Below are 129,336 nucleotides of genomic sequence, written 5' to 3'. Positions count from 1 at the left end.
GGTTGAGCTGTTGTTCAGCATCTTAGCTGTGGAGGGCAGTGTCACTGGCCCTCATATGTGGGATCCGAACCGGGGCCCTCTGGCATCCCAAGTCAGTTCTTAACCATTGTGCCACTCGGCCGGCCCCTGTTAAAATAATTTTTAAAAACTGAACAAAAATTCTAGATCCCGGGAGAATTGTAACAGAATGCAATAATTGTTCTCTCAGACTCCACCTTGTTCAAACCTGCTTTATTCCCATGGCCTTCAGGCTAATAGCTTCTGCTTTGTCTTGCATATAGACATGTTAAGCATTAGAGGAATTCTCTTTGGGGCTTGAGGAGATAAGGGCAGTATATATTCTTTATCAGAGATTTGTAGGAAACTCATCATAACATCATTAATAAATGAAATACTCTGCCCACATAAAGCAAGTCCACATATACCCAGAAAATCCAAGTTGGGCCTTGGCACCCCTCAGTCCGAGACACACGAGGATGACAGCACAACCATACGTAAACTTACACAATTTCATAATTCCTTTGGGGGCAACTTGTTTCATTTACAATCTGTAATTTTGCCATTAGGGACTGCAATATTGAGGGTGTCATTAATCAGGTTACACTTAAGGGTTTGATCATTGGTGGTGCTGAAGGTAAGCGATGGCGACGCATTAACCTCCATCAGCCAGGGCTTCAGCTTATCCTCTAGGAGGATGTCATGGCCGTAGCACTCAAAGCAGCATTTGTCATTGTTCATCCCATCACCATGGCCTTCAGCGACTGCATGATGATCCACTGGGTCTCCTCAAACAGCTTGCGGGTCACCTCCTTGCCTCGGGAGCTCTCTAGGTAGAGCCGCAGGTTGTTCCCAGTCCACTTGCCCCCATCCATGTGACTGCAGTCTTCCCCATGTTTTTAAATGGCAACGTTGGTGAGATGAACAAACATGCTGCCCAGCTTGCTGGTGCTGGGGGTGTCCGTTACTGTGCAGATGCAACAGAACAAGCTTATATACACATATGTAACAGTGCAGCGGGCAGTACATGGACACCAGGACACAGAGGCACATGTCGAACTTCCTCCCGCCGACTAGTGATGGGCTATTAATATAGAGAGACATCACGCAGACTTCCTTAGTGGATTAATTAAGACGCGAACGAAGATGTTTTGCTGTCCCAGGACCACTTTTTGAATTACAAGCGCTTTTTGATCAGAAAGATGCCCTTGTCCTCTGCTTTGCCACAAGGTTTCAGGATCCAGGTGCTGGAGGGGCTTTTCCTGAACTCCTCTATACAGGGGATGCAGTCGGCAGACAGCGTGTAGGTAAATGGGACAAAGTCCAGGTCGAGGTATTTTCCATTCTCATCTTTTTCTGCCAGAGGACTCCCTTCTTTCTCCAGCTCTTTCCTGTATCTTTTCATATTCTTCACCATCAGATCCCTCCAGGTTAGTTCATAATGGTTTGGAAAATGGTTGACTTATGACTGTCTGAGAGCCAACAGCCAGTTTCGACACTAAAGCCATTTCAGATGGTTTGCATGCTCATCCAGGAAAAATTCCAGTCCTCATTTTCTGTCACCTGGACCCATTCTCTCTTTTCAAAGTTATTTATTACCACTGACTTCTCAGGATCAGTGATCCATTTCACTTTTCCTGCCATATCCAGAGGCACTAAGGAACCAACAGCAACGTCCAATTTCTCTTTCAGTTTCACTGACTTTTGCCTCGGGTTCTTACCTGATATCAGATCGTTTTCCTGTCACTCCCTCCAACGAGCACAGCACAGAGGAGCGCAGGGCAGCCCAGCACCGGGCCAGGCCACCACTTCCAGACCCACTGCAGCCAACTCTGTATTTTCTTAAGATGGATTTGAGGATTAGGTTTCCCATCTTCTTGGTTGGTGCCTCTTAATCAATTGATCAATAAAACTTTCCTTACTCAAAAAAGAAAAAAAGGAAAGGAAGGAAAAAAGAAATTCTAGATCCTCTCACTCCCATAAAAAGGAAAACGGGGTGGTGGGAGAATACAGTAGTTAAGGTGTGCTAAGGTTCTCGCCTTGCTCAGGCAAAAGAAAAAAAGTAATGAGTAATTTTAAATGTTATTAGAAATATATTTAGCAAAGAATAAATGTTAACATTTTAATATTAAAAATTCTACAATTTATAGCTTCCAAAACAGCTGGAGAAGTACACACAAAGGAGAGAAAAAGAAAGCTAGCCATCTAATAGAAGACAGGAAAGGAGAGAAAGAGGCAGGATCGAAGCCTAATAAACAGAAAACACAAATTAAGATGATGGAAATGCATTACTAATCAAAGTAAATGGACAACTTTATTAAAGCTCACATTAATTTTCTTCTACGAAGTACTGCATATGAATTTGCAAATTAATTGCTAAAAGTTAATGCTTTCCCAGTGTCAATAATGAATTAAATATCTTTAGTCTTCTACTGTAAGTCAAGTATAAGCTATCACCATGAAGCTTTAGTGTCTCCTCGGTCTCTCTCTTACCTACAACCATATTGCCGATTCTTCTGAGACCAACCACATGCTCTGAACTTCCTCCCAGTACTCAAGAACACTCTACACCTAATTCCATTTGCCCTTACTTTTCCCAAACCCAGAATCCTCCTAACCTCTATCCTTATCCCAAATCCACTGGTTCCTTAACTTCGTACTCATCCATGAAAGTCAGGGTCCAAAGGAAAGGAGGGGCTGCTTGGTACAGGGTTAAGCTGGGGAGCTGAGTAGAGGCTGGCTGCAGGCTCTCCCTCCTGCCCCAAGTTCCTAGAAATGACCTTAGAAAAATATTTGAAAATAAGAAATCTGTGTTCATATTAGAATACAAGAATGGCTGCTAACAGTAAACCAACAGCTGGTACAGAGAATAAGACATTCTAAAGGAGGAAGGAGAAAACTACAATTTTCAGAGAACGCACAAAAGAGAATGACACAAAAGGTGGGAGACGCTGCAGGGGATTCCAAGCCTAGAGGTGGTGGTGGGGGGGGCTCTGGAACAGGAGGGGCCTGGGGGGGGCGGGGCACTGGATGCTTTAGGCCAGGCTGTGAGCAACAGGTGTCGGCTCCAGATGGAACACAGAGAATAAACCCAAGGAGAAGAGGCAGGAAGACAAGCAGGAAAGAAACAACACACAAGAAAAATGAGGAGCGTTCCAGCACAAGGGGCTGGGTACTCACACACCCCTATGCAGCCCTATAAATCCAGCCCCTTTTCCTCCATTCATCCTCACAGGGGGAGGGAGCTCCTCCCCCTATTCAAGGCCAGCCCTTCACTTGTGCTTTTAAGAAACTGAACTGTTTGCCCTGTTCACTTCTCAACTTCATAAACCCATCTCATTCCAAACACACATGTCCTTTTCCACAAACACACGCCTCTGAAATAGCCAATGAATTTTCTAGAACATATGTGCCAGCCTGGTACACTTTCTGAAGTGGATGCATTTTTCTAAGAAGCTGGGCATAAGTCTTTACCTACCCCATTCAGAGAGGCTGCGTACCTTCAGACCGTTAGGTCTGAACACAGACCCTTAGGAAGAAAGACACTCTCTACCCTTGGTAACCACACAGCTTCCCGACTCTGTGATACCTGTTATTCAATCTGCCATCCCCACTTCTATGGTCAGAGCCTTTCTCTTAATCTTCACCTGACGCACTTTATATTCTCCATTATTAAAGTTTAAAGTGAGTCAACTTAGGTTGGGGCTGTAATATTGGGTACAGAGTTTATTGAGAGAAATTAATTGTCTGACATGTTTTGTCAGATTAAAAAAAAAACTGAAGCTAATTCAATATAGCAATAAGTAGAGAAGATCCAGAATTCACGTCAGACCAACTTATTCCTATAGGAATTCAAGGAAAAATTAGAAAAAATGTTTCACATATGAGACTTCCAAATTCTAATTTCATAGGTTAAAATGGATGCTTACATATTCCATTGAATAAATCAAATAGTGTTCATTAATACTGACACTAAATCTCATTCCTCTACAGACCAATGAGATTACCATAGAAAACATATATATCAATCCATCCAAGCAAAGTTCTAAAGTAAGAATCAATGATGTGACAATCTTGAGTAATGTATTTCTGACAGTTCTGAAAGCTTACTGGATACATAACACTTTAATGTAATGCACTAACATTAATAGAAGTTCATAGAGTTATGGCAGAAACTAACCATCACTAAAGCCACCAATTAATCAAGTCAGTTCAAAATTTGACAACATATTACCAAACTGAATTCGGCAATTTATCAGAGAGATCATGCACCATGATCAAGGGTGGTTTATTCCTGGGATGCAAGGTTGGTTCGTTATCCACAAATCAATTAATGTGATACACCACATAACCAAAATTAAGGACAAGATTTGAAAAGAAAATTCTAAATATTACCATTGCATTTGAAATGCAATGGTAATATTTAGAAAGGCCATTGTTCATTTCAAGACCCAGCAAGAGATTTAACTAGCTACTAACCATATATAACAATTACAGGAAGACATTATTATATTAATAAGTTAACAAAAAGGAAAACCTTAAATATATAGAAATACAACAGCGAACATTTTCAGCTTTGGCAGAAAGGTCATTTCGAGTTGTGATTTGAAGTAAATGATTCACAACTTTACTTGGGGGTCACAGATTTACAAAGCTGAAGACCTCTGTGGAAACCTACACATATGTGCAAGATTTTACATGCAATTTCAAGGTTGGGAACCCGTGTTGAAGGACAGTCACCTCCTACCTTGTGCAACACTAATGAGCTAGTTAGCTGACAATGAACAATCCTCCTCTCGGTCTCCACACTTCCCTGCTCTGTACTCCATTCTCCTTTCTCTGTCCTCTCCCCTTGATCTGCTCCATCCCGTCCTACACCCCATCCCTCTGTCTCTCTGCCCAGTTTTCCCCAATTCCTCGCCCACTCCCATTTCTCACCATATACCCTCCCACTCTCATTTCTTTAAGTGATCCAGATATGGAAATAAATTGTATATTTGGGTGACTTAATTAACTAAAGTTTTATGGTCTGGTTCACAATTATAAAAGCCAGTGAGCTGAAATTTTCACATTTACACACAGAAGTTGAGCGAATAATTATGTGGGGGAAAAAGAGTGAGAGAGAGAGAGAGAGAGAGAGAGAGAGAGAGAGAGAGAGAGAGAGANGAGAGAGAGAGAGAGAGAGAGAGAGAGAGAGAGAGAGAAAGGGAGGGAGGGAATAATACTGTTTTCCAAGGAAAAACAAAATGTTGTTTTATACCAGGCTGTTCATTTTTGTCTCCGTTATTTTTTCCACAGGTCCACACTAGGAAAAAGTGCCTGCACCCCACCTGTGACAATCAGGAGGTTTTGGGAACACTGCCGCCAGCACCCCCAGCAGGATCTGAACACAGGGCATAGGGATGAGGGCGGGGCTTCCTCCATGGTGGGCCAGGGCCAGGAGGCCAGGAGCCACGGGGAGGCTCTGGAACCAGGCACTGGTCACCACTGAGGTAGTACCCAGCCCAGGCGCCAGGAGTCAGAGGAGGCATTTTATACACCTCTCTAGGAAGCCAGCATTGCCCATGGCTCCCCCACAGACTCTAAATCATGACAGAATAATCTGTGCGACAGAGGTTAATAAGATAGGTGATTATGGGGAAGGGACACTAACTGCTGCCATTGTCAGCTACAGTTCATCTCTAAATTTCATAATCCCTGTATTGTGGGAATTATTTGCAGTGCATTATTTCACAACGGGACAAATTTTAAGGCCCTTAAGTAAAAGTCCATGAAGGTACCACACTATATGTCTTCCGTTTATTGTATGCTTTCTCTATGTCAGACACTGTATATATAGATAGAGGTATATAGATAGAGATATTTATGTCTCTATGCATCCATAATTTTATTTAATCCTCAAAATAACCATGTGATGTAGTTATATGATCCCCACTCTATAGACGAGGACTCTGAAGTTTAGCACATTGACTGAGTTGCCCAAAGTCAAACATACTAAGTCACAGAGATGGAGTTTGAATACAGGTCTCTCGGACTAAGCCTCTGTTCTAGCCCTGAGGTTCTCAGCTTCTTAATGGGTATCTCTGGGGATCAAATGCAGACTCTGATTCTGGTAGGTCTGGGGTGGGGCCTGAGAACCTGCATTTCTCACAAGCTCCCACCAATGCTGCTGATCCATGGACCACATTTTGAGTAGCAAGAGGCTAAGTAAACTACTGCATTTGACTGATTCCATACTTAGAGCTGTGACTTCTAAAAGTTGAGAGTGGTGCCAGCAATACATTTCTACAGAGGTAACTACTTGAAAGATAAAAACAAGCAATATGTTTCATTGCTATTAAATGGCACGGGGCAATTTTTTTTCCCTTAATTCAGAAAATACAACCCTATCAGCTAAAACCAATTTTTAATGAAATAAAATGAATCTCCAGTTTTTCTGCCCACACTTCTGTTGTCTTCAGCCAGAAAAGCCTTTCCCATGTCCTAGGCCCAAACCAGATGCATCCTGTGTTTCTACCAGGAAACCATCAGAATCTATTAAAATTACTGTACACTGATAGCAGCAGCGACATGACAAATCGCAGGCCAAGAGTCAGATACCACAGAATGTGTTTCAGGGCTTTGGGGGCAGGCCCATTTGCAACCAAATGATATTGTGTGAGGCTGGCATGCTCAGTGCATGACAAACTGATGCAATTTCAGCACTGTCTGCGGGCCAGGGGAGATTTCTCTGATGTTGGTTGTGGTTCGTTTACAGAATTGTGCAGAGTTCCCAGATTTGAATCACTTGGGGCTTGAAAGGGCTCTACTTGACAAGCTACAAATAATTACACTCTACTCTTTCCATTGTACTCTATTATTTTGCCCCCCTTATCTCCAGGATTTGAGCTTTTGTGAACAAGCAAGGTCGGCTTCTATTTTGACCACAACACAACAAAACATTGTTCTTTTCTGATATGATAAATAAAACGAGGCCCTGCAGACTTAAACATTTTTATCAGGCCCATTTTCCAACTTTGGGCTCAGTCAGAAGGGTTGAGCTGGACATAAGCAGGCACGCGGGTTCCTGCATCCTTACTTAGGGTGGTGCTCCAGCTATCTGGTTATTGTAAAAGCTCATTTGATAAATGGGACATTGACTGACAGATAAAGGACACATGCGCAGAAGCTTATACATGGTTTCTACTTCCCCTGCTCCCCACCCTCAGCTCCATCCTAACAGCCTGTCTACTCAGATATTCATAATGAGAAAAAGGTTTTCCAACATGGGATGCAATCAGAATCAAACTGCCTTATGTCAGCGGCACGCTTCCAGAATTACCAGAGTTTTCGAATTCAAGTTTGCGCTTCCATTTTTGAAAGATTTTAAAGAGTTTCACGTATCCTATGGTGGCTCCTAAGAATAATATATTAATTACTGCTCCACATATTTTAATTTAGTAAATGTAAAACTTTATGTTTTCATACTTTTCCAAAGAAAAACACAAGATTGAAGGAGCCGTTTTTTGTTTAGACTCCAACCTCAAATAACATTTCCTAAATTCTAGTCCCTAGAAAAGGTTTTTAAAAAAAATCTACGATGATTAACATGAACTCAAAGTAATCGAAAACATTGTTTAAAATTTGTTACATCTTAACTGTGAGTCAGCCCTCCACATTTAATTTTTGGAACAGCCCTATGACATAACTGTAGAATTTCATATAATGACATGTGTTATTCCGATCCCCATTTTAGAGATCAGGAAACTGAGGCACAGAAAGTAAAGTGACTTGCTTAGTGACTCACAGCTAATAAGTGGTAGAGCTGGAAACTGAGCCCCAAGAGTGACTTGAGGCCCCTTGAATAACTGCTTCCAGCTCCATCTACTTAAGGCTGGGTCCACCACAAGCACAATACACCTCTTCTGAGCCAAAAGCAAAATGGAGGGTACACGGTGACAGCACAGACAAATAACAGTGACATGAACTTCTCAACGGTAGCTAAAGAAGCTAAAACTTGGGATTTCAGCTCCCCAAAGTGGATACCCTTATACCTGCCTCACTACAGATTTCTCTGTACCCTGAGCCCTCTCCTTTCCTCTCAGTCTGCCATGTCCAATATGGCAGCTGTCCAATATGCCACGTGCTGCTATTGGGCATTTAAATGTGGCTAGTCCTGGGCCGGCCGAGTGGCTCAGTTGGTTAAGAGCTCGCTCAAGAGTTTGAGCTCTGAGCAACAGCGGTTCGATTCCTGGCCCAGGCTGAGCAGCCGCTGAGCTGCCAACAGGTGGCAGGATGGCTCAGCTAAAAAAATAATAATAATAAAAAAATAGGGGCCGGCTGAGTGGCTCAGTTGGTTAAGAGCTCGCTCAAGAGTTTGAGCTCTGAGCAACAGCGGTTCGATGCCCAGCCCGAGCTGAGCAGCCGCTGAGCTGCCAACAGGTAGCAGGATGGCTCAGCTAAAAATAAATAAACTAAAAAAAAAATAATAAATAAATGAATAAATAAATAAATAAATGTGGCTAGTCCAAGAGGAGGTGTCCTGTAAGAGTAAAAACACACCAGGTTTCAAAGAATTACTACAAAATACAATATAAAAAAAAAATCACAATTTTCATATTGATGACACATTGAAATAATATTTTGGATGTATTGGGCTAAATAAAATATAATTCATAGTATCTGTTTCTTTTTTACTTTTTTAAATATAGCTACTAGAGAATTTTAAATTCCTATGTGGCTCGCATCATATTTCTATGGGACACTGCTGCTTGAAAATCATCCCTTAATCCCAAACTTTATCTCGCTGAATTATCAGCACAAATCTATCAACTGATAAGAAAAGCAACTCCAAGCACAGCCCTCTGCCTCCCAGGAAGCTGCATTCCCACTTTGTGTCCTGATTTAGCAAAAGCCTTGACCTGACCCTGCTTTCCCTCCTTGCTGCTATGATCTCTCCCTCCTTTCATGGTCAAAGCATCTGGCAGGGTCCACACTCGTTTCTCCTCACTTTCTGTCCAACTTCCTTAATTCACTGCAATCTGACTTCCATCTCCCCCCCGCCCCACCTTCCTCCACCTCATCCTGATGAAACCGCTTCTGAGAGGTTCCTCAGCATCTCCACAGGCCCTTTCTTCACCTCGTTCTCTTGACCTCTAGAACACCACTGGGTCCCCTGACCACACACAGGACCTCTCCTACCCACACACTTCAAATGAACTGAACACCAACCAGGAACTTGGGAAGGGAGCCAAGAAATCTATTTATCGCGTTCTGTGAACAAAAACGGAAGTGGTACCAACCCCCACCCCACCCCATTCTCCCAACCCTGGTCCCAAGTAGGATGTTCTCATTCTCTAGGAATTCTTTTAAAGCTCAAGGCAGATGTGGCTCTCTGCAGCTGTGCCATTCAGGGGTCCTCCCTGGTTAGCCATCATTCTGTTGTATGGCCCCCCTTTCCCCACCTTTCCTGTCCAAGAAAAGCCAGAATCAGGTAGAGTCTCAAGCATCATCTGAACAGAATGGCAAGCCAGACAGTGAGGCTGCCGCCTTTCAGAGCATGGCCTGAGGTTTTCCATGGGAGACAGTTACTCTTTGGCTTATAGACTTGAAGATGAGGGAGTAGGAAGAAAACTCTTAGGCAAAAGTGAAAAATCTCACCATTGGCTACTAGGAGGAAGTGAAACGAGACTAGTTCAGGAAGGGACACCAAAGCTAGCCAACTTTGGGAAGGGGAGTGGGGGGCAGGACAGGCATCCTGCAGGCTGAAGAACATGAGACTCAGAGGCATGGGAACCCCAATCCTCCAGCAACTGAGGGATGGGGGAGCAGTTCAGGCATGGAGGGCAGAGAATGTCAAGTGGAGAGGTAAGTAGAGATGAGATAGGAAACACTAACTCTTATTTTTTATCCATCCTTTTCTTTTAGCTGTCAATTCCAGACAGTTTCTAAAGCCCCCTGACATTCTGTTTAGAATCTCTCATGTCCATTCTATGCCTCTGTGCCAGTCCAGACCTTCATCCTGGTCATCTCTCCGTCCCCCTAGTCCAGCTGGGGCCACAGCAACAGTCCCACAGACGACTCCAATCAACCTCCTTTGGAAACCTTCTGCACACCAAGCTAAGTTTAATCAACACGATTTCCCCGTTATCAGGTCACTTTGCTGTTCTGAAACATGCTACACCGCCCTGTTGGTTTCTGCACAAAATGATCACATTTCAGAGTTTCCGATCCCACCCTTACCTGATGCCAGTGATGGGCATTTTCTCCTCTGCACCCTCCCCTCAAAGCAACTCAGACATTCCACCTACTAGTATGTGCCCTCCTTTTCCTCTCCTGATCAAAAGTGGAATGGGCTCTGACACCTTCAACACTGGTCACTGTCCACCCTCCAGGAGCAAACAGAACAAAGGCAATCATTCCTCCACAGGGACCTCTGCAATTTGGCCCTGCCCCTTGTATCCAAAATACCTCCATTCCCTACCCTCCATTGCACACTGGACACCGCTCTCATCCTCCGTCATGTAATGCTCATTTACATCTCTCCATCTTTTGGGGGAGTGGGTTCCTTCACAAAGGGCCTATCCTTTCCATCTGCTTATCTGAATCCTACTTGAGCACAATTTCTTGCAGGAATTCTTTCAGGTACTTCACTCCTCACTGATCTCATTCTCCAAATCTCCATTCAGTACAATTTCCTATTTTGCTATGGATTACCATAAAGCATTCATTATTGCTTTGTGGGTACTGTCGGTTGGTGCAGAGCTAAAGTGCAAGCTCCTTGAGGTTCTCAAATCATGGGTTACAGTTGTCATTTACCTGCAGCTGGCACCAAGCAGGCATTCAAAGACTTGATTTATTAAGTTACATTAATTAATTATGCGACTTTATAATGGATAAATGCTCTGCTTCCTTTGCATGCTAGAGTAAGAGCAAAGAGGTTAAATGGCACCAATCTTTAATAATCTCCATCCATCTTTTATGGAACTATCTCTTAAAATCTTAAAATTAACTATCATACAATGTTACAAATATATTAAGTGGGCAGTTCAAAATATGCTGAGGGGCTATCAAAAACCAGTTATGTCTTCATTTTTATAAACCAATGAAAATGAATAAATCTCTAACATAAAGTAAATGTTTTTTTTAAAAACAAAACCCTCCAAATCTAAAAAATTGTAAAATAAATATACACTTTCAAAATGACAGCACTACAGCCAACTTAAGAACCTAGTGCCTACCTATATTCATTTAAGAACGGTCTGCATATCACATGAAAAAAAACAGTGGAAGCTTATAAAGACTTACATACAAAATGGCCCACAAGAATTTCTGGAGGGAAATTCACAGTCCATACTCCTCCATTATACAATGAAGGACTCCTGCATAGGCCTTGGAAAGCCAAATCAGCAAAAACTTGTAACAAAAGGACTGTGTATGTCCACCTTTCACATAATCTAACATTAAACACACACACACACATCCACACACACAGTTTTAAATCATCTTTAACCATTGTTATTTAATAAGCCAATTCCTGGCACTTCTGGTTCCATATACCTTTCTTTATGGAGAAAGTGTTTCCTATATTTTGACAACACATTTACTTGACATTTAAGCTTACAATGAGTTTCTGTTTTAAGTTCCCCTCCAGTATTAATGACAATACTGGAAAACTCTCTTTTGTTGCCTAAATAAACCCCCAATGAATTGGGCACATTTCAAATATTACTTCCAAATCGCCTGCACGCCCAGGAACATCCCATCATGCACCAGCATGCCCATCCCCCTCCCCCAGACCACTCAGGCAGAAAGAAGCAAGGCCTTGGGACCCAAATGGCTGAAGCAGGACCCTGGTCCCTGCAGCTACTGGCACTTTGGTCCAGTCAAGGATAACTCTGCACAGCAGAAAGGTCTCTCACAGCACCGGACTCACAGCAGGCTCCCTCACCATTGCCAGAGCACAACTGGCATGCCCTGCCTCCTGTGCAGTGTCAATCCAAGAGAGTTCGGGCCCCTGGGCAGGTGGCACTGAGCAAGAGATTGGGCCGCCCAGCCCAGAGGCACAGATGACACACGCTGAGGCAAAAAGAGTGCTTCTTGTGCCCAGCTTGCAATAAAGAGAGCCTGCCATTCTCCTCCTGCTCTTTTGATCCAGGATTGCAACAGCAACTGTCTTTAGTACATTCCTTGCACTGTACTAGGTGCTTTTCATTTATTATCTCAATTGCATTTTTGCCCTCACAGCTCTTGGTGCTAGCATTGTTCCATCGTACAAGTGAGGAGACCGAGGTGTGAGGAGGCATGCCCAGGTGAGAATCCAGGTCTGGTTTTGGTTTACCTTCAAGCCCAGGCACCTTCTGCTCTGTTACACTCCTTCTGGACTGCATAAGCCTCAAGCAAATGGTGGCAAAGTATTAAAGGAAAACTTCTTAAGAAGTGCATATTTGCCTGGGCAATCTATAAGACTTATGTACTTTTTCCCCATAAAAATTAAGTCTTAATATGCAAGCTCTCTGGAGTGCTGAGTCATCTTTTTTCATGGCACTGTATTTTTCTTTTGTTAAAACTATATCATTAATCAATCAGTTTTGATAGAGTGTGTCTACTGGACACAAGAAACAATTCTATACAGTTCATGAATAAAATAAACACAGGTCAAACTCTAATTCTACTTCATGAACCTCAAATCCCTTTGCCATACTGGGATTTCTATCAAATGTTTACTTGAAAGGCATGATTTCTGTTGTTTCTGTTTTGTGTTGGTAGTAAAGCGAAGCAACTAGAGAGGAGTCTATGGCATCAACTGTACTCAAATGAGAAATCCTACACATACCTAACTCAGAGAATTCTCTATAAATCCAATATAAAGATTTAAAATTTTAGAAACAAATGCCAACACTAACTACTATAGAACCCACTATATGTTAAGGACTTTACGCCAATTATTTCATTTAGTTAAAATCCCTATTGTTTTTTTTTTTTTTTTTAGCTGAGCCATCCTGCCACCTGTTGGCAGCTCAGCAGCAGCTCAGCTCGGGCATCGAACCAGCGACCCTGTTGCTCAGAGCTCGCACTCTTGAGCGAGCTCTTAACCAACTGAGCCACTTGGCCGGCCTTCCTGTTTTTATGAAGCAGTTACTCGTACACCATTAAGGGGGCTCAAAGCATACATCACTAGACCATTAAAAACCCGGTGAGGAAGTGACCAGGTGTCATCAACTCCAAAGCCCACTCTTGAACCGCATTGCTACTTCCCCTCCAAAGAAGCCCAGTTTATGAGAGAAACATAACCCCAATTCTTCCTGATTCATAAGAAGTGGCTCTAATGCTGCGTGGTCCAGTATCCCAACAAGTAAAACGTGCCAACGCTGGCCAGCACCCAACGGTATGCATCAATTTTCCTCTGCACTTGACCTCACCTATTGCACATCCCCCCACTGGTTCCCCAATATGTTAGGCAACAAAGAGACCTGCTGAGAGACCCCTTTCCGGCTGCCTTCCTGTCTCTCGCATTAGCTTTCTGGCTGTATTCTTTATACCTGGCCTCCAGGGGAGAGGCTGAACCCAGGCTGTGAAGGCAGAGAGAAGCCTAAGAATAGCACCCGGTATATACCTACTGAGCTAACTATACACTGAGGCAAACATCTTGCCAGGCATTTCATGCGCAGTCTATCATTTTATCTCAGGAATGAGCTTACGGGTTAGGTACTATTGTCAACCTATGTTAAAGATCAGGAGACTAAGGTTAACAGTTTAGTCATATTTAAGCTTGTTAACAGAACTGTATTTATATGTTCAGTTCTCCACGAAGCAATACAGGAAGTTGACTTAACTACAGCTCTCGTGGACACTGTGTTCACAAATACAAAGAATCACTTTGAGAGGGAAATCTGGAATGTCTTGAGGGTCTTGGAAAGACCCCAAGGGCCCAATACAGTGCCTCGTACACTGCAGGCTTTCAAGAACTATCAGTTGAATAAATGAATGCAAGTAAATATTGCAGCTGACAAAATTGTTCCGCACACGCCGCATCTCTGTACCTTCCCCCAGCCCTCATCCACTGGCCTCTCTTACAGCTCCTGCTTGGTACCTCTGCCTGGCTCTCCCAGCTAGCCCCCTCTTCAGGCCCTACCTGGCACCCAGTATGCAAACATGCTCACAGCACATCACAGAAAGTCTAAGCTAAACTTCCCCTTAAACAGACTGTCAGCCACTCCAGCCAGGCAGTCAGAATCCTCTGGGTCACAGATAGATGAGCACCATAGAACTTTTTAGGCCCAGCACTCACCAAAGGAGCACACCTGTCTCAACTAACAGCTTCAAAAAGAACACTCTGAGTTAAAATGGCATTCGTTAGAGCTGGCCTCATCTGAACCGGCTAAATCTGAACCCTGATACATCAGGAGTCAAAGTTCTACTTCTGCTGGGAGGAAAGCACACAAAAAACAGGTCTGGATGGGAACTGGCCCTGCCCCCACTGCCAGGCTAGAGCCATACACAAAAATAAAACACTTACAAACCTAGCTTTGGTGGTCTGGCCTCTTCTCAAAAGACCTACTACTCTTATCTGGAGAAAGCAGGAAACCAAGGTTTTACCTGAGAACACTGTTAGGAGCCTAGAAAGCAAAAATAAAGCAACTGGAATTTCATCTAAGCACTGTGATCAATAAAGAGCAGTTGCCAACAATTGGTTGTTTAACCACATAATCAACGTTCTTCATTTGTTCTTACAAGAAGTAATTAGTACCCTTTAGATGTCATTCTCTAATTGGAAAACACTGCAAGGATCTTTTGACATTGCTTTCTAAAAAGAATTCATTTAAAGTAGTGAGTTAAACATGGGATTATTCAAAGGTGAGAAAAAAAGAAAAAAAATCATTCTAGATGAAAGGAAGGTAAAATACATGACATATTAACTCCTACTGGCAAAATTTAATTAAAACACATGGGGACGTCTTGCTATGTGCTCAGTACTTAAATTGGGTCCTTGTGAAAAAAACGGAGATATTCATTCTAGAGAAATTAGGTTCAGGGAAATTGATGACTTGCACAAGTTCCCAAAGCAAGAATGTGGAGCCAAGTCTGTCTGACTCCAAAGCTTAGTAATGACGCTCCTTAGAAGTTCCTCAAACTGGGTGACGTCAGAAAAGCTTTTCAGAAGTTCATTTGTTTATGAATCCAAAGAATCCAGCACGGTTTCAATGCTCAGTTCTAAAGGCGCTTTTGCTGAATCAGATTGTGCCCCAGTCCTTTAAAGCTGTGTTTCATCCCCTCTACAGGGCATCTTTTTCAAAACAGGGTACACCTACTTTCCATAGTTTGCAGGCTTAGCTAAAACTTAAAATCACTGGGAGAGCTTTAAACCATTACCAAGCCTGGGCCCCAGTGACATGAGAATCTCTGAGACTAGAGCGAGCATGAAAATCTGTAATTTTAATCACTCCACAGAACAACTGATGTGTTGGTGCAAGTTACTCGCTTTAATGATCTCCACAAGCATCGTGGGGACGTCTTTATCTCAGTTCTCAATTTTGACTGCTTATTGGAATCAGCCAGGGACCTTGTAAAAATTCTGATGCTCAACCCATACCCCAGAATCATCAGGCTTTCTGAGGGTGGGATCCAGGCATTGGCAGTTTCAAGACCTCCAGGTAATTCCCATGTGCAGCCATGGCAGAGCATCACAGCTTTAGCAGCTCGTTATCTGCACTAGGAGACCAAGTCCTCATTTGCACAGTGTTCCAATGCGCCATTCACCAGCAGCACCGTCACATCAACCATTAGTCATTTTCTCAAATTCCCTTGGTATCAGGCACCGAAGTTGATGCTGACACCCCAAAGTTTCCATTTATCAGTCACTTAAGTGCATGTCCACTGACGAGAAATGCTGCATGACCTTCCCTCTGTCCTTCAGAATCATTCCCACTAGTGAATGATTCATCTCCTATGCACATATTTGTCATTCTCTCACCACTTTCAATTGTATTATCTCCACTTCCTCTTCTCTCTTAGCATTTTCAACATTGCCACTTCTTTTGCACTCGTGGACCATATGGGGTCAATGCTATTTTAGGGATGTGAAAACCAGGCACGAAGCTACAGGCTAAGGAACCAGAGTGTGGCTGAAGCTAAACTGACATCTAAGAATGATACCTTGCACTAGAAGCGGGTAGAGTTGATGCGCTTTTTTTGCTCTGGAAGGTAGCTCTGTTTACATCAACAACAGTTCACATGGAAAGTTGAAAAGTAGCAGAGCTTTGGGCTGCCTTTTCTTTACATGCAGCTCAGCAGGTTATCCTGAATACCCAAAGCACACTTTTTGATTGATAACAAAGAGCTCCATGGTTGAGAAGAATAAAAATCTTTGTTCTAAACATTTCAGTTCTAAACTTTTGAGTTACGTAAACCTTCTTACATGGGGCATAAATGAGAAAAATTCTACACGGAAAGCAAAATGCTTTTTTTATCCAACAATTTTAATGCATACAAGAAGCAGCATTCGTTGTAAAGATATTCTTTCAAAGGGCAAATCAGGTGTTGATTAAAGCGTCCCTAAAACCTATACTACTCTGGACTACTAATGAATGGCTGACAAATTTAATCCACATCTTCACCTGCAAACCACCCTCCTTCGTATACACACATCAACATCAATGAAAAAGTTCATAACATTAAGAAAATGCATTTGCTTGATAAAGCACTTCCTACTGGGTAAGACTTTCTTCATTACTTTGCCTTTCTCAATGCTATGTTACATTATTTCTGCAAAACTATCAATGGAAAACCACAGACAATGAATTCGGACTCCAAAATGGAAAAAGCAGATCTGATTTCCATACAGATTATAAGATAAAGTGCAGCAATAATTTACTCCAATAATTTTTATGGGAACAATCAACAGTATCGACTTTTAAAGTAAGGTCTCCACTAATGTCCTAAATTCATTTCAATCCTCTTCCTAATAACTGGTACTTGAGAGGGAATTTTAGGATAATATTTAGAAGTTAATTAAAAACACTGTAAGCATTCATGTCAGTCAAACATGACCTCTGCTCTGCAGTGCATTTAAATGCATGTCACCTTGACCTGTAACATGGCAATGGAAAAAATTTTGGTCAATATAAATCAAATGTACACTAATTTATTCAGCAGGTTTCCTGGTATCTGAATCAACATTAGAAATCTAACCAGTATTTGTTATTCTGTTATTGACAAAAGGAAGCATATTTAAATGATAACAAGTACTCATGGGTGTCATTTGGAAGTTAAATTGTTCCCCAAGGGCAGCCTCTGTAAACGTCTACATTTAAAGGTCATTTACCACCAAATTATGAACAACTGTTGCATTTATTAGCACAGGCTCAATAGTTTGGAAGCCGCAGCCATCAATTTTTACTGACAACGAGATCTAATTGTTCACTAATAATAAACAAGGAAAACCGACCTTTTCTACAAACTTTCACTCCCTGCACTATGGCCACTTTTTAAAAACGGAGACACACGTTTTCCATGGTGTGCATCAGAAGAAAAAACCTTCCAACTGCAGGACGGACTAAACATAGTTTTAAATAAATATGAGATGGTAAAATATAATGGCTTGTTTTCACATATTATACTCATCTGAACTAAAACAAAAGGGAGAAAAATATTAAAATATTTATTTATGAATGAAGTACGCATATATATTTCACTTTTGGAAGGAAGCGTGATGGTTATTTTTACCATGGGGATGTCCAGATATTTGGTCAAACATTCTGGGTGTTTCTGTGGAAGTGTTTTTTGGAAGAAATTAATACTTAAACCTGTAGACTGAGTAAAGCAGACTGCCCTCTAAAATGTGACGGACCTCTTGATTTTGAGGCAACATATTCCGTGTGTGTTACTCCAGCCCGTTCACTGAGTAACCTGAAAAGCTGCTCGTTTCTTTCGAGTTGAGCTCAGAACAAGACAAGGCTCTGCAACAGGCCCAGGCTGATGTACAAGCTGCTCTGCCACTTGGTGCAGCAGATCCAATCAGTGGGATCTGCTGGACAGTGCCAGGTAGGGATGCTGTTTGGAGCCCTTGGCAGATCCCTGCAGGTGAATCACAGCACAGGCCCTTAGGATTTGGGAACAAAGCCCTGTCATCCTCTGTGGGGAACTACTCTTTTACAAACTGTTTCTTTTTTGTTTTGCCTTTTTTTTTTTTTTTTTTTTCTTTAGCTGAGCCATCCTGCTACCAGTTGGCAGCTCAGCGGTGCTCAGCTCGGGCCGGGACTCTAACTGCTGTTGGGAGCTACTCTTTTGAGAAACAGCTCTTGGCCTGCTACTGGGCCTTGCTAGAAATGGAAAACTTAACCATGGGCCAAGTTACCACGAAATCTGAGCTGTCTGCCATGAACTGGGTATTACCTGACTCACCAAGCTATAAAGTTGAGTGTGCACAGCAACATTTCATGATCAGTGAAAGTGGTATACACACGATCAGGCCCAAGCAGGCCCGAAAGGCACATGTAAGTGAAAGAGGAGGCCCAAATGCCCAGGGTTCCCACTCCTGCTGCACTACCTTCTCTCCCAGCCTGCCTACTAATGGCCTCATGGGGAGTGCCCTTCAGTCAGCTGACAGAGGAAGACTTGGGCCTGCACCACATGCAGGCACCACCCCAAAGTGAAAAGTGGCAGCATTTACAGCCCCTTTCTGGGACCTCCATGAAGGACAGTGATGACGGGAAATCCTCCCAGTGGACAGAGCTCCGGGCAGTGCACCTGGTCATTCACTTTGTTTGGAAGGAGGAATGTCCAGATGTGCTCTTATACACCGATTCATGGGCTATGAGCAATGATTTTGGCTGGATGGTCAGGGAGTCTGAAAGAACACAATTGGAAAATTGGTGATAAGGAAATCTGAGGGAAAGATACCATGGATACCTCTCTGAATGGGCAAAAAAATGAAGAAATGTATGTCCCAAAGGGTGACCTCAGCAGAGGAGGATTTTACTAATCAAGTGAATAGGATGACCCCATCTGTGGATTCCAGGCAGCCACTCTCCCCAGCACCCCCCGTCACCGCCCAATGGGCTCATGAACAAAGTGGCCGTGGTGGCAGGCATGGAGGTTACGCGTGGCCTCAGCAGCAACATGGACTTCCACTCCCCAAGGCCAACCTGCCTACGGCCACTGCTGAGTGGCCCTGTCTGCCAGCAGCAGAGCCCAACACTGAGCTCTAGATATGGCGCCATCCCCAGGGCGATGACATCGAACTGCTTCCATCATGGGAGGCGCCATGTTTTCTTCTTACTGGAATAGACACTTCCTCTGGATACGGATTTGCCATCCCTGCATGCAGTGCTTTTTCCACAATTACCATGGACTTACGGAATACCTTATCTACCATTGAGGCATTCCACACAGCATTGCTTCCGATTAAGGAATTCACTTCACAGCAAATGAAGTGATGCAATGGGTCCCTAATCATGGAAGTCACCGGTCTCACCATGTTCCCCAGCATCCTGAAAGATCTGACTTGACAGAATAGTGGAATGGCCTTTTGCAGACTCAGTTAGAGTGCCAGCTACATGGCAATACCTTGCAGGGCTGGGACAAGGTTCTCCAGGAGGCTATATATGCTCTGAATCAGCATCCAATACATGGTGCTGTTTCTCTAATAACCAGATTCACAGGTCCAGGAATCAAGGCGTGGAAATGAGAGTGACACTACTCACCACTAGGACCACTGGCAAAATTTGTACTTCCTGTCCCCATAGCTTTATGCTCTGCTGGCCTTGAAGTTGTTCTCCCAAAGGGAAGAGTGCTTCCATCAGGAGCTACAGCAATGATTGCACTGAACTGGAAATTAAGACATACCTGGCCACGTTTAGCTCGTAATGTCTGAATTAACAAGGCACAGACGGGAGTTACCGTGCTGACTAGGTGACTGATCCTGATGGGAAGGGGAAATGGGATACGACTTCACAATGGAGGTAAGGGAGACTATATCTGGGAATACAGGCGATCCCTTAGGGCATCCCTTAGTATTATGATGCCTCATGATTAAAGTCAATGGAAAACTAAAACAATCTAATTCAAGCAGGACAATTAATATCTTAGACCCTTCAGTAATAAAGGTTTGGGTCACCCCGCCAGGTAAAGAACCAGGACCAGCTCTGGTGCTTGCTGAAGGAAAAGGAAATATGGAGTGGGTAGTTCAAGAAAGTAGTTATAAATACGAGCTACGGCCACAAGACCAATTACAGAAATGAGAACTGTAACTGTCATGAGTATTCACTCATGTTGTTATGAATATTATGTGTGTGTGTGTGTGTGTGTATCAGGGGTGCCAAAAAACGCATACACATGACTTGTATTCATCTTTTCTTATTGTTATACATTGAGTATTACAATTTTAATAAAGTTTTTTCCTTTCTTAACACATTGAGGACGGGGCATTTAAATATATCGATGCAAATCTGCGTCACTGGCCCATAACGTGTTAAAATGTGTACACATTTTTTTGGCACCCTCTGTATATGCATATGCATATCTATTCACATATATAAAGCAAATATATTTGTTTCCTTCCCTCTCTTGCCCCCTTATCATGTAATGGAAGATGCAATGTCTTTATATCGTAGTATTTAAGTATTGTTAACTTCACATCATAGTATTTAAGTTACATGATATCAAGAAGAATAGTAGACATGACTCAAGGGTTTTGCCTCCTCTTCTGGTGGAGTAGTGTGTTTTCAGTTATATGCAGGATAGTTATATCATGTCAGGCAGAATTATAACCTCGTTGTCTTTGCTTGGAGATTAAGTATGGTTTAAAAGGAGGTGTGTATGGTTGCTAAGTTGACAAAGGGTGGATTTGTGATGGTTAATTTTATGTGTCAATTTGATGGGGCCACAGGACACCCAGATATTTGGTGAAACATTTAAAATTAAGCATGTCCAAAAACAGGACTTCTGATCTTTCCCCCCAAACGTGTTCTACCTAAATTCTTACACATTTCAGTAAACAGTACCACCATTCTTCCAACTGCAAGCTAAAAACCTTGGAGTCATCCTGCTCCTCATTTTCTTTTTTTTCTTTTTTCATTCCACATTCTATTTATCAATGAATCCTATTGATTTCATCATCAAAATCCATGCACAACCCAGCCATCTTCCAGCACTTCCACCTGCAAAGCTGCTCTAAGCCATCATCGCCTTTTACCTGGGATTTACCTGGGATACCACAACAGCCTCCTAACTAAGCTCCCTGCCTACGCCCCACCCGCCTAAGAGTCTAGTCTTCACATCAAAACGAGTCTGATCCTTTTAAAACATAACTCATACAAACAACATGTAAGGGCAGGAATTTCCATCTGTAAAAAGTTATTGAATCGCATCGCTCCTCTGCTCCCATCTCTTAGTGTAAAAGCCTTACCATTCCCTCGCAGGCCTACTGGCTAAGCTCTCCCCACCCACCCCTCCACCTCACACTATCTACCCCACCGAACTACTAAGGAGTAGAGTGAAGAAATAAAATGGAGTCACTGTGGTCAAGCTGCCAACTTAATGAATTCAAGTGGGCTGAGGCATAAGGAAATGATGATTCAGGTTTTAACTAGCTCTGGGAACTTAAATTTCTGAACTTTCCCATCCTACCTCAATACCCGGATACATATCAGTATGGTGTGTGTTAATGCCCGGGCATACAGCAAACCTCAGTTAATCACCTGAATGACCTCATGAAGAAAATGTCCCATTGTCCAGACCACCGGACATCTGATAAATACCATCATGGACCAATCCAGGGGCTAAGAATGCAGAACTGATTCTTCTCAAAAATGTACTTGTTACTATAGAACTCTCAGACTTTTCTTTCTCCTTCAGGACATTCTGGGTATTGCCTAATAGTGTTTCTGGTTTGCAAACCCTAAGACGCTTGACTAAATCATCGACATTTATTTTCTAGTAAGGCCTCTTGACTCTTCCTGTGTTCATGCAACACTACCTATAACCTCATCTCCTATTACCCTCTACTGTCTGACTCCAGTTCAACTCCACTGGACTCCTTTCTACATCTGAAAGACACTGGGCATGTTGCCATCTCATCCGCTTTGTTCCTTCTGCCTAGAACACTCTTCCCCCAGCTAACCTCCTAGGTTACCACCTCACCTCCCTCAGGTCTCTGCTCTAATATCCCTTTCCCAGGGAGGGCTTCTCTGATGGTCCCTCAGCACTCTGTATCCCTCTTCTGTTGTTTATTTTACTCAGTTCCACTTATCACTATCTGAGAGACTACAGATAATTTAAGTACCCTGTTTATTTCTGCCTCTCCCCACCAGCCCAACTAGAATGTAAGCTCCTAGGAGACCTCTGACTGTTTTATTCACTGCCGCATCCCAACAAGCAGGTTAGTTAGGGACTACCACTTAGTAGGTAGTCAATAAACATTTGTTGAATAAGTGAACGATTTGTTTCCATTTTCTCCTGATATTACAAACAATGCTACAATGAATAACGTGTCCATTTGTGGATACAGACCAAACAGTGGAGCGGTTGGGTCAAAAGGTATATAAGTATTTTATTTAATAAATATTGTCAAACTGACCTCCAAAATTGATCTTCCAAGTCAGAGTCTCACACAGTGTGTTAGAGATCTTGTTCCCTCTCATCCCCATTCTCATTAGTACTGGTTTTTATCAATCTTTTTCATTTTGCCCATGAACTTAAAAAACTTTTTCTTTTTCACCTTTGCCTTATCTTTTCATATAGTTTTGGTCATTTGTACCTCTGATGTCTCTTTCCTCTTAATAACACAACCGCTCTCATCACTTTGTAGCTGCTTCAAGGACAAAATTTTATCTGGGTATCTACAGTCCCACTAAACCACGCAACCTAACCTTCAAACTCCAGTCCCACCCCCACCACCTACCCCTCTTTACCAACTATCCACATCCTTACCTTTTCCCGTGCCTTTCCTTAAATCTGAAATGATCTTCCCTTTCTCAAACAACAAACTTCCACTCATCCTTCCCAACAAGCTTACCCCTGCACCTAAAATACCAGTACAATGCCTGGGAGAGGGTAGGCACATAACAAATATAAAATAATCATAAGAATGAATTTTTGCTCCACCTGCTTTCAGTAATCCTGACAATAAGATGAATTTCCAATAGTAAGGTGGAGAGAAAGGTGGGGTGCAGAAGAGGGAGAGGTTTACAGCTTCTAAACCAACGTCTAAATTCCTAAATTCATCCAAATTCAAAGAAGGAGGGAAAGGCAGCTGGTAAGACTCAATTCATGTATTGGTTCTTCCTTAGAATAAGAACTATAATGTGGAAACCTGAATAAATCTACTTTTTTAAATAAGAATCAATAGAAGAGGACAACAGCATGTTTCAAATACCCACCCTATCTCTCTCTCTAAAAAAAAAAAAGGCACCTGGAAGGAGACACTGGCATGTTTCACGTATGCCCAATCTAGTAATCAGAATTTACCATCAAACCACATAGAACCGACACTGAGATACCACTGCTCACCTATCAGACTGGCAAACATCCAAGAGCCTAACAACATGCGCAGCTGGCAAACTTATGAGGAAACATGCAGTCTCATAAACTGCTCTGAGAATGCAAAATAGCACAACCCCTCAAGAAGGGAGCTTGACAGTATCTGGTACAATTAAATCTGCATTTACCTTTTGATCCAGTAAGCCACTGCTAGGAACCCATTCTAAAGACACACTGACAAAAACACAAAAACACAAATGCACAAGGCTTGTGACCGCAGCCAACAGTGGAGAACAACAGTTACAGAAACGACGGTAGCGTCGCTGTGTATGCGCCTGTGTAGTGATCACCAGGACACACTGTTAAAAAGAGCAGGTGGGAGAATGCATTTTAATATACTACTGTTTAAGAAAAAGGGTGGAGACACGAATATAACGGGGGTGCCAAAATATGTATACATAGGACTTGCATTCATCTTTTGTTTTCGGTATATATTGAGTATGACAACTTTAATACAGTTTTTTCCTATCTTCAAATGTGTATACATCGTTTTAGCACCCTCTGAATTTGAAATTGTTTATGTATTTTTTTTAATGGAAAGAAAAACCATAACTTTTTTTTTCAATCGTCTTCAATGGGAGAGGAAGAAAATAGTGTGAAAAGGACATAAGAGAAGCTAGATTTCCACAGATAAGTCCGGCGCCGTATATGCCTTACACAAGTATAAAACAAAATTAATTTTTCAAAAAATCCCTAAGAATACAAAATAAAATGAGGCCGGGTAGCTAGCTGGTGTTATAAAGAGAGAAGAGCCAATTCAAGTGATTTTCAAACACAGTTATTTGATTGCACACTCCTAGTGGGATAGATCGAAGAACAAAAGAACTTGTTAAAAAAAAGTTTTAAGCTGTATTCAGTTATCATGTTGTTGCTGGTAGTACTGGCATTATAATTAAGACACACTGATGTGTATAACGTGAGATTAAGTAAATTGTTAACCATACGATATTCTAATTCTATTAATCTCAGCATCTAAAGTACTAAGATTTTCAGTGTGGGGGAAAAAAGACATAGTTAAGGATAGACGAGACTAAGAAAAACAAATCTTGTTCTGAATTTGCCATGTATTTTATCTTTAGAAAAAAATTCCTAGCTTTGGCCACTGAAAAGATCTAGAAACCTCCACAAACACAGTGGTACTGTATAATCGTGGTCTCCAAACATCATTTCCCACTAAAAGCCACCAGGTATCTTTAGAAAAAAATCAAATTCTGGATCGGGGTGGGAAAGGCAAAAGATGTATGGGGAATATCTTGTTATACTAGAAAGCAAGGAAGTTATCTAAGACCCCTACAGTGGTGTCCAGGACACAGCAGCCAACTTGACACGCCCAAATTTGAAAGTGGTCAAACATAACAAAATGTATCCAAGAATGACAAAGGCAATGGATTGAACTACATCATATGCTAATATCCATACATTCATAACAATATTAATTTTTTAAAGAAAGCCTCTGTGATCACCTTTAGTTTGTGGTCTTTGGAGGCAACCAACACGCTATTTTGAAAAATAAATAATAAAAGAAAGAATCAAGTATTTATCCTACCTTTTTTGTAAAAAGCACACCTCAGAGTAACTAACTTATGATGCAAAGTTTCTATTTACACATGTATACAAGCCTATAAATGAAGAGAGAATGGTAAAACTAGAATATCAGTACTTAGCAACCACTAATGAGTTAGTAGATCTAGGCAATGCCCGCCAATGTCTGGCTGCCAGCATCACAAATCGGACCTGAAAAGACCAAGCTCTACCTTTTCACAACGTAAGGAACAGAAGGATATCAATAACAACAGAAGAAAGACATCAGCAAAACCCAGTGGGGGACACTCTATGGGGACAAATGTCACAGTTTATACAACAAAAGAATTATAAAAGAAAAGAGGGGATGGGGGTGGACAAACACCCTACAGGTTAAAAAAGACCAAGGAGATGTATTAAACAATCACATTATATGGATCTAGTTTCAATCCCAATTCAAATTGCATTAAAAAAAGACATGCATAGAAAAATTAAGGAAATGTAAAAATGGATTGATACTTATGAATTACTGCTTATTTTAAAGTGCCTTATAATGATACTGTAATTATATTTTAAAAGGGGGAGGCTTTGTTTTCTAAACACACCAACTGAAAATATCATCCATAGTGTAATGATGAGCACTCTGGACTCTGAAAATATTCAGAGACGGGTCTGAGATTTGCTTCCAAACCAAACGGTGGGAAGGATGGGCAGGGAGTAGTGGGGAAGAGCAGGAAACAAAATTGGCCAGGTGTTTATCGTTTTTAAAGCTGAGTAAAGAGGTATCCTCTCAACAGCTACATGTTAAAATTTTCCATAACAAAGTTACTTCTAAAAGAGGAGGAGGAGGACAACAATGGAAAATTAAAACAGAGAAGAGATATACAAAGCAAAATAACAGGAAATTTTATTAAAAATCTGAATGAGTACCTAGAAAACCAACATAAGAAAGCCAGGTATGAACCATGAGGCTCCTTTGCTTTGGAGAGATGCAGTGGAAGAGGAAGAGAATGGAGATGGTGGGGAATATGTATCTCTGTGCCCTCCATAATATTATTTCCTAATCGTTTATGTAGGCATATTAGCATTTATGAATTGGAAGAAAAAAAACACATATGTAGTAAATACAGGCTAAAAAACTAAACCTGAATTGACATACACAGTTGGAAAGTCGGTTATATGTAATTGCTGCTTCTGAAGTACTTCAAAGTATTTGAGAAGAGTTTATTTTATATAGCATAAATATTTTTCCTGGACTTCTTTTAACATTATTAATTCACATTAAAAGAGCTTTAGAAAAAGTAAAATTCAAGGCAGTCCCTACTTGAAATAATAAGAATTGATCACAAACATAGCTTAGAGACACCACTCCTTGCACTTTGCAAGGATTATCTCATTTAATCCTCCAACAATCCACAAGGGAGGTCCTAGTACTCCTTTTCACACATGAGGAAAACAAAACAGGGCCACTAGGTAACTTGATCAGAGTCAGACTTCGGACTAAATGCTGGAGGCAAGATTTAACACAGACACCATGAGTTCCCAGTCTGTGCCTTTCACCTTTAGACTGTAAACTGGCAGCTTTGGCTGGAATATTATAAACAGGCTGTTGCCAAATGGCAAAAATTACCTAGGAAGCATCTGAAATAACCACTATTTGATTTGACCTATACAGGCTCATTTCTAACAATACCCCGTCCTCATTTGTGAGGCAACGGTGTGCTACAATTTGGACTACTAAGGATCACATCAAAGCATACAGAGCAATGCAATGGGGTGGTATCCTGGACTAAATCCGGGAACAGAAAAAGGGCAGTGGAAAAGCTGCTGAAGCCTAAACAAAGCCTGGAGCTTAGTTAACAGTATACCAACTTCAATTTCCCTGTTTCAACATTACAGTGGTCACGCATGATATTACCAATGGGGAAACTGGGTGAGGCGTTTATAGGCCCTCTCAGGCCTAACCTTGCAGCTTTCCTGCAAATCTAAAATTATTTCAAAATGAACCACTTATAGTAAAAGAATAAATTACAAAGTAAAAACTACTTTTTAAAAAAAGATTGAAATGTATTTCTAGCTCAGTGAAAACAAGCTTACTTCTGTCTCCAAATTTCTAAGCACCCTATTTACAAAATTCAATCCTCTTGTACCTATTCTGATTTTTAAATAAATGTAGCATTCTGTTTGTTAATGTTCAGGAATATTTTCAAACTGTATTTCTTGTCCTTAAGTAAGGATCCTATCTTCCACAAGCTCGACTGAATCACTCAACATATTTAATGTTTGCTTATGCTGTTCACTTACCAGGGGTCACTGTGCCAGCTTTGTCCTGGCCACACAAAGGCCTCCTTCATCACAGATGCTGACAATGAGTGCCTGAAAACTACTGCTGTGGACACTGTGCTCTCACTGTCCTTCTGACTTTCTCCCACTGTGGTGTCTATAGTTAGATGGCAGGGATGGCCTAACCTCATTCTCAACTACAGAGATGCCCCTCTTACTATTTTAACTCCAACTGGTTAACCTATCCTGGCCATGGGGATTGGTTCAGGTAGCTGTGGCCTGTCATTCGGCGAGTCACAGGATTGTCTTGGCAACAGGACTGGTTCAGAAACCCAGTGGGGATAATGAAATATGAAGAGAGGTATATGTGTTCAGAGCTTCTGGGAAAAAATGGGCACCACTACCACCCCTTCCTCTAGGTGTTGTAGTATACAAAAAAAAAAGTTCTTAAATCTGCAACTTGTTACCCTTTTTTCACCAGGTGGATGCTACTCTGAGGATGAAAGCAATTACAGAGAGGAGGGCCACTCAGGTAGCCAGGCCCTCTAACTCAACCTCCCAGTCTCAATCTCACAAATATAAAATAGCAATAATACTTCCTGCAGATCAATGTTAATTCCAAGGTGATATCTGCACTGTGAATAAGGTTAAAAAAACTAAGAATTGGGATGATATAAAGATATTGGTAATTTTGTAAAAAATATTTACATTTTCGTTATGTTATTTAAAGTCTTTACCTGTCAAATAGTCAGTGAAATATTTACAGGTGAAACTGTACCTTGGATTTGCTGTAAAATATTCCAGAATTTTAAAAAATGGAAGAATGAGGGGTGATGAATGAAATAAAAATTGTGAAACACTGAAGGTGAGTAATGGGTAAATGGTGGTTGATTATATTGTTCTATTTTTTGTTTTAATCTATAAAAGATGGAAACAATGATCCCTATATGTATCTCAATATTATGATCATATATAAAAAGCTGCCTATGTACTGAAAAGCATGATATACTAAGAAATCAGTAAAAGGGTCCAGATCTTAAGAAAGACTATATCTGCATAAGCACAACACACTCAGTTCGACATCCAGTTAAAATAGACTTGAAAAACCATCTAACTGAATGCTTTAATTTTTACTGCTATGAAAAATGAAATCTAATACATTCAAACCTTTGTGTTGTTACTTAAGTAATTCTAGTTTGGTTGTTTTACCAACAATGTATCTGAAAACTGTAAACACCAGCCTATATTGGCACCCAAGAACCATTTACCCTCATGCCCAATGGATGGTCATCCATTCTCACCTAACAAGACGGCTCAGCAGTTTCCATCTTACAAAGCGTCAACCATTCTTTCTCTTCCGGCGTCACGCCTCTGGTTTCCTTCTCCCTCTAGATCAGCAGTTCTCAACCTTCTTAATGCCGCAACCCCTTAATACAGTTCCTCATGTTATGGTGACTCCCAACCATAAAATTATTTTCGTTGCTACTCTATAACTGTAATTTTGCTACTGTTATGAATCGTAATGTAAATATCTTTTTGATGGGTCTTAGGCGACCCCTGTGAAAGGGCCGTTCGACCCCCAAAGGGGTCGCGACCCACAGGTTGAGAACCGCTGCTATAGATGCTTACTAATAATTCTTTGCTCATGCACACTGTAGGATTTTACCTTCAGTTCTCCCTCCTTCCTCATTCCACATGCTCTTCCTGAGAAAAGCATCAAATTTTATGCTTTTTCATCTTTTATGCTGAATGACCCCCTGGAGCCATATTTCTGGCCCAGGCCTCTCTATATCCTGAACTCCAAAATCAAATAGCCTCACCCCACAAAATGACTCAACAGGTCCCCAGATGACCCACCCCCTTCTCCCTGCTTCAGTTCTTACTTGGTTACCGGCACCCACCCCCATGGGAGTCAACCTGTGTCCCATCTGGTCACCAGGCCCTGGGAATTCTTGTAGTCATCCCCTTTCCTTCCCAAGCTGCCTTTGACCAAGTCCCTCATCCTTTTCTTTCTGTTTGTTTTGCAAACTTCTCTTAAATGATTAATGCTTTAGGGTCATCTTGCTAAATGCAAAGCTAATCATGTTACTTCCTTCCTTAAAACTCCCCAGCAACTTCCAACTGTCTGAGGTTGAAATCCATCCTGCTTTGTAGCTCTTGAGGCTGGTGAGCAGGTCTCTCCCCACCTATCAGGAATTACTCTGCATAATCCCTGCTATTTATTCTCAACTCCAGTCTGCACCCTAACGGCCACCCAACCCACTGAGCTGCTTCAAGCATCAGGGTCACTGTTCTAAGTTTCTCCTATTAGAAGACTCAGTCATTCATTAATTCTTCAGCAGACAGGTACTGAACTCTTACTATGTGATAGGCTCTGTGCCAGGGTACAGCAGTGGACACTGACACTCTCCTAGCCTCAAGGACCTTATAGTCTAGCAGGGAAACAGATGCTAAAGAAAAAAGCTATGGGGGGTGTCAGCGAGAGAGGGAGGGAGGCGGAGAGCTTGGCTGGTAGAGAATAGTAACCTCCCCATGAAGTAATATTTGAGTTCATTAGTCTTTTGTTACAATATCCTTTCCCGCTTCTTTGTAAACTAAAATGATTTAGAAGTGGCCCCTCCCCCCTTTGTTTTTTGATGAATCTAGGAACTTAAAATGCCTTTCCCCTGAGATTTTTGCATTGCACTTCCTCTTTGTAGAATTCACAATCCTGCAAAAACCTAACCAGATTTCAAAATTCAGCATTCCTAAGCACCCTCCAACCCCACCCCCAGCACACCACCCGAAGGCAGAGCAGAACTGCAGTCCTTCCTCAAGACAGCTACAATCAGTCACCCTAACCCTCCCCTGCCTAATCCTCCCCTGCCTAACCCTCCCCTGCCTAACCCTCCTTTACCTAACCCTTCCCTACCTTGCCCTTCCTGATGGGAGGAGAAGCCTCAAGGGCAAAAACAACATTCTTCCATCTTTCAATTCCCCACCCAACAGAATGCAGACTCACAGTTAAATGTTTAAATGTTAAAAGGGCAACTTATTACGCTTTTAAAGTAAATTACTTTGTACATTGAGCATAATTGCGTATAAACTATCTGAATAACAACTGAACAATAGCTATAAAAACTTCAGAAGGCCCAGAAGCACCACTTGTAGTTAATGTTCTACAGATATCCTAGAAGGCATAGAAAAGCATGTACAGGGATGTCTTATTTCAACTTTTGACATAGTTGCTAAAAATTAGAAGCAAATGTCAGTGGCCATCCACAGAGATCTGGGTAAACAAATTATGGTACATTCCTTCCGTGGAAGAGCCCTTTGCTAGTGTTAGAAGGAGACAGATCTATCTATGGTGACACAGAAAGATATCCATAAGTTAGAGGGTGACAGTGACAGTACAATTTTGCCATTTATTCTAAAAAGGAAGAAACATGTTTTCATAACATGAGGGAAAAGTCTCTAAGAAAGGACCTGTGTGTATTAATTATCTCTGAGGACACAAGACTACAAGCAGGGAGGAAGAGCCACCCTTTTCGACTTTAAACTTCCTAACACTGAATTTGTTAAAATGCGATATATTTCTTAAATTTAACACACAATACAATCATAAAGTAAAAGGTATTTTTACACTAAGTATACCTTATTTTACCAGTTTCATGTTTAGGAAATTAAGATTATATTTTTAAATTCTGTTTTGTTTTGTTTTACAGGTAAAATATTATTCACTGCTAAATTCCCCAGACCCAGTATCTGCTGAATGAATAAGCTGTTATACATTTATAAAACAGTTGCTCAGAGGGAACAAAGTATCTAATAGCTGCTTTACAAACTCACAAAGGAAAAATATCACGTGCAGAAGGTATCTTAACAACCTAGTTACCAAGCTGAGTTAGGATTTTTTTAAAAGTAAACTTTTAAAAAGCACACAGACTCTCATCATATAAGCTACCAAGTTTACCAGGAAAATGGCTCCTTCCAAATCAGTGTAATTTACAATGTGGAGTCTGGCACATTTCCGGTAATAATACAAGCAATAAAAAGATATGAAAACTTGAGAGGAAAACACAGCTCCTCTAATAGAAGAAAATAAATAATGGCTAATAAGCCTTAATGCTGATCTATTTAAAAGTGCTTATTTGAGGGAGGTAATTAACTTTTAGCTTATACCACTGAGACCACCTTCATCTAAAGATCAAGCCCCCTAATAAAGCAGCCTTTTAATCTTTAGATCCTAAAAGAATGACCCAAAGCTGGTAGGTACTCCCTGGCTGTTGATGCTGATGGAAGGTGAGGTACCTGGAAGAGCGAAAGACAACCAAGGTTTTAGGCCTAAAAGGAGAAAGCCCTGAATAAATTCAAATTTAAGTTCCATACCCTATCCCCGCCCTTTTTTTTTTTTTAAAAGGAAGATACAGGATATTTAACCAAATGTTAATTCATTGGAAAGAATTAGCTACATAAATAATGGCCACTGAGGAGCTCTGCTCCCATTGGTTGCAGGCTTCCCCCAAGGGAGGGCACTTTGAGTACTTGTTTTGGGACACTTGGATCCAGCAGCCTACTCACATTCTAAAAATCCACATACTCCCTGCATTTTTTTTTCCAACCACTACAGTCCTCTTAATTCTAAAAATTCCTTTGAGAGGGTGATTTAATCCTCCCTATGAAAACACAAGGTTCTGAATAGGCTGTCACCAAAATCCAATAACATTTAGAGGAGAGAGAGGTTAAAATATTTCTCTCCCACATCAATGTAACTGGTGTTTAGCACGTGAGTGAATTCGAAGTGAATGAAATAATCCTTTCAGACTACCCTCTAAAGTCTTCTCCAAAGCCCACCTGTTCTTTAGCAACTGGAAATAAATTCTTCCAAGGTTTACGCAGCGGGAGGCATTCCTCCCACTGGCAATGACTGCCTGGAGAAAGTCGTCTGAATTCATTGGGAAACCAACCACCTACGGCTTCCTTTCTAAACTTGTTACCCAAAGGCCCCAGGTTCAGTGTCTGCCTTCCCTGCCCACCCCTCCACTACTGAGAGCAGGGGCCCTACGCCTCATTTCTCAGTGATTACAGTCCTAGCTATGGAACAGGTGCTCATTAAAGACCTGATTTCACTATTTCATGGCACAGCACAATTCGAAAGGAAAAGAAAACAAAAAAAAAACTTTGGAAACCATCTAAAAACAGCACACGTGTTCCCGGTGGCTAATAAATAACTACACATGATTTTTAAAAATCAGCATATTATCCATCTGAATGAATCCTACAGAGCCTGGAAGCCCACATCAACCCGCGGCGAGCAGAGGGGGCAGCTGTGCCAGAAACCAACGCAGCGCAGCCGGGCTCCGGAGGGCGGGCGGCGGGAGAATGGCGAGCGCGGCGTCCAGGGACTCGGCTCCCGGCGCTCCTGCTCCCCAGACCCGGAGCGGGGCAGGGAGGGGGAAGGGACTGAACCGGGTACCCCGGGCGCCCGCAGCCGCCGCACCGAGGAGGGGGCGCCCGTTTCCTTGACAACCGCGCGGGGCACAGCCCTTCCTCTGGGACGGGGGAGGGGAGGGAGCGGAGGGACCCCCTGCGCGGGGGCGGCGGGGCCCGGGGCCCCTCCCGGGCTCAGCCGCCGCGGCCCGGCTCCCGGGGCCCTGCCCAGCCGCGCGCCGCGCCGACCCCGCGCCGACCCCGCGCCTACCGTGTATCCCCTCTCCAGGTCACTCTCCTCGTAGCGAAACGACGGGATGTAGACCTCCATGGCCGCGCCAGCCGGCCCGCCGAGGGCGAGCGGGGGGCGGGGGGCGGGCTCTCAGTCGCGTCGCCGCTCCGCCCCCGGCAGGGCCGCCCCGCCTCCTTTCCCTGTGCCTGCGGGACCCGGAGGCAGCACCGCGCAGACCTAGGAGGGCGGCTGCCCGCGCTGCCCGCGGCGCTCTGCGGGGGGCCGGGGGCGGACCCCGAGGCCCGCGAGCGAAGGGTGCAGGGCTTTGGGCGCCTGGGTTCCAGGCCTGAAGGGTGTTGGAGATCAGCTGGTCCTGGAGGAGGCGGGGCCTGAAACCTGTGAATCTGCAGAAAAGGGGTGTGCGCCTCCGCGCAGGGCGCCGGGGATTGGGCAGCATCCGGGCGCTCGCTGCCCTTCGGGCTCTGGCTCGGGCTTGCGCTGGGCCTGCAATTTGCAAGACACCACATTTAACAGATTGCAAGACCGCAAGGACTAGAAAAGCATGGTACATCTTGATTTTGTTTTGGTTGCTTGATTTTTTTTAACTCTTGGCTGGCATTAACAGTGAACCCTCCAACTTTTACCAAAACTTTCCTGTTTCTCTTTGATTCCAGGGTCAGTGAGTGTCTCGTTCTGAGTTAGCCATCGAAGTTGGGAATGGTATAATTCAGAGCCCGAAAGTCCGGTGGTCACTGAGACAAACGCTCTGACTTCTTGCTCCAATTCTAAAATGCTATATAGGGCTCTCTAAGAGAAAACAGAAGACGGAAAAAAAAAAAAATGTGAGGGCCTAATCCGCACCTCCCGCCCGACGTAATAACCTGAAAGTATCTAAAAGATGAAGTGTACCACTTGAGAAAACTGGATTATCAGGTTACATTTGTAAACTCTGAGTTTCTTCCTAAGGTTAGAACACAGAGCAGAATAGAAACTTGGAGGTGACTTTTGTGTTACTTAGAAGTGACCTTAGCCAGCAAGCTTCTTGGGCTGCAGGCAAACAGCTGCACCTAACTCAGTTTGCACTTGAGGCCAGGGGGCATTTCAACTTGGTGACTGAAGTTTATGATGAGACCATAAATCATAGAAAAGAGAAATAATCAGGCCCTTTGCTTTAAGAACTTGCCTGATGTGCACACTGCAAAGCCTTATCTGAAGGCCCATCCTCTTCACCCACACACTTGCAATTTCAGGATGTCTTCCTCTCAGAACTCCATGCCTCAGCATAAGCTGTGCCCTGTGACCAGACTGCTTTTCCTCTTTTTTTCTGGCCACCACCTCCTGATGTAACCAAACAGCTCTATACACTCAATGCTGAGTTCAGAGCCCAGCTTGTAGGTTCCCTTACGTCTCCGGTGACTATATATTGGGTTGTTGGAAAAGTCATGACGCATGTTTGCGACAGATGGCACCAGTTCATTTTTGGAAGCACTAGAGTCATTCACATCTACGTTATTGCTATGTCATTTGACAGCTGACAGTTCTAGCTTTATTCTAAAAAAAAAAAAAATTGAGCAATTTGGTTGAGTTTTGGAGATTTTACAATAAGTTGAAGATGGAAGACCAAACTGTGCATGTTTGCCACATTTTGCTGTTTTACTTCCATAAAGGGAAGAACATGCATCAAGTTTGTGAAAAGTTACAATGCTCTACAAGAACATCAGTGCCAATGATGATTCACAAAATTCCATGCTGGTGATTTGATCTCAACGACACTCCTCTGTCAGGAAGGGCCACCGAGGTTGATGATGACAAAATAAAGGCAGTGATAGTCAAACCCACGTTCCACGACACGAGAGATTGCAGAAACATTGAACATCCATCATTCAAGCGTTCACAACTGCCTGAAGAAACTGGGATATGTAAGCAAGCTCGATATTTGGGTTCTGCATGAACTCAAAGAAGTTCATTTGATGGCGCGTAAAAATATCTGCAATATGCTCATTAAACATGAGAAAAATGATCCTTTTTTGAAGCGACTGATAACTGGTGATGAGAAGTGGATTGTTTACAACAATGTGGTGTGCAAATGGTCTTGGTCCTGACGTGATGATTCGCCTCAAACGACATTAAAAGCAAACATTCATCAGAGGAATGTTATGCCCTTAGTGTGGTGGGATTTTAAAGGTGTCGTGTTTTTCAAGCTCCTACCAAGGAAGCAAACAATCAATTCGAATGTGTATTGTTGGCAATTGGACAGTTTGAACGAATCCATCATCCAGAAATGTCCAGAGTTTTGTTAATTGTAAAGGAGTTGTGTTCCATGGCGACAACGTGAGACCACACACAAGTTTGATCACCGTCAAAAATTATTAGAGCTTGGATGGGATGTGTTGCCACACCCACCATACTCGCCTGACCTTGCACCGTCAGACTTCCACTTGTTACACTCTCTTCAAAACTCCTTGTGTGGTATAACGTTCAATTCAGATGAGGCTGTAAATCAGCACCTTGTTCAGTTTTTCGCAAATAAAGACAGGGTCTTCTATGAATGAGGAATTATGAAGCTCACTGAAAGATGGCAAAAGGTTATCGAACAAAACAAGCAATATATCATTGATTGATCTTTGTTCTTTATATAAATGACCTTTGAAAAGCATAGACAAAATACGTTATGACTTTTCCAACAACCCAATACTATGTTCTGTGATTTACTTACTTCCTCACCCACCAGGTTTTAGGGCAAGTGCCCTTAAAAAATTTTTATTATCCCCGCTTGGCATATTGCCTGGCATATTATTCTTGATAGCTTTATATAAACATTTAAATACTTATCTCTACAAAACCAATGGAATGCAACAGGTACTATGCTACTATGCTGTGACCAGATGCTATTACATTACCATGTCTCATTTAACCTTCATAAGAATCCCGTGAGGAAGTGTTATGTACCATAGGACTTTCTTTTTTTTTTTAAATATTTTTATTGGGGAATTGGGGGAAGGGGAACAGACAACAGTGCTGGGGAATTGGGGGAAGGGGAACAGACAAGTTGCTGTCGTTTTTGTTCTTCCATCTAGTTGTGGAGGACATTGCTTCACTGGCCCAAGTTGGCACCATCATTGCACTCTTCCCAGGTGAGGCAGATCAGTTGCCAGCTTCTGGACAGCTGCTCACTGCAGCTGCTGGCCATTCAAGCTGGTTGCTGGCTACATACGGTAGCCCATGGCAACCCACTGCCACAGGGGCTGCAGCCTACGCCGTCACTGTCGCCAGCGACTCACAGCAGCCCAGCTCCAGGTTGAGCTGTTGTTCAGCATCTTAGCTGTGGAGGGCAGTGTCACTGGCCCTCATATGTGGGATCCGAACCGGGGCCCTCTGGCGTCCCAAGCCAGTTCTTAACCATTGCACCACTCGGCAGGCCCCCATAGGACTTTCAAGGACTAAGAAGTAGTGTCTCCTTTTTATATTGTTAAAATAATTATCACTGCTGATGCCAGAGAACCCCAAAACCATTTCAAGATTGGTTGAAACAGGCTATTAAAGTCTCAGTGGGTAATGTAACCCAGGATTGTGTGACCATAGAATCCTTGAGCTACAGCTTGCGGGTCAAGCTTTGAATATGCTTTCTATACCATCCTTCCAGAATAGCCTGCTAGTAGCCTGACATATATATTTTTGTCTGGCATGGATTACCTATTTACCTGATGGACTTAAGAGGCAGAAATGTGTGGGTCCATGAAGATCTGACAGAAGGTCCAAATGAAACCTATTTGCTATATTCTACTAATAGCTGATTATAATTTAATTTTACCTTTCTGAAAATGTATACAAGCTCTCAATACAGGAGTGTGTTCTTGAGGGTCTATCAGTTCAGTCATAAGTGGTATTATAATTTTAATTATTGCAGATGGCATAATTGAGGCACAGAGAGGATAAATAACTATGAAATTACTAGCTAATTAGAAGAGCTAAATTTCTAACCAGGTTTTATGAGTAACCTCTATAAGGGGAGCAAAAATAGCACTAAAGTAAGAGAACGTGGCAAATGTAGTATCCTGCTGTTTCTGTAAATCTTTTAGTCTGACTCTAAAATCTGTGACAGACCAGCTAAATATCTCCACAGAACATTAATGAGAATACATGGCAAATACAGATATAAGACATTGAACAGTTAGTATCTGTTAATAAAAACAAAATATATATATTATATATAATATATATTATAACATATAAAATATATAATATATAATATAATTATATATTATATATAATTATATAATTATATAATTATATATTATATAATACATATGAAATCTTTAAAAATTTAATAAGCAGAAAAATATTTGCAACATGCATAACAAAGGATTAATGTATACCTCTTTTTTAAAAAAAGATTTTATTGGGGAATTCGGGGAGGGAACAGCATTGGGGAATCGGGGAAGGGGAACAGATAAGTTGCTGTCCTTTTTGTTCTTTAGTCTAGTTGTGGAAGACATCGCTTCACTGGCCCATGTTGGTATTATCATTGCGCTCTTCCCAGGTGAGGCAGTCGTTCGTTGGCCATTGGACGGCTGCTCACGGCTGCTCATGGAAACTCATGAAAACGCACACCAGTTGCCGGCCAGCCCTACTGCAGCCTACACCGTCGCCAGTGACTCACAGCAGCCCAGCTCCAGGTTGAGCTGTTGTTCACCATCTTAGCTTTAGAGGGCGCAGCGTCACTGGCCTGCATGTGGGATCCGAACCAGGGCCCTGCTGCTCAGAGTTGGCATCCCAAGCCAACTCAACCAACGTGCCACTCAGCCAGCCCTGATGTATATTTTATATGTAAAGAATAACTACATAATTTTAAATGGCACAGTAGGAAATGAACACAGTGTGAACGCCATTCCTAGAATTTAAATGGACACACAAAAAAACAACAAACAAAAACCCCTGTATTAGTTGTCTATTACCACATAACATACTGCTCCAGAATTTAGCTGCTTAAGCAATACTTATTATCTTTCACAGTATCTGTGGGTTAGGAATCTGGAAGCAGCTTAGGTTGCAGTCAAGTGCCAAGGCTGCAGTCATCTCGATTCTACAGACTGCAGAATCCACACAAGGTGGTTCATGCACATGCCTGGCAAGTTTATGTTGGTTGTTGGCAGGAGGCCTTAGTTCCTAGCCACTGTGACCCCTCACCTCAATAGGCTGCTTAAATGTCCTGAAGACATCCAGGGTGGCTTCCCTCAAAGCAAGAAATCCAAAAGAGCTCAGGGCTGAGGACATGATGACTTTTTCATAACTTACCTTCAGAAATCATACTTCATCATTTCTGCAATACCCTACTGGTTACACAGGTTAGCCCTATTCAGTGAGGGTGGGAACTCACTTGCATTCCAGAGGTAAGAATCAATTGGGGCCATTGTGGAGGCTAGCGACCACGTAACTATGAACAGAGATGCTCAACTCCAGTAGTAATCAAAGGAATGCAAATTAATGAGATAGAAGTTTTCATATTTTAGATTGGCAAAAATTTCAAAGATTATTCCAGTATTAGCAAAGATGTGGGGAAATGAATACTATTGGTAAGATGGTAAACTAGGACGGCCTTTTCAAATGCCAAATTGGAAGTAGCTATTACAGTTCACATTCAGTCCAGAAATTTTAGTTCTAGAAGTAGTTCTGTGTCAGGCAGGAAAGATATATACAGGAGTACTACATTGTTTATGACGGTAAAAATTTTGAAACAAATTCTATTATGGATAAAAATGTGTTAGTGTATCTACATTATGAATACTATGTTGCACTTAAAAAACTGATATAGAGATTTCTGGGTTAAGAGAGCAAATTGAACATACATAACTAATTTCACTCCTTCTTCTAGTCCCAGTGGAATTTTTCCTTTAAAAAAAATGTATAAAGATAGGAAAAACAGAAGAAGAGAGGGCAGCAACAATATTTTTTAAGCTAGAAAGCCCATAAATGAGAGTAACTGTTTCAGCAAACAAGAAAAAGTCAAATTTAAGCCAGCATTGGTTAAGCTAAAAATCAACCTGATTTGCACAGTACCATACACAAAGGCTCAGAGACAGGGAACAGTACCTCTAGAATAGGAGGTAATTGGCTAAAATAAAGAAGGCTGAGTGAAAGCTGAGAATCAGGAATATCCCTTAGTCCCCTCCTCCACCTCCACACAACTGTGGAGGACATTTCCTCGAGAGAAGGTAAAAAAGGTCTGCAGTGGAAGTTGACTGGCCTAGCTGAAGGATGCAAACTTTTATTAAAAAATAGTTGGGAGTCTGAGGGTAAGTCACCAAATACATATTGAATAACGAATCTAAAAGTTTATAGAGGCTGGCAGCTATAACTTTACCTTCCAGGCAGGAAACAGAAGTATTCTCTGGGAAATCTGACCAGCCCAAGAGGAAAAATCTAGAGATACCAACACTGGAAATTCCCTACAAACAGCCCAATGAGATCACTCTTCAGTGACACTCAAATTTGACAGGCCCAGGACTATATCAGAGCTTCTAATCAGCTTTCAATTTCCACTGCTAATCATAAGGAGACATCCAAAGGTTAACAGACATCTGAGGAAAACACCTAACATGGAAGAAAGACCAAAATAGAAAAATAATTTTGAGGAAACAGAAACGGAGGGAAAAAAACTTTAAAATGTAATCTATTACGTATATCCTCAGAGATACAGGAAGACATTGCATCTATGAAAAAAAGCACAGGAAGCTACTTACATATAGGAACAATCAGAAAACAAAAACCTACACTCAAAAATAGAACAAAATGACAGAGATGGAAAATAGGAAAGAAAAATAACAGCAGGAGTCCAGGACACCCAATATCCAAACTATGGGTCTTCCAGAAGAAGACAGAACACAGAAGGGAGGAAACCATGAGGAAAATAACTCACAAAAATTTCCAGAACTGCATGCCATGTTTCCAGATCGAAAGCACACACAGGGTGAAAACAGACATATATTACAGCAAATCTCACGAGATTTCAGAACACTGGGGATAGAAGATGGTCTATAGTCTTGTGGAGATGGGGCTGTGTGTGTGTGTGGGGCGGGTAACAGCTCATATACAAAAGATCAGAAAACAGAATGGCTTTGGAGTTCTCATCAGCAACACTGGAAGCTAGAAGACAATGGAGGATATCTTCAGAACTTTAGAGAAAACGATTTTCAACATATGCCCAGTTAAATTAGCTATCAAGGGTTAAGGTAAAATAGCCCCAAAAGTACAGTTTCTGTGAATCCATTTTCAGGAACCCACTCTGTATATCCACAAAAATGAGGGAATAAAGAGGAAACCATGGGGAGTAGAGAACAAGAGACACAATCCATGGGTTGTATCTCCTGGGCTATAAAGAGAACCTTCAGGATCACCACTGTGTGCCAGGCATTAAAAGGTAACGATCCAGTCCCGACTAGAGTAGCCTGACACAAGAGGCAGATGCTCTGAGGGCTGTTTGCACATTGCTTTCTGCCGTACCTTCATTTTAACCTGACACTCCTGGAGAATATACTACACTGAGAATAAACCAAGGAAGAGGAAGGCACGAGACCCAGGATATAGGGAATAAATCCCAATAGAAAGGTAAAGTTCCAAAGTTGAGAGCAAGGAAAGCCCAAGGATAAGAATGCAACAGGCACAGAGAAAACAGAAGTCCCGAGAGAGAGGGCTCAAAGGAAAACAGCTGGGATGGCTAGGTCCCCTGATGTGAGTGGTCTTGTGGTAAAATTTACTAACAGACTATAGGAAAACAGGGGAGAAGTTAGCAATAGATTTTTTAAAAAGCACCAACCAAATGAAAAAATTGGGCATGTTTTACCTCAGGAGGAAAAAAAATAGGAAGGTCACTGAAGACAAGGGAAGTCTGAAAAACTGTCATGTCCGAGAGGAACAGGAGACATGATGACTAGAAGTAGTGGTATACTGGATGGCATCTTGGAATAGAAAAAGGACATTAGGTAAAAACTAAGGACATCTGGGGCCGGCCGAGTGGCTCGTTGGTTAAGAGCTGGCTTGGGACACCAGCTCTGAGAAGCAGGGCCCCACATGAGGGCCAGTGACACTGCCCTCTACAGCTAAGATGATGAACAACAGCTCAACCTGGAGCTGGATGCCATGAGTCATCGGCGACGGCGTAGACTGCAGCCATAAGCTACCGTGTGTGGCTGGCAGCCAGCATGAGCAGCCGGCAGCTGGCATGAGCTGCCAAGAGCCACCGTGAGTGGCCGTCCAGAGGCTGGCAACCAGTCTGCCTCACCTGGGAAGAGCGCAATGATAATACCAACATGGGCCAGTGAAGCGACGTCCTCCACAACTAGACTGAAGAACAACAACAAAAAAAACACAGCAACTTGTCTGTTCCCCTCCCCCAATCCCTCAATAAAATCTTTTTAAAAAGCCCAAAGAACAAAGGATATCTGAGTAAACTATAGACTCCAGTAATAATAATGTATCAATATGGGTTCATTAATTGTAATAAATATATTATGCTAATGTAAGATGTTAATAAGTTCTAGAGTGTATTGGAACTCTGTATGCACCAACTTCACCATTACTCTGTAAATCTAATACTGTTCTAAAAATAGTTTGTTTTTTTAAGGAAGAAAATCTTGATTACATTTACTACAATTTTCAGCAGTGAACAATATTTGTATAGGCGTAATAATGCAAGTCCTGAATACTAACTTAACCCAGAATTGTAATGTAACTTCATTGGGGGGCATGAGTTTGTGAAGCAGAAAAATGGCAGAGAAAGAGAACTCTAATTTACAGTAAAAAAAGTGAAGTAGATAATGTCTAAAATGGATGATTCAAAAGATAGCAGTGTATTTTTCTTAGAAATGTGAAGGTATATAAATGGCAGAAGACAGAGGTTATCTTTGAGGAAGGGGCTGGGGAAACTGGGAACAGGTGAGGCACAGAACCACTGTATTTTGTTATTTAACCTTTCTGATGACAGTTTAGTTTTCAAAATATGTGCATGTATTAGTTTGATAAAATAAATATTAATTTAAAAATCAGAAGACAAGTTGATTTTTATTTATTGACATGCAAAATCTTTCAATATTTTGGCAAATCAAAAGATAAATTCAGGAAAGCCACAGAAAAACCCTACTAAAGAACCCTAAATAGTTGTTGGCCACATTAGTTATTCTTTTTTGAGAAGTACCAATACACTAAAAATATGTCATTTCTGAAACTTAGATTTCCTTTGATCACTCTCTCATTTCTCCTCTCCAATTCCCTCATTACCAGAAAATCTATTCTCTCACTTCATATCCACACCTACTCACCCAATTTGTGCCTGTCACCTCTCTTGCCTTCATCTCCTTAGTCTTTTAAATTCTTGTTTCAAAATCCTTCCCCTTGACTTTGTCTCACACTAAACAATAATCCCTAATCCTGAATGAGTCCAAAGATGTTTTAGGTCCTGCTTTCACATGGCTAAAGAAATGCATGCTTTATTTGGTTGGCTTATTGTAACATCATGATTTCCAAATGCATCTGAAAGTCAGTACTCAAGAGTCCTCTTACTCATCTCTATTTGTTTTCATACAAAAATGTATGATTCTTTGCCCTCCAATTGTCTTTGGCTTTCCTGCTCACATCATTCCCTGATGATGGCTTAATTTCCCATTTCACCAAGAAAATCAAAGCGTTCAGGCTTTATTTCTAAATATACCCATCCGTTCCTTCCTTTTTGTTCAGAGGAAGAAAACATCCTAACTTCTTTCTGAGGCTTTTTCCATCTACCTGACTTCACCCCAATTCATCCTGTAGACATTAGCGTTACCCAGGATTTTATCCTCAGCAGGTCGATCTCATTCTGTTTGTTTTCTGACAATGCCTCATTAACAATCATTTTAAGGGACAGAGCATGTTTCCATGTCTAAGTTGATGATGCAATATCTAGTCCTGACTTCAATTTTCATACATTTTCTTTTTCTTCCTCTTATTTTTAAAATTACTTTCAGGTGTAAAACACAGTGCAAGAGTTATACTTTTTAAACCTCAAAGTGACAATCCCCCTTCCCCAATATGCTGCCCCAATTCCCCTCCCCCCTGATAGCATACCTATCTATTACAATTCCATTGACTCCACTCCCACACTATACTCCACATATATATTCCATTATAGTTGACATACAATATTATACAACTTGAATCCTGCAGCCTTAGTAAATTCATTTATCAGTTCTAACAGTTTTTGGTGGAGTTTTGGGGATTCTCTATATATGGTATCATGTCATCTGCATATAATGACAATTTTACTTCTTCCTTTCCAATTTGGATGCCTTTTACTTCATTTTATTGTCTGATTGGTGTGGCTAGAACTTTTAGGACTATGTTGAATAGAAGTGGTGAAAGTGGGCAGCCTTGTCTTGTTCCTGATCTTAAAGGGAAAGCTTTTAGCCATTCCCCATTGAGTACGATATTTGCTGTGGGCTTTATCATATATGGCTTTTATTATATTGAGATTATGATCCCACTATTCCCACTATGCTAAGAGTTTTTATCATAAGTAGTTGCTGGGTTTTGTCAAATGCTTTTTCTGCATCTATTCATATGATCATATGATTTTTAATTTTCATTTTGTTAATGTGATGTATGACAGTTGATTTGTGGATATTGAACCAACCTTGCATACCAGAAATGAATCCCACTTGATCGTGGTGTATGATCTTTTTAATGTGATGCTGAATTTGATTTGCTAGTATTTTGTTGAGGATTTTTGCATCTATGTTCACTAGGGATATTGGCCTGTAGTTTTCTTTTTTTGTAATATCTTTGTCTGATTTGAGGATCAGCATAATAGTGGCCTCTAAAATGTGCTTGGGAACCTTCCCTCCTTCTGTATTTTTTGGAATAGATTGAGGACAATAGGCATTAATTCTTTTTTGAATGTTTTGTAAAATTCATCTGTGAAGCCATCTAGTCCAGGACTTTTGTTTGTTGGAAGCTTGTTGATTACTGATTCAATTTTTTTGGTAGTAATCAGTCTGTTCAGAGTTTCTGTTTCTTCTTGGTTCAGACTTGGTAGATTGTATGCTTCTAGAAATGTATCCATTTCTTCCAGATTGTCAAATTTATTGGCATATAGTTGCTCACAGTATTTTCTTACAAAATAATTCTGTATTTCTGTGGTATCTGTTGTTACCTGTCCTCTTTCATTTCTGATTTATTAATTTGGGTCATCTCTATTTTTCTTGGTGAGTCTGGCTAAGGGTTTGTCGATTTTGTTTATCTTTCAAGACACCAGCTATTGGTTTCATTGATCTTTTGTACTGTTTTTTTGGTCTCTATTTCATTTCTTTCTGCTCTAGTCTTTATGATCTCCTTCCTTGTACTCCCTTTGGGCTTGTTTTGCTGTTCTTTCTCCAGTTCCCTTAGGTGTAAAGATAGACTGTTGATATGAGATTGTTCTTCTTTCTTCAGATAGGCCTGTATTGCTATGAATTTCTTTCTTAGGACTGCTTTAGCTGCATCCCATAGATTTTGGGTAGTGTTTTCATTTTCGTTTGTCTCGAGATAGCTTTTAATTTCTTCCTTGTTCTCATTTTTGACACACTCGTTGTTTAGTAGCATGTTATTCAGCCTCCATATATGTGTGTGCTTTCTGGATATCTTCCTATAATTGATTTCTAGTTTCATAGCATTGTGGTCAGAGAAGATGCTTGAAATGATTTCAATCTCCTTAAATTTATTGAGACTTGTTTTGTGGCCTAACATGTGGTCTATCTTGGAAAATGTTCCATGTGCACTTGAGAAGAATGTATATTCTGTTGCTTTGAGGTGAAAAGCTCTAAAAATATCAATTAAATCCAGATGCTCTAAAGTGTCATTTAAGGCCACTGTTTCCGTGTTGACTTTCTGTCTGGAGGATCTGTCCATTGGTGACAACAGGGTGTTGAAGTCCCCTACTACGACAGTGTTGCTGTTGATCTCTGTCTTTATGTCTGTCAAAATCTGTTTTATATATTTAGGGGCTCCTATGTTGGGTGCATAACAAGAGGGTTATGTCCTCTTGTTGAATCGATCCTTTTATTATTATGTAGTGTCCTTCTTTTCTTTTATTGTAGTCTTCATTTTAAAGTCTAGTTTGTCTGAAATAAATATTGCTACTCGTTTTTTCTCATTTCCATTTGCATGAAATACCTTATTCCATCCCTTTACTTTCAGTCTGTGTGTGTCTTTTGATCTGAGTCTCTTGTAAACAGCAATATTAATGGGTCCTGTTTTCTTATCCACTCAGCCACTCTATGTCTTTTGATTGGAGCATTTAGTCCATTCACATTTAAAGTGATTATTGATAGGTGCATATTTATTGCCACTTTGTTGTTTGTATTTCTGATCTTCCTGGGTTAGCTAGTTTTCCCCTTTCTTCTGTTTCAAAAAGCCCTTTTAACATTTCCTGCAATGCTGACTTGGTGGTAATGAATTCTTTAAGCTTATTCTTTTCTGAGAAGCTCTTTATCTCTCCTTCAATTTTAAGTGATAGCCATGCTGAGTAGAGCAATTTTGGTTGTAGGTCTTTATTTTGCATCACTTTGAATATTTCCTGCCACTCCCTTCTCGCCTGCAGAGTTTGTGTGGAAAAGTCAGTTGTTAGTCTTATAGGAGTTACTTTGTATGTAACCCGCTGTCTTTCTCTTGCTGCTTTTAGGGTCCTGTCTTTGTCTTTAACCTTTGCCATTTTTACTATGATGTGTCTTGGTGTGGACCTGTTTGGGTTCAGATTGTTTGGAACTCTCTGCACTTCCTGGGCTTGTATGTCGAATTCCTTTACCAGGGTAAGGAAATTCTCAGTCATTATTTCTTCAAATACATTCTCGATCCCTTGCTTCTCTTCTCCTTCTGGTATTCCTATGATGCACATGTTGTTGCGCTGGATGTTGTCCCACAGGTCTCTTAAACTATTTTCATTGTTTTTTATTCTTTTTTCTTTTTGTTGTTCCAACTGGGTGATTTCTACTATTGTTTTTTCTAAATTGCTGATCTGATCCTCTGCTTCATCTAATCTACTGGTGATTCCCTCAAGTGTGTTTTTCATTTCAGTTATTGAATTCTTTAGTTCTAATTGGTTGTTTTTTATGATTTCTCTATCTTCCTTTATGTCCTCACTAAGTTCCCTAAACATTCTTATCATCAGTGTTCTAAACTCTGTCTCTGAAAGGTTGGACACCTCTGTTTCATTTAGTTCCATTTCTAGAGGTTTCTTCTGATCTTTTACTTGGGATATGTTTCTTCATTCTGGCTGTCATTCTGTGATTGCTTTGATGTATTAGATAGATCACCTATGCTTCTCAGTTGTTGCTGGGTGCTCTTGTGTATGTGTCCTTTATATTCGGCTTGCACAGTCTCTGTATTCTCCTGTCCCGTGTGTTCCAGAGGTGTCGCTGTTGAAGTTGCTCTTGAATTGCTTTTGGCTTGTCAGAGGGTGGGATTGACCCTCAGACTGATTAGCTGGGAGAATTAGCTCTGTTCAGTGTATGAGATGCTGTGTGGAGGCTGACCCCCTCAGAGGTGGCTTGGCCACTGTGGGTTCTAGTGCCTGTGGAAAATGTCCTTTGAGAGTGCCACTTGTAGGTTCAACCAGGTAGTACTCTGGTTTTGTCTAACACTGGCCTCTGGGTGTATTGGTTCTAGTGTCTCTTCGGCAGGGCTCCCATTCAGAGCCGTTTCAGACTTGCCTGTTCCTGGTCTGTAGCTACATGCTAGGTGCCTCAAGGCTGTACGCAGTTGGCTGCTGCCTGTGCTGAATGTGGGGTCATGTGGGGATGGTCTCTGTGTGAACTGAAGCTGGCTGCCCTCTGTATTGGTCCTGAGGCAGTTTAGGGAAAGGCCCAGGGTCCCCTAGGCCTGTTTCCACCTGTCAGATACTGGTAAGGCCCACCTATTGAAAGAGGCTCTTTAGGGGCGTGTGTCTGGCTATTTCAACCGGTGTTGAGGGTGCCTCTGCAATGTGGCACTAGCTTGGCAGGATGGAGTTCAAGTCAGTTATGTGACGTGATTGGTAGTTTTTATGACATTAATGCAGATTCAGGTCTTACAAAAACTGTGACCCCCTGGTATAGCGTACCAAGGTACTACAGCCAGCCTCCACCTCGCATGCACAGATTCACGAAAGCTGCTCCCGAGTGGCTGTGGTGCTGGTTTGTGGTCACTGAACACCATGAAGATGACCCCAGGGCTATGCAAACCACCTTCTGCTGTAAAAAGCCTTTTCCACAATTTGTGGGGGTGGGGCCAGTGACCCTGGCACCCCAATTGCCCCTGGCAATGCAGCTGTAGGTGGGCGAGGTGGTGTTACAGGTGCATAAAGGCTGTGTGGTCAGTAGTTTCTACAAATTCAGTGTAGTCTCAGCTCCTGGACCAGTGCTAGGTCCACGTCCATTTCATAAAAGAAAAACCAAGCAAGGCAACCCAACAATACCAAAAAACAAATACACTCCCACAGAAACTCGATAAGCAATGAGACAGGAAAAACAAAAGTATATAAAAGAGACACAAATGCAAACACAAAAACAGGAGAACAAGACAGAAAAAGTGACCAAAGCAATATCCAGATCAACGTCTGAGAAACAACAAAAACAAAACAGATGAAATAAAAGAAGGAGAAGGAACAAAAAGACGAAAGAGAAAGAAAAGAAAAAAATAAAAAGAAAAGAAGGAGGGGCCAGCCGAGTGGAGCGACGGTTAAGAACTGGCTTGGGACGCCAGAGGGCCCTGGTTCGGATCCCACATATGAGGGCCAGTGACACTGCCCTCTACAGCTAAGATGCTGCACAACAGCTCAACCTGGAGCTGGGCTGCCGTGAGTCGCCGGCGACGGTGTACGCTGCAGCCCCTGCTGCAGTGGGTTGCCATGGGCTACCGTGTGTAGCCAGCAGCCAGCATGAGCGGCCAGCAGCCGCAGTGAGCGGCCGTCCAGAAGCCGGCGACTGATCTGCCTCGCCCGGGAAGAGCGCAATGATGGTGCCAACTTGGGCCAGTGAAGCAACGTCCTCCACAACTAGACTGAAGAACAAAAAACGACAGCAACTTGTCTGTTCCCCTTCCCCCAATTCCCCAGCACTGTTCCCATTCCCCAATTCCCCAATAAAAATCTTTAAAAAAAAAAAAAGGAGGAAGAAAAAAGAAAAAAAAGGAAAAAATAAATTAAAAAAAAAAGGCTCTCCACTCACTGTAATCTGCAGACCACTTGCTCAGTAACAGAGAGTCTCTGGGGGGACTCAGCATCAGCTATGTTGGGGGGAAGGGCTCAACGTGTTATGTGCCAGCCTCCCTCTCAGGTTTGCAGTGAGCTTGTCGCAATTAGCTGCTGTGTGCTCTGGAACCATGCTCACCACCAAAAATCCTCACAGGTTTTGCGGGCTGTCTGCTGCTGCAAAAAACCCTCTGTGGCCTGCGGAGGTGGGGGCCAGGCATCAGGGACTCAGGGTGCCCCTGGCAACACAGCTCTAGGTGGGTGCGATAGGGCCCCAAGGCACCATGGGGTGTGGTCAGTGGGTCCCAACAAGTCAGAGCAGCATGCACTCCTGCATCAGCAGCCAGCCCACACAAATTCGCCAGGAATGCCCCGGTCAGATCTTGCAGGCGCACAGCTCATGGCCCAACACTCCCAGGAAAACTCCCAGTCTCAGCCTGTCCCAATCAGCTGCTGGCATATCAGGCCGAGCAGCCCGACAGCCAATCGCCAGCCTGGCAACTCTGTGCACGCATTGTGGAGAGTGGGGACCCAAGGCGGCTTGCACACTCTCCCGTTTCAATGAGCAGCCTGTTGGAGCTGGAGCACGCCCGCCAGGCGTTTTCCTGGCTACACAGCATAAGCAGTGCGATGGGGAGCCAAGGCCGCATGCACACGCATGTGCACACACACTCCTGCGCCAATTCCAGCAGACCAATGCAGTTCCGGACCTGACCCTCTGTGGGAGGGCCCAACCCTGAAAAAATGGCACCCGCCTGTGCACTACTCTTGTGCAAGCTCCACACCAGTGGAACAATGATCCCAAAACCTCCAGCTCCCACACCAAAGGCACTCAGTTCAGTCCTTCCCCACAGGCTCCTGGGCCCCGCTCACACAGCTACTCCCTTCACCAGGGACCGGGTGAGTGCTCACCAGTGAGCGAGTCCGTGCACTGGCTCCACTGGTTCTCTAGCTCCCCTCAGCCTCACCGAGTTGAGCAAAGAGTCCTCACTAATTTCTACCACCAGCTATCATGGAACTTTTCTCCGCAAAGTAACTCTGGGCTGGTGAGCTCGGTGTGGGGCCAGAAGGTCTCTCACCCAACCGGAGAAGCCTCCCCACCGCTGAGATGCCCCTCACGGGGTTCGCCCTCTCTCGCCTCCGCCCCTCCTACCAGACTCGACGTGGTCTCCTCTTTAAGTCCTTCGTTTAGAGGTTCTGCTCATCTAGTGTTCAGGGGACTTCCGAGGTTGAATGTTGTATAAATTATTTGTAATTTTGGTGTGATCCTCGGAGGCAGTTGGCACAGCGTCTGTCTATTCCTCCATCTTACTGGAAGTCTGTTTTCATTTTCACAATGGATGTACAAAGTTACCGCGGGCCGGCTGAGTGGCTCAGTTGGTTAAGAGCTCGCTCAAGAGTGTGAGCTCTGAGCAACAGCGGTTCGAGTCCCGGCCCGAGCTGAGCAGCCGCTGAGCTACCAACAGGTGGCAGGATGGCTCAGCTAAAAAAAAAAAAAAGGTACCACAAACTCAACATGCCTCTATAAATGGCTTTCCCCAAACCTACACCTCTTATACTATCTTATTCAGAGCAGTAGTATCCTAAGTCATCAAAACCAGAAACCTGGGCATCATCCTAGACCTTTCTTCTCCTCTTCCAATCCACGCTTTAGTGCCTGACATACAACACAAACAGAACAAATATTGAATGAATGAAAGAATGTATCCATTTTTATTTCCATTCCCCTAGACTCTCTCCCTGCCTACTTCCAATGCAGTGGTCAGGCCCTCACCATCACTTGGCTGGATGACTGCCACTTTATTAATTTTCATGCTCATTTTATTTTCCATGTTCTTTCTTCATTACCACTTCGCTAGCCTACAACACATTCAAGATTCTTACATGTTTGTGTGTACAAATAATCTTCTTTCCCTAAGCAATTGCCACATTTCTATCTCACCCTTCTTCCCTTTGTCCACAGGCATCTTTTAAGGTCTCTAGCTTGTTTCCTGACAAGATTCATTAACTAGAGTATCTTTTTAGTGGGAGTGGTCCTAAACTAAATTTTAGAGAAACATAACTTGTTTAAAGTCCATGATGTAGATTCTTGAGCCAGGGTTCAAAATGGCGTTCTAGATGCCTAACTGTATTCTCAATCATCCTATTACACTCTCTGGGCTAAACCATACCAGGTTCTACAAGAAATCACAAGGACATAGTCATTCCTCAGGAAGCATACAGCCTATTGAGGCTGTAACACGAGACAACTATCATGCAAGATAAACATCAGAAAGTACAAAGATGCGAAGTGTTATTAGAGTCCTACTGAGAGCAAGAGAGGTTCCTGGCTTCCAACTAATTAGGAGACTGAAAAGGATACATGGAAGAGGTGGACTTCCAAGTTGAAAGGAAGGATAGGATTTCAAACAATTGCTGGTAAATAGGAAAAGGTAACTTTAGACAAAGTAACATTGACAGCAGCATTGAGCCAGGAAGGCACACAGCATGCTCATGAGATAGGGACATCATTTGATTAAAGCCAAAGGTGGGTGATGTAAGGGGTAAGACAGGAACAGTGGTTTGAGACACGGTTCTGGGTGATTTGGACTTTATCTGGAGTCTACAGGGGTCTAGTGAAGCTTTCCGTGCACAGTATTGCAATGAGTTCTTCTTTAGGAAGATCATTTTAGCAGCAGGTTGTAGGACTGCAAGAGGAGGGACACTGAAAGAAAGTGTATTTCATAGGAGACTTAAGATAGTTCTAGTACAGGGTCACCAGGTCTTGACCCTGGGAGAGAAACAGAAGAAATGAGAAGGGAATCGATTTCAGAAACAAGCAACTCAAGTTGGTCTTGGCACACAATAATGATACCTAAACAATGTAACTGAAAATAAGCATTTTGCTTTGTCTCTGTTATTAGAGGCTGAGAAATACTTTTAACTGAAATTTAGAAGCTAAGTTGGGTTGATAAGTCTGTTATGCACGCACACACACACATACATTTATGTACACATACAAATACATATACATTTATACACATATATAGTAAGGGCATTTGAAATAAAGATCTAGGAAATAACATAGGTTAAAATCAAGGTAACTCGAGACTTGACTATGGAAGCAATAAGAAGGCAATTTATTAGTTTTATTAAATTTTGTCTGATTTTAGATTAAACAGTTACATATGTATAAATTTAAAATAGAACCTTTTTAGCCCCCTCAAAATACTCCCTTAAAGCAGTTCATCCCATTAACTGACTTTAATAAAAATATAATTTTCTGTGTATTAACAAGTGGGCAGCTTCACCTTAATTGGCTTTAATTACAGAGTTTCCATTTCACCCAGTTAGTTAAGAAAAATACTTAAAATTATTCATTCTTTAGAGAATTTTTAAAATGTGACAAGGGAAAGGAAGATGAGCATTTTTTATTTCTTCATATGCGTTAAATGATTAGACAGCAAGCCACACTTCCCTGTTTTGAACAATCTTCTATTCTTAGCCACTTCAAAAGGAAGTTTGAAGAAATGAATTCTCTGATCCCAAAGGACTTCCTAGAATTATATATGTTAATGATTATAACAGGAATCTTGAAAAGCTTACCAATACATTTTCAAGGAAGAATGTTCACAGACAGCACACAGATTTAAGAGGCAAAATCAGTTCTATCATTAAGGATTTAAGCTCTGGATCTGCTTATCCGTAGAACAAGGAGGTTCTACTAGACGGGTTCTAAGTTTCCTTCTGGCAATATAGCACTACGATTTATCCACAGCAGATACTGAGTACCCACAACTTGCAAAGCACTGTTACAAAGTCACAAATTTTATCTGCCCTTGAGAGCAACACCTGTTAGTCCTTTTTATTTAGCTTCCCATTCTTCCGAGTTTGGGATAGTAAATAACGAACTAGCTGTTGAACTTACTCTGTTTCCACAGACACTGTCTAAACCTCCACTGCCCAATATAATAGACACTAGCCACGTATGACAACTGATTGCATAAATGTTGGCTGGTCTAGATAGAGATGTGATGAAAGTGTAAAATACACAGTGGATATCAAACACAATACAAAAAACAGAATGTAAAATAACAATAATTTTTAATATATTGCATTACATGTTACAATATTTTAGAGCTACTGGGTTAAATATTAAAATTAATTTTACGTTTTACTCTTTAAAAAAAATTGGGTATAGAAAACTAAAATTATACAAGTGGCTTCCATTATACTGCTATGGATCTAAACTCTAAGGCCCTCATCCACAGATCACCATGACTTCTCTTCAAGGACCTGATTACAAAGACAGAGTAATCAACAATTATTCACATCACTCTTATAATTCCCCTCGTCTTATTTCTGTCTGGCAAACCATCTACCTTCCTTATTATTTGAAACCATATCCTTCACTGTGAAGGATAGGAATTATAATTATTTGATTCTGTATTTTGGATAAGGAAGGGGATTATGATTGTCTTTTTTTCAATACTTTGAAACAGACTGTCACAGAGAGCTAGCATAACATACACATTTCCTGACTACAGAATATTATTATGGAAATGCTTCCAAAGTTCCAACCCATGACTGGACTTCCTTTTCACAGGTTTATCTTCCTTCCTCACTACCAGTGACATCCCTTCCTTTAAAACAGAATGATGTTTGCTCAGCCTACCTGTAGTTACTGTGACTGAATTTCTGCTGTCTCCTTGACTCTTGTTAATCACGTGACTGTCCATGCAGGGAGCCACAAGAAAAGTGAAGTAGCCATTTAGCCTTGTAACTAGTCACATGCTTTATTTAAAAACAGAAAAATAGAAGTCTTTATAATTCACTTTGATACCAAGAAGCATTTTTAAGGGAATCTTCCTTCTCTACTCATCTGATGTCCTTCCTTTAAAGAAACCTGCTTTACGAGGCTTATTTTATATTTAAAAAACATGTATGAAACAATTTGTACAAGGAACTTGTAAAACTTTACTAGAGCTGGATAATAAAATAAAAATGTTTAAAGAATAGCAACAATGAAGCAAGGGTATATATGTATAAAACAAGCCAAATAGTTGAAAATAGCTCACCAAAAAACACAAGCAAGAAAACTTACTCTTTTATGTCTTAGAAATAACTTTTACATACATTTATTTTTCTCTAGCCTTGTTTGACTTTGCTAATAAGAAAGCAGTTTGATTAGAATTTGATTTTCTAATAGAATAATATTTATATTGAAGTTTGGTATTTTAAACAAAAGTATTTTAAAGTAGAAAGGCACTTCAAAAATCAGTTTTATATTTGTTTTACCAATTTAAGTGATATGCCCAAAGTCACATACCTAACTTAGTGACAAAAGGCAGGACTGAACACATGTATGTTGACCCCAAGTTCAGCTTGTTCCACTGTATTATGCTGCCTTAGTCCTTCTTTAACTTTTATCTGGTTAAAGAAAAAAGAAATATTTAAATTCAGATCTATATAACTAAAAAATTATTTTATCAGTACTATTAAAGCTTTTGTTCTATTTATTTGCAATGAAAGTATTTTAGTACTATGAATAGGAGATGTGAAGATTGATGGGTGGAGACTGGCAGATGCTGAAGAAATTAAATCCTGTTAAAATGTTGATAGCTATCTGAGGTTCATATAATTTACTTGAAATTTCCAACAGAGTCCTTATCGTTTAGTAAAGGTTGTTAAGGGGAATGAAATCTGGAATGGGGTCCTGGTCTGTTACTCTCTTCAGCTTGATCAAGACTGAAAATATTTATTATTTTGTTTGGAGGTACTAAATGGTCTAATGTTCTAATTACTGTGGAATGAAAGATTTTGGCTTGAACAGTTATTATCCTATATATATATAAACTGTCTTTGGAAATAATATAACTATGGATATAATACTAGGATATCATTGTAGTGAAACTATTCCCAGTAAGTCTATATTTTGCTCAATATTAATGGGTAAGCAAGATAGCATCTGATATATAGATTACCATGAGTTATTCATTATGAGTTTCTAAGGTATCTCCAATAGAAGCAACAATAGAAGGCTGTACTATTTCTGCTTCAGTTTCTTCTTAAGAGAGCACACATTATTTTGCATCTTCCAAGATTTTGTTTTCCTGTTCAAGTCTTTATTATTAACCTGTTTTGTGTCAGGTACTCTTCTGGGTTCTAGGAGTATAAATACCTACAGTAGGTTTAACATTTCAACTAAAATAAGTGGTGGGAGCAAACATACCTGAGGACACCCGATATATTAATTGTATCCAGTAGGCTTCTAGAGAGGACTCAGTTACACATACCATATCTTACTCCTCTGGGAGGAGATTTAGTTGTTAAGCTTGAGAAGTGGGATATCTTTAAGAATACATCTTAAAAATGAAAATAACTCTAATGCCAGTCACAAGTTAAGCTTTCACCAGTATCAAGGATTAGATAATAGTCATCTAAACAGGATACAGAATAGGTAAGAATGTTGCCAAAAACAAATTTCATTTTTCTTCATATTTGCTTTGTGTTATCCTTGGTTATTCATGGGGTATTTTAGCATGCTACCATTTTTTTGTCAATTATGACCACAGGTGATCTATATATTTAGTTTAAAATGAAAACTAAGGCAAAAAATAAATATATGCAGCCTTGGAATTTGAAGATAATAGATGATCAAAATTCGTAAGACTTGAACAGAATCACATAAATACATTTTTTCTTAAATTGGACACATATAATAGGGTTGGATGAAAACAAAGACAATTAATCTCTCCTTTACTCAATCAAGACAAGGGCATTCCCTAGAGTTGGATCAAGAGATGAATGTTCTTTGGTTTGTGATGATTTCATAAGAACACCTAAGCTTCATTTAATTATTTAATGATGAAAGAGTTCAGCTTTTTCTATCAATTAAAAAAATTAATGTATCATAGCATCACCTATATACATCTAGAAGAAAAAGTTTCTTCCTGTTAAAAATGCTTTTAAAAGATCCCTAATGTTTACATACCCAAATAATTTGTTACTAATACTTCACAAGGAATATCATTTTATTACTGTAATCACAAAATCATAGTTTCTGTACAGGAATGTATAACTGAACATTAATCAACGCATTGATAATTCACTTCATAGAGGGTGAGCACACTACAGAACACACTGTAAAGAAAAAAACATTGTAAAATTGTCTGGCCTTGCAGCACTGTTTAGTGCAAGTATTTAAGACACAATAGTGTTCAATTCAGCAAAGTATTGCAGAATGTCATGCCACAGTCCACTTAATTCAAAGAAGGTCAGGACATGCAGCTCGTAACAAAATGTCAGAATGTGTGAGCGTGCGTGCGTGCGTTTTGTGTGTGTGTGTGTGTGTGTGTGTGTGTGTGTGTGTGTGTGTGTAGCCCACATGTAACTCATAAAATATATAGTGGTTTATTTAGATGGTTTTAAATGATTTCACTGTGGAATTCAGCATAACTGGAACAAACATCCAAGGTCTTCTTAACAGGAGTAATCTTGCTAGGCAATGGCTTTGGCTTCAGGTAGGAATGCCTCCCAATATTTTATTAGCTGTGGATGATAAACATATCATTACCCTTTTGTCATTTATATGCATATATCCCATAGAGCATTAAAAAAAATCTATACAAATAGCTAATAGCGATTCACATTTACTAAAGTCTGGTTCTTAAAGGAATCATTTTAATTCTCTTATCTGAAGTTTGTCAATATAATTCATGTGTAAATTATTTAAATGAATTACTCCTGGCTAATTTGTTTTTGCTGTAAGCAATATGATTTTTAAAATACCCCAAAACTTAAGATTTTTTGATTTATGCAAATTTGCATACAGAAACAGATTAGTGTAAATTAAATAAGGTTACCTTAAATAATAAAACTGCAATGAACTTTTCCAATATAAAGTGATAACATCTCCTAATTCAGAGGATATTCACATTTTATGTTACTGCTAGCCAAAAAGAATGAGAAAAAAAGGAGAAAGAAAACATTGGGCAAGAAAGAAAGAGACTGGAAAGAAGTAGTTGCCAATTTTTCCAGGGTGGTTCAGAGAACAGATTGAAGGATAAACTAAAGTTATGTTTGTAACAATTCCTTTAAATACAAGTTTATATAAGTTATATTTTAAAAATCTAACTTTATGAACTAAGTATTTAAAATAATAATTAAATATAATTTGAAAATATGTCACCATCTAATTAAAACAATTGTATAGACAAGTTTGTAATCAACATATTTTAAAATTGGTGGAAGAAATCCTTCTATTCAAGACATTTAATAATTTGATTACTCAAATTTATATTAATGGATTACTCAAATTTATATTAAAATAAATAGGAAAAAAACTCTATTATCTTGTTATAGACTTTTATTTAACATAATATGAAAGCCATTGTCTTCTACTTGTGGCATATACTGTATTTTGCCGTGTATAATGCACACCTACATTTTTGGCCCAAACATTCAGGGAAAAAATCTTTTAATTTTTAATTCAAATGTTTGTTTGTTTACATTTAGGTACTTGTTTTTTATATTATAAAGAAAGTTTAGCATTTATTTTTTAACATATTATGGTACAAGAAATTGTATGTTAACAAATAATTACAAAACACAAGAAAAGATACAAGGTACAAGAAATTTTATGTTCCGATAATAAATTTATGACATTTACGCATCATAGAAGGCAAAGAACTCTTTGTCACTGCAAGTTTGTCTTAAGTTCAACAAAAGCGATTATTATATTCCAGGATATTATTTTGCATACAGATATCGTTATTTATTTCTAGAGTTACACTTTTAACTCATAAGCATAAATAAAAGAAGTAAAAACACTTATAGAGATAGGAATTAGTACTACCCACATATAATGCGCATCCTTATTTTTCCCTCACAAATTTGGGCAAAAAAGTGTGCACTGTACATGGCAAAATATGGTAATAACCAATAACTCCACATAAAATAAAATCAAAATCAATACTATTTTAAAAAACCTTAAAATATTTGTTTTTAGTTTAAGTTCTGTCTTTTACGGAAGAGAAGAACTTACTGTAAGAATTTACTCAAAACAGGTACGATCAATAGGGAAAGAAAACTTGGAAGACAGGGAAAAGGAAAAGTTGTCCAGTACATTTCCCATAGCCTAAAAATGGGAAAAGTATATCTAGCCTAGTGCAGAGAAAGAGTTAAGGCAAAAGGACCTGAGAGTTCCCAATTACTTTAAATACAATTTTTAAACTTTGCTGTTATTGGTTTTCTCTACTTCATGTCTTATGACTCCTTAAGTTTAAAAGCTCATTTCATTGATTATCATCTTTAAAATGAAAAAGTATACCAAAAAACAATTCTGGAAGAAGTTTGTAAGTTGTAAGTTATAAAAAAAAAATGGCTTACCTGTTGTTGTGTTTGTACTAATGATTCTAAGTACTTGATAATTACAGTTTTAAAATCTTTCACTCGTTCTTTCTGTTAAAAGTATAATACACGAGAAAAGGTCCATTAGTACAAAGTTAAATTTGATTTTTCCACAAAAATCACAACAAAATGTGAGTACATTGTTAACAAAAATGTGAAATTATTATACTTGCCTCAAATCTTCCCACTTCTTTCCGAATCGTTTTAGAGATCTGTTCAAAATCTCTTTCTCCTTGTTGTACTTTTGCCTCCCACTAACAAAAACAAAAATGCATAAATTTCTTATTCTCGTCTGGAAAAAATTATAGAACGAGCTGTCATGACCACTCATTTATTTTAATGTAATGCTTTAAAACCATGAGAAAGCACAATTCTGGCAAAGCCTATTTAGCATCATTCAAGCTTGTATTTAACCTTCTAGTAGTAGAGATGCAGTGTCAGCCAAATTTCCATTAATATTTCATTGTCAGATTTACTCTAGATTAGGATATTCTAGTACTTACTGAATTCAATCTCCATCACTTAATTAACTATAAGATAGATGAAATGATTCTGAGCATAAAATTCACTATCAAATAATTTAGCAATGTGAGATTATAATTTATTCATTTTTTTATATCATTATTTCAAAATATATCAAGTATATTCAGTTAATTTCAAGACTACATGTTCATCACAATTTATATGCCCATGGAAATGCTTTAAATTAGGAAAATTGTATGACAAACATTTAAAAAACAATTTTGTAATGGTAAAAGGTGCAGATTAAAAAAAAAGTAGGTGAATTATGGTCTACTGAAGACCTATCGGTAAACATTAAGTTCAGTACAGAAAAAACAAAACGTGATCAGTGACTAATGGAACAGCTAAAATAAAATAACTGAAGACTTAAGTTATGAAATGATATTTTCCCACTATGTAACCAGAACACTGGTACATACTCTTCAAAGAGCAGGTACATTGACTTTTAGTAATATAAAGGTTGTCCTACCTCTTCAATTTCCTTATTGAAGCATGGCAAAAAAAGTGTATAAATTGTAATAAACTTATACAAATTTACTAAAATACCATATATAATACATATATATGGGGGATGTTGCCTGGACAGCTAAATGTGGAACAGGTCTACCTCTAGAACTGTTTTTAAACACAAAATAAGTAATTATCTGAAATCAAATTAATTATCTCAAAAGAAATGTATAATTATTAATTAAATGTAAATTTAAATCTTTTCCTTGTATGCTTCTTTCTCCATTCCATAATCATGTGAAAGTAATGAAGGGCTCTGGAGATTCTAATGAAGATCAAAATGTTAAAGTAATTCTAACACAGTTCACAAAATTATGGAAAAATAGCTAGGTGTTGAATGGTTCAGAAAAAAATTTATGAAAAATTATGCATATATGAATGACTCATGGAAATTTTGAGTAAAGAGATAAAGCATTTTGATTAATCACCTCTCTTATTTCATTTTTAGCTTGCTGTATTTTATCTGGTTTGTTAGCAACCATCATTTTTGCCTCAGTTTCACGTTTTTTGAGCAAAGTAATTTGAGCATCTTCCCATTTCTGCCAGCACTTCATTCGATGGTCAAACACACCCTATAAGTGAATGACATAATGCTATTAAGTGACAGTCAACACCAAAATACTATCATAATACTAGAAGTGCTGTAATACTGAAAACAATAAAACCCAGTTTTTGAATTCTATCCTAAAATACTTACATACCAAACATGCCAATATCAAAGAAAATAAATTTGCATATTCTTTTGCTTAAAAACAAAAATCCCAGATATTAAATGAAATATAAGAACGCAAAATTAAAAAAACAACAAAATAACACTATATACAAAATCCATTTTACTAGTCTTTAGAGTTTTAAATGTGGGTTACAGTATGATTTCTAACAAGAGTTTTATGCTTTCAAGAAAGATTTCTTCAATAGGAAAATGCTGGTGTCATATCTACATTGGAAGTTTTCCTACTAAATAATATCAAAAGTAAATAAGTGTTGGAAATATGCCAGAAATTGAAAAAAGAAAATGAGAAAAACTCATTAGATACCAGGAAGTAAAGTTAAGTAAAAATGTGATACGATTACCAACAGCAAATAAAAGAAAGGCAACGCAATTAAAAAGGGTATAACAAAGCAAAACAAAACAAAACAAAATCCTACACAAGATGAAAATGCAGGACTAAATGAAGAAACAGACAAAAAGACTAACAGAACAAGTCAACCAAGTCCACCATTTCTTTTCAAGGGATCTGGCAGAGCAAGAGCAAGTTGAATGGAGGAAAGAAATGAAATATGAACATAGTAATTAGGAGTCTCATGAAGAAAACTAACGGGATACGATGAAATAATACAATAATATCCCTTTTCTAGCTTGATGTTAGGGATATATTCATATTATTTTAGTATTTACTAATAAAACAAATGAAGCAAGCATTAATAAACTAGGTAAACTAGAAAGCATTAAACCAAGGTTATTTTCATTTATTCCAAATAAAAAGCGTTTTGGATCAAGAAACAGTAAAGAAATACATGTTCTTACAGGGACCTGCTGAAGAGGAAAGCATGTAGATAGTGTACTTAACAAATGTAGGCTTTAGAACAAATCAAAGTTGGATTCAAATACTAGCTTTGTAGTATCCGATCTTGGGTAAATTCATTTAATTTCCATAAGCCATAGTTCTCCCAAATACAAAAGGGGGGAAATGAGATCTGTATTTGTGGATTAGAAAATAAAATGAAAAGTATGTACCACAGTGACTTAACCTAGTGGATGCTTAATAATTAAAAGGTACTACTATGAATTACTTCTAAATAACATATACAAATAAATGTAGTTGGTTGACTCAAAATTTCTACTAAAAGTGAACATAGTAATAACTTAGTAATATGAAAAAAATTAATTGAACTGCATTTATATCATACAGCATATTTTTTTAAATGTGGGCAAGAATATTAAAAACTCCGAATCAACCAGAAACCAAAGTATTTTTTTCCCAGAGTCCTTAAATATTGTGCACATTTTAAATTAAGCAGGACAACGGACATCCTTGGCAAACTGAAAAGTCAAAGCACTCTATCTATAGGTATCTAAATCCACTTTGCTAGATTTAATTTGTCATCTCATACAATTCCTCTTCTCACGTTAGTAGGTACATCTTACTATCCCCTTTGTCTGATTTTCTTATATTTAGGAGACAACACTTTCCTTAAAATATTTATTATGAATTAATTTTGCTTTAGCCAATTTTGGCCAAAATTTAAAAAGTAATAAATCTAACACAGATTCAGAAAAAGTCACTATCATTTAAAACAAACAATCCTTGCCCCTTACCCTCTATGCATACACAAACACAAAACCAAAAAACAATTCAAGATTTTAGGCTTAATTTTTTCTTTAGGGGAACAGGGTCATATCAGCTCTTCAATTATAAATTCCTCTGTTTGATAACAATTTGATTAACTTAAAATATGTACCAGTACAGGGCAAAAGTTAACAAAAATGCCCTTTAATCTCAATATCTGCTTAAATTTTTAATATATATCAACCGGCATTTTTAGTGATATACTATTATAGTTTAAACTAATTTGGTCCCTGATCCATTTATTATCTCATAATATTCCAGAGCCATCATTGTGGTATAGATGTGGGAGCTCTGGTAAAAGTAAAATGACTCAAGTGAGGTCATTTTAGGGGAAAAAAAAAATTATAACTCTGTAAGAATTAATTTTCTTCATTTTTTCCCCTACCATTGTGACACTAGAAAATAAAATAAGAACCAGAACCATACTTGATCTTCTAAAAATGCTATCTTAAAATCAATGAAATCATAACAGTGTTTGCCTTTGTATGTCAAGATAATCCACGCTAATGGAACCAGACTTTTCTATAACAGAGATTTACACTGACGATCCACTTTGGACTTCCACCCCCCTGCCAATTTAGGGTACACATTTGCATGCAAGCTGTTCTAGGCTAGACAAGGCTGCAGCTGTGGTGCAGTTCTCCTGGCCTAGAAAATCTGATGCTGCAATTTTAATTTAATTAATACCATATTCTAATTCTGTGCATCTGAAAGTATGCTGCCCAGGTTCCTGGAATCCTGAAAGGATGCTGATTACATACAGCCAAAAAATGAAGCTTTGAAAATCCTTGGGGGACCCATCTATTGTTTTTTGTTTGTTAGTTTTAATATTTTATATATTTTATAAATGTGGATTCCCTGTAAGAATTCTTGATGAAAAGTTCTAGTACTAAGCATTACCGCCAATCCCTGATCCTACTTTAGTGGTTCACAGAAGGCCAATACATGAGAATGCAGGCAATGAGTTTCCTGTATATAAGACCAGGCCTACACAATATATTTTTTTTTTAGTGAAAAGCAGTTTATTAGAAGAGGTAGTACACTTCAGAGAAATAGAAGTGGGCCCGAGCAGTAGAGGATGGCTCAAGGACCCATTATTAGAAGAGAAATTACACCCCAAAGAGACTGGAGTGGGCCAAGCAAAGAAGAAGCTCAAAAGGCTCCTAGGCAATATTTTGAATGGGTAAAATTTATCATTCTTTATGGCCCCAATATCTGATGATCTTAGCTTCCCAATTTGACTCTATATTTTAATTCCCAAAGTATTCCTAGTTTGAAAATTATTATCAGAAAAGTAATCTTAATACAGATAAAACAAAAGGCTAAGGAGTATTGAATGACTGTTAAAACTAAATAAAACACACAAAAAAACTGGACAAAGGACATGAAATAGTTCATTAAAAAGAGAAATGCAGGGCCAGACGAGTGGCGCATTGGTTAAGAACTGGCTTGGGACGCCAGAGGGCCCCTGTTCGGATCCCACATATAAGGGCCAGTGACACTGCCCTCTACAGCTAAGATGCTGAACAACAGCTCAACCTGGAGCTGGGCTGCCGTGAGTCGCTGGCGATGGCAGGTGGGTTGCCATGGGCTACCGTGTATAGTCAGCAGCCAGCGAGAGCGGCCGACCCGAAGCCAGCGACTGATCTGCCTCGCCAGGGAAGCTGGCAATGATGGTGCCAACTTGGGCCAGTGAAGCAACGTCCTCCACAGCTAGATTGAAGAACAAAACGACAGCAACTTCTCTGTTCCCCTTCCCCCAATTCCCCAATAAAAATCTTTAAAAAAAAAAAAAGAGAAATGCAATGGCTTATCATTTGTAAAGATGCCTAAATTCACAGTAACCAAAGAAATTAAAACATATACAAAAACACCTTCATCACTGGGTGGGGGAAGGAGGAACACATATGTTGATCTGAGTACAAATAAGTATAATCTCTTTGGGCCATAGTAATATGGCAATATTTATTGAAATTCATATACCCTATGGCCAAGCAATTCTATTCTACTTATAGAAATTTTATGCCCAAAGAGTTATTATCAAAATATTTAATACTTAAGATTGGACTGGTTAAATAATTCAAAGTACACCTATATGCTATGGAATACTATGCAACAATTAAAAAGAATGTAACATGCTGACAGAGACCTCTCTAAAATGGAGTGGGGAAAAAAAATCAAGGAAAGAACAGTGCATATAGTATGTTCCTTTTTGAAGAAGGAAGGAAGAGACTCAGGGGAAAAGAGAGAGGATTAGCTCCATATACAAAGGGTGCCAAAAAAAACATACACATTTTAAGAAAGAAAAAAACTGTATTAAAATTGTAATAATATATACTGATAACAAAAGATGATATAAGTCACAATCGACTTCTGCAATTATAAGAAGTACACAAAATGGTTATCATCAGCATAATTTTAATATAGGTTTTTCTTTCTTAAAATGTGTATACATTTTTTTGGCACCGTGTGTATGCGTGTGTGTGTGTGTGTGTGTGTGTGTGTGTGTGTGTGTGTGTGCATAGCTAATTCTGTGAAATAAAAACACATAAGAATCTAACAGCATTTGACTGGGGAAAGAGAGACTAGAGGCCTTAGGGTAGAAAAGAAATTTACCTTTTTGGGCTGTTACAATTATTATGTACATGTATTACTTTTTCAAATACGAATGAATTCATTTTAAATAAAAAACAAACCAAAAATGAAGACCACCAAAATTACCTGTTACCCTGGTGCCATAATTTCTCAACTCCTTTGTGCGGCTGACCTGGGCTAGGTTTCAGTAGAAAACCAATGTGAAAGAGCTTAATTTACCTCAAGGTATGTATAACCTGACCATAGTTTTTTAACAATTTTAGTCAACGAATCACTAATTCAGTATTTCCCGAAGTGTGTTCCATATAAGTAAAAATATATTAAGTGGAAAATGATTCCTGTTCATATGAATTTGGAAGTCTCTAGATCAACGTTCAATATTTTATTTTTACTCCTAGACAGTTCTAAGCTTTTTACATGCACTGTGAATGTACAAGACAGGGAGGGATACTGTATATATTATCTCCCAAACTCAGTTGGCTGTGGTACATCTTTTGGTGTCAGTGTTCTGTAGAACATGCTTTGGGAAATGTGCATTTAACTGCGATTTCACAGAACGTAAAAATACAGCAAGATTTAGGCTGTATGAGGAAAGCTGTTTTTTTGAGGGATCAACATTCATTTACATCGACAGGCCGTCACTGCCAGGGAGGCAGTCTTTCCCCAGGTGAGCTCGTTTTAGCAGGTCCCCCTTCTCACAGACACTGCCCAGCTCCCCTTTTTGGACCCACAGGTTTTTTGAAGGTTTTACATTTTATTTTTTTTACAACAGCTCTCATGCTAGTGGGAACTCTGGAATGAGGTAAGAGTAAGTGGACAATAAAAAGGAGCCATTGTCTGTAAACTGGATTTCTGTATATCACAAGTTACCTATATATAAAATGAAGTGTACTGATAACTGCTATCTATATTAACATATTTAAATAACTGGAAAGAAAAATTAACCATCAGGAATATAAAGAATGACATCTAAGAGTAAATACAAGTAAAATTGATAATTTTACAAAATCTAAGATTCCCAGTTTCCCTCTCCCTATGATAACTAATGTTCATAACAATAGTTCAAAAACAAGATCTTAAAGTATCTTCTGAAACTTAAGATAGAAAAATTAACATTCAGTTCAGTTTAATTGTCTGAACGTTGGAGACATCTTAGAATATTTTCATTACTTAACTGGATTACTTTTCCAACCATTTAGAAATTAAAGACTGTTCATCCTTAAAACATTACCACTAGATAACACAATTTATTATATAATCTAGTCCCATCCCATCTATAAATGCATTTCGGAAATACACAGAACATTTGCAGTCAAAATTCATGCTAAAGTCAACATTAAATATTGTCAAACAACAATTAGTTCTGGTTTTGTGCTGCTTCTTATTATAGCTTTACTAATGATAATAAAATACAATGGGTAGTGTCAGTTCATGCTATAATAGAAAGAGCAAACAAATGCTACCAGTTACCTATAATCTTGTACATATAAATATATAAGTAAATGTATTTTATCTTATTTGGCATTCCTTACACGTCTTAAAAATATCAGTTTTGCTTATTGTACTGTCCATGTCATAGGGGAAAAAATGTAAAGCTATTAATAATTATCTTGAAGCATTTTAGATGCACTATAGTATGAAATTTACACCCTTAAATACATGTCCAAATTCTTCTACAAGCAAACCACTGAAGTGAAAAGAGTTTAAGGAAAATTGGAAAATAAGGCTTACTTTCACTGCAGCAATAAGACGAATGTAGTCACTAAGTAGTTCTGAAAACATATAAAAGTCAGCAAAAGCTTGTTCTTGATGTAACTGGTCTATCTTCTCCTCAACCTCTGCAAGCTGAGACAACGCTCTAGATAGAGCAGTATGATCCTCTGAATTACCTAACATGGCAGCACTTTTTGCAAAGGCAGCAGTGTTGGCTGAAAGTTCTGAAATAGAAAAGTATTCACTTTTAATGTTCATTAGTAAAGTTTTAAAATATTGCATTGATTTTTTACCCTCTAAGCTTTATCTATTCACAAATTACTCAAATAATATTTTAAAATAATAGAAAACAACCAGTCATTAAAATGCCTTGTGAATAAATGTCAACTGCTCAAAGTTCTACTGAAAGTTAAGAAGAACCACTGTCTATATTCCCAGAAGATGAGCTATGTTTAATAATTTAATACAATAATCTGCATCCTCTTTCTCCCTTAAAGTGCTAATTATTTTTATTCCTTAAAAAAAAAAAAGAAAAGAAAAAAGGAAAGAAAAAGAAATATATTTAAATATGTAAAGCACTAGGAACACTTACAATTGATTTAAACTACTTGGCCCTCAAACATTTATTTGTCATTGAAAACATGTCTATAATTTTTATGAGAATATTATTTAGCCAACAGGAGGAAAGCAAGGTAAAACTGTTCATACAATTCACATAAATCTTAATTCCTTTTTTCTTTGTATGCAACAATGCTTAGTGAAATGTTAAGAACGCCTAATAAGATTTTTGAACATGATTATTTTAGATACATCAAATAAAGCATAAGATGCTCATGGGCTGGATACCGCCAATGGCACAATGATATTGCCTGCAGTTCCTCCGTTGCTCTGCACTATGTCAAGTGCTCTAAAAGCCTCAAAGCTCACTCCCTGAGAGATACAGTACAAACGACAAAAGCTGTTACAAGCTACTTTCAGTAATAAATGTATTAATTTCTGTATTTTATTGAAATGCATTATTGTTCTTATGACATATAGTGAATTACTTATTTAGTATTTTAGAAATTTGATATTAAAAGCCTTCTTTACAAACAAAACCAAAAAAAAACCCTTACCATGAAATTTAAAAATTACAACTAAAATTTTCTATGAATTTTACAAAAAAAAAACAAAAAAAACACCTTCACTCATTAAACTGTAAATATGTTTAAGCAAGAGTTAATCAAATGAACAAGTTTAGTGCAAAATTCAAAATATATTTTTATAAGTCCAGGATTTTCCTACTTCTAAAGTGGAAGTTAGATTAAAATAGAAAAAATTTGTTAAAGTTGAAACAGAAAACATTCTCTTAAACTATTTTCTCTCTTTTGTAATAACTTCAAAATATTCATTTTAATAAAATTTAAATAAAATGCTTGAATTAACCCATGGTGTTAAACAGATAAATAACAAGGCACACAAACCTTTCCTATGACAGACCAAAGCTTCAACACTGGCATGAAGTTTCCTAAGTTGCTGATCCAGATTTTCAAATTGCTGCTGCTTTTCTTCAAACCACTAAGAAAAAAATGAAAAATGGAGCTAATTTAGCCAGAACAAACCTCTATAAATTAGGTTACCAACAGCAAGCTACACTCCTTGTTTTAAAGCAACAAATTAACCATGTATAACCATGGTGGTGAGCTGACATGGCTGAGAACTAAACTCAATAAGCAAATTAATATCCTATTTTCTACTTGTAAAGCTTTAAAATGCAATTGTTGGGCTCATTAATTCATCTCATTATTCAAGTCGAAAAATCAGCTCTTACTGCATCCGATTCATTCATCTTGATTGTCATTTTGTTGACAGCGTCGGCAGCCTTGTTCACCATCCTCAATATTCCTGCTCCACTCAGAGCCTGTGTATTAACTGCTCTAGGCAGCTGGAATTGAATGACAAATAAGGGCAAACAAACCGGTTAAAAGCATGAAGGTTTAACTGGGCACAAAAGGGACAGTCTCTCCCCTCCCCCCACAAAAAAAAAAGAAAAAAAAAGGAGGTTGTATTTTCTTCACTCTCATACATTTCAATAGTGAGATCTAATTTCTCAAACACACTACTTGTACAATCTCAAAGGAAAACTTAAAAAATAGACTTTCCATTTGTTTTTCTTGTGCACGTTTACATTTAGATGGAACAACAGTCGGTCAAAATATGTTAAGAAATTTCCAAGTACCTTAACAGTGGCCACCTGTTTGCTAGCAGAAATAAAGTGTTTATAAAGAGAGAAGTAGAAAGTCTTGAGAAAAAAAATCTCTATGTTCAGTTAGGACTGCGTGATTTTGAATTTTTTTAAAATTCTGGATTTCAAATAAATTTTTAAAAGATCTCAAATGGTAACAATTAGAAAGCTAAACTGCTTAAGAGCCCAAAATGTGCCAAATATCTTGAATATAAACAGCAGCATGGTTATTATAATTTAAGCTCTTTCAAGTCACAAATTTGCATTTCAAAATCTTAAGAACATTAGAATGTAGACACGCACACATTCAACTATCTCTAAAGTAGTTCTAAATAAACTTTTTTCAACATGATGCCTAAGCAACAAATTAGGGCACTCAGAATTAGACTACATAAGCCATTTTTTAAAAATCTGGTTTTAAATTTTTAAGAAAGGGACTGACTGATCATCCTATAATTATCACTGCAAAGATATTTTGCCAGTAATTTGTTAAGTAATTAAAGCTAATTAAAGCACTAAGCAAAAAAAAAAATCATTGCTTTATTCCATCTATTAATTCAATTATTTACTGAGCATCTCTATTCTTATATAAATTACTACACTGAAAAATATAAATACTGAGAATATTTATATACAAAAATTTAAGGGCCGGCCGAGTGGCGCGATGGTTAAGAACTCGCTTGGGATGCCAGAGGGCCCCGGTTCGGATCCCACATATGAGGGCCAGTGACACTGCCCTCCACAGCTAAGATGCTGAACAACAGCTCGACCTGGAGCTGGGCTGCCATGAGTCGCCGGCGACGGCGTGGGCTGCAGTCCCTGTGGCAGTGGATTGCCATGGGCTACCGTGTGTGGCCAGCAGCCAGCGTGAGCGGCCAGCAGCCGCAGTGAGCGGCCAGCAGCCGCAGTGAGCGGCCGTCCAGAAGCCGGCGACTGATCTGCCTCGCCAGAGAAGAGCGCAATGATGGTGCCAACTTGGGCCAGTGAAGCAACATCCTCCACAACTAGATTGAAGAACAACAACAACAAAAAAAACGACAGCAACTTGTCTGTTCCCCTTTCCCCAATTCCCCAGCACTGTTCCCATCCCCCCAATTCCCCAATAAAAATCTTTAAAAAAAAAAAAATTTTAAATTAGAAATAACATACCTCTGAACTTTCCAAGAATTGTCTTAAGTCAGGATCCTGTAGTAAAGTTGGATGCTTTACTGTTCTTTGAAGATATCTAGATTTAAGAATAAAATTGCTCCTTTAGTTATCGGTAACATCTTATTTTAAATCTTATTTCAACAAAAAATTAAAAACTAGGTAAAAAGATGTCCTCAGTCTGCCTATCATATCAGTCTGCCTTTACTCTAATTATCTATAACCTTACAGCAATGTAATGATTAAAAAGCTTTTTGGTTCATCTTTTGAAAATTCGTTTTTATGTATAAAGAGACATGGCAGGGGATAAGGGTGGGAGTGGGGAGAGGTTAAATAACTTACCAAGCTTCTCACTGCAAAGTATAAACGAGCAATATGAGTTGTCAAATAATTTTATCTTTGGGTGGAGTTAATATGTTCCCCAATTGTTACTTCAGAGTCCTAAGAAACCTCTCTCTCTCTGTCTCTGTCTCTCTCTCTCTCGCTCTCTCTCTTTATATATATTCCAACTAGTTTTTATTACTATTACATTATTACCAAAATGGAGAAGAGCCTCCAATTTTTTTCCTTGTCAGCAGATTTAAATTATGAAATCAGCTTTGGTCCTTATTTGACAAGGACAAAACTTTCTTCAATATTTCTATTTTTAAGGTTTTGCAATTTTTGATAAATTTCTTTATGACACCACATAAAATAAAAAATGAAAAGAGAAACACCACTATTAAATCACTGTTAGCCCAACTTTAGCCATTCTCCTTACTAGAAAAGTGCACAATTCCGTCATCCTTAATAAATTACCAATCATTCTTTAATAAAAAGGTCCATTATTGATTCTTGATTATTTTTCTAATCCCATTTAAAAAAAAATAAAGATTACATGAAGTAATACTTCAATTATAATATTTCATCTCACAGTTAATATATCTTTATTCCAATTTCTGCAGAATAAATGTAGTCAGTAATTGCTTCTACCTTTTTACAAGATTATAAAACATGCCTGAAATAAAGTTTCTGGAAAAAAAGTGACTACCTTCTCTAACAGTCATATTCTACACAGTGGTTAAAATGACTCCTTTATCACATATTTTTGTATTTTAAATAAAATACATACCATATTAAACTTCATTTTAAATCATTAGCTCACATAAGAAGTCATTATAATAGAGCATTTAATAGATACCTGCAATACAATCTACACTGTGGTTTAAAACAGTATTTGCTGCCTATGTTATCATGCTAAAAAAAGAGATGCAAAAGGACCACTTATCCAGTAAATTCAAGAAATGTTGGCATTTTCCCAGCGGAATTTTACTATTAGGTAAGTTATTAAATTGTTTATCTACTTACTGCTTAAAGCAGTTTGCATAAGTTGGTCATCTGAGTAAATAGCAAGCACTCAGACATTTGTGAAATGAACAAGCAAGAAGGAAGACAAAACATCTAGTACACAACCTGTTAGAAATGTTCCAATATTTCAAAACTAAATAAAAATATGCAATATTACTTATATTCTAAAATAGCTTTCCAAAGTGAGTGCATATTCCTCTCTTTAAGATTCGTAACGAACAGCAGCATATTCGGTACTGTGAGAAGTCCTGCAGGAAAAAAGCCTGGTTTAACTTTGTTAAACCCTATGCTAACAAAACTCAATCGACTATAGATTTCCTTTTTCCACCCCACCACATACTAGCATTCTGAGGAATCAATTTTGGAAATGATATTCTAGAAAATTACAAAACGTTTCATTTTTTAAAAATTAATATTTATTGGGGTGATGTTAGTAAAGTTATATGCGTTTCAAGTGTACAACTCTGTAATATATCATCTATATATCACATGTGTTCACCACCCTGAGTCAGTTCTCCTTCCATCACCATATAATTGACCCCCTTTACCTTCATCTACCACCCACTTTCCTTCTAAAGGATTACATAGAAGTAAAGAGCAACTAACCATTAAAAACAAAAGTATTAAACTTACATAATGTTAAAAATTAAGAACAGAAACATAAATTGAATTTCAAAATTACTATTGATAAATATACATCAATTCAGAATTAAGGTAAGAGAGGGTTATAAATGCATAAAGGAAGGATACAGAACAAAAAGAGGAAAAGAATACAGGAAGAACACATGAAAAGAGGTATCGGAAGAAAAGGAAAAAGGAACACTAAAGGAAGGCAGAAATGAAAGACCCAATGAAATTAATGAAAAGTATTAGACTCAACAACAGGTGGTCAGTAGTTATTCTTCAGATTTGCTCTAAGAAAAGGTTACTGATAAATTTAGAAGAATCACTTAGGGCTTTAAAGTTCCCAACTGCTTACCAAAACCAAAACAAAATGAAGCATGTTATACAAAATGCTTGACATGTACCAAGTTAAAAATATTTCCTTGCTTGTAACTCAAATACACGTGCTAATAATAAGAATAAAAAAAGGGCAAAAAGAGCCTGCTTTTTTTTTTTTTAAAGATTTTATTGAGGAACAGACAAGTTGCTATCCTTTTGTTCTTCAGTCTAGTTGTGGAGGACGTTGCTTCACTGGCCCATGTTGGCATTATCATTGTGCTCTTCCTGGGTGAAGCAGTCACTCGCCGGCTATTGGACGGCCGCTCACCGCGGCTCACGAAAGCTCACGTCCCATGCTGGCCAGCCCTACTGAAGCCTATGCTGTCGCCAGCGACTCACGGTAGCCCAGCTCCAGGTTGAGCTATTGTTCACCATCTTTGCTGTAGAGGGCGCAGTGTCACTGGCCCTCATGTGGGATCTGAACCGGGGTCCTGCTGCTCAGAGCTGGTGTCCCAGGCCAACTCTTAACCAACGTGCCACTCGGCTGGCCCTGGGCATTTTATATATATATCAGTTATTATTCTGAGTACTCAGAATACATCAGTGAACAAAACAAGATCCCTTCCCTAGTAAAACTTGTGTTTTAGTAAGAGAAGACACAATAAACTATAAATGTAACAAACACAAATTATGTAGTATGTGGCAAGGTTGTAAATGCTGTGGATAAAAGAAAGGACAGAATAGTAAATGGGATCAAGCGTGTGAGGTGTGGTTAGTGGCAATTTAAATAGAACAGGTTTGAATAAAACCAATGACCAGAATAGGTTTCACTGGAATGGTGGTATTTAAACATTTGAACTTGAAAGTAATAAGAGAATTAGTCATACAGGTACCGTATTTGCCGGCGTATAAGACGACTTTTTGGCCCTGAAAAATATGCCTCCAAGTGGGGGGTCGTCTTATACGCCAGGTACACTTCAGATAGACTGCCCATAGTGCTTGCCCCGTGCCATAGTGGCCTCCCGATGCCCGCCTACTTCATTCCACATACCGTTCAGGCATCAGCAGCGCTGCTGGGTGTATGCTCGGCTGTTATGCGATTTTGCTGTTATGCGATTTTACCACACTCGCAAAATCGCACACAGCCGACCATATAACAAACTCTGTATTTTGAGTGGAAATGTTAGGGGGTCGTCTTATACGCCCAGTCGTCTTATACACCGGCAAATACGGTACCTGGGAACAAAAGCTTTCTAGGCAGTGGGAACCTCAGTGAAAAACCCTAAGGTGGAAAACTGCCTGAGATCTGTGAGGGGCAGGTAGCAGAGTGGTCAGTGTGGCCTAGAGCAGTGATCAAGGAGGACATGATATGGAACAGGTAACAGAGTGAGCAATGCATGTCATATAAGGTTTTGTAGGCCATTAGAAAGACTCTGGCTTTTATGGAGTGAAATGGGGGAGGTAGATATGATCTGATTTATGTTTTAAAAGGATGACTCTGGCTGCTATATTAAAAAAGTGTAGAGGTGCAAGGATGGAAACAGGGAGACAAATTAAGAGCCTAATAAAGTTAATTCAGGCATTTAGACTAGTAGAGGACTGGTGAGTAATGGGTGTATTCCAGATACTAGAAGAAAGCAACAGGATTTTCTGATGAACTAGATAATCCTAAACATCTGCCTACCTCCAAACTTCCTGATATGTACTGAAAGAGTGGATTAATCAATCTACACTAACTGTTTAGGTCTTTCCAGTTGGGTTTTCAGGTACTACTTGGAACACATTCCTAATGACACACTTATGTCTTAGAGATAAAGAAGAATGAAGTTAAATAACTTGTCCAAGGTCACAGAGTGTGTAGAGCGTAGAGTGCAGGCTTCAACAAAGAAAGGATTTTAAATCTACACACTATTTCATGTTACTCTATGTTCCTCAGTTTATATTTGCATAAGTGTATCCTTACCTATAAAATAAACTCAATATGCTATTAATTTCAGATGTGAAGTACTCTAAAAAAAATAAAGTGAGCAATCTTAGAGATACTCTTGATAGAAGTAGTTTCTGCTTAATTTATAAGTGTGGGACAAGGAAATACTGGGGTTCTTAACCACTCCTTTTCTCTTCCTACAATTTAATATCAAATGTTTATATTTTCTTTCAAGAGAGTCATCTAGGTTCTCGAAGTTGAACAAACAAATAAATATTATAGTATATACAAAGAGAAGTACTTCCGTGACCCACCAGTCAATGAGGTTGGTTATTTCACAGATATGCCTGTTCTAGTGTTTAAATTTTTGCCACAGAAAAATCACTGTAGAAAAATCATTCCAGTTCCTTTGTTTTTATACCTTTACACCTATATTTTCTTTAGTCATCTTTTCTAATGCAAAATGAACTTTTCCCTCAGTACACTTTTTTTTTTCACTACTGCAAATTCCACTAAAATGGTATTTAACAAGTAACATTTATTAGCAAAGAAACTATCTTGACATACACACTAGGTTAGGTCCAGCATTTCCTTAAAACTCAGTGTTTCATACTGCATGAAGGTATAGTAAGTACTATGCAGTGCATTCAAGTTACAAGAAAGGTGAATGCGGAATCAAATTATATGTGCTTGGTACAATAAATCTTCATTAAGTTCCTTATCAAGCATGCCATCCGAAATATTTCAACTTTACTCATAGAAAAATAGGACTTCAAAGGTTTCTCAAAGGGTCATGGTTCCACTTTCAGGAAGGACTAAGTGAAATCAAGGCAGAGCATTATCTACCTTATTCTTAAAAATATTCAGTCTATAACCTCTTTCACGACAGAATAAATTCTAATGCCCAACCTGAATTCTCTTGATGCAATTTAAATCCTTTTCCTGAGTAATTGCTGATTCTCACAGACATAATCTCATCTTTAAGTCTTTAAGATTTTAAACTACACATCTTTTAGCTTTTCTTACTGCAAACTGTTCAAATCTGACTTTACTGTGGCATTTTCTGAAAATTAAAACAATTTATTACTAAGCTCCAGGAATAAGTTGCCTTAACAATAGGTTTAAAAAATAATTTGTACCCTGGAGATATATATGTACTACTCACTAAAATCTGTCCTACCCACCCCAACCACTGATTTTAGGCTAAAATAGAAAATAAAACAAAAAACAAATAAGCAAATTCAATTAAACAAAATTCAATGAAAATAACAAACAAAAATACCTATCAATTAGAGAATGTTTTAACTTTAGGTAATTACCAACCTATATTCTAAAAGTTGGGCTTTAGGAGTTTTAAATTGTTTTCTCACATTTTCAGCATAGCGAGGAAAAGAATAAATGGTAAAATTCTGGGAATGGGAGTGCTTCCATTCACCCACTCCACTTTTAGTAGGCTGCAATGAAGACAAGTCTTAAGCTATAGCAGTGTGCTGAGTCAAGCACTCTAAATGAAGGAAGAACATATATGTCAGCCTTTAAAGGTACAATCAACTCAAGCAATCACTAATACTATATTTTGCCATGTATAATGTGCACTTTTTTGCCCAAATTTGTGAGGGGAAAACAAGGATGCACATTATACACGGGCAGTACTAATTCCATATCTAGATGAATGTTTTTAATTCTTTTATTTATGCTTATGAGTTAAAAGTGTAACTAGAAATAAGTAACGATATCCGTATGCAAAATAATACCCAGGAATATGATAATCGTTTTCTTGAATTTACAATGAACTTGCAACTACAAAGAGTTCTTGGCCTTCTATGAGGCGTAAATATTGTAAATTTGTTACTGGTACATAAAATTTCTTGTACCTTGTATCTGTTCTTGTGTTTTGTAATTATTTGTTACATAAGATTTCTTGTACTATAATTACATTAAAAAATAAATGCTAAAATTCCTTTTTAATACAAAAAAGTACCTAAATGTAAATAAATAAAAATGTGAATTAAAAAATTAAAACTGAAAATTTTTTCCCTGAATGTTTGGGCCAAAAATGTGGGTGTGCATTATACACAGGAGTACATTATACATGGCAAAATACAGTACTTTTGTACACTCAAATCAAAATCAATAATACAAAATTAGAGAGAACACAAAACTAATTTTTCATTGTATTTAATAATGTTCTCACCTAGCAATAAGTCAAAGGAAAGATTAATTAATTAATTAATTTTTTCTTTTCTTTTTTTTAGCTGAGCCATACTGCCACCTGTTGGCAGCTCAGCAGCAGCTCAGCGTGGGCCGGGAATCCAACTGGCGACCCTGTTGCTCAGAGGTCGCACTCTTGAGTGAGCTCTTAACCTACTGAGCCACTCGGCTGGTCCCCAGGAAAGATTTAGCTGAACTATAACTAGTCAAATTATCCAACAGAGTACATGAATGTGTGAGTATAACTTCCTAAGGATCTAAATAATAGTGAAGTATTTTTTTATCAAAATATTTTTATCAACCCTTTCCCCCACTCACAAGATTCGCACTTTCTTTTTATAAGCCTGACAGCTTCTTACTTCTCTTGCTGACTACAGCTATGACATAATAATTCTATCACCAACTAACTCATGCCTTTACATTCCTGCTTGTAACAATGATACAAAAATAGGTGTTATTTTGATAGACACACTATTAGTGTTGATTAATAAAAGCAGAAGCATATAGTATTGTAGTTTAAAGAAGCAATTTTCTTAATAAAAGTTTAAAGTACTCTTGGTAAGAGTCATCAAGCGGTATTTTGAAGAAAACTAATCATTGAAATATAGTTGTGCCACATAATGGAATTAGACTTATACTGCTGAAGTAAAAACATGAGAGTAATAAAGCACAGACATCTAGAATTACCTTTCAAGAGCTGCTCTCCGTTTTTCTACAAATTCAGTGGATGATGAATCTTCTTTACCCACTTTGACCTTGGTCATGCCTTTGAAAACATTGAATGAGATTCATGATGATTGTATATTATTATGAAATCGTCTTTTATAATCCCTTCTGCCTATTTTAAAATATTCTTTAAATTTGAACTTGACAAAAAGCTCCTAAATTTATAACCAGTATCACACTTTTGAGAAATTAAAACTCTTGATATATTAACTCTACTTGGTTAAGTACTTAGAAATAAAGCAGAGTTGAGCTGTATCTGTAGTTCCCTGACATATAACTTTTCGATTCCTTATCTGTTATATATTACACTCCTCGTAAATTAAAATGTAATTGTATTTCAATGAAATTCAAATTAGTAAACTGAAGCTCAATTAATATTTTCATTTCTTATGAGCAACAATTAAGGTTCTTTACTTTGAGGAGTAGAAAAACAAGTGTAATCAATGAATCTGCTAAATATTTTCTGTTATAGATACAAAGAACATGGTCTTGTTTATCATAGATGGTTTTGTACAATAATAGTTGAAATAACAAGCTCTTTTATAGACATTTAGAATTCTTCAAATTTAAAAAATAAAAATCATGTTAATAATTTCTGTACTGACAATTTCAATTTTAACATGAATATATCAGACTGTAGATGTTTCTTTCTTTTCCTTTCAAAAATTGATTCTGTAGACACATGCTACATGGATGAACCCTGAAAATATTATGCTAAATGAAAGAAACTTGTCAAAAAGGAACATATATTATATGATTCTCTTTATAGGAAATGTCCAGAACAGGCAAATTTATAGAGAAAGTACATTTGTGATTGCCTATGGCTGGGGGGTGGGGAAATTAGAGGATGATGGCTATGGGGGTAATAAAAATATTCTAATATGGATTGTGGTTTTGTATGCACAACTCTAAATATACTAGAAACCATTGAATGATATGCTTTAAATGTATGAACTGTATATCATGTGAGTTATATCTCAATCAAGTCATTAAAAATGGATTATGTAAAACCATGTAACTCTTATTCAGGTTGGTATATCAGGGAAATAAACATATATCACCTATGAATGTTCTGTTTAACTTAATATCTCTGAAATATAATAGCTTGAAAAGGAAAATTCAAAAACTTAAAATTACCTACCCTGAATGGACTACAAGATGTGGAATGTTCATTATTTCATATATTCTGTTTCCTTGGAAAAAACCTTACCATTATATATTTTGCTTTTTTTTTTTCTCCTTCAAGAATCTTCTGCTTATGCTATTTCATAGAGGTAACCATTATGGGCCACTCGGGCAAATTAAAAAAACCTTTCTAACCAGCTACCTCTTAAAACTTTCCAACTGCTTTGTTGCTCTTGTCTAAAAGCTTAGTAAAATAGTGTTTTCAAGACAACTAAGGTTTTATAAAAGTGGTACCAGTTATGTGCTAATAAAAAGACTCCCTTCCTTCAGTGGCAGTTACAGCTTCCCAGCGAAGAAGGAAGTCGCTGCTCTTATTCCACCACCCCACTATCAGTGTTGGTTATTTGAAAACCACTGGGTATGTAATTGAAAGGGTCTCCCATATCTTAAATTTTTCTTAATGTATTTTTACTTTAAAAAACTGATAGACAATATGAAATTTTTAAATGACTGCTTCTCTACTTGGTTGATTGCCAGGAAGCTCATATATCAATTTGTTACCCACATTTAATAACTGTTCAGACTTAATGCACACATTTTGGGGAAACTAGCTTGGCTTCATCTTACTATTTGACTATAATTATTTTTCCTGATAATTTTTTAATTTATATCTTAAAAAACAAAACTGCATTATATGCCAGTTGCCTCAAATCCTTTCTAGAATAAAGTGGTATATAAATAAATAATTTTAAAACAATTTAATCCTCTTAAATGTATAGTAGACAATTCTACAATCACATAGCATTATATTATTTTCAAAAACTGATAAAAAAGAAAAGCAAATCATAACTGTATTGAAAAAACTCATACCAAAATTAGAAGCAGGATAAAAAAGTGGTTAGGAGTACAGGCTCTGGAGTGAGGTGGCCTGCTTTCAGAGCTCAGCTCTGCCTCTTAGTAGCTACATGACATGGGGCATGTTACGTAACCTTGATGAACCCTGGCTTCCAGAAACAGTGGTTCTCAACCTGTGGGTCGCGACCCGTTTGGGGGTCGAACGACCCTTTCACAGGGGTCGCCTAAGACCATTGGAAAACAAAAAGATATTTATATTACGATTCATAACAGTAGCAAAATTATAGTTATAGAGTAGCAACGAAAATAATTTTATGGTTGGGGGTCACCACAACATGAGGAACTGTATTAAGGGGTTGCGGCATTAGGAAGGTTGAGAACCGCTGCATAACAAGTTTACCAAAGTTGTTGTGAGGATTAAGTGAGAAAGTAGGTAAATTATTTAGCACAGTGCCTTAGCACAGTAAGCACTCAATAAATGTTAATTATTCCTATAATTTAACTGATAGTTTTACAATTTAATGGGCTATCCTGGCCATGTAATGAATAATATGAACATAACTGTGTCTCTGTCCCTAGTACACTTTGAAGGCTGTCAAAATCAGTATCAGAAAGAATGCTCTTAAGATTTAGTTTCTTACTTTTATTTTGAATTTATGTGCTATTTATAATACTGCAATATCTATGGAAGGTTGAAAATTATTGAGGCAAAATATTAGTTTGAAACATAATGAACTTAAGCGTGAAAATTTAGCTTTAAATCTACTTTTTAGGTCAATGCTTAAAGACTAAACTTTAATTATCTAGCCACCAAAATGAGAAAGAATTTGTTGTTTTTCCTCTTTTGGTATATAAAATAGTTGCACAACTTAGTCAAAGGTAAAAAGGATATTAATAATTTATGAGAGATGAAATTTAATTCCCTACACAGATAGCAGGATATCAAAGATATCATTGCAATAGTTCAGAGAAGAGGAAAATAAGATTACTAACCAGATCAGCAGTTCTTAAAGTATGGTGAGATACCTGGAAGGTTTCAGAGACTTTTATGAGGGTTACGGGGTGGTGCAGAAAAGTCTATTTTCATAATAATAAGCTATTATTTGTCTTTTTTACTCTGATTCTTTCATGAGAGCTCAGTAAAGTTTTATAAAAGGTTATATGATGTGTTATATCACAACAGATTGAGTGTAGAAGCAGATATGAGAATATCACTATCTTAAAAGCCAGAAATTAATTTGCAAAAATGTAGAACAAAAACAAAAAAGCAAGCTACTCATTAATTTTTGTTTTACAAAAATTACTTTTCACAAAATTTTATTTGTTAACAGGTAGTGAGTTTATTGTTATTTTTAAATGAATTAATAAATGCAACTTTAAAATATCCTCATACAATAAATATCAATTGATATGGTCCTCAAAAGCAAAAGCTCTTTAGGGTTCTCAATAAATTTGAAGAATATTAAGAGTCTTGAGATGAAGAAGGTAAAGAACTGCACAACTAGATTTTTTAATTAAAAAAAAGAGAAAATATAAACAAACCCATTCAAATATATCTGGTTTCAAAAGTCATAAGATACTGATAAAATTACTCTTCAAACCAAATGTTTGAAAAAGTAAAATAATAAAGGTCAGCAAAATTCATTTTAAATATTTTTCAGAATAATCTTATGTATAAAGAAATGTAAAGTAAATAAAAACCTATGACTGAAAAAATAGAAAAAAATACTAAAAAATTTTAAGAGATGACAGAGAATGTCTTTTAATGGTTCTCCTCTTTTAAATTTTCTGCATAGTCTTAACTAAATCTTTATTACTTGTATAAGTAGAAATGTTTAAAACATTAAATTGAGGTACGAAATAAACTGAGTTTAAATAGCTCCTATCTGAGCGAGGCTATATCAAATCTTCTTTTTGGACAATGTATAGCTGAGAGGCAAACACCTCCATCCCTTAAGAAACATTATTAATATGCTATTAATATCAAATCCCTTTGAGTGTTTCTCAGTAATATGGTACTCTAGTGACCCTAAAAGGCTAGGGTTTTCAATTGCTTTCAACTTGGCGAATTCTGGCCCAATATTTAACATCATTGTATTATATAAAACAAAATCCTCAGTGTTAGAAAATAAAACCATTAGCTTATACAGTCTTTTGTTGATGAATGATTGTCATAAATGGAATATTCAAATTCAATATCTCTAGACATTATGAGATACGATAGTGAATGATTATGGATCCACAAATCTATATAGTTAAAATTGAACTAGTAACAGTAACAAAAGTTAATTTTTTTTTTTTGATTCATACTTACCTACTATACTCTTTTCTGGAGCCGGTGGCACAATATAACCGACATGTAAATACTTGCTTGCTAACTTGCTATGCAAACCGAGAAAGTCACTAAATCTTCTTTTAACTGAAAATTCACTCTTACTGAACATGGAAAGAGAAGTCTACAAGTGAAGAAGAGGTATTTCAAATTTTGAATACTAAGCAATTATTCAGAAGTTAATGTCATACATAATTGTGGACATACATATATATATATACACACACAGGTCTATTTTGCAAAAGAATGCAGAATAGCTAACTAACGTGGTATACAGATCTCTACAAATGAAAGAAAACCTAAATCATAGGTGTTTTTTAAAGAAACTTAAGAGGACAAAAAAATGTTTGCTTTGGGCCGGCCAAATGGCTCAGTTGGTTAAGAGCTCGCTCAAGAGTTTGAGCTCTGAGCAACAGCGGTTCGAGGCCAGCCCGAGCTGAGCAGCCGCTAAGCTGCCAATAGGTAGCAGGATGGCTCAGCTTAAAAAAAAAAAAAAAAAAAATGTTTGCTTTACCCTATCCTTGATTCATCCCATTGACTCTATATTTATGTTAATGATTCTTAAATCTTTACCTGTGGCCCAGATTTCCTCTGAGCTTCAGTCCAACATATCAAAATGCCCAATGGACACCTCCAGTTAAATCCTACTGCCACCTCAAATTCACCATATTTTCCCCTGCTGCAGTGTAAGTTCCATGAAAGAAGGGCACTGCTTGTGTTGTTTCCTACTATGCGTTAGTGCTTGAAAAACAACCTGACCCCACAGTGTTTAATAACTATCTGTTCAATGAATTAACAAATCTCACCCCTGTCCATACTGTGTTTCTCCACTTGTGTTGCCTTTTTTCCAGGATCATTTCAAGTACCACAAAATTCCTCTAGTCAGTAACTTAGGCATTCCCTCCTTTCTTTACTCTTATATCCAAGCTCTATCGATTCTACCTCCTACATAACTCAAAGAGCCATTCATTCCACTCATCCCCAGAACCAATGCCTTAATATAAAGTATTACATCTCACAGCTGGGTTGCTGCAGACTCTCTCTCTCTCCCTTTTAAGATCTGAAGGCCTACAATCTTTTTAAGAATTGCAATAGCCTCTTAACTATTAGAAATCCTGACCTCTACTTTGACTCTCCCAATTTATATTGAGTCAAAAAGGTTTTTCTAAAACAAAAATCTAATTGTGCCACACTCCTGTTTGAACCTCTTCAATGACTCTCCATTATCCTTAGGATAAAGTTCCAACTCCTTAATGTGGCTGTCCATAATATAGGGAGGCGTAGTGCCAAAATATTCAATCAGGTGCCACTTCTTACAGATCCTGGAAGGCACACTGCTTTCTTGACTTCTGGCTTTTACCATAAGCAAATCCCTTTACCTAGAAAACCATTCTTCTTCTTTCCTCCTGCACCACCTCCCCAAATCACTCTGCCTACCTTTGTCTAGATTAGGTCCCTACCTGCAGCCTCTCAAAGAATACTCACTTTATCTACCAACCCACTCACAACTCACTGCAACAATGTATTTGCAACCTCTACTGGATGGTCATCTCAGTAAAGACAGGGATCACTTACACCTTAATCATCCTTGTAGCCTCATACCACACTTAGAGAGGGCTCAATATTTTTTTAAAGGAGCAAAAGGCTCACCTTTGTTGTTACTCTATATGCCATGTAAGCATTCATGCCATCACCTATAAGAAAAAAAATCAAACCATACTATTAAAAATCATAAGCTTAACTCCACTCACACACAAAAAGTTAATTATGTGAGGCTGATTAACTTGATTGTGGTAATCATAATGCGTGCATACACTAAATTACATTGTACATCTTAAATATATAAATTTTACTTGTCAATTATATCTCAATAAAGCTAGAAGAAAAATAAGAAACAAGAAGCCCCTACAAGCTTAAAAATAAAAGCACCATTGTTACATATTGTAACAATGCATTTAGTAAAGAAAAACAGCACGTTGACAACAAAGTTAATTATGAAAAAGAAGCACAAAATATAATAAATATAGACTCACCAACTTTCTCTGGATCTGATACACCAATTTCTATATCAAAAACATCTCCATTTGCTTCTTCTTCAATCTAGGAATACATGTTTTTTGGTGTTAAAGATACCAATTTAGATTACTGTCATAACACTAATAACTATATTTTTTACCATCTAGTTTTTCACTAGGGTCACTGTCAAATCAATCAACTAAAAAAGCCATTCTGCACTCCATTTCTGATAAACAAAAGCTTTCATATTTCTTGACTACGCAAAAATACACATACGTGCATGCACGCACATGCGCGCCCCCCCCCCCCCGCAAAAAAGATCAGTTTGGAAAAGTAACACAAAATCTTGTGTTCTTGCAACTCAGATGTAGAAAACATGTTTTAATCTTCTGTAGAAATACTGGTTTTTTTTTGGCTCTACATATCAAATCTTCAGATTCAAATTATTAAAATAATTAGCTCCTTATTCATTTGTAATAGCATTTTCAATACTGTATCTCTACTCTTTAATAACCAGAAAGTAGCCATTACTTATGCTAGTAGATTCATTCCTACATGTACTTGCACCAATTATTATACTAATAAGCAACTTTAGAACCATGATTTCTCTGATTACCTAGTAAGCACATGTTCTTCGTGAAGCCAATGAAAGCATTATAAAGCTTATTGAAAAAAGCAGTAAGTACAAAAAAATTATAATCCTATGAGACTATAAAGAAGCACTTTTTAATGCCATTTTTGAGAACCAATCCTAAGAGCAGCTGCAGGAAAGTTTTGTTATTCTCAAGAAGCACAGAAACTGTTAAATACTACTAATTTTTAAAAGCAGTATTAACAGTCTAATACTATCTAAAATAAAAGGTGAGTCTTCTTTTTAAACATAATCTTTATTTCAAGGTTGCCCTCTTGTATAGATTTTTTTTTAAGTAAGCCTCACTTGAAAGATAACATATATAAAGTATATACATCCCAAGTGTACAGCTCGATAACTTTCACCAAGTGAACATATCTTTGTAACCAGAACCTAGATCAAGAAACAAACACCCTCATTAAACCCCAGGAGGCCCTCTTATTGCTTTCCCTCCAGTCAGAGCCCATCCTCCACTCTGCCAACACAATCACTAACATTTATTGCATGCTTTCATCAAATAAAATTACTCAAAATATCACTTTGTTGTGTTTAAATATTCAAAGCACTTTAATACATTATCATATTTGACCAACACAAGAACCCTGAGAGGCACGTATCATAAGATCACAAATGACAAATTCCTTGATTTAAGGAAAGTGATTTGCCCTAGTCCTCGGTTTAAAAAGTGATGGAGATAAAATCAGAAGCCAAATCACCTGACTTCTTTAGGCCAATGTGCTTTTTCCAAAATGTCTAAAAGGCTTTGATTAGAAATGACTAACAGGAGAAGTGTTGTTGGGCAGCAACAAAAAACTTACTATTTACATATTAATTTAGAATACAAACATTTTTCCATACCTCCTCCCTAGATCTATCAAAGATCACAGGAGCAGACATACTCTTTGATTCAATTCTGGGAGCAATGAGTGTAGTAGGGGTCACAGGTGTGACTGCTGGAGAAGGTTCTGAGGAGAGGATAAGTTCCCTTTCTGGACTGTCCAGAGAAACTTCTTCTGTGGCTTCTAGGTACAAATTAAACAAGTCAGTTAAGGACACCGGGAACAAACCCCCAATAGTCTGCCTATACATGAACTATGAAAAATATTTTATACTACCCACAAATATCAAAATGTTACTTAAAAAGTTATAATTTTATAAATCCTTCCTTAGTTGTTTATCAAAACTTTAAAACCAACAGTGACTTTGTTGATTTTAGGACGAATTCCAGTAAGTCAGCTTAATTATCTATACTAGTGGTAGGGATAAAGCTAGTAGGAAAGCAGTGATGTGGATAATTCCACAATCATTTGTTTGGATTTGTAATATATCTTATACTTGTGGTAACTTACCTTCCAAAATCTTTTATTCAGACTAACATTATGATTATTGTATACATATGAACACAAATTTTGTGGCAGAAGGCTGCCCAGAAATATCCCAACTAGGATTAAAAATTTGTTATGGAAAATTCATGAAGTTAGTAATCTAAAGCAATTAACTGCCAAAGATTACTGCATATTAGTTGAATACACAGATACGACACAAAGCAAATTAAGTGTTTAGGTTTTAACTTTATATGCTCATTCACTTGAAAAACCTAAAATTAAATATATTTAAAACCAAATCAAATCAATAAATTGAGTGTCTACAAGCTATGTAACATTGTGCTAAATGCAATGTAGAAACACAAAGAAATGTAAAATATCATACCTGCCCTCAGGAAGTTTATAATCTAGTTGGGAAAACAAGACATAAGCATGTGGAATGTTAAATAATAATAAAAGACAAATAATAGCCAAGAGAATAAAAAGAATGTTAGAAGACATTTAATTGCTGTATGAACTACAGAACAAACACTACAATTTGAGTTGAAATGGGAGACAATATTTTAGGGTGGGGAGAATCAGGAATAGTTCACAAAACTGATCGGAGAAGATTTGGATGGGTACAGAAACAAGGAGAAAGAATTTCATGAAAGTGAAATATAGCATAAGCAAAAAGCAAAACCAGAAAAATGAAAATTACTGTAAGTGGCCATAATGAAAACTACAGCTCTGCTGGTTCATAGAACTGCTAGCTATCAGGATAAGGCAGGCAGGGCTGTAAGGCACATAGGATCGGACCACTGGTTTCTAGCCAGTGGTTCTTAGATTCCTAGAGGTTTGGGACGGTAATAATGGTAGTCAGTGAGCCGTTTTAATTTTAACACCTCAAAAAGCATAGCAGTAATAACATATTTACCTGAAATAAGGGAAATATGTTAACATTTAAATATAAACATCTTAACATTTATTTATCAATCTACTCTCACTGGTTATCTCTTGCTGATGAGATCCTCACTTGGCACAGCTCTTTATTTTTTATATTAAAAATAAAAATAACAACCAAAATCTTTTCAACTATGATAAGCAGAGGAAGGAAATAGACTAGAGACATTGAGTAGACTATAGATGACCCTAATATAGCAAACTAAAATCTTGCAAGCAAGTTCAGGCAGTTAAGATTGCTAGCATTTATTCTTTTTCTTTTCTTTAATTAAAATTTATTGGGGTGACAGTATTTATTTTTTTAAATAAATGAAACCAATGATCAACAAATAAAAGAAAGAAAGTATATCAAAGTTAGGAGGTGTGAGATCTTTAATCTACAAACAAGCAGAACAATAAGCAGCAAACAAAACAAAACAGAAAAAAAAATTCTCTGAAAGAGGTACTGGTATTGACATAGATGCATAGACAAATAACTGTGAAAGACATTGTATTTTATTGAGATATCAGTATAGATAAAGTCATTTTAACTTTTCAATCACATTTTACTTTACTTGATAAACCAGGCTTTGTGTTCTTTGTACGGAGTTTGTAGGAAGCTTCAAAGTAAGAAAAGCTAAATATGATCTAAGTAACTAATACGGAGGGGGAACATGAAAAGAAATGCACAGAAACTTCAGTTTGGCATACTAATACAGTCTGCCTTAAGTTCTTCTCATGACTTCTTTTAGCAAAAGTAAACTAACATACTACAAGTTCATGAGGTTTCATTTAAACCAGACCTAAAGGTTCCAGGAGATACCCCATAGGTACGAAGTATAATGACAAACTTTTCCTTTGAAGAGCTACTTTGAGGACAAGCACAAATTGATTATGAAAATGTCAGCTAAGGAATATTTCACTCATATGATAGATACCAGAGAATTTTTAAATAAAGGAATACTCCTAAACTTACAGTTGGTATTATTTGCTGAAAAACTAAGTGAAATAAGCTAAGTACATTGGCAGAAACAAGTTCTAAAAGTCTAGAACAATTTCAATATTGGCAATTTGCTCACGCTCACTTATTGCTCTAGGACAGTTACCTAAAATGTCTTCAGTTAAGTCTGGTGCAGGATGTAAGAAACGGTGGAGGGCTCTGTAATCAATATATTTGGTGAACGCTCCCGAAGCTAATAATAATAACATGTCACACTTGAACTTTTTCTGGTACCACTACTGACATACTACAGTAGTACTTGAAATGCTACCCAAAACACATTAGCATACATACCGATACAATCTAATCCCCTTATGGTTTTAAAATCAAAGCAGCTAGATCACTAGAGCAATATCTATATTCTCGAGCATTTGAGATTTTGCTTTCTGGCACATCATCATCTTGATTCAAACTCTTACAAAAATTAAAACAAAATCTATATTCTCTCCTTTGATATAGGAGAAATAAAGTACATGTTCTTATTACTGGACAATAGTTTTCACCAATCTGGTAACAATGCTACTCTATTATGATTTCCTAGAACCATACTCCTCCATAGGAGGAATAATACACCTGCTTAAAGGCATTATACCTAAGATGCAAGTGTAGCATTAATTCATTCATACAAAAATGATCACACCAGGCTTAGAAAATCTGTCATTATGAAATGCAGCTGAGTTTAAGATAAAGCATAAAAAATGTTTGTTTGTAAATAACGAAGGAAACATGACTACGTTTAGTGTTTAGTTCGTTTCTTTTCTTTTTTTTTAAAAATAAACACTGACATTGACCATATCTGAATCACAATATTTAGTACAGACTACTAGCCAGACTAAAACACAAAAAAGATTTTTCTCATCATCTAAGTGTGCAAATATCACTGTTTAGTCCTTACTTGGCAAATTGCACACTATAAAAAAATCCAAAATCCTCTTTCCTTACACACACACACACACAGAGAATTGTGTTGTTTCAGCATACTTCATTTACACAGAATTCTGAGACTTCAAGTAAGAGTCTTTAATAAAATAGATAATCCAAAACTTCTAATATTATTAGAATATACACAATCTTACATTAATATCTACTTAGCAGAGAAAGGAATCATCTTTTAGATTAAAACATAAATGTCACAAAAAAATTTTGAGAACTACCTGGAAAAAGTCCATGAAAGGAAACAAAAAAGAATATTACAACTTTAGTTGACTATGATTTTGATTCTAAGTTGTTAGGTAGTTATATAAAAAAGGGGGGAATATGATTGATATTTGGTATCATATTTCAAATTTTCTGACATGATAAAATGCATGAATTCATCTGAAATAAAAACTTTTCATGGAACTAATCAAGCAGGAAATAATATAGACCTTTGTGATAGAAGGCTGTATCTTAAACATAAATACACAAAATGTACAAAAAATTCAGAATGGTTTCAATATTCAAACACTATAAAAGATGAGGGCATATTAGTAAATTTCAACTCAATGAAAACCAGTTTGGGTAAATTAAACTGTTAAACACACAAAGAGTTATCATTTTGATTGTATCATTCATTCTAAGGAACATTTGGATTTTTAATAAACAAACATTAAACTGTACCTAAGTCTTAATCTTCAAGCAGAAAATTGTTTTAAAGAGAGTTCAATTTTTTTAAAGGTAGGATGGACTACACCAAACCCTACCCCCACATTAAAAATAAATTCCTCAAGCATCAATTTACTCACCTAAAAGTGAATCAAAATGAAACAGGTGGTAATACTGAAGCATTAAAATAAAAACAGATTTCAACTATATATAGATTATAAATTAAGTGATTTTTAAATTCAGGGTTTACTTTTGCTTTGTGTCAACTTGTAATTAATAAAGAGTACAATCACTGCTATTGGGTTGTCAGACAAGTCATGACGTATTTGTCTATGTTTTTCATTGCAAAAATGCGTCATGACTTTTCCGACAACCCAATATTTCTCAAAGTCTGAAGGCCAAAACCATTATTATTAGTCTTTTAAGTCTAAGTACTGATCAAAAAATTAAATTATGATTTATTTTCAAGTGTGTAAAACCAGAAAACAATCACATTTTTGCTTCTCTCAACAGTCCATGTTTTCCACAAAGTTATCTAATTGAAAATTTTTATCATTCTAAGTTGTTAACAAGAAGAGCTACCACTAACACTTTACACAAAATTTCAGTTTTGCTTTTCGGAATAATTTCTAACAGGATATATTGGCCATTATTTAAAAAAAAAAAAAGATAGTTACAATTACCTGCAAAAAGATCTTCTCTGTCATCATCTAACACAACTTCTGCAGGTTTTGGACCATTGGAGTTTGTACTAACATCTTCTGTTAGAAGACTAGTTGGTTCTGGAGATGATGGACTTGACTGTTAAAAAAAAATAGTAATAAATAATGAATTGGCACGGTTATCTGTTATAATTACGTCTCTATACATTACAGAAATAGTACATTCTCTTGATATGCAGAGAAGAAAGAACAAGAACAGTTATTTATAATTCCTCCTCTGAGGGTAAGAGTGAACCAAAAACATACTTTTACTCACCTCACTTCTTATCAAAAAGTCACTTAAGTGTGAAATAAGAAAATCTTTTCTAATCACCCTTTTTGAGATACTTATTTGTCATGTTGTGTTATGATTAGCAAAAACAAAACTTAATGTTTTAGTCATATATAAGATTATTATATAGTCAAAACCAAATCTTGAAACTATATTGCATGTGTAAGAAGTTCAAAGTACTGCTTTACTACAGGAAGAAGGTTTAATACTAGATGAATTAAGACAATGATTATTCTAAAATTTCTATAGCTACAAACTAAAAATATGCTCTCTCCTCATTTACACTTTAAATAAGCTACGGGACTATTTTTGTACTTCTTAAAGTAAAATGACCACCATGATGAAATCTAGTTGTAAAGCTTTCAGCTTTATTATAGTTTTCTTGTAATAGTTCAAAGCAATACTCTTAAAAAAACATAACATAAAAAGGAAATTGTATATGTCAAAAGTGCACAGCTAAATATTTTCACAAACCCAACATCTCTGTGTAACCAGCACCTAGATGAAGAAAGGGAACACTATGAATCCAGAAGCTCCTCCCATTCTTTACCCTTTGCCCACCTGGCTTCTCCTGGCATCGATTAGTTTTTCCTGTTCTTCTCTTCATAAACAAGACTCGTACAGAATATATTCTTGTGTGTTGTTTTTGTTCTTAATGTTATGTATACAAGATTCTTCTATATTGGGGTATGGAGTAATAAATTACTTATTCTCGTTGTGTAAACTATCCCATTGTGTGAATATACTATAATTGATCCATTCTTCTGTTGATGGGCATTTGGGTAGCTATCAGTTTTTTATCACTATCAATAATGCTGTGTGAATTGTCTAGAGCAGAGGTCGGCAAACTGAGGTTCACGAGCCACATGCGGCTCTTTGGGTACATTCTGTCTTAAAAGTTTGCCAACCCCTGGAAGAGCCAATCCTATCCCTTCATAACAATTTAAAAATTATTTGAGAGCCATAAATATATTTTTATATAATCACCATTATGTGACTAATATCCTTTAAAATTTTTACTTCAGAGCCACATGTACGTACCCAAAGAGCCGCATGTGGCTCATGAGTCGCAGTTTGCTGACCCCTGGCAGCTCTTCCGTCTCAAAAGTTTGCCAACCCCTGCTCTAGTGCACATATCTTTTAGCAAACGTGAACAAATTTCTGTTTGGTATGTACCTAAGAGTGGAATAGCTGGATCACTAAACAAACTTCTAAAGTGGATATGTAATTTATACTTCCCCCAGCAATGTATGAAAAATTCAGTTGCTCTTTGTCAACACTTTCATACATTCCATCCTTTTCATTTTAGCTATTACGGCGTGCATAATGTGTATCTTATTGTGATTTGAATTTGCATTTCCCTGATAATGATACTGAGCAATTTTTCATGTTTAATGGCTATTTGGCTATCCCCTTTTATGAAGTCTCTTCAAGTATGTTGCCTATTTTTCTATTGTTCTTATTGATTTGTAGGCGTTCTTTATATGCTCTGGATACAAGTTCTTTTTCATGACAGAAACATATTGCACATATTATTTTCCCAGTCTGTGTGGCTTTCTTAATGGTAGATTTATTTATTTTTTATTTTTTTAAAAGATTTTATTGGGGAATTGGGGGATGGGAACAGCGCTGGGGAAACGGGGGAAGGGGAACAGACAAGTTGATGTCTTTTTGTTCTTCAGTCTAATTGTGGAAGACGTCGCTTCACTGGCCCAAGTTGGCACCATCATTGTACTCTTCCCGGGCGAGGCAGATCAGTCGCCGGCTTCTGGATGGCCACTCACTGCGGCTGCTGGCTGCTCACGCTGGTTGCTGGCCACACACAGTAGCCCATGACAACCCACTGCAGCAGGGGCTACATCCTACTCCGCCAGCGACCCACGGCAGCCCAGCTCCAGGTTTAGCCGCCGTTCAGCATCTCTGCTGCAGAGGGCAATGTCACTGGCCCTCATATGTGGGATCCAACCGGAGTCCTCTGGCGTCCCAAGCCAGCTCCCAACCAATGCGCCACTCCGCTGGTCCTAACACTAAAAATTTTAAATAGCCTACAGCATATTTACATAAAAATGTAGCATAATGGCTCCCACTCATTCATGACAAAAACTCTCAGCAAACTAGGAAGAAAAGTGAACGTCCTCAACTATGTAAAAAAAAAAAAACCCCAAAAAACCAACAACCCTACAATTACCATTATACTTAATGAGAAACTTGAAGCTTTACCACTAAGAACAGCAACAAGGCAAGAATATCCCCTTTCACCAATGCTTTTTTTTTTTTAAAGGCTTTATTGCGGAATGGGGGAGGGGAACAGACAAGATGCTGTCCTTTTGTTCTTCAGTCTAGTTGTGGAGAACGTCGCTTCACTGGCCCATGTTGGCATTATCATTACGCTTTTCTCGGGTGAGGCAGATCAGTCGCCAGCCACTGGACGGTGGCTCACAGTGGCTCTTGGCAGCTCACGCCGGCTGCCGGCTGCTCACAGTAGCTTACAGCAGCCCACTGCAGCTCCACTGTAGCCTAAGCTGTCGCTGGCGACTCACAGCAGCTCAGCTCCAGGTCGAGCCGTTATTCACTATCTTAGCTGTAAAGGGCACAGCGTCACTGGCCCTCATGTCACCACTGCTTTTTAACATTGTACTGGAAGTCCTGCCTAATGCAGCAAGACAAGAAAAGGAAATAAAATGTATACAGATTGGGAAGGAAGAAATAAAACTCTTTGTTTACAGATGACATGATTGTCTAAGCAGAAAATCCAAAAGAATTGACCAAAAAAACTCAAAAAACAAAAAGGCCTCCAGAATAAGCAAAGTTGCCTGAAACAAGGTTAATATACAAAAGTTAATCACTTTCCTGTATACTATCAATGAACAAATATAATTTGAAATTAAAAACATAATACCATTTACATTACACCACCCAAAAATGAAATTCTTAGGTATAAATCTAATAAAATATGTATAAGATCCATATGAGGAAAACTACAAAACTCTGATGAATGAAATCGAAGAGTTAAAAAAATGGATATTCCATGTTCATGAACAGGAAGGTTCAATAAGGTCAAGATGCCAGTTGTTCTCAACTTATCTATAGATTCAATGCAATCCCAAACAATATCCCAGCAAGTTCTTTTGTGGATATTGACATAATTATACTAAAGTTTATATGGAGAAGCAAAACAGGGAATAGCCAACACAATATTGAAGGAGACGAACAAAGTTGGAAGACTTAAGCTACTGACTTCAAAACTTACTATAAAGCTATAGTAATCAGACTGGCTTCTTTCACTTAGTAATATGCATTTAAGTTTCCTCTATGAATTTTCAGATTGCCTTCTTTTACTAATACAGATATTAGTGAAAGAATAAATACATCCATTGGACAGAACAGAGATTCCCCAAATAGACCCACATAAATACAGCCAACTAATCTTTGACAATGGAGCAAAGACAATACAACGAAGAAATAAAGTCTCTTCAACAAATAGTGCTGGAACAACTACACACCCACATGCAAAAATACAGACACAAGACCTTATACCCTTTATATAAATGAGCTCAGAATGGATCACAGACTTAAATGTAAAGAACAAAAATATAAAATTCTTAAAAGATAACACAGGAGAAAACCTGATGACCTTGGGCTCCATGACAAGTTTTTAGGTATAACAAAGGTACAATCTAAGATAAAGAATTGATGAGAAAGACGTAATTAAAATAAAAAATTTCTGCTTTGCAGCAAACATCATACTCAATGGGGAAAGGCTAAAAGCTTTCCCCTTAAGATCAGGCACAAGACAAGGCTGCCCACTTTCACCACTTCCATTCAACATATTTCTGGAAGTTCTAGCAACAGCAATCAGACAAGAAAATGAAATAAAAGGCATCCAAATTGGAGGAAGGAGGTAAAGTTGTCATTATATGCAGATGACATGATACTATATATACAGAATCCCAAAGACTCCACCAAAAAACTGCTAGAACTGATAAATAAATTTAGTAAGGTAGCAGGATACAAAATTAATATTCAGAAATCAGTTGCATTTGTATACACCAATAATAAACTATCAGAAGAAGAAATTAGGAAATCACACCCTTTTACAATTACTTCAAAAACAATAAAATATCTAGGAATATTAACCAAAGAAGTAAAAGACCTGTACTCAGAAAATTATAAGACACTGAAGAGAGAAATCAAAGAAGATACAAATAAATGGAAATACATACCATGTTCATGGATAGGAAGAATTAATATAGCTAAAATGCCAATACTACTTAAGGCAATATACAGATTCAATGCAATTCCTATCAAACTACCAAGGACATGTTCCTCAGAAAAAAACATATTATCCTAAAATTTATATGGAACCATAAAAGACCCCGAATAGCCACAGCAATCTTGAGGAATAAGAACAAAGTCAGAGGTATCACACTACCCGACATCAAATCATACTACAAGGCTACAGTAATCAAACAGTATGGTACTAGCATAAAAACAGACACATACACCAATGGAACAGAATAGAAAACCCAGAAATAAACCCATCCATATATGGTCATTTAATCTATGACAATGGAAGCAAGAATTTACTTTGGAGTAAAGATAGTCTATTTAATAAATGGTGCTGGGAAAATTGGACTGCCACGTGAAAAAAAATGAAAATGGACCACCTACTTATACCATATACAAGAACAAATTCAAAATGAATTAAAGACTTAAATGTAAGACCTGAAACCATAAAACTCCTAGAAGAAAACATAAGGAGTAAATTTGCAGGCATTGCCCTCAGTAATATTTTTACTGATATATCCCCTCAGGCAAGGGAAATAAAAGAAAAAATAAACATATGGGATTACATCAAGCTTAAAAGTTTTTTCACAGCAAAGAAAATAATCAATAAAACAAACAGGCAGCCTACTGAATGGGAGAAGATATTTGCCAACAATATATCTGATAAAGGGTTAATATCCAAAATTTATAAAACACTTATGCAACTCAACACCAAAAAACCAAACAACCCAATTAAAAAATGGGCAGAGGATATGAAGAGGCATTTCCGTAAAAAGGACATATAAATGGCCAACAGGCATATGCAAAAATGTTCAACATCATTAGAGAAATGCAAATAAAAACCACAATGAGATACCACCTCACTCTGGTCTAATGGCTATCATCAATAAATCAACAAACAACAAGTGCTGACGAGGTTGTGGAGAAAAGGGAACCCTGGTGCAGTGTTGGTGGGTCTGCAGATTGGTGCAGCCAGCCACTATGGAAATCAGTATGGAGATAGCTCAAAAAACTGGAAATGGAACTACCATATGACCCAGCAATTCCACTCTTGGGTATGTATCTAGAGAAACCCAAGACGCTAATTAAAAAAAAAAAAATGCACCCCTATGTTTATGGCAGTGCTATTTATAATAGCCAAGGTTTGGAAACAACCGAAATGCTCATCGGTAGATGACTGGATTAAGAAACTGGGGTCCATTTATACAATGGAGTATTACTCCACTATAGAGAAGAATGAAATCATACCATTTACAACGATATGGATGGACCTAGAGACCATTATGTTAAGTGACATAAGTCAGTCGGAAAAAGACAAATACCGTAAGATCTCACTTATATGTGGAATCTAAAAAAACTGAATGAACGAGCAAAGTAAACAGAAATAGTCTCAGAGATATAGAGGAAAAACTGATGGATGGTAGTTGGGAGGGGGTTGGGGAGAAGGGAGAAGGGGAAGGGATTAGACAGCATAAATAGTGATATGAAAGACAGTTTGGGAAATATAATCAATGTTATAAATATTTTGTAGGGTGTCAGATGGTCACATGTTTTGTTAAGGAGACCACTTCATGGATGGGGTAGAGGCTTGATCACTGAACTGTACATCTGAAACTGATGTTGTATAATATTGTATGTCAACTATAATTGAATATATATATAGTCACGGGATGTGGAGTATAGTGTGGGAGTGGAGTCAATGGAATTGTAATAGATAGGTATGATATGGGGGGGAGTGGGACGGTGGATTGGGGGGGTTGTCACTTTGAGGGGTAAAAAGTATAACTACTGCACTGTGTTGTACACCTGAAACTAATTTAAAAAAAATAATAATAAAAAAAGATTAAAAAAAATTTTCTGCTCTGCTAAAGATACGGTCGAGAGAGCTGAAAAACAAATCACAGACTGGGAGAAAATACTTGCAAAAGACACATCTGACAAAAGACTGTTATTCAAAATATACAAACTCTTAAAACTCAATAAGAAAATGAACAACTCAATAAAAAAATGGGCCAAAGACCTTAACAGATATCTCACCAAAGATACACACCTGGCAAAAAAAGCATATAAAAGATGTCCCACATCATATGCCATCAGAAAAATAAACATTAAAACAACAGTGAGACAGCACTATGCTTTATTGTGGTACATTCTACACTCCTCTTAGATGGTCAAAGTCTGGAACACTGACAACACCAAATGCTGGTGAGGATGTGGAGTAACAGGAACTCTCACTGCTGGTGGTAATATAAAATAGTACAGCCACTTTGGAAGACAGTTTGGCAGTTTCTTACCAAACTAAACACACTTTTATCACACAGTCCAGCAATCACGCTCTTTAGTATCTATGCAAAGGAGTTGAAAACTTACCAGTATGTCTATACAAAAACCTGCACATAGATATTTATAGCAGCTTTATTCATAATTGCCAAAACTTGGAAGCAGCCAAGATGTCCTTCAGTAGGTGAATGGATAAACTGTGGTACATTCAGACAATGGAATATTCAGCACTAAAAGGAAATGAGCTATCTGACCATGAAAAGGCATAGAGGAAATTTAAACATTTATTACTAAGTGAAAGAAGCCAGCCAGAATAGGCTACACATTGTGTGATTCCAAATACGACATTCTGGAAAAGACAAAGACAGTGGGTTCGAGGAGAAAGGGATATACACAGCACAGGGGACGTTTAGGACAGTGAAACTACTCTGTATGATACATTAATGGTGGGTACATGTCAATACATTTGTCCAAACTCACAGAATGTACACCACCGAGAGTGAACCCTAATGTAAACTGTGGACTGTGGGTGATAATGCTGTGTCACTGGAGTTTCATCAATTATAACAAATATTCCCCTCTGGTGAGGGATGCTGAGGAGGGATAGATAATTCATGTGTGGGGGCAGCATGTGGGAAATCTCTATACCTTCCATTCAATTTTGCTGTGAACTTAAAACTGCTCTAAAAAATAAAGTCTATTTTTAAAAAAATGTAGCAGACTGGCATTCACTGACACAGAAAGATGCTTATAATATGACATTATATGAAAAGAAATAGGTACCTATACATATGATCCAGTTTCCTGACAATATTCATTAAAAATAAATGTTTTATACTACTCTATTTACCTTCTTAGAAACTAAGATACACTTGTACTGGATTAAATACACACACTAAGGTCCTAAATATAACTGTATACTCACTTAAACAAAAGTTTCTATCTGTGAAATTTCAAAAGTTCCTGGGAATCAGGAGCTCTGAATTCTAGTTCTGCCTGCACATAATGAATTTCCTTGGTATCAACATGTTTTTGTCTATAGGAGTACATCACATAAATGCAATATATATATATTTTTTTACCAATCCATTTCATTATTTTATAATTTCTAAATCCAAAGTCACCCAATTTGATTTTTTTGCATTTTAACTTTGAGAAAAAGAAATAAATTAATCTTGAGAAAAGCAAAACAGCAAAACATTTTAAAACTAAATGCAATTTTAAAAATAGTAAATCTCAATTCATTGCTATAATTGAATGCTTACATAAATGGATTTTAACCATATCTCAAGGGGAAAGACGATTAACAAATGCCAACCTCAAGGCAACCAAGATGTTGGAAGTATTAGTCAAAGAAACTTTTAAAAGCTCTTCTAACTGTGCTCCAGGAAGTTAAGGTAAAAACATTTGAAATGAATGGAAGGACAGAGGTTCTCAACAAAGAAACAGACGCTACAAAAAGAAAAAAGAATTTCAAAACTGAAAAAAAATGATCTGAAATAAAAAGTTCACAGAATTTGCTCAATAACAGAATGAAAATGACAGAAAAAAGTGTCAGTGAATTTGTAAATAAATCCATAAGCTATCAAATTCGAATAACAATAAAAAAAGTTTTTAAAAAATGAACAAAAGCCTCAGGGACCTGTGGGACAATATAAAAAAGCCTAATATTCATGTCACTGGAGTCCCAGAAGGAGGATTGAAAGACTGCTGCAGAAATATTTATGGAAATAATGGCTGAAAATTCCTGAATTTGGTGAAGGAGAAATGTATACGTTTAAGAAGCTCAAGAAACTCCAAAGAGGATAAAACCAAAGAAAACTACGCCTACACATAGCATCATCATTGAATTTCTGAAAATAAAAAGATACAGGAAAAATAATGAAAGTAGCTAGAGAAAAAACATTTTTACAGGGGAACACTAATGCAAATGACTGCAGATTTCTCATTAGAAATCATGAAGTCTAAAAAAAACAGTAGAACACTTTCAAAGTGCTAAAAGAACAAACTATCAACACAGAAATTCATAAACAGCAAAAATAACCTCCAGGAATGAAAGTGAAATGAAGAGTTTCAAATGAAGTACAAATAAGAGAATACATCATCAACACTTTCTCTAAAAAAATGCTAAAGGAAGTTCTTTATGCTAAAGAAAAATGATAAAAAAGCGAACACTGGGTAAAGGAAAAGAAACAGAAATAAGAGCTGAATAACTGAAAGAGACTACACTAAGTTCCCACTTAACACTGCTGATAAATTCTTGGACACTGGGACTTTAAGCGAAGCAACACATAATGAAATCAATTTTATCATAAGCTAATTGATATAAACAAGAGTTAAGTTCCTATGGCAAATTTCTGGTCACATAAGCATCACCAAACTTCTAAATAAAGACTCAAAAACACTTCTAATATTAAACACTGAAATAATGGTAAACTATATACATACATTTATGAAAGATTAATAAAAACATTTAAGATAATGATTTTCCAACCCACTTATCCCAGTACAGGATTATGGGTGTCCTGAGTCTGTCCCAGGAGCTCAAGGATCAAGGCAGGAACCAACTCTGGAACCAATCCTTGAGGAGCCCTTCCATCATAAGGCGAACTCTCTCTCTCACTCACTCACTCACTCACTCACTCACTCACTCACTCACTCACTCAGACTGGGACAATTTAGACATGCCAATTAACCTAACATGCACCTCTTTGGGACGTGGGAGAAAACCCATGCAGACATGGGGAGAACATGGAAACTCCATACACAGTGGCCCCAGCTGGGAATTGATTTTTTTCTCATTAACATCATAACCAAAAGACACTGAATGAAACATTATCCGAGGACCTGCTACTTTCCCCCCCTTAAATTATTGGAAACAGATATGACTGCTCAAAGTAAAAACTGTAACAGTATATAGCTATAATTCATAGACTACTTACAATTTATAATGTATTCTTATCGTAGTTGAATGTTCATATTATGTTAATATCTTAGGTATTCACAGTTGCTTGACACCAGAATCAGAAGGTAAAAAAACTAACGTGTTTATATAAGAAAAGGATCCTTTTGTCTCATAGTTCAGAGCCCAAGAGTGGAGGGCAGGATAGGGATGTTGCTGGCATGGGCTACTCTTATTAGCGGCTGTGGAAGCAGCACTCACCCCACAGTGGGGAGGCTATGAGGCATACATATCCCTGGGGTGCCCATCTACCAGCAGCTTGAGTGCCCTGCCCCACTGCTCAGAGTACGGCCATGAAGTAGTCACTCACTACAGGTTGACAGGGCTCGCCCCTGCGTCTCTATGCCCTTTTCAGTTTACCAGTGAGTACTAGAAGAGCTGTTCTCCACTGGATAGAGGGCAGTATGGAGAAGTGGCCACTGAACGAGGAAGTGATGGCAGAAGGGAACACTGCTGGCTTCTCTGCCTGGAGCACAGGCTCCAGATGACCAGAACTATATAATTGTCCAAGGTAAAATGCAATTGAGGAGACATTAGTATTTTTAATAAATGTATATTCTTTTCCTTCCCTACATCATCACCTAGTAGTGTGTTAGAGGTTATTTATATAAAAAGTTCCAAGGCTGTTGCTAATATCTCTCTTTTCAATTAAATAGTAGTGCTTTAGATTCCAACCAAGATTAAAGAGTCCCGCTAGAGCAGCGGTTCTCAACCTTCCTAATGCCACGACCCCTTAATACAGTTCATGTTGTGGTGACCCCCAACCATAAAATTATTTTCGTTGCTACTCTATAACTGTAATTTTGCTACTGTTATGAATCGTAATGTAAATATCTTTTTGTTTTCTGATGGTCTTAGGCGACCCCTGTGAAAAGGTCGTTCAACCCCCAAAAGGGTTGCGACCCACAGGTTGAGAACCGCTGCACTAGAGCCTCTCTCTCCCACTGATTAACACTGAAGTTCCAAGACAAAATACAATATACGATGACCTAAAAGTAAATAATAGCAAGTAGATTAGAGATGAAGACAAAAATGTGAAAAATTATCCTTACGAGGGTGAATGTTACGATTTTTTTTTTCTTTTCTCTCCCAGCTTTTTCTGAGGATGGTGCCAACTGCAGGATTACACTAGGTGTGTGCTGCAACGTCTCCAAGAAAACCTGTCTTTCTGGCCATACACCAGGGCCCCTGCAACCTACAGAATGTAAGTGGAACATTCTTTTTTCTTTCTCCCACTATTTTCTTTCCTTGCCCTTCTCTGAGGACAGACTTACTTCTAGCTGCATGACAGCAGCAGTGATGAGAGCATTAGCATTTAAAACCACAAGAGAAAATATATAAAGCAATTATTGATGGACATAAAGGGAGAAATCCACAATAATACAATATAGGGAATTTTAATACCACATTCGCATCAATGGATAGGTCATCCAAACAGAAAATTAATAGGGAAATGACCTTAAGTGTCATATTAGACATTTAAATGTCACATTAATAGACATTTACAGAACATTTCATCCAAAAACTGTAGACTACACATTTTTTTCAAGTGCACATGTGACAAACCAACTTTAATAAATTCAAGAAGGCTGAAATTATATCAAGCATCTTTTCTGACCACAATGGCATGAAACTAGAAATCAACTATAGAAAGAAAACTGGAAAAAACACAAATGTGGGAACTAAACAACATGCTACTAAATAATCAATGGATCAAAAGGGAACCCAAACAAGAAACCAAAAGCTATCTTGAAACAAATGAAAATGAAAACACAGCTTTTCAAAATTTATAGGATGTAGCAAAAACAGTTCTAAAAGGGAAATTCATAGCTATACAGGCCTACCTCAAAAAACAAGAAATATCCAAAATAAACAATCTAACTTGGGCCAGCCAAGTGGCGCATTGGTCAGGAGTTGGCTTGGGATGCCAGCTCTGAGCAGTAGGGCCCCGGTTCAGATCCCACATGAGGGCCAGTGACACTGTCCCTCTACAGCTAACATGGTGAACAACAGCTTGACCTGGCGCTGGGCTGCCGTGATGACAGTGTAGGGCTGCAGTGGGGCTGGCCAGCAGCGGGCGTGAGCTTTCGTGAGCTGCCATCCAATGGCCGGCGAGCGACTGCCTCACCCGGGAAGAGCGCAATGATATCAACATGGGCCAGTGAAGCAATGTCCTTCACAACTAGACTGAAGGACAAAAAGGACGGCAACTTGTCTGTTCCCCTCCCCCTATTCTCCAACTCGGTTCCCCTCCCCCAATTCCCCAATAAAATCTTTAAAAAAACCAATAACAATCTATCTCTATACCTAAAGGAAACAAAAAAAGAATAAACAAAACCCAAAGTAAACAGAAGGAAGGACATAAACTCAGAAGGGAAATAAATGAAATAGAAATTTAGAAAATAGGAAAGATCAAAACTAAGAGCTCGTTCTTTGAAAAGATAAATAAAATAAACCTTTAGCCAAACTCATCAAATAAAATCATAAATGAAAGAAAATTTACAATCACCACAGAAATATAAAGAACTAAAATACTATGAACAATTATATGCCAACAAATCTGACAATCTAAAAGAAATAAATTTTTAGAAGTATATAACTTTCCAAGACTAAATAAATCAGAAAGAAATTTAAAATTTAAACAGACCAATTACTAGCAATGATAGTGAAGCAGTAATCAAAAACTCCCAGCAAACAGCAAATAAAAGTCAAGGACCATGGCTTCACAGATGAATTCTACCAAACATTTAAAGAATACATACTATTCATCTTAAACTATTTCAAAAAATGGCAGAGGACAGAACACTTCCAAAAAATTATTCTATGAAGGTAGGATAACCCTGATACCAAAACCAGAGACAAACTTTACGCAAAAAGAAAATTACAGGCCAATATCCCTGATGAAAATAAATGCAGAAATTTCTCAACAATACAGTAATACCTTTGTTTGTGAGCATAATTCGTTCTGGAAACAAATTACTCATATTGCAAGACCGCTCATTTACGACGTTAAAATGTAAATTTTTACGAATTTACAAGACGAGAAATGTTTGCTCGTCTTGCAGAACACTCACAAACCACGTTACTCGCAATCCAAGGTTTTACTGTATTAGCAAACTGGAATCAACAACACATTGAAAGGCGTATACCCTATGATGAAGTGCGATTCATCTCAGGGATCCAAGAAAGGTTCAACATGTAAATCAATTAATGCAATACATCACATTAACAAAATAAAAAAAACAACCTGATATGATCATCTCAATAGATGCAGAAAAAAGCATTTGACAAAATTTAGCATCCTTTTATGATAAAAACTCTCAACCAAATGAGTATAGAAGGAACATATCTCAACATCATGTCCACATATGACAAACCCACAACTAATACTGTACTCAATGGTGAAAAGCTGAAAGCCTTTCCTCTAAGACCAGGAACATGACAAGTATGCTCAATATGACCACTTCTATTCAACACAATATTGGAAATCAGACAACAGTAATCAGACAACACAAAGAAATAAAAGACATCCAAATTGAAAAGAAGTAAAACTCTTATTACTTGCAGATGACATGATACAATATACAGAACACCCTAAAGTTTCCAACAAAAAACTATTAGAATAAATGACTACATCCAAGTTTCAGGAGACAGAATTACATATATATATATATATATATATATACATATACACTGTAGTGTTTCTATACATCAATAATGAACAATCAGAAGAAGAAATTAAGAAAACAACTCCATTTACAATTGCATCAAAGAGTATAAATGCCTAGGAATGAATTTAACCAGAGGCGAAAGACCTGTACTCTGAAAACTGTTAAAACATTGAAGATGGAAATTGAACAAGATACAAATAAGTGGAAGATATACCTTGCTCATGGTTGAAAGGATTAATATAGTTAAAATGCACTTAATACCTAAAGCAATATAGAGGTTCAATGCAATCTCTATTAAAATACCAATGACATTCTTCTCAGAATTAGAAATGATCCTAAAACTTATACGGAACCATAAAAGAACCCAAAGAGCCAAAGAAATCTTGAGAAAGAACAAAGTGAGAGGTATCACACTCCTTGACATCAAACAATACTACAAAGCTACAATAATCAAAATACACTACAATACTACAGTATGGTACAGGTACAGAAACAGATACATAGATCAACGGAATAGAATAGAGAGCCCAGAAATAAATCCTCATTTATATGGTCAATTAATCTACAATGAAGGAGGCAAGGATATACAATGGGATAAAGACAGTCTCTTCAATAAGTGATGTTGGCAAAACTAGACACGTATATGCAAAAAAAAAATTTAACTAGACCACTTCTTTACACCATATACAAAAATAAACTCAAAATGGATTAAAGACTTAAATATTAGCCTGAAACTATAAAACTCCTAGGAGAAAACAAAGGAAGTAAACTTTCTGACACTGCTCTTAGCAGTATCTTTTTGGATCTATCTCCTTGAGCAAGGGTAACCAAATAAAAAATAAACAAATGGGTCTACATCAAACTAAAAAGTTTTGGGGCTCAGTTGGTTAAGAGCTCACTCAAGAGTGTGAGCTCTGAGAAATAGGGTCGCCAGTTCGATTCCCAGCCCGAGCTGAGCTGCCACTGAGCTGCCAACAGGTGGCAGAATGGCTCAACTAAAAAAAAAAAAACAAAAAAACCAAAAAAACACTTTTGCACAGTGAAGGAAACCATCAACAAAATGAAAAATCAATTTACTGAATGGAAGAAGATAGTCACAAATGATATATCCAATAAAAGGTTGATATTGAAAATATATATGAAACTCATACAACTTAACACTAAAAAAACAAACAATCCAATTAAAAAATGGGCTGAGGACCTGAATATACATTACTCTCAAAAAGACATACAGATGGCCAACAGACATATGAAAAGATGCTCAACATAATTAATCAGGGAAATGTAAATTAAAACCACAATGCACTATCACCTCCAACCTGTCAGAATGGCTAGCGTCAATAAATCAACAAATAACAAGAGTTGGTGAGGATGTGAAGAAAAGGGAACCCTCATACGCTATTGATGGGATTGCAAATTAGTGCAACTACTACGGATAACAGAATGGAGATTGCTCAAAATATTAAAAAATAGATCTGCCACACGATCCAGCGATTGCACTTCTGGGTATTTATCAGAAAAAAGCAAAAACACTGATTCAAAAAAATATATATGCACCTCTGTGTTCACTGTGGCATTACTAGTAATAGTCAAGATATGGAAGCAACCTAGATGTTAATATACGAATGAATAAAGATGTAACACACACACACACACACACATACACATACACACACACACACACACACACACACACACACTTATTCAGCAATAAAAAAAGAATGAAATCTTTCCATTTGCCACATCATGAATGGACCCACAGAGTATTAGTATGTTAAGTGAAACAAGTCAGACAGAGAAAAATACTTATATGTGGAATCTAAAAAATAAATGAATAACAAAACAAAAGAGAAACAGTCCCATAGATAGAGAACAAACTCATGGTTGCCAAAGGGGAGAGCGGTGGGGAATATGAATTAAAAAAACAAAACAAAAAAACTCAGCTTGATTGTGACTATATTAAATGTAAATGGCTCTAGACAGTCCCCAAATTCTGTATCTCCTCAAATGAAGGCTTCTTAAGCATTACAAATGTATCTGAAAATTATATGCTTGTCATGTATTAAAATAACATCAGTGTGGAAAAAATTAAAACCCCAAGAGAACATCTACTACTTTGGCCAGTTGAACTAGGAAAAGAAAACCCAGTAGTATGAAAAATAGAAAACAGAAATCCTTATTAGTATTTTCTCTCTCATTTCTTTCACTGCAAGGTGGCCTAAGCTGAGCAAAAATGTGTGATAGTGCAGGCAGCTAAAACTCTGAGAGAAGCCTATGTTTCTGGGAAACAGCTGGGGAAAAAAGGTAAGTGTCTCTTTCCCAAGCAAAGACCAGGTTTGTCTACTGTCTAGTATAATAAAGATAAATGTCTCCTCTGGAGCAAATAATAGGCAGGCTTATTGCCTATTATAAATGATTTGGGTTCCCTAAGCTTGGGTTCCTCAGATGTGACACAAACCCAAAGCAGGTGCAACACTGGCCTGGGCCCCTCTATCTACCACCCTGGCAAGCGAGGGGCAAGGTAAATTGTCACAAATATTATACTCATGCTGCTTGATATGCTTTGAATAATAAAGTCCTTTATTGTGTGTTCTTCCAGCACCCATAAAACAAGTTATTTTATTAGCTTACAAGGAGAGTAAAATTTCAAACCCTTTACAGGTCTGAGATAAAAAGTCAGTGAACTTGAAGACAAATCATTAGAATATATCTAATCTGAATAGCAGAGAGGAAAAAAATTGGGGGAAAATAAAAAAAGAACAGCACTTCGAAACAATAAAAAAGAAGTCTAACATTCATGTCATTGGAGTCCTAGAAAGAGAGCAGTGCAGAAAAATAGTTGAAGAAATGGTGACCCCAAACTGCCCAAATTTAGTGAAAGACATAAATTTAGATTTAGGAAAAAGCAAACTCTGAACAGGATAACTTTAGAGAAAACCAGATCATAAAGAAAGGCTGAAAACCAAAGATTAAAACTTAATAAATTTGAAACAGCTAAATAAAAACAAACAAAAAATCACATTTAAGGTAACAATTAGAAGGACTGTACATTTCTCACCAGAAATGAGAGACCAGGGGACAGGGGAACAAAATCTTTAAGTGCTGAAAGAAAAGAATTGTCAACACAGAATTCTATATCCAGCAAAATATCTTCAGGAATGAAGCTGAAATAAAGATATCCTCAGATGAAAGAAAACTAGGAATCTGCCATCACTAGGCCAGCTGTAAAAAAAAATAAATAAGTGCTGAAAGAAGTTCTTTAGACTGAAGATGTATGAGAAAATAAAAACGTGGACCTTCAGGAATAAAGGAAGAGCTGGTAACTAACTGGGGAAACATAATAGAACATTTTTTTTCTCTTACGTTATTTAAAATATGTATGACAACAAAAGCAAAAATAATAACACTAGTAATGTTTTCAATGTATGGAGATGTAATACATGTGAAAACTGTAACACAAAAGGGAGGTAAATGGATCTATATGGTTCTAAGGCTCTGTATTTTATTTATAGAAATACAATATTAATTATAGTCTAATTAGACTATAAATGGTTAGGTAAATATTGCAATCCCTAGAGCAATGACTTTCTCTCTCTCTTTCTCTCTCTCATTGTGAAAGCCTCAGTTTAACTGGAGATAAGATTTAAGGACTGATTATTGATCAACAGACTGACTGATTTATCATCAAAGTAGACAACACCAAGCAGCTAACAGGGGGTCCTGCGCCCACCCCCCTCCCCAAGAGAGGAGCCATGATTGGGGAGGTCCACGGATATAGATATCTATATAGGTATCTATATATATATGTCTATCTCTATCTCTCTATATAGAGAGAAGACATAGTAAAAAATCCAGTGGATAAAAAATGGAATACTAATAAACATTAAAGTAATACAAAAGAAGGGAGAAAAGGGGAAACAGAGTGGAAAAACAGTAAACAAATAAAGAGATAGATCTAATCCAGCCATACCAAAAATTACATTAAATGTAAACATACAATTAGAAGACAGGTGTGATCAGACTGGATATAAAAATACCAATCAGAAAAATATGCTGTCTACAAATTAACCTACTTTAAAGACATAGATAAGAGCTGGAGTCTATGATAAAATCAGATAAAGTAAACTTCAGAATAAGGAGTACTGTAAGCAATAAAGAGGGGCATCATATGATAAAAGGATCAATTTACCAAAAAATCATAATATTACTAAACGTCTGTTTCTAACAATAGAGCTTTAAACTACATGAAGGAAAAACTGAGCTAAAAGAAGTAAAAAATTTTAAATCTACAATTATACTTGGAGACTTCAACACTCTTCTCTCAGTAATTGATAGACTAGATAGATAGATAAGGAAAGACCTGGAAAATACTACCAACTTGACTTACCAGTTATAGAACACTCCACCAATAACATCAGACTGTATCAATTCTTTTCAAGAATGCATAGAATATGCACCCTAATAGACCATATTCCGGGCCATCAGACAAAGCTTAACAAATTTGAAAGAACTGAAATCATTAAACATTCTCTGACCATAATCAAATTAAAGTAGAAATCAGTAACAGAAAGCTATCCATAAAATCCCCAAAATTTTGAGGTTAACACACTTCTACAAAAGCTGTAAGTCAAACAGGAAGTCACAAGGGAAACTAGAAAATAGTTGAAATTGAATGAAAAGAAAAATACTATATCAAAATCTGTGGGATGCAACTAAAGAAGTGATTACAGAGAAATGTTGGGTTATCGGAAAAGCCATGATGTATTTTTTCTGTTTTCCGTTGCAAAAATGCGTCATGACTTTTCCGACAACCCAATATATAGCTAAATACTAATACTCAAAACAAGGTCTCAAATCAATGATCCAAAAAAACTAGAAGAGCAAATTAAACACAAAGCAAGCAGAAGGAAATAAAGAGTGGAAATCAACGAAATTCAAAACAAACAGAAAATTAAGAAACCAAAAGTTGATTCTTTGAACAAGATCCCAAGAAAATGATAAACCTCTAGCAAGATTAAAATAAATGAATAAATCACATAAGTAAACAAACAGAAGACATAAATTATCAGCATCAGGAATGAAAAAGGAAGAACATCACCCATAGATCCCACAGACATGGTAAGGGAGTATTACAAAACACGTATGCCCATAAATTTCTCAACTTTTAATGGACAAATCCCTTGAAAGACACGTACTACACCAAAGTTCACCAAGGAGAAATAGTCCTATATCTATTAGATATTGAATTTGTGCGGAGCATTTGAGGTCTTGTTTCCTGGCAATGTTGTCAGTTTGGCTCAAATAAACGCTTATAAAAAATATAAAAAACCAACAACTGAATTTGTAGTTAAAAGTCTTCCAATGAACAAAACTATAGGTTCAGAGGACTCCACTAGTGAGTTCTACCAACACTTAAGAGAAGACTAATTCCATACTAACTCTTCAGGAATATAGAGAATAAAATGCCCCAATTGATTTAATGAGGTCAGCATTTATGATATCAATATTAGAGAAACACATTACAAGTAAAAGAAAACAACACACAAGTATCTGTCACACAGATACAACAGCCTAAATAAAATAATAGCAAATTGAATGCAGCAATATATAAAAAAAAGATATACACGTTATGACTGTGTGGAGTTTATTCCAGGAAAACAAGGTTTATTCAACATTTTAAAATTAATCAATGTAATCCACTTTATCAAAAAATTAAAGAAAAGGGGCCCAGCCTGGTGCCTCAGTGGTTAGAGCACGAGCTCTGAGCAACAGAGTTGCCGGTTCGATTCCCACATGGGCCAGTGAGCTGCCAACAGGTGGCCGATGGCTCAGCTGGTGACAGTGCATGCTCTTAACAAGGTTGCTGGTTCAACACATGGGATGGTGGGCTGCGCCCCTCCCTACTCCCCCCTCGCCCCACAACTATGATTGAACATGGCACCTTGAGCTGAGCAGCCGCAAGCTGCTGACAGGCGCCTGGATAGCCAGGTTGGCTGGAGCACGTGCTCTTAACAACAAGGTTGCTGGTTCGACTCCTTCATGGGATGCTGGGCTGCGCCTCCCCACAACTAGATTGAGGGCGGTGACTGGACTTGGAGCTGAGCTTGCGCCCTCCACAACTAAGACTGAAGGACAACAACTTGACTTGGAGCTGATGGGTCCTGGAAAAACACAATGTTCCCCTTCCCCAATTCCCCAATAAAAACTTAAAAAAAAAATTAAAGAAGAAAACCTTATGATCATCTTATTAGATGCAGAAAAAGCATTTGCCAAAATCAATATTCATTCATGGATACAAAATTTCGGAAAACTAGTAATAAAAGGGAACTTATTGAACCTGATGAAGGTCATCTACAAAAAAACTTACAGATAACATCATATTTAAGGGAGAAAGGGTATTTTCCTCCTACAACCATTAAAGGGAAAGGATATCCACTCTCACTGTTTCTATTTAATATTATACTGGTGGTCCTCTCTAGTGCACTCAGGCAAGATTAAAAAAAAAAGGCATGAAGAAAAGAAAACTGGAAAGGAAGTAATAAAACTCTAATCAGAGACAACACAATTATCTACATAAAAAAATCCCAAGAACTCTACAAAACACCTACTACAACATGAGTGTTTAGCCTAGTTGCAGGATACAGGGTCAATATGCTACCAGTGAACAAATGTAAAAGGAAATAAAAGTACCATAAATCTACAAAATACTTAGGTATAAATTAACAAAATATGTTAGATCTGTATGCAGAAAATTACAAACAATGATGAAAAAAGTCAAGTAAGATATAAATAAATGAAGAGAAATAGTATATGTATGGCATAAACATTCAATATTAATATGTCAATTCTCTGCAAACTAATCTATGGATTCATTACAATCCCAATTAAATTATTAGCAGAAATTTTTGGTAGAAATCAATAGATTATAAAATTATAATGAAAGGCAAAAGAACTAGAATAGTCGAAACAATTTTGTAAAGAACAGAGTCAGTGGATTCACACTACCTGATTTCAAGACTCAGTTACAGTAATCAAGGTAGCTAAAACTGGCAAAAGGATAGTCAACAGATCAATGAACAGAATAGAGTCCGGAAATAGATCCACACATACGTATATGCTCAATTGATTTTTGACAAAGATGCAAAGACAGCCCAATGGAAAAACATTTTGAGTCTAGATTCTTTAACTTAACAGAAAGCACTTGAGATTCAGCGATGTTGTTGTGTGTATTGAAAAATAGTATCAACCAACTTGACCTAACATTTACACAATACTCCACCCAACATCAGATTACATACATTCTTTTCAAGTGCACACATAATATTTACCATGATAGGCCATATTCTGAGTCATAAAACAAACCTTAACATGATTATCTTTCAATAAATGGTGCTAGAACAACTGGATTATCTACATTCAAAAAAAAAATAAAGAACCTTAATTCATATGAAAAGTAACTCAAAATAAATCCCAGGCCTAAATGTTAAAACTAAAACTATAAAACTTCTAGAAGAAAACATAAGCAAAACCTTTGTGACCTTGGGTTACTATCAGAAAAGGATTTCACATGTGCCTTAAAGTACTACCAATAAAAAAAGGATTACTTGAACTTCACCAAAATAATAAACTTTTGCTTTGTGAAAGATACTGTCAATAGCATAAAAAGACAAGCCACAGACTGGGAAAAATATCTGCAAAATGCTTATCTGGTAAAGGATTTATATTGAAAATACATGAAGAATTCTCAAAATTCAATTAAAGAAACCCAATTTTTAAAATGTGCAAAAGATATGAAACGACACTTCATTCACCAAACAAGATACTTTTCAGATGGTGTACATATATATGAAAAGATACTCAGCATCATTAATCATTATGGAACATACAGTAAAACCACAATGAGGTAACACACACACCTGTTATTAATAGAATGATCAAAAAAATCAGTGGTGTGCTGGTAAATGTTTAGCAACTGGGTCTTTGGGAGAGAAGACACTGCTGATTTTTAGCTTTTGCTGATTTCTGTGTCGTAAACATGCCGGCTGTGGCTGGTTACCCCTCACAAACTGTGAAGTTCGAAAAGTATATACTTTCCAACATACAGACACAATAGACATATAAACTCAAGAGCAAAGAAAACAGTAAAATGTAATAAAGGAATTAGGAAGTGACAAGTTTAAAATATTTATTATCTTTGTTTTTAATAATTTATTTAATTATAAATTTATATAATTTAATTTTGAACAATGGCTCTGTTTATTAACCAGCTTACAAAAATCCTGAAAATTTAATAATCAGTTCTTTTGAGCTGGTATAAGCTGGCCTCAAGCTCACCACTGCCTACAATAAAAACTCACACTAACAAGTGCTGACAAGGATTTGGAACCAACGGGATTCTCATTCATTGTTGATGGAAATGCGAAATGATACAGATGCTGTAGAAAACAGCCTGGCAGTTCTCTCTCTCAAAATCCTTTGTAGTTTTATTAGATTTCATAGATCAAATTAATGCAAACCTGATCAGAGACTGAAATAGACAAATCCAGCTTTATCAAAGGTTCACTGGGGCTAGTTAGCTTTTGGGATTCAAACACTTTAATATATACAAAGCACGACTCTCTAATTAGAGATAAAATTTGAAATGAAAATTACTTTTATGATACTAGGAAATACAGTAATATACCTTTGTGTTGAGCGTCATGCATGTTTTAATGAAACCACAGATAATCAATTCTCAGAGCACTATTGAATCTGGTCTCGAGTTATATAATACTAGACATTAACTTGTGGGACTAAAAGCAAATGATGCCACCTCTCTGTACCTTATCTCCCTTGAACCTTTTTGGCAGAAAGTTTGGCAGCTTCTCACAAAGTTAAACATATATTAACCATAAACCCAGCAATACTTGTAAGTATTTACTCAAAAGAAATGACAACCTGGCTCATACAAAAACCTACACATAAATGTTTATACTGACTTTACTCATTAATGCCCCAAACTGGAAACAGAAGTGTACTTCAACAACAAACAACTGTGCTAATACATATGACAAATTCAGCAATAAAAAGGAATGAACTATTGATATATGCAACAATATCGATAAATCATAGGTGCTTTATGCTGTTAAAGAAGCTAGGCTCAAAAAGTTTCATATTGTATGATTCCATTTATATGAAATTCTGGAAAAGACAAAATTAAAGGCAGAAAACAGATCAGTGGTTGCCAGAGCCTGGGAGTGGGAGGGGTTAACTACATGAGAGAATTTTTGGGGATGATGGAAGTGTTCTATATCTTGATTAAGGTGATAGGGAACTTAACTAAATTGAGGTGAAGTTCAACTAACTAAAAACTATCATCACAAAAAAACCCACAAGAGTTCAATTTCATAGGAAAGTGGGCATTTGTAAAATTAACATTAAAGACAAATTTTATTCTTTTTATTAAAAAAAGTCTGCAAAAAATTGAGTATCTCTCCCTAGAGCAACTTCATAACATTTTTTACAGGAACCAAAAAATCATTCTAAAATCCTTAAATTTAATGGTTTCCAGGGAACGTGGTCAACTAGAGTTATACCTCTTAATAAATCTCTTTCTAATAATTTTTCCATGCTGTTAGCGTTAAATAACTAACTGGTCATAAATTTTTTTTCTCTGAAACATAGGTAATTCATAATGAAATTTAAAAAAAAATATTTAAAGTTGAAGGCCTACCTAAGATTAGAAAACAGGCTTAAGAAAACAAATTATACATTGTTACATTGGGACAAGATACTAAACTTCAGTTCCCCTTTACCGAAAGAGCCTCTTGTCTTACTCTCCTTACTCTCTCTCTGGATAATGTCATCCACTTTCAGGGTTTCAAAGATCATCTCTATGCAATTAAGTCACTCCGGTCTTCATGCTAGTTGTGTACTACGAGCATATTCCACTTACACATGTATCACCTGGCATTGCAGGCATTTGTTCACACAGCTATGTTTATTATATTGACTCCTATGGTTCACACAGTCCAAGAGGGCAGGATTAGACTTCCACACAGAGCCTGGTTTAGTGTTATCATTCAATAAATTTATGACAGAGTCCCAAATCTACATCTCTAGTCCATACAGAATCTCCAGCTCTGTTATCTTCATTGGTGTATCATATCCCCAAGTGAAATAAACTTATAATTCCTTCCCCTAAAAATTACCTGGAAGTATTACAAATCTTAAAATGTCTGTCTTTTAATCTGCTATTGTATCAATTTCCTTCTCTACTTTTTTATTTGTACTTTCTTCCTGAGGCCTTTAACCTCAGGAAGCTTCCATATCATTAACCTACCAATGATACCTCCCACTCAAATTTATCCCTCAGTCTGGGGGCACATTCATCTTCCTAGGTGACTGATGTTACTGCTATGCAAATCTTGCACAGCTTTTGACCACCTGTACAACAAATTTCAAAGCCCTTCACACTCTCACCACGTAGTAAATCTGTAACATCTTATATTCAGCCACTCGAAATTATTTATGGTTCCCAATAATACAGAGCAAACCTTAAGTGACTCTTGCCAGTCTCTAGTCTCCCACTTTGCAATTTCATTCCACCCTTTTTTTTTTTTTAAGATTTTTATTGGGGAATTGGGGGATGGGAACAGCGTTGGGGAATTGGGGGAAGGGGAACAAGACAATTTGCTGTCCTTTTGTTCTTCAGTTTAGTTGTGGAGGACGTTGCTTCACTGGCCCAAGTTGGCACCATCATTGTGTTCTTCCCAGGCAAGGCAGATCAGTCACCGGCTTCTGGACGGCCGCTCACAGCGGCTTGAGGGCTGCTCACGCTGGCTGCTGGCTACACACGGTAGCCCATGGCAACCCACTGCAGCAGGGGCTGCAGCCTAGCCGCCGGCGACTCAGGGCAGCCCAGCTTCAGGTTGAGCTGTTGTTCAGCATCTTAGCTGTAGAGGGCAGTGTCACTGGCCCTCAAACGTGGACTCCGAACTGGGGCCCTCTGGCGTCCCAAGTCAGCTCTTTACCAACATGCCACTTAGCTGGCCCTCCACCCTCTCTTAAATATTACATCCTCACTGAGTGTTTCCCAGCCAACAGAAACATGTACTGGTCATCTACAATGTGTCAGAAACGTTGACACATAAGAATTAGAATCTCCCATTTCACTGGTACTTTCAGTGAAAAATGGTGTTTCCAGGTCATATAATCACAGTCTGTCTATATCAGAGTTTTCTGCACACCTCTTTTTTCTTCCCTGAAGATTTTCTGTCCTTAACGACTTGCAGTATCTTGCTGATATTTGCACTTCCATTATCATCTAGACAGTATGGCAGAAAGTAAATACTCAAATGTTTACTGAAGTCAACCAAGTAGGGTATCTTCTGAGCACTTACAGCATGGGGTTACATGATGGGAAAAGAATTGTAAGACCTGTCAGTCTCCAATCTGAAAATTTCACTTTAAATGCTCTATAAATTATCATGTAACTGTGCTGGGAAACAGAGCTGTGGTCCTCATCTTAACCTCAGGTGACTCTAAAATTTGAAGTTAGTATGAGAACCAGGTGTAAACATCTATAGTCAACTGATTTTGGACAAGAGTGCCAAGACCATTCAATGGCGAAGAGAGTCTTTTCAACAAATTGTGCTAGGACAACTCGATTGCCACATGCAAAAAAATGAAGTTGGACCCTTTACCTCATACAGTATACAAAAATTAACTCAAAACAGATTAAAGACCTAAACGTAGGAGCCAAAGCTATACAACACTTAGAAGAAAACATAGATGTAAACCTTTTTAACCTTGGATTTGGCAGGAGATTCTTATATAGGACACTGAAAGAATGAACAACAAAATAAAAAAATAGGTAAGTTGGACTTCATCAACTTTCTTTTTTTAAATTTGTCCTTCAAAGGACATCAAGAACATGAAAAAAACAATCCACAGAATGGAAGAAAATATTTGCAAATCATGTATCTGTTAGAAACTTGTGTCTAGAAGATATAGTTTTTACAACTCAATAAGAAACACAAGTTAAAAATTAGCAAAGTATCTGTATAGAAATTTCTCCAAAGAAGATATACAAAGGGCCAATAAGCACATTAAAAGGTGTACGTTATTAGCCATCAGGAAAACACAACCAAAACCACACTAAGAAACCACTTCACTCATTAGGATGTATCGAATAAAAATTCAGATAATAACAAGTGTAGTGAGAATGAGGAGAAACTGGTACCCTCACACTCGGATGGTAGGAATGTAAAATGATGTGGCCACTTTGATAAACCACTCTGGCAATTCTTCCAATGATTAAATGTAGTGTTACCATTATACCCAGTAATTCTACTTGTACACAAAGTTTACTGCAGCATATTCGTAATAGCCAAACATGGAAAACAACCCAAATGTCCATCAACTAACAAATGGATAAACAAAATGTGGTATTAGCCATATAATGGAGTATTATTCAGGCATAAAAAGGAATAAAGTAGATTTTGAAAATATTATACTCAGTGAAACAAGCCAATCACAAAAGACCACATATTATGATTTCATTCACATGAAGTCTAGCATAGGGAAGACTATGGAGACAGAAAGTAAATTAGTGGTGGCTTAAGGTTGGGAGCAGAAGGGTTTGGGGAATGGGGCAGAAGGTAATAGTTAAAGGATATGGGTTTGCTTGCTAGGGATTTTTTTTTGAGGTCATGAAAATGTTCTAAAACTGACTGAAGGAACGGTGGCACATATCTGTTAATATATGAAAATCCATTAAAATTTTCACATTAAATGGGTGAATTGTATGGTATGTAAATTATATCTCAATAAACTTTGTTAAAAACAAAAAAGACATAAAATAAAAATTTCCTGAGTGTATTTTTTTTAAGGTGCTGTCTTACTACTCCACATTGTTTTAGGGCACCTTTTAAGCTTAGGGGAGTATCACTTAAGGAAAAAGCAGTACTCCTAAAACAGTTTAAAGCATTGCCTCTCAGATACAAAAAAACTACATGCTTTTGCCAGTTTTTTTATCCCCTTCTCATTCCCTTCCCTGCCACCTATGCCAGCCTCCCACCACTTTGTTCCATAATGACAACAAAAACATACAGTAGGGGTTTTAAATATGCTTTATTTAGTGAATATAGCTTTATGTGACTTTTTTTAAGTTTGAAAGGAAAGAAGTTTAATTGGGTTAAAATATATTCATAGGGTTCATATACACTAGGTTGTATAATCATTACAAGCTTAACAATTATATTAATTAAAGCTGTCTATAATTTGATTTTCACTTATATGAATTTCAATTGATTTTTTTTCCTCCAAATACCCTCAAAGAAAAGTTTCTACATGAATAATGTATTTTTAAAAACTATGATTTACTTTTTTTTAAATTTAAAGACATTAATTTATGTCTTACTTTCAATTTACAGCTTAGGTAATAACTGTTCAAAGCAGATGATCTGGATCAGAATCACGCGGTGTTTTGTAACTCATTGTTGTCTATGAACCCGAAGCAATGTCATGAGGAGAGCTGATTAAAAATGCAGAATACTGGGCTTATCCCAGAATAAGAATTTGCACTTTAATAAGATCCCTAGGTAACTTATGTATAAAGTTTGAAAAGCACTGACCTAGAGCACTTATTAAATATGCATATACCAGTGAGGCAAAAGCATCTGCATTTTAAACAAGTATCCTATGGTTTCTCCTGTACACTGATGTATGATTAAGGACTGTTTAAAAGAAGAGTACTGAAAGAATATTCCTTTAGCAATGTTTTGGTGTACTAAGAAATACTGCTTATATATCCTTCCCCAAAGAGTTTGAAAAGCAAAAAACTAAAAAATAAAAAATCTGAATTTATAAATCGCAAAGTTATACCTTCTTAAAATTAATAACCTGAATCAGTATATGAAATAAGGGGTTTTGATGAACAATCAAAACCAACTTTATTTACAACTTTCGCAGTGTACTAGCCAAGAAGAAATTTTTTCATACCCAAAACTTCTGTGGACTTTTACTGAAAAAAAGTCAACTACTTTATTAAAAGAGTCCCATCCAAATAGAAACAGATTATAGTTCCTTTTACTCAAATCTAAAAGATGTCAAACAGCATGCTTAGTGTTCACAGTAATCTAGTAGTTTATAACGTAAGTCAACTTTGTTCTGAACCTTGCTAGAGGAAAACCTTTGTTGCCTTCAAAGGGAATACAGGTCTTAGGATCCAACATAGACATTACCTTTCAATATTTGTTAAATTAGCTGTATGGTATGTATAAAGGGCTTAAAGGATACAAACCCCCCCAAAGTATAATTTGTTATGCAAGATCATTTTTACTAATTCTTAGGAGATGCTGTTTTTGACAATCCAGCAAACATTTACTAACTGCAAATGTTCCAGATTTTGTGAGGAAGACAAAGATGATCAGGGCATTATTTTTAGTCCCAAGTAGCATATAATCTGAGGGGAAGTTACGGGTTGGCCCAGCACCTGCATATACAATTAGCAGAATGTGGTCGGTCAATGATGAAAACATTCTCCAAAGTTCTGAGTTTCAGGTAACTGAATTTCAGATAATAGATATTTTACAGTAATTTTCAATTTATTTGGTGCATAGGTGAAAAACCCAAGAAAGCTTACAACCCCTCTCCTCAACCCCCCAAAAAAAGTTTATAAGGAAGTAAGCCTGAGATAAGCAATCCTCTGGAAAATCTGCTTACATTTTAATACAAATACTTAAAATTGGGATATGGGGTGTGTGTGCTCTCCTCAAATGCAAAGCAATTCAAACATGAACTGGATGTAGGACACCCAATACAGTTAAGCTCATGGAGGGTGTTTCCTTTGACAAAAACAGGAACACTCAGTTTCAGAGATCGCTGACCATGCGAGAATAGAGGAAATGGGAGTGAGGACCTGTTTTTATTTCTCCCCTGGTAACTTAAAACAAAAAAAAACCCCGTTTCCTGGACTACTCCTTCCCTTCAACTTCATATTTTACAAACACTACGATCCTTAAAAAGTCTAGGAACTAAGGAAGTCAAAACCGGTCAAATGCATTTACCCATTTAGTGGTCCGAAACAGAAGAACCACCTTCAAGGGGAACCAGCAGTCCAAGAAGGGCCATCGCTGGGGAAAGTGCCTCCACACGCTCCCTACAGAGCTTGGGTCATTCAGAGCTCACTTCATTGCTCTCCCCTTTTCAGGGGCACACCCTCCCTTGGGAAGGGAAAGGCAAGCAACTCTCCAAAGGTGCTGCGGAGGTCGCCGGGGAGAGCGGTCAAGTTTACTGGGACCCAGGGCAAAACCTTCTCTGGTCTGGAAAAAGAAATAAATGCAAGTGACACCGAGGAAGTCCAGCTGAGCGGGGAAAGAGAGCTGCGACGTTCCGTCCGGTCCATGCCCCTCTGGGAATTAGGTCAGACCCCCGCCCGTAGGCTGATCTGAGGAGGCCTAGCCGCGCACGCCAACTCCAGCCCACTGACAGGTACCCGAGGTGGTGCCCGCGTCACAGGTGTCCCCCGACCAGATCCTTGCAAACCCGGGGGTGGGGAGGGACAGGTTGGGGCAAGGAAAAGGCACCCAAAGGTGAGACGCGCGGCGGAGCGCAGCACCCACGGTGACGCGGTCTCACCTCTAGGGTGGAGACTGTGCTGGTGAACAGGTCCTCTCCGTCCTCGTGCTCCTCAAAGTCGGTGGGCTTCCCGTCCCCCAGCGGAGGAGGTTCCCTCTCGGCCGCCATCTTCGCTCGCCCAGAAGACTGCGCGAGCGAAGCCTCGCGGACCTGTCACGTGAGCACGCACGGCCGGGCTGGCGCGCCCGGCGCCCCGCTCCTCCGCCTCCCCGGCCCGCATCTCGCGGCCCCGCCCAGCCGCACACGGCCCCGCCTCCAGCCTCGTGACAGCACCCGCCCGGAGCCGCCGGCGCTCAGCCCCGCCCCTTTGCCTCTCTGCACCTCCGCGTCTGATTTTCGGCTGCCTTTCCACCGCCCACTTGCTGTACTGACTTTTGTGGAAGAATCTGGGCCTTTTATTACCACATCACCTTCTTAGCACAAGTAGGCCAAACGATTGCTGTTGGCATCACCAGATTTAAAATCTCCTCTAGGAAGTGGAAGAGCTTGGGGACCAGCCTCTACCAAGCTTGGATTAGACACAGTGGGCAAGGATGAGGATTGGTAGAAGATAGGTATCTCTCATAAATCTCTAGGCTGTCTAACAGAACTTTCTGACATGATCGAAATGGTCTATATCAGCACTGTCCAATAGAGTAGCCGGCCACTGGCCACGTGTGACCACTGAGCACTGGAAATGTGACTAGTAAATCTGAAGTTTACTACAATTTCATCATAAGCCAACACAATATTTTTTCCCCAATAATCAGAAAGGCTGGAAAAATGACAGGAAAATAAGTGGATGATTGGTACGAGCATTATACTCAATAATCTCAGCCAAGTACTAGCGCTTTGTCATGAGAAAGTCACTTGAAAACGTTCCGCTTCAATTTACTTATCAGTAAAATTGGCATGTTACTAACCCTCCACTCACATTGCACAGGATTATTGTCAGGATCAAATGAGAAAACAAGGGAAAATATTCTGAAAGCTAAAGAGTGCTGTGCCAAGGTATGTTCATGGAAAAGTAAGAGCAAATAGCAACCTGAGGTTGTAAGTTTGCTGGAGAAGGAAAAAAATTGTCATAGGGATTCTGTACAAATGAAGTACAAACCCACAACCTTCACTGGCCTAGGAGGCTTCGGTTCCAATGCCTACCTGCAAAACTTACTTGGCATCTCTGGAATTATTATTATTTTTAAAAGTGCATTGGAGCAGAAGTTTTTTCTAGTCACTAGGACTTCTTCCACTCCTAAATTTTTAAATTTCTGTGATTATTTTCAAGAAGCATCAGCCCAAACCATGACTAATTTAAGTAAGTATACCAAGATCCCAATGTTCCTTGGATGTGTTTGATACATGGGCCAATTGTCACTACCATGCTACCATCACCATTGCTTTATAGAGCCACTGATAGAAGAACTAGCTGTGTGGGCACATTTCCCTGGCTTGCACTCCACCCCCTATGGATAGTCTGCAGTCTGTCACTGATCAGAAACTTTAACCTTTTAAAAGCGCCCAGCTTAGCTTGAGGTGATTCTTCTCAGTATCCTTAATTTTTACCTGTGCCTCTATTTATTGCTTACTACTTTCTGTCTTATGCTAAGATCACATATATTCCCAGTTTATCCTTTTTACTGGGCATCTGAATTGGTTGAAATATAGGTCCATCTATTTATAACAGAGAACTACATTAATAGTGCCTTTAAAAATGTAGTTTAATTATCCATTATGTAGAACCATAAAAGCTCTATGAGATCATCCAGGGATTACGGGCTCCTTCTGTTGTTCTGCCCTCTGTAGGATGTAGTCTCTTCCTCATGGTCCAAGTTGGCTCACAACCATTCCTGGCAGAAAAAGAGTAAAAGGGAAATGGAACGATAACTCCTTCCCTTGAAGGGCACAGTTCAAAAGTTGCACACACCACTTCTGTTCACATCCCTTTGATCAGCTCATTAGTTACATGGCCATCCCTAGCTACAAGAGACTAGGAAATACAGTTGTTATTCCACCCCCTAAAAATTAAGGGTGTTCTCTGGAAGAAATTGAGACTATTGTAGGGAACCAGCAATCTCTGTTTTAAAGCATCCATTCACTCTTTTCATGGTACTATGATTTCTTCCTGGGTAACCATTCCTTTCCCACCCTTGATTGGAAGTCTCCTCCAAATAAGGCATTGACCTTAAGCCAAACATAGCATTGACTCCTTTAGCCCTAGTGATTACTAGATCAGAATCGGCAACATTTCCCCCAGACTCTCAGCAGCTTTGATTGTCTTTCTTTCCCTATTCAACCTAAATTCCATGAGCTAGAATTGTAAGAATTGTCTGGCTGTTCATCTCAGCTCTTTTTTTTCTTTCTTGACCCTTTGCCTTTCTATCTTCTCTGAAATCTAAAATTCAACCATCAACTTCTCTACTATATCCATATTGCTAAGAGTGTTTAAAAAATAAACTCCAACTTTAACGCTAAGAGTATTTAAAAAATAAACTCCAACTTTAACTGAAGAGCCTATAAGTCTATTATTTCCAAACCCAATCCACACTGCCTAGATACCATTGTCTCTTTTCCAAATCCTTCAACTATTTTTTTTCCAGTAGATGTTCTAAATATTCACTTTTCTCCTCAAGTATCCCATGATCTTTTCTCCTAATTTTCAATGACAAAATAAAATCTACTGAGTGGATCCTTCAGCCTTCAAATATGATTGAAATTCTCTTCTCTCTGTGCTTCTATCTCTTGCTATGTATGTCTCTATAACACCTGTTGTATTGTACTGTGATCATAGCCATTTTTCTATCGCCCCTAATAGTCTGGAAGATCATTGAGTTCAGGGACTATTTATTATTTGGCTTTGGAGCCTGTGTAACCCTGTTTTAGTTATCTATTGCTATAAAACAAATTATCCAAATTTAACAACTTAAAAGCCTAAATATCTATTTTCTCATGATTTGTGGGGGTCAGAAATCCAGGTGCAACTTAGCTGAGTTGCTCTGACTCGAGGTCTTTACAAGCCTGCAATAAAGGTATCTACCAGAGCTAGAGTTGATTCAGGACTCAACCGGGGAAAGATGTACTTCCAAACTCACTCAAGTGATGGGTGTCACGCAGGCTTCAGGTCCTTACTGGCTGTTGCCTGGAGACGTGAGTTCCTTGCCACAGGAAACGTGCTGTAAGGCTTCTCACACAATATCTCAGCTTGCTTCCCCCAGACTAAGGACTCTAAGAAAGAGAGAAGGAGACAGCACCAAGAAAGGATAAGAGAGAGTGAACAAGACAAAAGCCAGAGTCCTTTTGCAACCTAATCTTATAAGTGGCATCTCATCACTTTTACTGTATTCTGTTCATTAGAAGCTCACACTCCAGGGGAGGAGTAAAACAAGGGTATGAGTAACAGGAACCAGGGATCTTGGGAGCCATTTTAGAGGTTACCACAAACTCTTATAGTGTTTAATATTCAATAAAATAGATGTCTCTCTAATACCTTAAATGAATAAATTAATGTATGAAACTCATAATAGAGGACTAAGTGGAAGATATAGATTTGGTAGTTAAAACCACTAGTACATGAGAGGATCCAGATAAGTCTGAGAAACACAACCCTAAGGATCATTTAAGAAGCAGGCAAAGGAAGAGATGCCAGAAAGAAAACTGAAAAGCAGCAGTCAGAGAGATAGGAAGCAATCTAGCAGAGAGGGCTATAAATAAAGTAAAAGGACTAACAAGAAGAGCTGGCAGTATCAAATGCCTTGGGTATATTAATAAGATGACAACTGAAAAGAGTAAATGAGAATAAAAAATGGATACTGCAGCAACTTATGTTGGTTAATTTGCAGGCATTTTTGGAATCAAATTCACATTTACATAGTGGGCTTTTAACAGCTTAACATATAGTGGACTTTTAGTAAAGCAGATTACCTAACATATTGTGGGCAGGCCTCGTGCAATCAGCTGAAGGCCTTAATAGCCTGACCTCCCATAAGCAAGAAGGGATTCTGCAAGCAGATTGCCTTGAACTTGAACCGCAACGATTACCTGAGTCTTCAGCCTGCTAGCCTACTCCATCAGATTTTGGACTCACCAAGCCTTCAAGAGTGCATAGGCCAATTCCTTAAAATATAAATAGATAGAAGATAGATAGATGACAAATAGATAGATAGATAGATAGATAGATAGATGATAGATAATGTCACACCCTGTTGGTTCTGTTTCTCTGGAGAACCCAAATAAATATGCAAGTATAGACTATTCTTTCAAGAAATATAAATGGGCGACGGCGTAGGCTGCAGTCCCTGTGGCAGTGGGTTGCCATGGGCTACCGTATGTAGCCAGCAGCCAGCGTGAGCGGCCAGCAGCCAGCGTGAGCGGCCAGCAGCCGCAGTGAGCGGCTGTCCAGAAGCCGGCGACTGATCTGCCTCGTCCGGGAAGAGCGCAATGATGGTGCCAACTTGGGCCAGTGAAGCAACATCCTCCACAACTAGACTGAAGAACAAAACGACAGCAACTTGTTTGTTCCCCTTCCCCCAATTCCCCAGCACTGTTCCCATCCTCCCAATTCCCCAATAAAAAAAATCTAAAAAAAAAAAAAAAGAAATATAAATAGAAGGAATGACAGAAGAGGTCAGTAACTTGCTGAAGACAGGTTTATTTTTTTGTGTATGTTTGTTTTATTTTAATTTGAGAGATTTAAACTTGTTTATATATATATATATATATATATATATATATATATATATATATATATATATATATATATATATATAATTAGGACTAAAGGTGAAAAGAGAGCAATATAGATAGATATAACCAGAAGGGATGAGATCTGAAAGCATAGCGGCAGGAATGGGATAAAGAACAAATAGAAGAATTGACCTTAAAAAAAAAGAAAGTATACTTTTTCCTCTGAAAATGGAGAGAGGGAGGTTAGAGTTTGTATTAGCTACTGTGCATAACAAATCATCTCAAAATTTAGTTGTTGAAAACAACCACCATTTACTACTTCTCATGTGTTTGCAGGTCAACAAGGCAGTTCTACTGGACCAGATTTGGCAAATCTTGTCTTTGGGCTTGTTCATATATCTGTGGCCAGCTGAGGGATTGACTGGGGCTGGCTGGACAAGGTTGGTCTTGGCTGGGACAATTTTCAGCTCTGCTCCACGTGCCCTCATCCTCCTAGACTGAGCTTTTTTTTAAGGCTATGATAGGGTTCCAAAGGAACAACAAAAGGAGGCGGAGACACACCGTCCTTATTCAAGCTTCACAAAACAGTCACATAGCCAAGCCCAAGCTCTGCAGAACAGGAAGGGACTACAGAATTACAGGGCAAAGGGTATGGGAAAGGGAGGCCATTAATTTGGGCCATTGATGCAATCACTTTACCAAAGTGTGGATGCATTTATAGGCTTCTTTGTAAATATAGGGGCAGGAAATGGAAAAGTCCACACCCAAGAGCAATATTTTTTTCCTATGGGGTAAGGAAGGTTAATATCTAAGAGAAAAGAGGTCAGTATCAGCACAGGTGGAATGAGAAAATTGAAGAGTATTTTCAGTAGATCTTGTAAAGATTTGGAGAGAACATCCACCAGAGACATACGGAGCTGGCAAATAGTACTGGAAGCCTAAATGAGCTGGGGGCCATATGTTTCTAGTGGCAATAATCCCGACATGGTGTGATTTTTCTCCTATAGTTTAGCATTGGAGGTGTAGGAGAGGAGGTAGGTGGTTGGATTGATTCAAAGCTAGACATTTTCTGGATGAGCTTGGTGGAGGGACAAAGGGGCTGAAGATTTTGAGGCCCCTCAACAGGGAGGAGTGACCAGAGATAGGTGGTTACCAGGGGACAAGGAGAGATAGCAGGTGGCATGAATCCCAAAGAAGGAGGAATTTTTGTCAAGGGTATTAAAAAGTGATATTTAGAACCCAATATGAGCTGTATTTTTGGTGAAAGGTGACATATTACTCAAGGCAAGGAGGTCAAAGGCAGTGTCTGGGAGGAAACTAATGATGTCAGAACATTTGTTTGTATGGGCATTGGGGTTCTAGGGGCATAGTGAAAAGAGTGAAGATGGAAGTCAGCTATGGATGAAAAGGGTGTATAGGAAGTGAGGGGAACAGGTCAAGAAGACACCGGAAAGACCTTATCCTTGGACATAGCTTCTGGTGAGTGAAGTGACATACAGGATAGGAGCTATGAACAAATAAGATCCATTATGATCTTCTTTAGAATTACATTGGGAAAATACTCATTTGGTTGCTTAACCAAATAATCACTTGTTTGCTTAATTTTAACACTAGTTAAGTGAAAATAGTTAAGTTTGGTATTGAAAGATAATGAAAGACTTCACATTTGTTGAAAGAAGGAAGGAAGGAAGTCAGTCAAGCATAGTGTTCTCTTTCTCACAGTTCTTAAATGCAAACAAACTACCATTACTCTAAAAGTGTCAGTGATCCCCAAATCAGTGACATTACTAATATCTGTGAAATGGTTTTATTGTTGTGATCCCTGTCTCAGTCCTTCAATGACAGCAGAGGGACTACAGACTGAAACATCCTTTCAAAACAACTGTTTCTTCACTTGAGCACCATAAAGGGAGACATGCAGACCATGACAACACTTAAAGTAAACAAACAAACAAAAACTTTTATCCTTTTCCCTCCATTTTATTTTTCCATACTGCAAACTGTCCCTGTGCCTCTGTTACCCCCAAATACCCTGTTAAAACCCTCCCCCTTTGTCTCTGGGCCATGTTTTCATGCCGCCCTTCCCTGGCCAGAATATCCAAAGGTCCACTATTACAGTCTCGGCTGGTTTCGTGGCCATGAAACCTGTGCAGCCACATAAGACCCTGCGTTCAGAAGTGCCCCATACTTAATCTAAAGCTCTGCTGTCCTTGTCTTAAAATTCTTTTTTTTTTTTAAGATTTTATTGGGGAATTGGGGGAGGGGAACAGCGTTGGGGAATTGGGGAAGGGGAACAGACAAGTTGCTGTCCTTTTGTTCTTCAGTCTAGTTGTGGAGGACGTCGCTTCACTGGCCCATGTTGGTATTGTGATCATTGCATTCTTCCCGTGTGAGGCATATTGGTTGCTGGCCTCTGGACGGCCACTCACCATGGCTCTTGGCAGCTCACGCTGGCTGCCAGCCGCTCACGCTGGCTGCCGGCCACTCACGGTAGCTTATAGCAGCCCACTGCCGCAGGGGCTGCAGCCTACGCCGTCACTGTCGCCGTAGACTCACAGCAGCCCAACTCCAGGTCGAGCTGTTGTTCACCATCTTAGCTGTAGAGGGCAGTGTCACTGGTCCTCATGTGGGATCTGAACCGGGATCCTGCTGCTCGGAGCTGGTGTCCCAAGCCAGCTCTTAACCAACGCGCCACTCGGCTGGCCCTTAAAATTCTTAACAATTTTGAACATGGGCCCCTGCATTTTCATTTTGCACTGGGCCCTGCAAATGACAAAGCTGGTCCTGACTCCAGCCTGCCAGTTATGACAGCTCCAGGGGACAGTGGGAGGGTTATCTGTATCATGTCCCTCAGTGAAGACGAGCTTGTGCTCTACTCTCACTGCTTTTTCCAAGAGAATTGACTGAGTGGCTTTGGTGGCTTCACCCATGGCCTCAGCTCTCTACTTCTGAGAGGAGCAGCAATGAAAGCTGTCAACACTTACATATTAATAATTTTTGTTCTATCGCACATGCTTTTGAGGACAATAGGTCGATTTCAGACATAAATTATGACATATGTGCATATGGTTAACTTTACAAGGATTGGCACATGTAGAGAAAGGCTTAGAGCAATTTTTTTCAGTAGAGTAGAATATTGGTACAAAATCAGGAAGAGAATATTTGTTATTTCTAAGAGATATGTTTATGAATACAGAACTCTAGGGACAGAGTTATTTACTTGGGTGAACTAAAATAGGAATGGAAACTATTAATTATTGAGGAAAGACCTAAGGGAATAAGATACAATGTTGGGGGTCAGGTAAAGAAACTGGACCCAAACTAACAGAAAATAAAACAAAACTAAAAAATAGTTACTGCAACCTCTTTTTTTCAATCCTCGTCATGAACCCCATCTCTTACATCAGAGACTTTCTTGTTCCAATGAAATTATAGCTTTTTGTCCTTCTCAGCCTTCACATGATACCTTACATATTGTAATCCTCAATCAATATTTGTTGCCTGATTGAAAATAAATCTAAAATGGAAATTCTTTTAGATCAAAGGAAGCAAATTATCAGCCTGCAGGCTTGACATGGATGGGTGTTATTTGACCCACACTGTTTTAAAAAATATTTCGATAAACTGGCAATATTTAAAAATCAGTAAATTCCATGCAAAAATCCAGATTTCCGGCTCCTCTTTAAAAAAGTAAGAGACCCATCATTATATAGCGTACAACTGTGTGGGTGTGTGTTCCCCAGGTCTCCATAGTCCCCAGTTCATGCTGTTGTCTTCCCACCATGAATGCATTTCCACCTCCTGAGGCAGAACCTGTGACTTGATCCTCCAAATCAATCCCTACCCCATTCCTCTTTAATAATAAGTATCAGCTTTCAGCAGGCATCCTGGCAACCAGAATAAATAGAACTTTTCCTCTTCCCTTATGGTCAGGGGTGGCCATGTGACTAAGTTCTGGCCAGCTTATTTAAGGTAGGCAAAGCTTCATGTGCAACTTCTAGAAAATGTCATTAAAAAGAGGAGACATGCCGTTTTCCCACTTTCTCCTTCTCAGGCTGGAATTCAAATGTAATTGCTGGTGCTTCAATAGCCATCTTGGACCGTAAAGTAAGCTTGGGACTAATACAGCAATAAAGCAGAGGGTAGGGGGTGGGGTTGAGTCTCTGGCTCTGAGAATCTGCCATAGCAGCCCAGGGATGCCTACCTCCAGGCTTTTACGTCAGACGGAAACCATTTCTATCTTGTTTAAGCCACCATTGTTCAGGAATTTCTGTCACACACAGCCAAACCTAATCCTAAATAATACAACCACAAATCATCTCTAAGAAGCAAGATTTGTCTTCTTTATAATGACTATCATTATTAAAAAGTAAATACTGTGAAAAATCCGTCTTTGGAAAGAAGGATGTATGTGGTAGATCTTACAGTTTGGGAGTAGAAGGTGCACACTCCATGAATACAAATTGGTTGAGGCACCTCTATCTTTGATTAATATTGTGTGGTGGGAAAGCCTGCAGGCTTTGGTGTTTCTGAATACCCTTATGCTTCAATTTCCTCATCTGTAAGATGAGAATAACAAAAATAGTAACTTCCTTAATGGCTTCTTGGAAAGATTAGATGAAATAATGTGCGTAGCTAAAAAGAAAAGTCACATTCCTTAAATTCTAGCCAGAAGAGACAGAACGGTGACCTGAAGGTGGCAAGACATGTGGAATTAAAAAGAGATGCATTTCATTTTTTTGCTTACTCTGCTCTTCCCACATCAAGAAGTAATAAAAACTGTGGGAGTAATAGTGAGAAAGTTTTCATTGGAAGATGAAAGAGCTCAGTGTGTCATTACTTCAAGCCATCATGCTTAAAGTTAACTATTTAAAATTAAGACTAATGAGGAAATTTTAAATCTTAATGTTTTTATATTACACTTAAATTATCCCTCAAAAGCAGTGAATCTGATGACATTTGAATGGGAATTATGTTTTCTTCCAAACTACCATTATTAGACAAGTACCAAATTCTCAAAAGAGCTCTTGGTTTACCAAGAAACTTAATACCTGCTGTTGGAATGAGTCAGAATAGTTCTCATGAAATAAGAACAATGTACATACAAAGCTTAGACATTTCTCCTTCCATTAATAGAACTTCAATACTTATATGTATTGCACAAATGTACCAGCAAACAAAGATCATAAGAAAATCCATCTATTTGGTAGTTTTCATAAAATTAAAAAAATTTTCCTTAAGCCACTAACTCTTTCCTCAAATAGTGTCCAAGGAAGCCTAAAACTTTAAAAATACTTTAGTTGAAAATAAATATAAGGCTTAGAAGAAATAAAGAAGATGGTGTCATTAAAGGAAGTCATTTAAAAAGGGTTTTATCTTGGCAAATAGAGCATAACTGGAAAATATCTGCAGCGATGGAAAAAGAATACTATATATAGAGTCAATGTTATTAACATAGAGTTAGATTGTGGCATTTTTCTTTATTACTCATGGCGTCTGTAGTGAGAACATCTTATTCTTCAGTGTGTTTTTTTTTATTAAAATAGTCATTTTACCAATGAAGAAACAGCCTTCACATATCATTCCCTTGTTTCCCTCAAAATTTAAAGGAATATTCTAACTAAATAAAAAACCTAAGTTACCTCTATATTTAATTTGATATGATGTTTCATGAATATATTATACAAAATGGCCCTAAAAATGATCTGAGAAACCATATTTTAATTGGTACAGATTATACTGATAATATTTTTCCAACAAGTTTTTAAACTCCGTGAAGGTATGATTGTGGGGGCATTTTAAAATTATAGTCCTCAGTTTGTTTTTGTGATAATTCCCTAGGATGATCACTTTGGTCGGGGCCAAGGCCTACCAGGTAAATACCAATTACAAAGAGGCTTTCTATCTTTGATACAAGATTCTCAAAGCATTTTAATCCTTTCAATATGAAACAGGCCAATGGAATTTGATTAAATATAGTTTAAGTTTGGGTACCAATCTTTAAAATGTTCCTGTGTGGTTAACTTTTTTTTTTTTTTAGCTGAGCCATCCCGCCACCTGTTGGCAGCTCAGTGGCAGCTCAGCTCGGGCTGGGACTCGAACCGCTGTTGCTCAGAGCTCACACTCTTGAGCGAGCTCTTAACCAACGGAGCCACTCAGCCAGCCCCATGAATGACTTTTGAATATATGTTTTAAAAGACTTGGAGAATCCCTTTTGCCTGGCAGCCCTTTCCCTGAGTGCTTGGCTTCCCTTGACATAATTGGGCAGTCCTGCCCCTGTCAAAAAGAGGACTACATACAGGCAGCCCAGTGGAAGGGAGGACCCCATGACCATCTCTCTAAAATAGCAGGATGCCTGAGAGCACACACCCAGTTCACGCTATCAGTGTCACAGCCTTGGACCAAGGTCAAACTCAATTTCCCTGAAGACTTGCTGGATGTATGCTTGCCTTCACCCACCCATCTTCTCCACCTGCCTACAGTGGCTAGAGAAATTAGTTCTTAGCTACATCTTGTCTAAAGATCATTTCCTTTCTCCCCCATTTGTTCATGAGAGCATGGGGATGACGAAAACCAATTTGTTCATGCTTTTTTTCACATGCTGTGGGACTGCGTCTTTGTGTAAAAGTTGACTTAGGGGAACAGAGAAGCTCAAACTTTAGTGTGCACCAGTATCCCCTGGAGAGCTTTGTCAAACAGATGTCTAGGCTGTGGACCTCAGAATTTCTGATTCAAATGGTCTGAGGTGGGGCTAAGAATTTGCTTTTCTAAGAAAGCATCCATAATTTGTATACTATTGGTTGGAGTTTCACAGTTTGAGAATCACTGATCCAGAGGAAAAGAGCCCATTTTTTTACTTTGCCTCTAGAAAGTTAGTTCTTTAATCAACTGATGTGTAGTTTTATGTCTTCTAGATTTGGGGGTATTTAAGAATCATTTTGTTTGTTATCATAATACACATCAAATGGATTTCTTTGTGTTATTCACATAAGTGTTCTTTGATAATGTTCAAAACCTAAGGCTGTGGATAGAGATCTAAGTTTATGGGTAGTGGAAACAAACAGCCACCTTCATGATTTGTCTCTTTGTTCATTGACTTCTCATTTGGTTGCCTGCCCAGCCAGTGTGACCTGAAATTTCTACAGCCATTCTCTAGTTTAAATAATAAAGGCCAAGGCATTGTCTCCAGAAAGATCAGTTAAAAAGAGAGAATAAAAAAAGAAAGGGAGGAAAGATGGAAGGAAGGAAGGAAGGAAGGAAGGAAGGAAGGAAGGAAGGAAGGGAG

At 38.0% G+C, this 129,336-nt stretch overlaps 2 protein-coding genes and 1 pseudogene across 3 annotated transcripts in view; all 3 read right to left on the bottom strand.

Moving 5' to 3' along the window:
• Positions 1–33,314, bottom strand: part of SNX24 (sorting nexin 24) — a 156,509-nt gene extending 123,195 nt beyond the window's left edge. Inside the window, exon 1 of the mRNA XM_019635281.1 lies at positions 32,999–33,314. Coding sequence (XP_019490826.1) covers positions 32,999–33,058 — 60 coding nt within the window. The 5' untranslated portion in view covers positions 33,059–33,314. The remainder of the gene's footprint in view (positions 1–32,998) is intronic.
• Positions 511–1,738, bottom strand: LOC109379006 (probable tubulin polyglutamylase TTLL1 pseudogene; annotated as a pseudogene).
• Positions 33,315–52,254: 18,940 nt separating the features above from the next.
• Positions 52,255–117,580, bottom strand: SNX2 (sorting nexin 2). Of its 2 annotated transcripts, XM_019635398.1 has the most exons (16): positions 117,393–117,580; positions 88,262–88,379; positions 83,607–83,770; positions 82,135–82,201; positions 81,752–81,795; positions 80,084–80,225; positions 75,751–75,829; positions 68,640–68,715; positions 67,077–67,190; positions 66,730–66,823; positions 65,285–65,490; positions 59,036–59,179; positions 58,570–58,581; positions 57,752–57,832; positions 57,558–57,629; positions 52,255–55,718 (listed from the first exon to the last, which is right to left on the bottom strand). In XM_019635398.1, the coding sequence occupies exons 1-16, from the start codon at positions 117,498–117,500 to the stop codon at positions 55,668–55,670; spliced, it is 1,572 nt and encodes a 523-aa protein (XP_019490943.1). In that variant the 5' UTR covers positions 117,501–117,580; the 3' UTR covers positions 52,255–55,667. The 2 variants fall into 2 exon arrangements, with proteins under 2 accessions (XP_019490943.1, XP_019490944.1); XM_019635399.1 differs by lacking the exon at positions 58,570–58,581 and having other exon boundaries at positions 117,393–117,579.
• Between the last annotated feature and the right edge of the window lie 11,756 nt (positions 117,581–129,336).

The sequence above is a fragment of the Hipposideros armiger genome, unplaced genomic scaffold (genome assembly GCF_001890085.2).
Source record: "Hipposideros armiger isolate ML-2016 unplaced genomic scaffold, ASM189008v1 scaffold_21, whole genome shotgun sequence".
NCBI classification, from domain to species: Eukaryota; Metazoa; Chordata; class Mammalia; order Chiroptera; family Hipposideridae; genus Hipposideros; species Hipposideros armiger.
Note: the sequence above shows the minus strand (reverse complement) of the source record. Positions and strands in the feature narration are given on the sequence as shown.

What these genes read in the sequence shown, in the direction of transcription:
- SNX2 (XM_019635398.1), bottom strand. Translation starts at nt 117,500, where the DNA reads ATGGCGGCCGAGAGGGAACCTCCTCCGCTGGGGGACGGGAAGCCCACC. An exon ending in TTGATAGATCTAGGGAGGAG is followed by an intron (nt 82,202 to 83,606) that starts GTATGGAAAAAT and finishes ATGTATTCCTAG; the next exon opens with ATTGAAGAAGAAGCAAATGG. An exon ending in TAGTACAAACACAACAACAG is followed by an intron (nt 55,719 to 57,557) that starts GTAAGCCATTTT and finishes TATCATCCACAG; the next exon opens with CTAATAAAATATTGGGAGGC.